General features: G+C 27.2%; 8 protein-coding genes and 1 long non-coding RNA gene across 14 annotated transcripts in view; 5 read left to right on the top strand and 4 right to left on the bottom strand.

The window, feature by feature from the left end:
• The window catches only part of LOC132922686 (uncharacterized), a 7284-nt gene extending 5853 nt beyond the window's left edge, over positions 1-1431 (bottom strand). For both annotated transcript variants that reach the window (XR_009661041.1, XR_009661042.1), the window contains exon 1: positions 1297-1431. This is a non-coding gene — a long non-coding RNA (uncharacterized LOC132922686). The remainder of the gene's footprint in view (positions 1-1296) is intronic.
• A 5537-nt stretch (positions 1432-6968) lies between these two features.
• Positions 6969-9259, top strand: LOC132921782 (uncharacterized). The gene is made up of 3 exons (XM_060984986.1): positions 6969-7131; positions 8677-8872; positions 8939-9259. Exons 1-3 carry the CDS (start codon positions 7108-7110, stop codon positions 9106-9108), a joined length of 390 nt encoding a protein of 129 aa, XP_060840969.1. The 5' UTR covers positions 6969-7107; the 3' UTR covers positions 9109-9259.
• Positions 9260-25716: 16457 nt separating this feature from the next.
• Positions 25717-28218, bottom strand: LOC132921347 (histidine-rich glycoprotein-like). The gene is made up of 2 exons (XM_060984329.1): positions 28060-28218; positions 25717-26412 (listed from the first exon to the last, which is right to left on the bottom strand). Exons 1-2 carry the CDS (start codon positions 28069-28071, stop codon positions 25975-25977), a joined length of 450 nt encoding a protein of 149 aa, XP_060840312.1. The 5' UTR covers positions 28072-28218; the 3' UTR covers positions 25717-25974.
• Positions 28219-37208: 8990 nt separating this feature from the next.
• Positions 37209-91351, bottom strand: LOC132920783 (inverted formin-2-like). 5 transcript variants are annotated; one of them, XM_060983447.1, is made up of 15 exons: positions 91174-91351; positions 79585-79818; positions 45369-45565; positions 43778-43896; positions 43515-43674; positions 42831-42985; positions 42578-42657; positions 41416-42383; positions 41025-41323; positions 40823-40939; positions 40581-40721; positions 39570-39751; positions 39288-39400; positions 38649-38824; positions 37209-38260 (listed from the first exon to the last, which is right to left on the bottom strand). In XM_060983447.1, the coding sequence occupies exons 2-15, from the start codon at positions 79809-79811 to the stop codon at positions 38045-38047; spliced, it is 3150 nt and encodes a 1049-aa protein (XP_060839430.1). In that variant the 5' UTR covers positions 79812-79818; positions 91174-91351; the 3' UTR covers positions 37209-38044. The 5 variants fall into 5 exon arrangements, with proteins under 5 accessions (XP_060839430.1, XP_060839428.1, XP_060839429.1 ...); XM_060983445.1 differs by lacking the exon at positions 91174-91351 and adding an exon at positions 85523-85584; XM_060983446.1 differs by lacking the exon at positions 91174-91351 and adding an exon at positions 85523-85584 and having other exon boundaries at positions 43778-43893.
• A 624-nt stretch (positions 91352-91975) lies between these two features.
• Positions 91976-94740, bottom strand: LOC132920456 (ribosome-recycling factor, mitochondrial). Its single transcript, XM_060982861.1, has 5 exons — positions 94404-94740; positions 94161-94298; positions 93696-93906; positions 93475-93631; positions 91976-92297 (listed from the first exon to the last, which is right to left on the bottom strand). The coding sequence occupies exons 1-5, from the start codon at positions 94630-94632 to the stop codon at positions 92214-92216; spliced, it is 819 nt and encodes a 272-aa protein (XP_060838844.1). The 5' UTR covers positions 94633-94740; the 3' UTR covers positions 91976-92213.
• A 551-nt stretch (positions 94741-95291) lies between these two features.
• Positions 95292-104393, top strand: LOC132920453 (DNA topoisomerase I, mitochondrial-like). Its single transcript, XM_060982857.1, has 3 exons — positions 95292-96106; positions 98770-98822; positions 101354-104393. The coding sequence occupies exons 1-3, from the start codon at positions 96100-96102 to the stop codon at positions 103535-103537; spliced, it is 2244 nt and encodes a 747-aa protein (XP_060838840.1). The 5' UTR covers positions 95292-96099; the 3' UTR covers positions 103538-104393.
• On the top strand, positions 98829-101389 carry LOC132920455 (tubulin delta chain-like). The gene has a single exon (XM_060982860.1). The coding sequence runs from the start codon at positions 98883-98885 to the stop codon at positions 100128-100130; it is 1248 nt and encodes a 415-aa protein (XP_060838843.1). The 5' UTR covers positions 98829-98882; the 3' UTR covers positions 100131-101389.
• Positions 104394-117825: 13432 nt separating the features above from the next.
• LOC132920454 (DNA topoisomerase 1-like) lies at positions 117826-130276 on the top strand. Its single transcript, XM_060982858.1, has 4 exons — positions 117826-118023; positions 121488-121607; positions 122011-125468; positions 128888-130276. The coding sequence occupies exons 1-3, from the start codon at positions 118017-118019 to the stop codon at positions 123753-123755; spliced, it is 1872 nt and encodes a 623-aa protein (XP_060838841.1). The 5' UTR covers positions 117826-118016; the 3' UTR covers positions 123756-125468; positions 128888-130276.
• Positions 130277-130465: 189 nt separating this feature from the next.
• LOC132920457 (uncharacterized) lies at positions 130466-133008 on the top strand. Its single transcript, XM_060982862.1, has 3 exons — positions 130466-130902; positions 131203-131449; positions 132704-133008. Exons 1-3 carry the CDS (start codon positions 130664-130666, stop codon positions 132803-132805), a joined length of 588 nt encoding a protein of 195 aa, XP_060838845.1. The 5' UTR covers positions 130466-130663; the 3' UTR covers positions 132806-133008.
• The last annotated feature ends 11171 nt before the right edge of the window (positions 133009-144179 follow it).

Here is a 144179-nt window from a genome sequence, read left to right as displayed (position 1 = left end):
GCTTTTATTTTTTGATTTAACAATAATTTGTTGCCGTGTAATATTAAGAACCTAATAAATGTAATAAAAATATCGTAATTTAAATTAAAAAAACTGAATTGATTGTGTTTCTATTATGTAGGTTGTAGGTAGGTCTACCTAATCGATGACTTACTTCTTCGTCTAAAATAATTTTTGAAAAAGAGCTTATTTCCGTTATACAGGGTTTTTTGTTACTATGTGGTAATAACTTATGTAATTTTTCCAACTCAAAACAACAAATACATTCTTGGTCAGTAGTAAATCTAATACATTTATTACATATACACCAATCGTTTACATTCATTTTTGAACGACCTTCTAATCGTACTCCTATATCTGGTTCATTTGTACCTGGCTGAATATCAGCCATATCAATATCGTTCAGAGTGGGCTCAAAACTATATGGACGTATTGACATATTTAAATATTTGTAATACACTGTCAAAAACCAATAAAAATTGTTTTAATACATATTTTGCTTATACGAGAACACTTCTTATTATAAAATGTAACATAATATAAGGTACTTAACTACTTCAACTTTATATAAAATATTTAAGTATGTAATTAACAAATTATTATTATTAATAAATAAAATAAATTTGACTATAGTATTATAATATTATAATTTATAATACATTACTTTACCTCGTAAAATAAGATCCCAACGATAAAAATATAAAAGTTGAAAACTACGTTCGTTTACAAAGACGTGTAAACGTAAAATGCGGTTGATCGTCGTTCATCGACATAGAACACGTTTTATTTTTAATAAAAATATAATTATTCAAATGCAGTATTTTTATTCGTCCGTTCATTGTTGTGACTACGAAGTTATTTATAGCAGAATTTAATATAACAAAATGTATAAATAATAACCTAGGCCGGCGTCGGCGATTTCTGTATAAAAGTATAGGCCGCCGCCGCGCCGTGTGATCTTATGACGTCACGCGCCTATCTCTCTTGAGCTCTAGCGCCTCAACAAATCGACGTACACAAATTTTAATACCACCGTTAGTTATAGTAATTAACTATCTATTGAATAAGTAAAAATCATTTTTTTGTTTCATGGTCCTTTAATACACAATAGTTATAATTAACTATTTTAAGGAAATAATATTATGTTTCAAATTTCAAAAAAAAATGTCGGATTTGATTTTATTATAATAATATTTATACTTATTATGTAAAATCCATACAATTTATTATGCTTATGGGTTATAGCCTTATAGTTGTTTTAACTAATAAAAACATTAATATAAACTTTAACATTACCAAAGCACTTAAATTGATGTTTGTTGTTGACGTTGTTGGTAGTCTAAATCTCGTTTGATCTGTATAACTGTATTGACTGGATGCTATACTACTGAACACAAGCCTTAATACAAATTAAGCACATAATGATAAAATCACTCCATATATAATTCGTCTAAAATAGGATAATTATATTTTTTTAATCACTATACACGTCATTATATTGTATTATAAGCAATCTCAATGGTTTAAATGCTAATTTGTAATTACAATAAATACTTTTATTTTTTTTATAGTAATAGGACTGTAATTGATTTTGTTAATACATATAAGGCTAAGCTATATAATATATCTATCTATATTTAAAGTAAACAATTTTATATAACAAATAACAATAAATGCTAAAGAAATACGTGGCGTCTTTTCCAAGGTCAGCAACAATAAAATAAAACATCAAGCCTTGCCATATTAAACAAAACACAATGCACACTACCCCATCCTCGATGACCTGCTGTTTAGGTATTAATATAAAAACTCATCCACTTTTTAAGTTCAACTTACTACTAAACGCACTAGATAAAAAAAACTCCAAAAAATGCAGTAGGCTACGAGCTTGGCACAGGATTCTCAAATTAAAAAAATTAAATGTCTGTTTTTCTCAGACATATACTCGTACTAATATATAATACTGTATTTTCAAAGGAGAATGATTAGAATTTTGAATCTGAAATATTTTACTTTTTATGAAATGAATATCTTCATTTTTATACTCATGTTTTACACATATGATTAATTGTAAATAGCGATAATATACAGCAGACACTTATAATGAATGATTAAGCAACTCTGATAACAATAGTTTGGAAAATTAATCTGTTAATAGTTATAATTATATCAGTTATATTAATTGAGTCAATATTATATTTTATTATGATATTTTAAATTATGCCGTCATGTTTGTAGTTCATATAAATGAATTTCAGTATTTAATCTTTGCCAATTTGTTCTTATTTTTTAGTAAGTTATATAGTACTAAAAGTAAAATCCTAATTATTGATATACCTACCCCTCCAAACTCCAATAATTCAATAACGATAGTAATAATAAAGATTAATAGATAGCTTGTTTGATTGATTTTCGGATTGTGCATTTAAGCATAATACACCGTGCATGCAACTTCATCCATTGTTTCCGACTGCCACTAGCCAGTCCATAATTTTTCAAACACCCACCAGAAATATTTTTCAAAACTTTTTTTTGTTCAATTAAGTGCCAATATAAACAATATAATGATTAATTAATTTTTAAATATTATCCACTAAGAATTTGGGGAAATTGAATACTCAATACGACGGTACTATTATATACAATAATATATTATATATATTATGTAAATATTCAAATAAATATAAATTGGTGCATTTATAAAAATGTATTTGAGTGCATATAATAGCTTATGATTTTATGAATAAAGAAAACTTGATGAATTTTTTTTTAGTTAATTTGTAAAATTAAAAATTAAAATTGGTACAAAAAGTTAAAATAATTTCTAATCAGGAATACTATTTACCGTACAATAACACAATACTAGACATAAATATACCTACTCCACATTTTTCTATTCGTTTGACACCTATACGTACACGTCGTTATAGTGAACGCAAATTTGTTATGATATATGTTAGTAAAACAGAGATAACACACGCGGGTGTAGCGTCCTCTTAAATGCTTTTTTGTCACACATTTTAGGATCTTCAATTTGTATAAGAACTATTTTTATCGTAAGGTTAATATATGTACAATTATTGAAAAAAAACCTAAAATATGTCACCTGAATCCCAAATTTACAAAAAATTGCGGACTTTGAAGAGATGGTGCATTTTTTTTTTTTTTTGGTTAATCAATACTTCAAAACTTAAGTATTGTTTCAGGCAACGGAATTTTTACAGCTCTATTGACTGGATTAAGTAATTAAGTAATATGTATAAAATATTATTTTCTATGTCATATTGTTTTTAACTTTTATTTTAAATTAGATATGTACTTAGAATACAAATTTAACAAAATATGTACTTATGGAAAAAAATAATTGTTTATATATGTATTTTTGTATTATTATACGAGCACGAGCTCACGGGCCACATGTTTGATAAAACTTGCGTTTATATAATATGGTATTCTAAATAATTCATAGTTTTCCTTGAAACTAGAAAAAATACTAAAATTCACAATGTATGAACATAAAATTGAAACTTCAAAATTTTCAAAAATATAAACTACAAATTAGTTATTTTCGAATTTTTTGAAAATAATAAAATAAAAATTTTTTTTTAAATTTTTATACCAAAACATTAAATTAAATTACAAATATAAAATAATTGTAGTCCTTGTCTGGGCTGTTTCGTGAGTCTTATAAAAAAAAAAAAAAACAGAATTATGATATCTCCATTATTTTAGAAGATATCCCGATGGGTAAATCCTCGCAGGACACTATGCATAAAATATGTACAAATAACTTTCCACATTGTACATTTGTTAACAGTTTAACTTTGTTTCTTACAATAAATATACTTTTGAAAGTTCTATAGATCTAAATATATAACTAGATATTTAAACATCTTTTTTATTTTAAATTTAAGATTTATTTTTCAAATGTGTAATATTTTATGAAAATAAATTGTATGCACTGTTAATATTCTAAAAATAAAATGTATTTAGATCAAAAGAGATAATAGAATTTGAGTATTAATCATTAGTATTAAAGAATTATTTTTAAGTCTTCTATGAAAAAAATTATTCATTATTATGACCATTATACCAAGGCTGGGCAAGTTAACGATTTTTTTTTAACTCATTAAATTAAGTTATTTTAAAAAGAATCAAGTTAAATTAAATTAAAAGTTACTCATATTTTTTTCGTTAACTCGTTAAGTTAAAAATTAACTTTTAAAAAAAAGTAACTTAGTTTAAAGTTAAAATTTTCTAATTTGCAAAAATAAAAAACTCCAGACACATAGGTAATCTTATAAATTAGATAGTTTTTTTTTATGCTCAAGAAAATTATCAGGAAAATTTAAAATGATAAATCTTAGCACCAATTAGCCCTGTTTTTCTAAAATAAAACCTAAAATTTTGAATTATTCTTGCATTATTCTTCAGACAAAAATTAACTTAATTTAGATACTTTTGAATAAAATTAACTTGAAGTTAACATGTCAATTTAAAAAAAAAATTAACATATTAAGTTAAAAGTTAATTTGAAAAAAATGTAACGAGTTAATTAACTTAATTAAAATTAACTTAACTTTTTATCTAGTTAATGCCCAACCTTACATTATATAATAATATAATTACAGTTAACTAAATTGTTGGTCTTTTTAAATGATATAGTTAAAGTTCTATTGCATTTTTATATAAATGTTTATATTTGAAATAATAATGGCCAAAGAATATTATACAAATCCTTATTATTGTTACTATACAGCACACAGAATTCACTGACTTCCCAATATAAAATAGCATTGTAATACAAACAACTTTCTTTTATAAGTTAAGAATCACAATGCTCAAAATTAAATAATAATTTATGTTATATACTTGTATTTATATATGAAACAAACTAATGATGCGAATTTTGTGAAAAAACTACATGGTCTATGATTCATGTGCTAATTGTTTACTACAATAAAGAAGAGTCAAGAAAAACAATCCAAAAGATTATAATAGCATACAAATAGAATACTAATAGACTACTCATAATACTAATGGATAAATTGCAGCCAACCTATTAGCATGTTTATCATGTTCCACAAATAAAACATACTAAACATAACTCATAAGAAATTATAAGGTCATATAAACAATTAAATTGTAGTCGTTGTTTACCTAAATACTATATGAGTTTATCAGTGACAATACGGAATACCTACATCTAGAAAATTATTTTAAATTTGCTATTTTAGCATTATCATTAGACTATAATAATTGCTAAGGAAAATAATTTTAGTGAAATAAATAATAATAAAATAATATTATAGACGATAAAAAAAAAGTTAAAATAACATTACGAAATAAAATGTACAAATAACAATTTTTAGTGGTATTCGAGTTGGTATAATGAGAAAAAACACACGCGAGACGTCTTTAAAACATAAAATACTAGTATAAGCGGATTATGTATCATAATTCATAGTGTTTTTCATAATGTTTGTTTCCTTCAATAATTATTGTTTTTCTGTGTAATATTTTTAAAACATTTTATTTAAAAAAAATAATAATTATAAAAATATAAGAGATTCAACATTATTAAAATGTAGGTATAGTATTTTTTGGTTAACCTATTTATGCACTAACCGTAAAAACTCAAATAATTAAATGTTTTCTGTCTTTCTTACATATTTCATTATTTCAGTTAAGTACTTATCCAATATTTATAAAGTAATTTTTAGTAAATATTTTTAATGATGAATCACTAATATTTTCGTTAAATATTCAAATATTATTATCGTTATGGAAGGTATGACATACACAATTAAACACTCTGTATAATTTCATTTTTCATATTACCATTACTCGATTGTAGGTTAGGGTTAGGGTTATACAATAGATTCTTATTATGTCGAATGTCGTTATCTCGAGTTACATAAAAATCCCCTTGAAACTACCATTAAACTTAATAGTGTTTTGCTCTCAATAACTCGAAATAAAATTAATCGTTTTTCGTTTTTTCGAATAGGTACACAAATAATATTTTTATTTTATTGTTTTTAAGAACAAAAAATTAAGCAGTACAATCAGTATAGTGATTGTGATTTCACGCGTTTGTAGTTCATATTTGTAGTCATTCGCTCAAAATATAGTGAAATGGAAAATAAGCGTAAATTAAATGTCCTTACATTTTATAATTAATTCTTACAAAAACAAGTGATATTTTTATAAAAATAAAATACATATTTATTATTAATTGTAGTATTAGTACTTAAAGTATTTCAATCATTTCCCAATTTTTTTTAAAGAACTATAATAAAACTCGATATCTTGAAATTTTCGATGTCTTGAACTTTTTTCGAATCCCTTGAGATTCTACATAACGAGAATCTACTGTTATAGTTTTCCTATATATTGTTGGTATTTCCGAAAAATGTAATAAAAAAAAAAAAATTGGAATGCAAATTTATTACCTCGTAGCATAGTTGAATTACATGAATTATACGATATAATATATACAGACCTAGTATAATATAAATATATTTACTATTTTCATACATAATTTTGATAATGATTAAGGTAGGTATATATTATAATATTATATTAAACTGCTTTTGTACGAGGTAATAACGAATTTAAAACGTGGTGTCTGTGCAAATTATACTTGGCAAAAATCCGAACACGATATTATAATGATATTATTATTATTATGCACATCACTATATTAACATATATTATTATCTACCATATCATTTGTATAAATCTTGAAATTTATTCTTCGGAACGCTGCTCGTTCCTCAATGGTATGTGTATGGGGTAAGTAACGATGTGCTTTCCGCGCGCGCAAAAAAAATATAAACGAGGAAAACTGGTTTCGGACCGTGATCAAAATTTCAAGGCCGAACCGGTGCCAACGTCCCGAACAAATAATAACCGAGAGTGACGACACAAACCAAAAAATACAAAATTTGTACACTGCACAGCAGCTTTAGCACTAAATAAAACGCCGAGTGTCCGATGATACCGATTCAGACGTTTCTGTAAATTGGCCGAAGAAATAGTAGTCCGCTGTGGTCAGTAATAATAATTATTACTATAACCGTACCGAAGACGAAAGAGACAAACATGAGTGCCAGCAAACTCGTCTTGGTAAGTATTTTTATGAATTATTATTTGCATGCACACCCCCAATTCCCAAAAGCCACCAAATCATACCATCGCGTTCCCTTAAAATTATTATTATATCTCACTCGTGAGTCGTGGTAACTATTTATTTTGTGAAATTTCATAATTTTATCGTTCACTTTGAATAACGAAATGTATAGAGTTTTCTATTTGTTAAATTTTGATATACCTACGCACAATATATAAAATGCTGCGAATTTTTCCCTAACGGACATCTCCCAATAGCAGACGATTTCTTGGGAACGGGGATATTTACATTACTTTTTAATATAAAAACTTCCAAATAACGGACGCCTATTTCTAAAAAAAAAATTAGGAACAATGGGCATTTTTACGTAAAAGCAGTATTTGATAAAATCGATTTTCTCTTTAGTATAACTTAAAAACGAATAACCGTAGATACTTGAAATTCTCACAAAATGTTAACATTTTCAACATATTATGAAATAATTTTTTTAAATATTTTCTTTTTGAGCTACTTATAGACATTTGGGGTTTTTAATCTTTTTTTCTTTCAATGTAGATAACATTTTTTTTTGGCTCAAGATTCTTGAAAATTGAATATAAGTTTCCTTATAAGTTTTTCATTTACCAAAATGTCATGTACAATGATATAATAATACATTTAAATTGAACACATTTTTAACAACACTCAACACTTACCCACCTTTTTATCTTTTAATTTCTTTAAAGGGAAATTGAATGTTGTATTTATATTACGTATATTATATTTAAAATATTAGTTTACATTTTATTTGTCTAATTTGCTAATTAATAAAACATTATAATAACATTTAAAATAGTGCATATTTTTGATTTTAATAAAAAAGTAAAAGTTTTATATAAAAATATGCATTATTTTAAATGTTATTATAATGTTTTAACAATTGACAAATTAGTCAAATAAAATGTAAACGAATGTAATAAAGTTACTAAGATATAATATTAATTATTACATATAAATTATTAGGACTTGATCAAACATTCATTCAACAACCAATTTGAACTCGATTTGAATTTTACTTAGTTTCACTCAATCGAGATAAAATGATAAAATCCTCTACCTAATTTTCCCGGAATAAGTAGCGACTTCGGTGTTCCAAAAAGTTATAGCTATGTATTATGAGCAGTAATTTATCACAACGTTTTTTGTGTTTCATTATAATATTCATTCCATATATAATTTCAGAATCCAAATTTTATAATTATAATTTTGATTATTTTAATATTATCTTAAATAATCTTTTGAATAGTATTTACAGCTTTTATTGTTTGACCATTCCGTTATCTTAAATTAATCATATTTTAATATATTTTATAAAAATATATGATAGAATCAAAAGATTATATTCAAAGTAAATTGTGAAATAAAACTAAAAAATAGGAATTAGTATAATAGTTTTTAGTTTTTATTAATTTAATTATCATCACAATATTATTCATAGTAGATTTCTATAAGTATTTAATCACATGTATGTGAAATCATAATTATTATTTTGTATTTTGCAGTGTGTATTCTTGGCAGCTACACTAGCCATCGCAACAGCTACACCTTTAGGATTTATTGGGTTTAGTAGTGGTTACGGTGGTGGTTATGGAGGTGGATATGGTGGCGGATCTTACGGAAACTACGGAGGTCACCGAGGAGGTTATGATAACTATGGAAGTGGCTATGGAGTAGGTGTTGGAGTCGGTTTCACTGGAGGTAAGACATGCTTTAAGAATTAACTTATAACGGTATCTATATTTAAAAATTCGTTTAATTTTCCAGGTTACAGTGGTTATGGTCAACAAGGTGGATACGGCTATAATAATGGATATGGTTACAATGGAGGATATGGTCACCAGGGCGGATACTATGGGGGCAATCAGGGTTATGGACATGGCTACGGACATGGCCACGGAAACGGCTATGGACATGGATACGGACACCATTATTAGTTACACTTACATCATATAATCATTAAACACAGCACATCTTCCTTCTAAATTAAACATTTTTATGTTTTTTTTTTTTGTAAAATGTATATCTACCTGTAACAGCTAGTTTTATACATATATTTAATAAATTAAAGATCTTTTTTTATTAATATTTTAATTCTTTGATTTTTAAATTGATATAAAATCTAGCTGGCTAAGAATTTCTAGGTATTATTCATAATTTGTATATGAATAATCTCAAGAAAAAAATATTTTATCAAACGATTAAAAATATAAGAACAATAACCAGGTAGTAGGCAACTCAATTATTTTTATTATCAGTTGCTAATATTTTTTTAAATAATAACATTCAATAAATATAAATAGTTTTTAAATTTAAAAAAACATTTATTATTTAAATCTAAATCAACGTAACATTAATAGTTTAACCATATATTAGATTCTAAACGGAATGAAGAATGTATTGATTTTACAATAATAATGTATGTTTTTGTTTTTTTGTGTCTGTCATCACGTTTTGGAATAGAAATAATGCATTGATTTTTGACTTCAGCCCCTCTTTAAAAAGGAAAATTGATCTAATTAGTACTTTTGGAGAAGGAAAGAGGTCAAAGTTAAAAATGTTCAGTAGTTTTCAAAAGTGTCAAGTAAAATCCTAAAAAAGTAACGGAAAAACGGGAATTTTTAAGCATAATCAGTTTTCGACAAAATCGATTTTTTTATTCTGCTGTAACTCAAAAACAAATCATAGTAAATACTTGAAATGTTTACCAAATATTTATATTAACGTTATCTGCTTACGATTAAATTTTCAAAATATTTTGAATTTTTTTATGCTATTTATAGAAAATTGAAATTTTCGATTTTTATAATTTTTTTTTTTCTTGAAATGCCTGTAAAAAAAATTTGGCTCTACAAAAAATATTGAAAATTTAATACAATTTTATAAGTAAAAAAAATCTACTTAACAATAAGATTAATCTTTGGTTAAAAAACCAATACAAGGTTCTCCATAACTTTTTCTTCAAATAACTGTAAAAAAAAATTCAAGCATCAATATAGAAAAAAAATATATGAGCGTAGGAAATTCAATTTTATTATTATATATTAATGAATGCGTTATCCTATACTCTTGTTTTTTTCATCATGCAAATAAGGCTGAATGTACGTTTATTTATATATGTATAGTATGCCGTACATTCATATGTATTATAATCATTGAGCAATTAAAAATAATAGAGCACCAAGTAGGTGAGCGATAAATTAATGTTACATTTACGATTAGTTTAACCATAATATATATATATATAAATAAATAATTGATTAATAATTAAAAATTTCAATAATTATAATGTTTATTCATCATGAAATCTATAATTTTCTAATATAGTGTTTGAGTGAAATTAAGAGTAAATAACCTACAAAAAATAAAATTATTGTGTGATATCATTATATACATTCACAAGTATTATTTTATAAATTAAATTTGCATAAATAATTTTAATTAAAATTTATAAAATAATATATGTAAAAATTATTGTACATTTAATCAGATTGATAAGTTTTGGCTTTGGGCCATCTTAAGGAAATGTTAATATTACTATTATTAACTTATTTACTATTAAATTATTATTATTAAAAGTGTCATTACTCAATCAGGACATTCTAAAATGTATGAAAAGACATAAAAATAATTCGATACTGATTGTATATATTATGACAAAATTACCTATAATATAACCTATCTATCTTTAAATATCGTACCAATGAAGTTAGTAATACGATTAAAAATCCAAAACATATTTAAACCGTTATGAAATAGATATATTTAATGAAATATCAATCTCTTAAATTTAATTTTAAAATTGTATAACGTATGCATTTTTAAACAGTGCTGCTCGTATAGAATTGAAAAAAAATCAAAAAAGTATACAGTTGATCCAGTAAACATCAAAAATAATTTAAATAATATTTCACGTTTCTTATCGCATTCCTTGTTCTATAGGCATGCTTGTAAAAGAGTACTTTGTTTTTAATGACAAATATTACACTTTGACTAATGCTAATGGGTGACGTATATATGATTTTTATAAGCAAATATACAATACAGCACAGTCACACACGTTTTTAGTCACTAAATATACACTCATTTACACGACTTGCAAGAACACATTCTGTTCAAAAATATTTAGTATCCAGTATCGAGTATCTTCTTAACAAAGTAGATTACAAAAAATATATTATGTATAATGTATAAAAATTAAAACTATTTAATTTGTATGCATTCATGATATAATAGTTTTATTCTTTAAAATACATACCATTATATTTTATCATAGTGTCTGTATATTTTAATAACAATTTAGGTATATATTTAATTTCACGGAAAGTAGATTTAAAATTGATTTTATGATCGACAAAAATGTCTTGCATTTAAAAATAAACACATAAAATTATTTAATGTATGCGATTTGAAATAAATTGAAAAAAATAAGTTATTGATAATAAGTATAATAATTATTAAAAAAAATGTTTTACACAGAAATATAAAAAAAACATAGACTGAACAATGAACATCATTGAACCACATTAGGCACGATGATTATAGATGTTCGACATAGCATAGGACTGAAGATTTTGATCAAGTCAAAAGCCTCAGATAAACCGTTTTAAGCGATTATTGAATACATTGTTAATGAGTTATATATTCTGACAAAAAAAACAAGATAAATACGAATGTTTCGTGAAATAGAAAAAAATAAGACTACCTTCAATAATTGATTATTAGCTATTTAATATAATATAATAATATAATGTTATAATTACAATGTACATATGTATACATTCCTGTAACTATGTATATTTTATATTTTTCTAATCTTAAACAAACAAAAAAATCGTTGTGATCATTTTAGATTTTGAACGGAGCTAAGGATGTATTGATTTTACAATAATGTTTATTTTTTTTAAATATACACGAAAAATTACCACCCATCAAATAAAAATTAAATAAAGTGACTAAAAATACGTTGTTAAAGTGCATTCCTTATGAATGAACATTAATTTTTAAATTTTATTTTTCGAATATACAAGTACCTATACAAGCGCAATTATTAAATTCATACTACAGTCCGTAAAATGTACATACAAAATGTATAGGTAGATGCCCAGAAACAGATGCTGACGAGTATTATATCGACAGAAAAAATTACTTTATTTTAAATTAAAAATTAAATATTTGTAGTTCTCTTATATACGAATATAAATTAAGCCATTCTCATAAAATTGAATTCTATTTTTGATAATACCTTTTACCTACACATTATTACATTACTCCAAAAAAAATAAAACTAAATACAATAATGTGCATAGTTTGACGTTTAACAAACGATTCACGAATAATATATAATATGTCATGAACTCATAAACTACCTATAATATTATTTCCTACATTTTTTCTTTACGTATCATCAGTTATTAAACGACGTATTAAGAAAAAAATTAATATTTTTTGGAGTACACAAATAAGTGTTTTGTGTTTTGAATTTTTTATTCGATACGAATACAGTTTTTTTAGACGCCACACGAGTAGTTAGTAACGCGGTGAACAACTTACTATAATGCAGAATAAAACTCACAGTCATGGAATAAGAATTTGCACAAAACGTAGATGGGCAATAATAATATGTTTCTCGTATTCGCATTATAATAATATAATATAAACAAGATTATAAACCACAGTATATTATTATGTTTTGTTATAAGTTCTATAACGAACACGATATTATCCACTTTTCTCTATCCGCGTCGAATAAAACCGGTTACTGACAAAAATAATAACAACATCAGTCGTAAATTAATATCGTTTCCCACCACTATATCGTACGTTGATTACCGTAAAAAAAGCACTTTAATCTTTTACTTCTAGTTAACACATATATTTAAATAAATTAATATGACATAAGGACGTTAATTCGCGCAGACAAAATTCAGCATTCGATCGGAAGCCAGACCCTAAAGTCAGCTAATCCCACGACTATTATTGCACTCCGAGTACTGTACAAGAATACGGTAAGACTGTATAGTTAGTTAGCAAATATTACTTTTGATAATTGTATAAAGTATCTAAATTAATTTTAATACAATACCATATCATTATTATTCGTTATTCGTTTGTCATTATGATTAGATATATTTTCAAATTATATACATTTTCATAAGCTCTGCAAAATTACTTAAAAATAGTTAATGTTTAATTTTTGAATTGTTCTATTAAATTTATAGCATCTCAAGAACTTCAGATTTTTTTTAGTTATCATATAACTATTGCTAATTACTCGAGAATTAAATTTCTGATGTTTTATAGGAATTTATTGGTATATTAGATTAAACATTTATATTCTTATTTCTTTTCACATCTTTTTGCACTGGTTGTAAATTTTCGAAAAACAATATAAACTACAATAAACTGGGAATTACTACATAGCACTTATTAAATGTCATTACCGAAGGTTATAAAATATATAATATATAAATTGTATATTCATATTAACTAAAGTATAAAATATCGAAGCAACAGCAAATATGTTGTAGGTAATCTTTAATTTACGGAAATTATTCAATGTCTGCATATTTTAAGTAATTTACTTCGTTCTGTATATTGATGGTTATATAACACTGTGTTGCAATTAATTTGCATATTTTTATCAAATAATTTAATTTAAATTTTTTTAAACTATAATATTGTTTTTGTATTTTTATTTATAATTTTCATAAAAAGTTTAAAAATTAAATAAAAATAAATGTATTTTGTTATATTTTTGTCTTTTTTTCTGTGTTTTCTAATACGTATGTTTACATTCTTAGCGATAAATACTATTTTATAAGCGCATATTTTAACGTATTTTAGTTTTATAATAAGTTCCTAACCTTTTTTATAAGTTTATAACAATAATAAATCAAATAATATTATTTATTATAAAATATTTTACCACTTTGTAAACTTAATAATTAATTTTAATACGCATAATATTTACTATAATACTACAGACTATATACACTACTACATTAGGTAATTATAAATAGGTACCTATTTAAGAAATACTTAATTATATTCAATAATTCTCTTACCTTAACTTCTAAAGAAAATATAATTATAATTTTATTCATTAATTTTTATATTGTTGGTGTTTCTACAACTTTTGTATTTGGTAAAACTGTTTTGAATATTTTAAAACATTTTAATTTTCACGTACATACTTCTCTAAGATTAGGGTGATAAAACCAATAAAATATTGTTTTATTTTCATACATTTTTTTGTAACGCTAAAACAATATAATATTGAAAAACAATTTAAAATTTTCTCAGGCTTTTCCACAAATAATTTGTATGTGTGAATCGGCACGATTCACCAGTTTTATAAAAATTTCCATGTTTTAATATTTAAAAAAAAATGTTAACTAATAAAAAACATTATTTTATTATATTGAAGGAAATTTCAGAATTTGTTGGGGTTTTCTAAGTATAATTAGCATGACTAAATCAACATGATTCGTCATTTGTCAACTACGTCAACAATTTGACTTTTAGGAGCTAGTACCTATAGTAGTATTTAATATATAAACTGAAAATCTTGAGGGATAATTTACATGGTAATTGCTTTGATTTCCTGGTAAAATTTTTTTGTTATTTCCATTTTTTACGAGAGTACATATGAAAAAACTACATTTTTTAAATGTATTTTTTTGTTTTGAACCACCTTAATGCATAATGTATGAATGAATAATTTTATAACCTACAATTTATAACGGTTCATAGTTAAAACTATTTAACATGTGTTCCAAAAAAAAATATAAATATTTCTTATTAAACCTATACTTGTAATATATTTTTTATTATTAAACTAAAAACTGATACAATACAACCACAGAGCAATCGTTTAATTATGACAATCGTGTGACTATATTTTATAGACGTTTTTTGAGGAAGCAGAGTAAGTCCCTTTATTATTGACTTAGACTAGATCCAATTGCGTGTCTCAACAACAACCAACTGAATATACATCAATATCGATATGACGATATTATTACTCATAATATGAATATATTTAAAATTTCTTACGTGATACATGTTATTACCCTTCGTGGAATTACATCTGATATATAACATATATTAAATTTGGTTTTTTATAATTATTCGATCATTGTTTTTTCTTTCTATAAACTAATTGAGTTTATTTCAATTTAATTATCATTTTTATTTTTTTAAGTAGATTATTAATTTACATATTTAATTTATTAAATATATTTATTATTAACATTTATTTCTTATATTTATTTAACATATTGTAGACTAGTTAGTGGCTACTGGTTAGTAAAAACCGGATAAAATATAATATAATATCACACGATATCTAGGCCTTTAAGTTAAAGATTGTGTAGAATTATTATACTCGAGGAATTATAAAAAGATTTTAAAAAAAAATTGAAAATTAAAACTGTGTGTTAAAAAAATAATTGTGTTAGGTTAACCTAATATTGATCAGTGTTATCCTGTTTTATTTTTTTGCGTTCGAAATTTACAGTTATAATATAAACCCTGCAGTAATAACGGATGATACTTTTTAGTAAGGCTGCACACAAGTGTTAAAAAAAATATTTAAACCCTTAATTGAAAACAGAAAATTAATAGAATGTTGAAAAGTGTTTAATTTATAGTTAGGCGTACTCACTTCATCAACTAACACTGGGATGGCATTTTGACAATCCTACTTCGATGAAAATATATTATCAGTATTTGGATATACGTATATTGCAGCATCGTACATAATAATATTAATATTATACCTATACATATTATATGCTTATTATTTCCAAAAACTTAATGTTGTATGCAGTGGCATATAGGGTTAACCTAACCAACCTCTACACCATACCCATCTTTTAGTGAAAAGTCAGGCTTCCAATGCTGAAAAAAATCAACTTCAAGTGGACGCACAGACTTTGATTTAAAATGAATAAATATATTATACTTGAGTTTTAATTAATCGTCTTGTGCAAAGAACAAAAAAAAAACCACCAGGTAAGTATGGATTTTATCAAGGTTTATTCAACATTGATTGTAAAGTTACTTCATAGAATAGATGAAATAAATAAATAAATAAAAATAATAAATATTTATTTTGTGGTTGCTTTGTGATCTGCAATCTGCAAATGACATATTCTTGAATGATAAAACATTATGTAGAATTTATTGTACTCCGATGTGCATTCGTTTCAACCGTGAGCACTAGGTAGTAATAATACCCGTTATAGGGTTCTTTAATTAGTTTTTTGGCCATTTCACGGAAGATTTTGAGGTCCTGTAGTTATTAATGAAAACGTATGGATTAATACATATTAATATATCATATAAATATTTGCATAATTCTACCATCAAATTACGTACTTTACGTAGTCATTTAAGATATTTAAATAAGTTTAAAAAAAATATTTTACATTTTAATATTAAGTTAACTTAAAGCATTTAATATTTGTGTATATAGGTAGGTATATGATAAGAATAAGGATAAAAGGAAAACAATTTAGCGCTTTAAAAATTAAAGAACTAATAACATAGCAATTAACATAACTTAAACGTAAATTTTTTAAATGAAGATAATATTATTCCTTATTAAGTTATCAGTAAAAAATTATATTATAAAATATATTGATTCTGTTTGGGGATCATTCTTAAATTTAAACCAAAAATATGAATTTCTTGGTCATACTGTTTTGTAAATACAATAGGTACATTATTATTAGGAAGAAAATCAGTAATTCGCATAATGTGTTTTGTTTTAGTATTAAACTATTAAGACTTACTGCTTGTTTGCATCTAACCCTTACCTTAATGATTTAATGTACTAACATGCAGTTCTTTTTATTATTTTAAAAACGATTTGTATAGATTTCTAATAAAAAAAAAAATCCTTGATATTTACTAAATCGATAGAGATTAAAATATCTATTGATAAATACCAACAAATTGCGTCATCTATATATTTGTAAATAAAGATTAATATAATATAATGTAATAGTTTTAAAAATATGGACTTATGATGGTTTGAAAATTATAGTTTTTTTTCTATCATTTTATATAAATCTTTATAATACCAATATTGATGCATAAATTAAGTGTACAAAGTTTAAAGTAAAGACTATCTTCAACTTGACCAACCATAAAAATAATTTTTTAAATGATTTTTTTTTATTTTAACAAATGATAATGTTTTTAAATAATAATTTCTAAAATTTTTAAAATAAAAATCAATAACGAATATAGGTAATTATCAAAAATAATGATAATATGGCTAAACTATAGGTACATTTTAAATTTACTTTTTGATGACTGTTAATTGATATTCAAATTTAATCAAAGATAAAAATCTAATTAGTCTACCAGACACTCGTTTTAGCATAAATATCCAATAAAACTGAAATTATTGTTTCTGAATTTAAATCGATAAGTTTTATAAATTGATTCTTTTCTAGTATTTTCAAAAAGATCAACTCTCATAAGTCTTATACTATTTCATTTGTCAATACTACAGATAAAACATTGAATGAACTAAAAACAAATATTTAAATGATAGATATAATTAATTGTATATATAGCTCAAGATGTTAAAAATATGAAAGTTTATTGGCATTTATATGGAATAAATTCTTTAGCCTTTAAGTTGTAAAAATTATCATATAAATTATTAAACAATATCAAAGTCATTTTTTCGTGAAACTAATATATTCAAAAAATTGTAATACACTAATACCTAATGTACAGATTTATAAACTATAACTGCTATAACTATTATATAATATTATATTTATTTGTTTAATTTCAGTAGGCTAATAATTACATTGTTATTGAAGCTTTTACATTGAATAATACAAATAATAAAATCATATACATTAGTATATTGGTTTTCTTAAGATTAATATACCACTAAATTCAATATTTTTAAAATATAATACTGACCATTATTTATTAACTGGTGTTAAATTGTTCAATATCTTCTATACGTATACCGGACACCGTCCGTACACTTTCTCGTGTCCCCTCCGTTTTTTCGTCGTTGTCGTATTGTCTGATATCTTCGGCTAAGGGGGCCAAGCTCCTGACGCTATTCGCATCGGGTGCAACACATACCCAATATTACGCGCTTGACGCTGCGCCACACCGCAGTAAAACGTCATCGTTGGCGGGGAGCGAGTTGTACGCGTGTGTTACACCCGGATCAAGCCATCCGAAAAGCCGACCAAAAAGCCTATTTTCACACCACAACTTCCAACCAGCCGGCAAAACGCTGTCCACAGCGAGTTCGGCGTCGCCTAGCGGCACTAGTCTTTCACAACTGCATCCGTTCCTCTATACCGGAAATACTTCCGACAGTCTACGGTGCTTCGGGCAGTGCGTATCCACTAGACTAGAACCACGCTTTCGACAGTCTTATCTCCTTCGTACGTGTGATTCACGAAGGTTGTTATAATGTCCGTGAATTAATAATCGAGATTTTGGAAGACATCGAATGCTACAATGACGTTTTTTTCTTCGATTGAGGAGGCCTTCTGATTTTTTGAAAATGTGTTGTGCACACGTCTCAAACTTTGAATTGAAAATCGACACTTATTTGGAATATCATCGGACAATGTGGCCAATAAATTCGAAAAATCTATCAGATGACGAGCAATGAGCATACAGCGTCGTTTATTACTAATCAGCGAGTACCTACGTTCATCAATTCTGATTGGCCGACATTTGGATTTAGTGGGCTCGTTTATTTTTCTAAACACGAATTTTAAAATGACACATGGCGTTATGTATAAATGTACAATGCACATTATAAATTAAATTCAATCTAACTATTATTAGTTATATTTTAATAGTTATAGTTAAACATTTAATAATATAATGCAATATCATAAGTAAATAAAAATGTTTAAAAACCTATGACTAATTTTATTTTAATTATTCGAGTATCTACAGTATCGCAATACTGAGTTTTGAATATCTTGTTCATCTCTGGTATACGCACGCCATGTAGTATAATATGATGATTATTTATAACTGTTATAAGTATAATATTATTTTTATATTTGTACGAAAGTTGTGCAAATTATAAACACAAGTATATGCATGTGATATATTTTATAGTAGATAAAATCACACGATTTAAGTAATATGCTTAATAATATTAAATGCAGTATAAATTCATCTAATTCTAGTTTGACAGATAAATGTATTATTTAATAACAGTGAAGGAAACACATCATCGTCAGACAAGAGCTGGAAACAAAATGTCAATGAAATGCGTTTATAATAAACATACAATATAAAGTTGTACATTAAAAACTTTTTCAAAGGTGAACGACGCTTTCTTTACAGTAATCGCATATATTTACAGGAGATATTTTGGCCCTTTAAGAGGATGCCAGCGTACTATTTGTTATCTCTCTCCAACCCACGCGCTACATAGCAAATTTTACGTTCACAAAAATGACTAAAACCATATTAATTTCTCAAATTTGAGTGAAATTACCTATTATAAAATTTAAATTTAAGAACATTATCTAGGGCATATCCTAAACGTTTTATTATATTTTTATTTCAAAGCGAGTTATGAGTATTTTAAAATCGTAAATTTTTTATACATCTTAAAAAACTCATAACTCGCTTTAAAATAAAAATAAAATAAACCACTTACAAGATGCCCTAGATAATGTTCTTAACTTTAAATTTTATAATAGGTCATTTCACTCTAATTTGAGAAAGTAATATGGTTATAACTAATAGACATTTTTGTGAACGTAAAATTTGCTATGTTGCGCGTGGGTTAGAGAGAGATAACAAATACTACGCTGGCGTCCTCTTAAAGGGTTATTTCTTATTTTTTAACCAGTTGATGAAAATTCGTATCATTTAATTTTTTTTTTTTTTAAATATTATTTTCGTAGTAGGTATAAAATTACGCAGTATTACTGGTGTTTACACCATGTAGCGTTTAGTATATATTTAATTATATATTTATACACACACAGGTAAAAAAAATGTCGGTAATACGTCATTGTATTTTGAAACCGGCTTTAGTAATTATTAATCGATATAAACTTGTAACTAGGTCTCGGCATGTGTATCAAATTAAATATTTAAAGTAGGTAGTCAAAACAGTAAAACAAAAACATTTTTTAATTTTAATTTAAAAATACGAATAGATACAGTTTAAAATAAAAATAAATAAAAATACATAATATTAAGATTTAAAATCAAATTTACAACTATATACATATACAACATACATGTATTTTTTACTAGGCTATAATTTTTTATATATATTTTTTTAGATTCTTAACAAATTTAATAATTGTCATTTACCGATCAACTAAAGTTTTTGAACGTGCTATAAAAATACACTATAAGGAAAAGCTGGGAAATCCCGTACGATAACATTTTCTCAACGTTGGATTAATATACAAAAAAAATTTCACCAAAACCGTTTTATTGTCCACGTCGTATTCGTACTTAAAGACACCGTTTCTGTCAGTGACAATTTACAAACCAAACAGAGTCGATCTGGTGAGGAAAATCCTGTAAGCCTACAATATGCCTAATGTTAGGATGAAATATTAGCAAGATTAAAATAAAAAAACGGTCTTGTTGTTGTATTTCGAGGTAGGTATAAAAACTCTAGTTTGACATTGACTAGGATTGTATAACGAAACTGTTTTAAAAATAATGGCAAACTTAGTAAAGATCCGTTTGCCACTGTCGGAATATTTTATAGAAATAAAAAATTTTGAAAGACACAATAGCTCATCAAACTCAATATCAGCGAAATGCTATTGGAGGTAATTTTTATTAATAATAAATGATATAATATATTATAGCAGTACATAATAATATATATGTTATATTTTTTCATCAAACAATTGTGTCCTATCATAATTATTGACTCTGAAAGGAAGTGACTGCCCCCCCCCCCCAAATGAAGATTAGGTTAAACGAACTTGATTTATGATATACCAAGAACGATGATGATGGTATAAATATCAGGAGAGCATCCAATAGGAATCAACATGTTAAAATACAAATTCTATATTATTTTTTTTATTTAAGTTTTTGTATTTTTTTAATTTTCTAGTTTTCAACATGAATTCTTAATTTATGGATGTTTAAAATCAAAATTAATTCGACATGGAGGGAAAGTCTTTAGAATTTTATTAAGTAATAATTTAATTTTATAATCATATAAATAAAAAACTGCAACGAGTGCACAACATTATATATTAATATTTAATACATTCATTCATTTACAATTAATTTATTTTGTTGGCATAATTATACTGAACTGTTTTAAAATGTCATCATACAACTTTTTGGATACGCTAAGTTCTATGCAATGTTGAATTCATTGTACTATATTGAACAGTTTTAGAATTCAATTTGTAGTATGTAAATTTCACGTGGATATTTTTTGACCTGCCTACGAAAATAATATAAACTCCATCGGTGCTAAATTAATTCTACTTCCACCGATATTATAAAAGAAATTTAGTTCAAATGTTATGCACAATTACACTGAAATATATCATATTATACAATAAAAAGATAAACTAATTAATATTAAATTTGACAACTTATTGTAATTAGTTAGATTAATTAATAAATCCCAATATAATTGGGAAAATTTGGTATTTCACTTTCTACTCTTTATCAGAACAGAACGTCGACCTTACAAAATATTTACTATGAGATATCATATAAATAAGTACACGAAAAAAATCAAACATTTGAACAATAAAAATGATAATTGAACGTGCTGTGATTAAAAATAACCCTACCGTTTGGTCATGGCCTTCCCACGCGTATTTGCATGTACATTGTACAGGTATGTACTTCTTGTACTTATATAATTATTTTACGCTTCTACGTATAATAATACATCATGATTAATAACATATTTAGCACTATACTATAAATTAATTTTTCTTCCTATGTTTCTCCTAAAAATGTTTTACGTTAATATTAATATATGATATTATGATTAATAATAGTTATAACTAGAGGTCAGATTTTTATGATTTCACATTTTTTTTTCTAGTGTATGCAGTTGAATGGGAATAAGATATATTTACGATTCATGAAACATTGAATTCAGAAAATTTGAGAATAAAAAACAATATTATTGCTTTTGAAAACAATTAATTAAATTAAATTACATATTATTTTTATGTACCAATTAATTTTCATTGTAATAAAATAAAATAATTTTAAACTAAATAAAGTTAATATGTTTTTTTTATTTTACAGAATATTAAAAGAATATTTTGCGTTTTTAAAAATATAAAACAACATATTATATCTTATATTTTAAAAGAATAATATTATATTTCCTATTTTTAATGATGTATAAGCATTATATTTAAGAAATTCTATAAGAATATAAATCCGACGTCTAATTATAACATTTTAAACGTTTGTTTTGTGTGTATTTGTATATCAGTATTATTATGTCACCCGTTTAAATAAAATGGACCTATGTATTGTGTACATATAAGAATAAAACGTGTTTTCGATTCATGTTTAGCTAGCTACTACGTGGTGTTATAAATTCACGACTATCTGTTGTAACCTTGAACTTCGTAAGAAAAAAATATATAGTATTACCTATGGTTTTTTGTTTTTGCTTTGATTTTCATTGTGTAGACGATGATGCATTTATATACGTAAATACGTTTGCACAATAATATTTTTTATTCAAAGAAACATTATAATATTATAATTAATAAACATTAATGATTATGAATAATATTTATAAACAATTATAATAGTAATGTTATATTATTATGAATATTAGAATAATTCATATTGATATATAGGTAACGATGAAAATATTTTGCGAAAAATTTCAAAAACTAAATATACATGACAATACTGCATAATAGCTTACGTAAATTTGTATTTCTCATTGAATCCTTACTACAAATAGGAATCTATATATATTAAACCTGCCAGTACTAACCATTATTGACAACGTTTTACACTATATTTTTGGCACGTTCGCCATGCGAACTATTCAAATTTTAAATTGAACTTGAACTAAAATGTTCAACATATTCAAAAATATATAGGTAAATAAAATAACAAATAATATTACCTTATAATTTATTAATCTTTCTTAAACAGATCAAGTTATAATATTAATTTAATTTGAAGATCTATCTAAACGTAGAACTTTACTAATTACTGGAAGTGTAAGCGTTTACTACTTAAGCCACTTATTGATTGATCCGTCCGCGAATACATTTTTACCAGAAACATATAGATTAAAAATAAATAAGGATTTGTAAATTTTAATTCAGTCACGATAAAAACTAAATGCACTATGTATAAGAAAAAACAATAAAGGCCATTTCAGACAACCATTATTTTATGTGAAAAAATATTTTAGCAAAGCACCAGTATTGTGTAGTAACGTAACGTCATTATTTTATTATTAATAACGCGTTACATAATTTGGTTAGAATTGTTTCTAAGTAACGAAAATGTAATGGAAATTACTTTTAATAAGTAATTCCTATAATATAACGTGTTACCGTTTGGATTTCTATAGTTATAAAAAAAAATAAAAAAAATAATATGCTTATAATGTGAGTATTGAAAATAGGAATATTCAATTTTAGCTTTCACAATTTAGTTTACAGTGTGTTTGGCGTATCAACATGTGCTGTAAATGATGTTAATTACATTTATTATTAGTTAATCTCTAAAAACACAACGTTTCCCATAAATACATAGTACTGGTGGACTGGTATTAAGTTTTTATATATATTAACTATTAGGTATAATTATTGTATAAACACGTCTTTTAACTTTGGTTATAATATAAATTCGGTATATATGTTGAGGTAAATAACTATAAAATTAGTGAATGTCGACATGCGCCGGCATTTTTGGTAAATGTTTACATTTCCTCAAAAAATAGCAATATACCGACATTTACCAGTGAATGTTGACAATGACTGGTCAATGGTATAAGATTGACCACCATGTTTCGGTGAATGTCAACAATCAATATCCATGGATTATGTTCTGATTATTTCTATACCACGACGCAAGCATGTTTTGGTCATTTTGGTGACTTGTATTATACTCATTCAATGTTCGTACAGCATAATAATATCGTTAACTTTATATAAATACCAGTTAGATGGAAAATAAAAAATAAATATCTTATAATAAATACAACAAAACAACAAATAAAAAACAAGAAGGAAATTCCTGTTTTTTGAATGAAGAAAAATACGATAAATGTGTGAGTGAAGTGTTAAAGTTTAAAGGCAAAAAAACCAAACAGAGAGCTGTGCGTACACTGTTGAAACGGTATGACGTCCTAGAAATAATTTCTTGCTACAAACTCATTATCCTGTTGGATGGAAACGAGTCTAAAATCATCTATCACATAAAAAATGATGAATGATGTGTATGACATTTCATGAGACATTCATGTCAAATTAGGCCATAGAGGACAGATACGCATGGTCAACGAATTACAAAAGAAATACAATAATTGGTGGACAAGGTTCCCTTAGATGTAATTGCAAAGCTAAATATAATATATCAAAAAGTGTAGTTGCAAAAGCGCCAGGTTACTTTGCAACTCAAAATACCACGACCGCTTGTCTTGTTGTAACCTATAATATTAAAGTACAACAAATATTTATAATTGATAATAGTTGACTATATTTGTATTTAAATATAAAAAATATTACTGAACACTGGTATTTTTCACTTAAGTATTGTCATGTCAATATTCACCAAATACTGATGGCGAATGTCAACAGTGACCGGTGGAAGTGGCTAATATCTGTACCAAATACTAACATACACTAACAATTTTGGTGCATATCGAAATGCATCTCAACATTTACAATTTATTTGTCTATGTAAATACATAACTGTTTTAGAACACCTGCGCTATATCAACCGTTTGGACTCGACGAAAAAGTTATAAATTAATAATATTTTATTTTATTAAACAGCACAAGACAACCCCAATATAGTGTGAGATAATACAGTCAAGTACAATATATATAGTACAATAGATTTATAGGTATATGATTATGTACTATTATTAATTGTTTTTTTTTTTGTAACGAGAAGTTATACTCTACTTTTTTAATTGAAATGTGAAGTAATTTCATTACAATTTTGTTTGGGTGAGTGACAAGTAATATAATTAACCCAATACTATAACACACTATATAATTTAGGTATGTATGATAATATACCAATAAAAATAAACTAAATATATTTATTTTAAAATTGATGCTTACAATTTTAATATTTCACAGGTATAACGATAGTTGTAAAATTCATCGCATAAACGATATTATTGTGTATGACTGTATAATATTCATTACTTGATCTGATCCATGAGTAACTACTATTGTCAATTTATCATGTATATCGTATCGTCGACGAATAACATGAATTCTATTTATTTTACCATCACATATTATACCTATTTTTGTGATCGAGAAGGTTAACTATTAATTATATGCAAATACAAATTATTACTTTTGTTTCTATAGAAAACATTTTTATTCGGTTATGTAATAAAATTTTAATAAAATGTTTACAAATAGAAATTTTATATTATGTAGGTACAATATTATAACAAAATTTACAATTGAAGAATAAATAGTGATGGAATAAATACTATAAAGAGTCGACAATTGTATTATGACTTTTTAGTCGTACGCCTCAGAAAATGGTGACGTAGTATAATATGATAAAAGAGACGTCATTGAAGTTTTGTGATTAAAGTTTTAGTAGTGACCGCCGCCGTGTCCGTGATGATGTGAACCATGGCTTCCATGACCACTGCTGCCGTGACCATAAGGTGAGCCGTGATATGAGCCGTGACTGCCATGTCCATGACCACCATGTTGTTGCTGGTGTCCGTGTTCACCGTGGTGGCTACCCTCATAGTGTTCACCGTGGTGGCTGCTCTCTTGGTGTCCACCGTAGTGACCGCTTTCTTCGTGTCCACCGTGGTGGCCACTCTCTTGGTGTCCACCGTGGTGGCCACTCTCTTGGTGTCCACCGTGGTGGCCACTCTCTTGGTGTCCACCGTGGTGTCCACTCTCTTGGTGTTCACCATGGTGTCCACCGTGACTTTGTTGTCCATGTGAACTTCCTCCACCGTATCCTGGGTTCGGTGTAGCCAATGAGTAACCGACCAATGCGATAACCAATACAATTGACTAGAAAATACGAAAAATGCATTTAAATCACAAGTCAATCAATACCTACCTAATAGTTCCATCTACTTATAAGTTATAAATTAATATAATAGGTGTATTGGTGCCTATATTTTATGGTACATAAGTTGTTTTTTTAAATATTAGTAAACCAAAATAAATCACCGTGTAACACTAACATCAGAAACTAAATGATAAACATTTTTATCAATTAGATCGAAAAAACATGTCCAGTACTGATGAAAATCAGTTATGATTGTGATAGTTAAATAAAAAAACAATAATATTATAATATAATTAGCCTTAGTCGTTACAGCAATTGCATTGATATATATATATAGATTGTATGATAACTAAACTATGAAAGAAAAAAACTATCATTTATTGGATTTAGGACAAATTAATAGGTAATTAACTACATAATCATATTTTATGTTATATTATTTTAATTTTATTTCAAATCGTGCGTATATAATATTATAAGTACTTAAAAGAAGAAAATATTTAGATCTTATTTATATGATTATTTAAAAAACTGGTAGTATAAAGTCAATTACTAGAATTCTTTTGAAGTTTATGATAACGATAATTATGTTGTAATAATTTTAAATTTGTATTATTTATTATTGTTTGATGTTTTAAAATTTGCTAAATACAAATGTACTAAAATAATTTAATTTTTTTCTGAAAAATGTTATTTGTTCTTTTTCGAGAGTGAATTTAAAACAATAATAACTATTTTAATATAAATATTATTAATAATAATAATAGTGTGTAATACATAATCCCATCAGTAAAATTTTTATTGGAGAATAAAAATTGTTCACATAATAAAGTATCTTTAATAAATAATTTTAAATAAATATATTAATTTTAGATTTAAATAAAACGCTAAAAACATGTATGGTAAACAATTTTTTTTTTTAAATGACTATATTTTATACCCCAGTATCCATTTATAGTTTAAAAATATTGTACAAAACTGAAATGGTCGAGAAAAGAGCTTATTTATATGTTCAATAAGAGAACCGTAGGATATTTAAGCTTAACTTACTTTATACTTTATTATGTAAATAGTTCTATAATATTGGTTAGTACTAAAGGTAAAAATGTGTAATTTTACATGTTGTACGCTCATTGAATGTGGTGGAACACGAATTAATAATAAAGACAGAATGCTAAGCGGAAAGCATTCTCGGCAAATTCTCTCTAGGTGGCATATTGCTGGACGACAAAGATCGAACAAAAAGAAAAATTATTTAAAACATACAAAAAAAAGTTAAAAACCTATTAAGTAGTTGATTGGTACTTTACTTAGTGCAATATGGCTTATACGAAATTATAGAGTAATATTAAAAACCATTCTAAGGGCATTTAGAGATTTTTAAGATATTCCAATACTACCTATATTATATAATAATTATTTAAATAAAAACATTCAACTATATTACGAACTATTGACATGTATATGATATTTTATACCATACGAATTTCCATAAGTACGAGTTTAAAATATAGCCATGTCATTACAATAATATTTCGAATATTTTCACCTAAAATCATATTATACGTGTTAGGTATTAACACGACGTAAAAAAGGACGTGTCGCCAGTAACGATATAACTTAAAATGTATAGATATTATAATTACCAGACGGTTCATGTTGGCGAGTGGATAGGTTGTGTGTTTTTGCAAGACGAGTTTAACGGACGTTGGAAGACTGTAAGTAATCTTCGAGTTGCGACTGTGATCGTTCGTCGGATGTGCACCGTCTTATAAACGAAGTCTGCGGACGGGCTTTTCGCACGCGCGAGCATATGCATAATAATCATATACGTATTATTATAATTGTTGTGTATCATGATTTAATGATCGGCCGAGGTAAATCTAGTACGGTAACGCCTACAATGCATCCAAACTTTTATCGCGATAAATGTGTATATATTTTTTAACTATATATAAATCGTGACCGTGGTAGTGATGATGACGATGAGGTAGTGGAGGTGGTGGTGGTGGTGGTTTTTGCGGCGGTCATCACCAAAACTGGTCTGCAGTTGTTATGTTGTACAAAGACTACGATAATAATATATTAATATCGTCATTATTTACACGTTGCGTTGTTATTAATGGTTATTATAATAATTAATACCAAGATAATATTTTTTAATTTATAGACCCAGAGGCGTATACGTATTTTTGGTTTTTCCGGCTGATCGATAGCTAGTTATCTCTCCCTCCCTCACAATCATTCTCTCTCTCTCTGTTTCAAAATACACACACATACACTCTATGGCATATGCAAAGGTCGAAGATCTGTAGTGATAATTGATTTAGGTCGACGTTAAAAAGTATATACCAGTATAATATATAGTTACAATATAACATGTATAATGTATAATAATATACTATTTGCAGTGGTGGACTTTACAATTATGAGATCAAAAAACAGAAAAAAAAAAACAATTTCATTGTTGCGATCATTAGGTACATATTGCATTATACTATTGAAATAATATTAATAATATTATTATATTATATTATATCAATCATGTAATTTAACTTCTCACGTCATCGTCCATCCATTCAACGACCTTCGTGATAATTTCGGCGAAAAAAACTGAGAGTTTACCCAATATAATTTATACGTGCATAAATTACTATAGGTAAACTTACATCCGCGTGTGAATAACAACGGTTGTAATAATAACATCGTAATAATAATATTTTATTATGCCGGCATTATGGTGTGCCAATAGTAATTGAAAATGGTTCTAATCGAATTCTTCTTAGATACTATCCAATATCCGTGGTAATTTATATTAAAGTTGTAGTTGGCGCAATTCACAGACTTGTATATTACACTAGATAAGGAACTGCTATATTATTATTTATATTTTATATTGTATTCAATGATAGCAGTTGCCACTATTTTGTTGATTGGCAAAACATTACGTTTATTATACAAAATGTATTACTTGTACGTATTAGGAAAAACATTCGTTTGGTAAAATATAATAAATGTAAAATGATTTATACAAAATATATATATATTTTTTTTAAAACAACATGTTTAGATATAATAAAATACAATCTAACATAATTAATATTTAGTATTTACCATGTAAAATATCATATAATGCCAACTAAAAAAACAGTATTCAACTGATAGCGGTAGTTCTATATCGAAATCTATAACAGCAAATCAATATTATATATTATTTACCAAAAATTTCATCTCAAGCCATGGAGTATCATCAATGAATGGTTTTTCTGCTAATGGTACTCGACGATACATATAATAACAAATTAATTGATAGATTGTATGAAGTAAAAACGGGAAAAAATTGAGCTAAATTTACGGCTTTGTCCTTGGATTAAAAAAAATTGTTTGATGTATTGTGATAAAAATTGGTTTAGAAAATAACTATAGTGTATAAGTAGTAGAATAATACCTATGGAAATCATAGTATAGAATAGACGAAAAAAAAACTAATCCATCCACTTGCTGAATTACCTAAATATTAAATTAAATAAAAATCAGATCACAAAATATTTAATAACACTGAAATATGTTCACATGTATTAATGGTATTTTTTTGAAAAACAACTACTTACGAAGTACCGTATTTTATATTTTTAAACTTAAATTGTAAGAAATTAAAATTTTATGGATTTACAACTATAATTTTATTTTTAACTCCAAAAAAGATCGATACTATATATTTTTTAATTATTATAAACACTACTTATAACGAATCTTTATTACATCTTCATATTTTTTTACTTAGGTATTTTTTTTATCAAAATAAAAAAAAAATAATTCAATATTTTCTTTTGTTTGCCTTTAAAAAGATCATAAAAAGCAAAAATATTTTTAAAAGTATATTTAGTTATCATGTTCATGTTCTAGTGTTCTACCAAAAAAAATATTAATTGAAAATTTCCTATACCTAGTAACTTGTAATATCTGTAAACTGACTTTTTTGAAAACTAGTATAGCGTAAATATAGGGTTAAACATAGTTTCAGTTTTTACCAATTATTTTTAAATATTATTTTCATTTTTCCAATTATGTTTTACTTTTAAATTATACCCTAAAAAAAATAAAATTAATATAATTTTCCACCAGAACTCTCTATTAAAGTTGAAGATTAAAGCATTTTTATTATACCAAAAGATGATTTATTTATTTATTTAATTTTTATTTTATATAATGAAATACTGTAAATATAATGATGACTGATGAAAAACAAAATATTTAAAAAAAAAAAAACAAATATGTCGTCATTATAAATCCAATGTGTAGTTATCATTCCACTCAGAATCTAAAATAAATTAGGTACTTGCAGGGTACTATACTTAGGTAGTTTTATCAAAATAAAGACAATTTTGTATTTTATTTATTGTATTTTTATGGTTAAATAAAAATGTACAAAGTAGCCTCAACAAATCATTAAAATATTTCTAGTAATTTTATGTTTTTGTTATAAAAGTATTCGGAAAACATCCTTTAGGGCATTAAGCAATTTCTATTATAATTTATTATAGTCTTATAAATTTCATCGTATACAGAAAACAAGTACATGTAGCTGTGAATCTGTTGTTAACTTCGTTTGACAATTAAAATAGAAAAATTATACATATATATATAATATATATATATTCTTATATGGTTAAACATTAACAGTAAAATTAAATTTAAATTATTGTTGTATTTTTTAACTAGTTTTTTCTCAAAATTTTTATTTGTTCCCACAGAATGTAAATTGTTGGTAATTTTTTTTTTAATGTCTTCCATAACTTAAAAATATATGTTTTTGTACAAAGGATGGTTTTTTGTGTCAATAACGTTATATAATAATAATAATAGTAATATATATTAAACAGTAACAAAATTATATATACATACAAAACACTTAAAAATATCTCTTGTATTATTACATATTTATATTTTAACATTTTGAGTAAAATGGATAAATACGGGTACATATTAACATGTGAAATGATATCAAATTTAGTTTTATTTTTTAAACACTTTAATAGGTATTAATGAGGTTAGAAGTTGATTTAAATTAATATAATATATATATAACGTATCTACTTCGTCGTTCGTGAGTCGGTTCGGTGATTGTACTCATTTAGGTAATGTGTTTTTTATGTTAAGACTAATTTAAAAATTTAAATAAATTGTCCATTAAAAATCTTATGGAAAATGTATTGTACTATAAAATATTGCGCATTAGTCAATATCATTATCGTTTTAATATACACCATACGGCATACACGGTAGTTGATTAAACAGCAAACAAAGATACTCGTACATGGAATTTTAACATAATATAATAATATTTTTTCATTCGAATTATCACGGTAAATATTTATTATTGCGTGCAGTTGTGAAAATAATTGATTACTATTTAATCATTATAACCAGACGTCAATAGTAGCTGAATAATTTTCAATTTTACACGACTAAGTACCTGGTAAAATGCTATATTAAAAAATCACATGATTCAGCCAATTGAAACACTGGATTTTTAGCACTACGAATTCAATTATTATACGAAACCTTAATAGCGTAATATAACATATAAGTTTGACACCATTATCAACTTGAATATTTTAAAGACAACATTTATAAGTTTATATATTTTGCAAAGCATATTATTAACTATAGATACTTGACTAAATATTTTACATCTAATTTATAATTTATAATTGAAGTATAACCATAATTGAATAGTTAAGGATAAGAATACCAGAAATCTATTAAAGGATTATAACTATCCTTAGTGACCTAGTAAATACATACATTTAATAACCAATAAAATAATAAATTTAATGTTCAAATTTAAATTCCACATTTTTGTGTTAATAATGTACAATAAAAAAATGTTAATTACTCTAAGACACTTATTAAATGATAATATACAAATCTAAATATCTGAAAATATGGTTCTTATCTCTTATGCTTACTAAATCCCATAAATAAAAATTTTTATAAATACATTATCGAAAAGTAAAATATTACCATGTATGTAAAAAAAAGTAATTATAGGCAACAGGTTCGATATAAAATTGTTGGTTCATCACTTGTTTAAAAGTTCTTAAAAGTTGTATTTAACAAAAAATATTTTCTAATTTTTGTAAAAATATTGATCGTCATTTGAAAATCTAGTAAATAGTACTAAATACCTAGTTAACAAATATTATAGTGAAAATTTAGGATGATTAAAATTGTGTACACCAATTTCAAATTTTCTATTAAAAAGTAAATTTTCTTATTTTCGAAAAAATGAATATTTATTTAAAAATTAAGCTATATTCCAATGTAGTAATTTAAACGAATATACGACTAAACATATTTAAATCTATTTTTTTAGAAATAAGCCGATGGCCATTGGCTGACATTTGACATTAATATATATTTATGTTTTTTATAATATTAGTTATTATTTATTACAATAATTATTTTTATACATATATATTATTATTAGTTGTTTTATGTCTACAATAAATTTCCAATTACTGTTTCTTTGATGGATTTTAGTGTTTGCTTGATGGTTTATTCGTACGGTCCTAGGGAATAATAGAGAAACTCTGAAATTTTGTTTTTGGTTTTAGCAGCATCTGTTTGTCTGCATTCGACAAATATATCAAATATATGACAACTATTTTATTATATTATAAGATATTGAAAAATTATTAAATAAATTATATCCTCTAATTTTGAATTACTCTTACATTGTTTACATAAAAATATATTATATAGAACATATTAGTAAAAAACAGCATTAATAAAAAAAAAAACACAATCATTATTTATCTTGACATGAAGTGGTTCCATGACATTTACAGTTACAAATTATTGTAGTCCTGGGGCTAAAACAACTTTTTTATTATTGTTGCAAACCAGTTTTGTATGTTTTAATGGAACCGTTGATATCTCTGGGAATCCCTCACACATTTATATAATTATTAATTATCAGATACGCAATTACAAATTTGTCACATACATTCCACCAACAAACATTGTTTTGTTTCTACCTATATAACTATAAACTATTAAAGTATCTCAGAGCTTAATATACTTTATTAGTAATTAATAAAGTATATTAAAATAAAGATAATAATATAAATATAGCAATTAGGTATCGAGCGGCAAAACGATTCAACTAAATTTTAATAGATAACAACGAACATGATAAACAGATATAAAGATCTCAGATGTATTGGACAATTTAGCCCTTAAATTAAACTTCAAAATCAAAATTTGAGTAGACTAATATTATAAGTAGGAAAATGGGGCGGAGGATATTGCGTGGGAAATCACCTTGTGTATGTAAGGTGTAGCTGGAGGACTTGACAATTTTTACTGAAATATGTCATGTATTACGCCCTGTTTAATAACTATTTAAATATTAAATGTATAATGGTTTTATTAATAAGTAGTATATACGCTACATTAAATTTGAGATAGTTAATTTTTTTAAATAAGTATACAAATATACAATAATAGAAAAATTACCAAATTAGGTATAACAATTTGTATTTCACAATAGATATATGATATATTAAATTTGTTTATCAAACAAACATTGATAGGAGAAAATGAATAATTGCATATTACATAATATAATATATACTTATAATATTAATCGTATGTACGCTGAGTCCACCTACTATAATGAATGATGTACTATTAATTACATCTCATATTCTCATAAGTAGGTATGACGCCTATTATCAATCAATATAAACAATTATTATTATTTTTCTTTGTTACACAACAAACAATTATTGTAAAATAATAATAAACCCGTGTATGTAACCGGCTTAATAATTCTGATTTATTTGTATAAAGACATTAATTATAGGTATGCACTGTTTACCCAACTCATTTAACATTATTTAAGTCAATTGTAACCGATTTATTATACCTATGTGTTATTTTATATTAATTTATTATATAGTACTAAATTATTCCGTTTTTTTTCTTTCCATTTGTAATTTGTAATTTTTATTAATTCGTTGTTCATTCATCACTGTTAATTATATTCTACATTGCATTGAATTTGAGTTTACGTGCGTTTATTAAATAAATAATACTCATGTTTTGAACCAAACTTTTACATTTCGACGGTTTTATTATTTTAACTACTCCAAAATATATTTGCAACAATCGTGATACGAAGTCTGTACTAATATTGGCAAGTGAGTGAATTTAATCTGACCGTTAAGGAGTTCAGTATAGGCAATTTTCAAAATGCATAATGCGTGTTGCCGTGTTGTATGAATGTATGCGTAGTAAGTTATTATTAGACATTAGTGTATTAGTGTGTGACTACTGACTATAATGTTAAAAAGATAGTAAGACGATTATATACATGAACACAAATGTCACAAAAATCTGTGATTAGTGAGTAATGACCAATATTTTCCACTAAAAATCATTTAATTTTTTTTCAATAGCAAGTGCCAACATATTATTATTAATACAATAATTAATTTAATAACATATTGTTTAAGAGCATTATAAAGTTTAATTATGATCAACCATCTAATTTATGGTTTTTATTCTATAAAAACCATTGTAAATCATTGTTTACTAAATTTTTCAATTTTCACATTTTAAAATCAAATTTAAGGGGAAGATAAGAGTTTAAATTTAAAAAAGTCAGTTTCATTTGAATTTATAACAAATTCAAACATATACTTTGATCTATTCTTATCTCGCCTCTAGATTCATAGCTAAGATGGACAAAATGTATATATATTCGTAAAAACTGATAGGTATCGAAATTCTAAATTATATTTTTTAGATTAAATCCATTCGTTTTTCAAAATTTCAAATTCAGCCATACACCACAGTCAACCGTGGGTATATGGATCTAACATAATAATTTTATTTCCTTTGATTCATCTTATAGAATCAAATATATATATCATTCTATTGCATGAGTTGATTATTTATTTTAGTATTTATTTTATTTAAACATATTGACATATTGTTTTAAAAGTAATTTATATTAATTATTTTATATCTATTGAAAATTTCGTTTGAATAAAACTCTAATAGTACCTATTGATTCCAATTCATTCAATAGTGTTGATCAATAATCAATGTATAATTAATCATACATTGTACAGTAGACAAACGTGTAAACATAATTAATCTATATTATTTACCTACCTTAAAAGTATTGTTAATTTTCGAGTCAACGTAATAATAAAAATGTGTTATAATTACTAGCAGACAGATTTCTTAATCATATGTTATCAAGATGACGACACATCAAGGTTTTATGTTCGTAATCGTAATAATATTGTCTATAGTCTACACTTAACATAAACAAGTTATAAACCATAAATTAAATTGAGAAGAGATTTGAATAGCACTTGAAATAAAAATAGTAGTTATTAATTATGAAAATTATTTCCGAGGACGTTTAATTTAATCTTATTTTTTAATCTAATTATATTATTATTTTAATATGTTACTCCATACAAATCCATATTATAAAATGCGAATATAACTAAAGGTAAAATGTATTGTTTTCAATAAGTATTTTTAACTAAAAAATTTTAATTTATCTATAAAAATTGGATTCCAAACGAGTATAGTTAATTAGGTAGTAAGTTTTAAAAGATAGTGTCTTTTTAAAGTTTTGGTGAGCCGAGTTGAATAGACTAAGATTTTATAAGACACTCTTTTACCACTTCACATCGCTAATCAAAATTTTAAATAATATAATTAATAAACTACTCATTCAAAATTTAATTTTTGTGTATAGACACTATGATAAAATGTTATTATTAAACATTAAAAATGTATGTCTGTTATTCAAAAAAGTGAAATTAGTCATCGTTAAAAAAATATAAGAATTATGATTTTAATTATTTGAAATTACGTAAAAAAAAATGTATCCAAGTACATTAATAAAATATGTATTATATACTAACTAATGCATAATTTTTTATTAAATATTGATTAGCTATAACATTAAAAATGAAAACTACGTTTATCTTTAAATGTAAGATATTTATCTTGTCGATAATTGTACTTAAAAGTAAATTCTTATGAAACACTATAAAATTTACATAAACATATTGTTCCATAGTTTATGTGGCGATGTTCAACATTTTATATAATATATTTCATGGCACATTTTCTGATTATTTTGCTTGAACGATTTATTTAATTAATTCAATTTATTAATTTTAAATCATTATTTATATTTTATTTGTATATATACATTTTAAAATATTTTAGTTACTAACATTAGCACAGGTCAAGTAAAGCGTCAAATAAATCAAATTTAAAATTTTTTCACTTAAGTTAACTTGATTTTAAATATATCTTTAATAATTAAAATAACTATATGAGTTATGAAAAATATAAAAACTTTGTCGTAATAGTTATAATATACTTATATACGAGAATGCATTTAATAAATAAATAATTTATTAAGATATTTATTATTGTATAGTTTGTATGATAATTTTTTATTAAATACATCTCAAAAATGTTCAATATAAATTTATAATTCTTAATACAATACATTATTTTTAATAATACATAAAGCCAGTCTTGTCATAAATTATTTGAATATAAGTATTTTAATACTGTTTTGTACTCGGACACGATTGTATACACATTTAAACTAAGTGTTCAAAGTTTAAATACGGTTTTAAATAAGATTTTTTTTTTAAATTTTATTCTAGTTTAAAAGTACTTTATATCTTAACCTTAAATTTAGTTTTTGTAATCAAAATAAAGTTAGTAACTGCAAAAATAATTTATCCTTCCAAATAATTGTATTTTTAATTTTTTCCACTGAAATGCAATACAGTTTTGACGTTTTTGTGTAATATGTTTACAGTCTTTACGCAAAGTTTCATAGTTTTATCAGCCGTATAATTTTATAATATAAATAGATTCTAATACGAATCATAAATTATAAAAACTCATTATTTTTTTACGTACTCTATTAATACAACTTATCAGTTTATTCGGAAATTACGTGAGTAAAATTGAACTCGAAAACATTATCAAAAAATAAAATAATTTGAACTCATATAATGGCACGGTAAAATCCATAACTTATCTAATAAACATGAATATTTTAGATTCTAGTAGATTAAGCTTAAAACCTACATAACCATTAATATACAATATTTTAGTTGTTTCCATAATCCTCGGAAAAAGTATAAAAAAATAAAACAAAGAGACATCGAAAACGTTAATATAAATGTATAAATAAGGTGTTGAATATAATACTAAATTATTGTATAAAAAAAAAAAACAAAGTGTGGTAAGAACAGTATATGAATTAAAGTCAAATCAAACAATAATCCATAAAAAAAAAAACAAAATAGTAAAGAAATTAAATAAATATAAAATTATAACTGTAGTATGACGAAAATTACAACTAAAATGTTTTTATGATAATATTTACTAAAATTGACACTTTTGAATAGTTTTTGATAGAAAGTCTTATGATTCAGTATTTTAGTATTTAGAACAGTTGTACATAATCAACTTTCTGGAATTATTTATAATATATTATAACATAAATGGTGTGGAATATGCACGTGTTTCACTACAAAACATTCAAATATTTGGAATGCTATATTAGATGTGCTTTTCGCCTTCAGCTTTCACGCTTCTTAAATTAAACGATCCTCTTTTAATGTCTCGTAACACCAAATCCACTATGCATACGTCTTCATCTTTGGGTATCATAGAACCTCGGGCGCGCCTTTTCATGTTCGGAACATCCTTCTCCTTTTCCAATTCCGCAGCGAGTGTTTTATTTTTTTCCTCTTGAATTCTACGATTTATGTTTTCCTGTTAAAATAAAAAAAAAAAATTGAATTATTTTTAGCAAAGTTGATAGATCCACAAGTTTTTTAAGTTTTAAGCTTTTTGAAAACTTATTGAATTATTATAATTATTTTATCTAATAAAACAACAGTAATTTGTTTGGTTGCATCATACAAGCCATTCAATTGCTTGCATAAAAAAAAAGTGACTTGTTATGCTGTCAGTAATTGAGTAATGACTAATGACTAACTAACCTAAATATACTTAACTATAGGAATAGGATCCGTTACAATGTTAATAACATATTATTTATTATGCACGAGCAACCAATACACCAGTAGTTTCAATGTGTCTTATCGATCAACACGATAAGCTATCTAACTAATTAGGCGATACCGAATAATGATTTTACCTTGGCAACCACGTCAATTCGCTCGAAAAAATTTCCCAATAAAGCAAAACATTCTTCAATTTTAAATTTGTTAACGTCCTCGCCAAAATAGACGGCTACTCTTCGAATTACCTCCGTTGCACTTTTATACTCATTGTTTAGAGTTTCGATATCAATGACGGCTTGCTTTATAAAATCTAAACAGTTTAAAAACACTTAAATTATTAAAATATATAAATATATTATACTCTGTTCACCAAGAGAATGTGGTTGCGCACAATCCTAAACGCTTTGTATTTCGAAATAACCACCTAAAATGAACTTCCCACTACGCTAACATTTTATTTACGAAGTATACAATGCTTACCATATTCTTTTTGTGAACGGAGTATATTATGCATTGTAAAACTCGTATGTCTACTTTATGCATATAAAACCGTTTAAAATATAATTATGATGTTGAAAATTAATTAGTAAATACCTTTAATGGTAAAATAATAACAATTATAGTAGTAAATTAAATCATAATAAAAATAATAGAGTATTGGATAAACCTAACTTAACCTAACCTTACGTTGGATATATGGACTATTAATTGAACTAATTATATTTCTATAGCTTATATAATTATTTAATATTTTACGCGATTGTAGCACTTGCCTGAGAATTGATCACATATCTGTTTTTTCATTTGTTTTGATAACTGTAGATGCAAACTTTTGATCTGTTTCGTTTTGATGTTTATTTCGTCTTCCAACGACAAAAAAGATATCCTATAGTACGGAATTCAAAACAAAAACAAATAAATAAACTAAATTACTAAAATTGGGTTTGCGTATCGCATATCAATTGTGTACAGTTCACTGCAGTTATTTTTTTATACATTTAAAAAAAAATGTATACGCATTAGAAATAAAATTATTATTTTATTATTTTTATTACCTGGATAGATTCCTGAGCGCCTCAGTGTACTTGGTGAAACTCAGTATGTCATCCATTTTGTTCGTCTGCGCTACTTCGACGACGAAATGGAGAAAAGTCACTCTAGGTTTGTTGGCTCTGGTATCGAGCAATTTGGGCAACGTATCCAAAGTGAATCCGCTCGCGTTACCAGCATAGCTTCCCTGAAAAAAATATAATGAAATATAAAGAAATATATATTATTATATAAATATTTCTTTATAAAAATTAAGAAAACACGAAAACACAAATGTACGTTGATATTGGTATATTAAGTCATTATTATTATGTTTTTGGCAATTAAATCTACAGTTATGAATTATATACTAATATTTTCAAACTATTACATTATTTATATATATATATGTTAATATCAGGATTAATACTTAAAATAATTTGTAAATATGAGTAATTTTGTAATTATTTTACAACAGAAAAGCATATATTTAAATATAGATAAATAAGAAAATAATAATATTTACAGTAAAGTATATAAAGTTTGTTAGTATTATAATTAAAACTTCTGATGAATTAATATTAGTTACATGTTGTTTTATGTATAGAATCTTATATAAAGTATGGCTAGAAGTTGTCATAGATCAAACTTAATGTCAACAAACACAATATGTACAACATCATTAAAAACTAAACTTTAAGTATTTATGATAAGATTCAAAAATAAAGTAATTACATTTTTATTGGATATAACTAAAGATAAAAATATTTATAATTTATTCTTTTTATTTATTCAAAATTTCTTGTATTAGAATTCCTGAATAAATAATAGTTTAAAATATAATAAAATTAAAAAAATGACTCATACTCAAAACAGCTATTATAATTATTTTTTATTAACGCAAGCTCGTGTATTATTATAATTTGATTTCAAACTAAATTAATTTATACTTAATTTATGTTTTTTTTAAGTTGCTCTTTATATTTTCCTTTGAATTATTTTCTTTTTGTTATACTTCACAAATATATACTACTTACAGCATTTAGGTAATTTCCGATAAACAACACTAGGGACAGGAATTGCTTGAACGGCTGATTTTTTATCAGGTCATCACACATTTCTTTGACACTTTCTAGTTGACTTTGTATTTCTGATACTATGGCAGGTAGTTCTTCTTTCTAAAAAAAAAAAAATATAAATAATAAAATAAATACCAGTTTTTCAAAACAATATATTTATTGTACACAAATCATCGTGAAATTCCAAAACTATAACGTACTTCAATCATGAGTTTTATTCTCAATTGATAGTTGGATATGCTGTTGAGTTGCAGACAAAACTGTTCGGCAGATCCAACAAAAGACAGATCGACGTCTTTTTTTTTTATCAATTTTATCTAAGAATTAAAAACAGTAAGAAACAACGTGTTATTAAATTAAAAATGTTATTTATTTAACCATGCAAATTCACCCTATATTTACCTCTTCGTCTGTGGGCAAAACCCGTTGAAGACCTTTTAGTTTCTCAAGAGGAATTGATATCCCATTTTGAAGTGCTTCTAAAATTTCATGCGAACCGGATTTGAACTGTTTCAGCATTATGTTAATCGCTAAGCTCCGATTGTTATCTAATATATTCACAACGTTCGCTTTAGAAACACCGTTTGGTGACAAAACAGCAGGTGAAGATTTTGCCCTGGGTTTTTGACAAAACAATTCGTCAATTTTCCTGAAGTTTATAGTTAAGTTAGGAGGGTCCGCCGACGACCAAACCGACTTATCTGAAAATGCATCATATAATAAAATATTACAATTTAGACAACTGGTTAAATATTCAAATTTGGCTCGTTTAATACAATTATTTCAACATTACCTAAATATTGGTTGTTGACCTTGGTCCAGTTCAAAGTTTTCATTTTTGTTTTTGGTAATGAGTAGTATTTAATATTGTTATTAGTTCTTCTTGTAGGTACTGTCCTATGACCATCAGTAATATTCGTAATAGTTTTACCAAGTCCCAATAACTCCATTGACGATAACAATGCCGTAGATGATTGAGGTGCCTTTTCTGGTACTAAATTTAGCTCTGAAGACCTTAATCCAGTGATGGGAGGAGGTGGCGGAGGTACCATTTCAGGCAACGGAGGTGGTGGAGGTGCCATAACGGGCAAAGGTGGTGGTGGAGGTGCCATAACGGGTAAAGGTGGTGGTGGTGGCGGTGGTGGTGATATTCCTATTGATGGAAGTGGTGGCGCTGGTGGAATTTTGTGACACGATGATGAAGATGACGAAGGTGGTGGTGGTGGTGGTGGGGGTGGTGGAATTCCTGATGAAACTGGAAGTGGAGGAGGAGGCGGAATTCCTGAAGGATTTGACAGAAATGGTGAAGGTGGTATTATTGAGCGTTCACATGATAATTCAAGAGATTTACAAGCATCACTTTTTATATAGTTCACATCTAACAAATTTGGACTGTTATTATTCAGCTCGGGATTAGAGTCAACTTCAGTAAGTCCAATACCGTCACAATAACACGCACGGTCTGTCTGAGTAAATATAGAACATTTAATAATATGGCGCCCGTTAACATTAGTGTGTTCGTCTAATTTGTTGACGACTGGAAGGGCGGGTAGTGACGGTCTTTTAAGTTTAATAGTAGTTCGTTTATCTTTTGGTATATTTAAGCTACAGCGACGGGTATTCAGAGATAAACCTTTATTAAGTCTTTTCTCGTCAGTTTGAGACCCCGTAGAATGTGTTTTTGAAGTTTTTCGGTATATATCCAATATTGCTTGTGGATCATTACAGATGACTTCGTTGATCAAATTCCAAATGTCATTACTGAAAAAAAAAATAAAATGTATTTTATTAATACTTTATTGTGTCCAACTATTTTATTTATCAATTTTTTTTTTTAATAAGAATAATAAGTACTTATTAATATAAATTCTAACATAATATTTTACTATTAAAAATGAATACAAATCATTAATAAATCATTTAACTATCGATATTGTATGTTTTTTCATATTTACATTTTTGCATCACTGTAATCCATTTCAGACATTTGGAGCAAAATGTTTTGCAAATACGAGTCGTATAACGTGTTTGATATCTATTAAATTAATAAAAAAAATAATCAATCGTAAATAAAAAAAAAATATTATAACCGGTGATTAAATATTAATAAATTATAAAGATTACATTTATCATTTAAAATTAATATATTTATTTTATTTATTATTATTATTATTCATTCTATATGTAACTGAAAGACTGTAATTTTACCTTAGATCGTAACTCGTTAAATAGTTGTTGGTGGGATTTTTGAGGTATTTGATTTTCGTCGGCCAACTGATGCTCTTCGAACACGGTGATTTGTATTTGTAATGCGTCATCTTCATAACCCTCCATGTTATTGATGGCCGTCCGTAGTCCAAGAGCTATAATACACATATTTGAACAATATTGGTATATGATAGTATGTCTATGTCCAGAACCGAGACACCGAACAAAATAAGTATCTCAATCCAGTATTATAAAATATTATTATTCGAGTACCAAATAAATTATTAGAGAAAAATATTATTTAGGATTAATTGAATCATTTTGACTTTTGAGTTTAATATGCGTTGAATAAACTGCCGTACTTTTAGTTATTTTAATTATGATTTTTATTGATTTTTTTTTTTTTATTTGCCAATTGATCAAGAACTCATCCGTCACCCGCAAATAATTATTAAATATTTAAATGTAATATATTATATTACAATGTTTTTAAATATTGTAGTATCGAAATTTGAAAATTAGTTTTCCACATATTTTTAAAAATTTGTTTTTTTACTATTTTATTGTTACTGTAAAATATATGACAAGTGTCATACATTTCAAAAGTTTTATTCATCATGCCGTGTAGTAAGTAAAAGATTATATCTCTCTGTTATTCATTAATCATTATATTAATAAACGCACCAATCAGTTCGTTTCTGATACACGTTCTCTTCCTCGGATTTTGTTGAACGAGAATCAGGCAGTTGACGAAAGCCATCAGAGTTGTTTGATAAGCGAATGTATCTGCCATTTGTAGTTCCTTCACTACGATTTCGTAATCGTGTCTCAACGCTTGTTTCATCTACAAATTATAAAATCATACGTGTCGTTAAACCGTGGCAAAAATAATATAGCTTAGTATAGTTACAATTATTTATCTAATTATGATGTTCTATAAAACTTACCTTGATGTGCGACAAGACAGACTTCACGAAAATCATTCCGTCCGCGGAGAACACGCACAACGCGCACAATAGTTCGTATACTTGTAGCTTTACGGTTGTATTGTTGCATACAAGTGCTGCTAAAAATTAAAACATATTAATATCATTATTTTTGAATATCGTTTTAAATTTAATCAATCATGTTAATGACTAATAATATATATGTAGTATATAAATATGTAATATAATAATATATCGTGTAAATTTAAACAAATCCGAATAATTTGTTGAAAATGAATTTCATGCTATCGTGACATAACCACTTGTTATGAATTCATGCATCCATGTCATTCGCATAAAGTATACGTAAATACGACAATATTTAGACGCATTTAGATTAACTACGTCGTCTATTCAATAACAAAATAATATTATTAAATTATGTAAACAAAATATATATTTGTACACGAGACAAAGTTCGCCTCTACACGCACATATAATTATTACGTACGCGTCAATAGTATGTATAAAAAAATATGCTCATCAAAATTTATAACAATCACATTAAATTAAATTAACAATAAATTAAAATTTTTTATTATCTAAAATTATAATGTACTATATGCCATCATCATATAACATAATATCTTCCGTGTTTATGATTTAAAAGTTGAGTCAGATTTGAAAATAAAATGAAATAGAACGATGAAATGTAAGTAATTATATTATTACAACAGGCTCACTTATAAAGTGTAACCAAAATAGACTGAAACATTTCAGGATCAGAGAGTTTTAAAATTGAGTAGAAAAAAAAACCAAGATCAAAGTTTCCGTATAGGTATGGTAGCATTTATGATAGTTAAAAGTTATAAAAATATACTTAGCGGAGTGTCCTGTAAATGATAAGATGCTGTAATAAAAAAATTATCAAGCTGAGCCCTAACATAATGTAGCATGTGTGTTAATGACATGAAAAAAATAACTATCGTGTTAGATTGACGATTATATTTACATATGTATACGCTGTTTACACTCCTACACATCCTCCTTCTGGCCGAAATTTAAAACATACATAGTACCTAACTTGATAATAATACAGACAATTAAGGAATTAGTAATTTGATTTTTAAAATCTATACTTCCATATAATATAATAATTTTTTTTTTTAAAACAGGAAAACAATAATTTGTTTTTTTTTGGCGTTATTGTACATTGAAGAATATCACGAAATTTAATAATTTCGAATTTCTATATAAATATGTAAACCATTTTCAAAAATCATATTTAAAAAACGTTAATCAGAAAAAATTTTTTAGGAGGACAATTATAATGAAACACTATATTATAGAATTTTTTCACCGTGATTAATTCTATTCCTGTTTCATATGATTTTTAAAAAAATCTTTATAATTTTTTTGTATGCCTAAATTATTAAAATTTATTTTAATTTCTGCCCTTCAACTCAGAATCCAAAATTAAAATAATATTAATAAAAATGTATCAATATGACAATATACAATATATTTTTGAAGTAACATTGTTGTATACCAAAAGTATAAAGTAAAATATTATATGACAATAACACTTAATAAACTAAAAATGAAGACGAACCCGAAGCCAAGTGCGACGAGTATTCTAGATGAGTGGATATGTATTTCAATCCGGTCCGGGACCTGACGACGGCGCGTAAACATTCGACGCACTGCAACTGGTCCATTGTGTCCATAAGCGATTTTCCGCTCGCCGCACCCAAGCTGCTCAACAGCGTGCCCAGGCCATCTCTCTGCAGGAACTCTTCGATCCATTTCCTGTGATGCAGAAAAACAAATCGCGATCCATTAATCGGTGTACGATAAAGATATATATCACATATGTCGGGAGCGCTTTTTATTGCAGTGATTGATAAACAGCGACGAGACAAAGAATTTCACAAGATATATAATAAGGTGATGGGTTGTGGGTTAAGGAGTTAAGATCTAGTAAGGACCAAAATAAAAAACAATTCTACATGTGGTACTTCTACAACAGCAGTCTTTGTCTGAGTATTGTTTGGGTGAGTTATATTATACTATTATAACACTAGTGAATATCGTCTACATATCTGAATTAAACCCTATCATAAATTTCCGATATCAACTAAAACTATATAATTAAATTATTATAAATAAAAAGTTGTAATATTATTAAATAATATAAATAATAATATACAACTATTTTTTGTTTTTTTTATAAAAATTACAATTTCATTAACGAACATATTATATTTAAATCGGGATGGGCTGCCTGCAGTAGTATCTACTATAATAGTACATATACCTAGCCTAAGTTCACCCTCCATTAATAGCTTATATTTATTTAATATATTCCTTTAATATTAAACCTCTTGCAATGACGTGCATGCAGAGACGTACACAAGCAGGTGTTTTGGGTGTTCAAACACCCCCCAAAATACTTGGGTTTTTACATGGTTATTTACTTATTTAATTTCAATATTAATTTTGTTATACTAATGTTTGTATTTAAAAAAAAGTATTTTAAGTATACCTAATTTTCATATTTTTTTTTTTTTGTATATTTATTAAAAAAAGTTCTACCTTTCAATAACTGATTTTCAAAAACACCCCCCCCCCCCCGAAACATTTTTCTGCGTATGTCCCTGCGTGCATGTATATATAGTCATATAAATAAGAATTGGGGGTTAGTTCTAAGATTGGGGTTGTAATCAACTCTACAATATCATCACTATTATATCAGAATGATGATAACAGTCACTTACACGTTACCTGATTTCTGATCTTTATCGTGAGTGTTGACAGATTAATAATAACTGTTAAGACGTTTTTTTTTCGATTTAACGAATATTCCATAAGTAGTTATGAGAGTATTAATTTCTACAGGACATTCAGTTTACGGATTTATCAAGAAAACATGACATTGGATATTATAGCTTAATATTATAACAATAATCTAACGAAAAAATAATAAAATATTATATTTATATGGCTCGCACTTAAACAATGACATATTTTCTAATGAATTAGTTTTAATAAAAACAGAAATATTTTCTGAAAAATATACGATCTAGAAGTCACATAAAGTACGGTATAGTTCGTAAAACTATAAACATAATATAATAATTATGCTAAATGTACTAAATTATTAAATTATAATATAATATACTGCGGCCAATGTAGATTTTCATAATAAATACTCTTACATAAATTATACACGTGATGTTCCCATAGTACGTAAGTACGAACAACGTTTAATTTAATATACGCGGAGTCGTCTTCGTATTTTTTTAAAAATTTAAATATTACACAGTAAACAATTATTTACCGAAATCAAAACATAATAGAAACCTATAAATAGCATTTTATATCGTATATAATTAAATACATATGTTTGCATACGAAATTCGTTAAAAATAATGACATGTGTTTACGTGTAGGTAAACAGATTAAACAACCGGAACAATTTGACGAAGAATACATTATATGACGTTATCCAACCGTTATGTTACTACGGTACCTGCCACCGGCAAACTCCAATCTCGTACATATATTAAAATTCTAGTCATATAATAATATTATAATACATATATAAGTATATAACATTATTGTGATGAACAAATAATTATCATATATAATATATGTAGATAGTTTCGATGTTGTAACAAAACTGTTGACTAAATGATAAGGAATTCAGTGATATTCTAGTGAGTATGTGTGTATTTAACATAATCATATCATTATATATATTTTATATGTACCTAATATTATAATATACGTCTTCAAAATAACCACCATTGGCCTTGATGGTCCACTATCAGAATTATTATTATTATCATCTGGTATGGAACACTATACAAAAGAATTCGTGAGAGATTTAATTTAATAATCTATAAAATCGGATGTTCACTTTATAGTATATTTGATGCTGGAATATTAAATTCCATAGCGTCTATAAACAATCCGACGTGTGTTATGATATAAATGGTCTCGATAACAGTCATAGTCCATATGCACATTTTTTGAGGTCGTTAATAATAATAATTATCATTATTTTTATTAGCATAATAATCCGATGCCTTAAACTAAATACGTATACATAATATAAATATAATACTCGTGTAGACATAATTTTTGATTTTCACACCAACGGCAAACTATCATTTTTTTTCTTACCATTTATACCATTTATTTGTTTAGTTTTAATTCTATTTCATCGTTTTACACAGCACCCCACCCCCCTTGAATTATTGTTGATTTAAATAACCGTCTAATCCGTTTGACAAATATAATAACAATATAATAAAGCACAATGTGCACAAGAAATACAATATACAAAAACGAACGACAAATAGTTTAAAAAAATAAGTATTGTTGGGAAAAAATCGACAACACAATCCAAAAGCATTCATTGAGAGCCATCGGCGAATTCAATGAAAACTGAGTTGACAATATTTTAATCATATTATGTATATTGTTATATTTTTTTTTCATAAGAATTTTTTGTGACAATAGTGCATTCTTACGTTAATAATTCACGGGAAGACGCATAATACTATAACGCTCGGTATAACGCGTGTACGATTACAGTGTTTAGTACGTGTTGTATTAGCGTGAGTTTACACAAACACCTTGGCCAATTTTCCGTGTCGACAAAAATACATAACGATTCGGGCAACGGTGATATAATTACAATATAATAATTATTACAATGTGCAATATGTAAATGACGATAATACAATATATACGGAGTATTATTGGATTTTTCGAAAAAACTTTGAGAGAGTTGACCAAGTCTTAAAAAAATCCGAACCAAACCGGATTTGAACAAAAAGTTCGAAAATCGAAATAATTTAAACTCAAAAAAGATGTACCAATCTCAAAAAATTCTAATACGTCAAACGTTTCGAATCAAAAATGTTTTTGGTGTTTATTTTTATTTTATAATCAAACGTAAATGTTGTCTTTTTTCATTTGTAATGTAGTTATATACTTATTACTTATAGGTACATGGAACAGTGTTGGCATTAACTAATCATTAAATATAGTTTTAACTTGTAACTTAGCTCTAAGTGTACAGGTAATAGGTCAATTAAATTACAAGATTATAGTTTTAAAACAATTCGTAATATTGCTAGTTTTAATTTTATATTAGATTCGCAGATAATTTTAAAATTAATTTCAATTGTTTTATTTTTTTTTTTTGGGGGGGGATTAATCAAATGTTCCTAGCGATAGTAGCTAGTAAGCTAATAGTTATTTTTCAGCTCATATCATTATTCTGATATTGATTATGATGCATTATCTTGACTATAATATAATTTATTTGATATGTTGCGTGATTATTTTCGAACTTATGGTTATATTATACTACTAAACTTGAAATATTTATCAAGAATAATATAGTAATTGAGCAATATAAATATATGAATACATCATTCTTTATAGAAAATAGTCAAGAAACTAACTTGAATTGTTTTTAGATTTTTTGAATTTTTTTCGTTTCTTATAATAAAGAGAAAAAGAACTAAACATATTATTATTGTACTTCCGAATAAGGAATGTCCTCTGAAAATTACTGGACGGTCGCACCCTCGTGTATCATTATGCAGTTTACAGTCTAACAAATAACAATAACAGTAATATTTGGCCGGTCGTTCATTGCGCGGGTCTCCGTGGACGGTTCCTCATAAATCGGATTTGTTTTTAACACCGCGCGGCTATTAGGTAGGTACGCCGTTTGCGTCGCGTCTTATTTTATGTATATGATACAAATTTCATCTTCGTCCTTATGCACGACTACTGACATGATATAATATTATTATAAGCTCGCGGTTATTCCTAGAATAATCCCCGACCGGCAATAAATATAGCTCATCCGAGAGCCGTCACTTTTAAAATTCCAGTCTAGTTTCAATTACATAATGGCGTCACGGGATAATGTATACCTATACCGTCTTGTGCACATCATTTATACGTATATTATTATATTAGAAATAAGCAATAGCACTGGCATTTGACGGCGTGCAATAAACCTAATAATATATAGTGTGATGGCCGTCCACCAGCAGAGTAGTGTTAGAAGTTCACGAACATATTTTACATTTATATATATTATTATATTCGTTTATACTTTATTTTCATTCTTTTCGTAATACCATAATATCATGTTATTGGCCATTACCGGACATTTTACATTCATGACATCCCGAAAACGTAATTCGACGGTATTACGACGACGGAACTGTCAAAGACCGTTTTAAATACACAGTTTATAATTTTATATTTTACGCGTCATCGTCTTCATTTTTCTTGCCTTCTAGTCTCTCTCTCTCTCTCTCTCTCTCTCTCACTCTCGTTTCTTATTATATTGAATTTTGGACAAATACTATTAAAACTTTACACACACGATAAATCGTCTGGCCTGCAACTGCAGCGACGACGAACCAATTGTATTTCAATTTAATTTAATTCGTTAAACCGCCCGCTGTAGACGATTTTTCTAAACGGATATTTTCAATTTCTGATCACCACCACTCCCCGCAATCTTATATGTTCCAATTGAAACGACACGCACAAATTAAAATATAAATTATTGTACAATTATTATTTTATTTTACCACGGACCAACAAAGACTGTGACATATGATTTATAGGGTATATTGTATTATATAGCTGTTAAACTGTCGACGAGAGCACGCATAAGGGATATTTATTCGACTGGGTACAGCAGTTTGATTGTTGTGTACTTGTGTGTAATATATTGAATGATGCGACTTATTTATACGTACCTAAATTATATATTAAATAAATTTCATATAGAGTAAGATTTCAAGAAACACGAATTAAATTTGTTGCAAAAGATAGTAAAACAAAGTTAGGTTAGATTAATTTTACTAATCGGTCATTTTTACGTAAAAAATTCAAGTTTTAAAACGTAGTACATATAATTCTAATTTAATTTTTAATGTAAGAATTAGTTGTGGCTGTAAAACAACGTCTAAATCTAATCTTGTTATTATTTGTTTAGATCAAGACTACTTATCTACCTTTTGCAACAAAATGATTAACTCGCTTTATAAATGAATAAAACCACGGATTTAACCAACGATGATTTATTCTAAAGTCACCAATGGAAAATAATTTAATTACATCGCCAATATTCGTTGAGGCTTATCTATTAAATAATCTTATAATAATGCCATGAGGTACAAATATTATTACTATTATCTCAGAGCTTTATTATATATATTATATACTTATTTTATATGATACATATATCTATTTATAAAAGAACGACATAAAACCAACAGTATGACAGATATTATATGCACGAACGTCAAGAAATATAATATTATTATTCTGATGCACTTTGAATTTCTGAAAAGTAAAACGTGAAATAAATAGTAACTGTTTTGATATTAAATATTAATAAATAAACAATTCTTTTCACTCGTTGTATACTAAAACTCTTTACAAAACATAATAATTATAAATTCTAATGTTCATAAAATCATAACATTAGAAGTAAGAATTTGGTGTACAAACCGCGATTTTCATCGTGCAGGCACGTCCACTAAGTTTAAACATTCGAAAATTCTACGTAGTATATAACATTAATATTACCTTAATACTAAATTATTAATGTTACAACCCCAGATGTTCGAAATTGTATTAACCTAAATAAACGTTTACAAATATGCTCAAGGTTCAAATCAATTTTAAATTTACTTTTTCGTTATTCAAAAATGTTAATAACATCATAAATTAAAATAATTCTTCGACAAATTGAAATAGAATTTTGATTTCATCATTTCGATTTTTGCTACAACTCGTGCGTTACATTATTATACAGTTACATACTTGTTTTATATTTATATGTGTATAATACTGTAAGTAAATCGTAGGACGATTTGCGTCATTTGCGAAATAAATGGTATTTGCGTCGTAGTATAATTTCGCGCCGGGAGAATTTTTAAATTATTATATCAAAATATCTAGAAACATGGATGCGAATTTTTTTTCTACCCACCACCCCAGTCAATTGAAATATGTCCCACAAATTCATACTCATAGCCAAAATGGAAAATATCGTAAAATAGACCGCAAAAAAAATTATATGGGTCATTTAAGCGTTGTATAAAACAGGTTACGCGCAATATTTTATTACAATATTATTATACGCATATATTATAATATAGTAGGTAACGAAAATACACTTCGGCCGATTGAAAACGAGCGGAAACGGAACGAATTCCTGACCGAAGCCAAGTATGCGTCGGGCGCACAGATGGTTCAGCCCTCGTTGTGGACGACACCACACGCACGACAGCAAATCGGACAGTGCTAGTTTGTGTGTATGTGTGTGTATACTTAATCATTTTATTTAACCGGACGGCGACGGAATACCAGTTATGATGTATATTATTATTATTTTCGTATTAATGCTACTCGTGCGCATATCATCATTATGCCTATTACCCACGCACCGATATAATAAGATAATACTATACATTTAATACATAAACACGAGCGTAGGTAATTATTCATGACAATATTATTATTATTACGCGAAACGAACAGTAAACGGTTCTTAGTCGCAAGAGGTGTAATAATATTATAAATCATATATATATATATATATATATACACGCGTGCATAGGTGAGTTTATAAATATATATTTGCCTATATTGTATACACGTATAAGAGTGAGCGAGAAAGAGCGAAAAAGAGAACTGCGCGACGCCACCACCGCTGGAGAGGAATTCTAAGAAGAGTCCCGGCAGTTGACGCGCGCATAAGAATTATGGAACAAAATTAGAAACGTCGCCGGCACCGAATATTTTGGCTTGTTAGGACGACGGACGTACTAAAAATAGTATTCCAGGTTCGCCGTGCTATATGGCGCTCGCCTCACTGCTTTTGACTACGGATGTTCACCTGCAGATAGTTATAAATGCGTAATGTGTACAGTAAAACTTCAATATGTATGTGTGCATTAAAGTTTTATTATTTACGAAATGAAAACTACATTTGTACGTTTGAAAAGAGGGTTATGAGAGGGGTGCGCGCAGATGCGCATTTGACGAAGTGACCCAAATTGAAAGTGATGCGATGTCAACAATATAGTATAGTACATTAGGTGTCACTCTTGTTCAATTTTAACCATATACACAATAAACCAAAATAATCATATGGGTTTTTATTGTTTTTATGTAAAAAAATGTCTACTATTATTATTATTATTGCAAATTGTCAAAATTAAATGTGTTATTTTAGAAATTAAGATGCGGGGTGAAAATGTATTTAAACTAAAAATAAGTAGATGCCTAATAAGATGTTATCCCATCCCTAATTGGACCATCAGGAAACCGTAGTCAAGAAAAAAAAATTCATAAAATTGAAATATATATAGTGCAGTCTATAGCGCACTTTGCATAATATATTACTATATAGGTACAATACTAAATTATAATTATTATTATGTTAAAAATTAATAAATATACATGTGGAGACGACTGTTAAGAGACATTTTTTTCTTAATTATTGTATGCAACACTATGACTTTTCTGTTATTCTTTATTTTATGTGAAAATATTAATTTCTTTGAAATCGAACTTTTGGATTTTATATTGAGCCAAATATTTTTTACAATGACTTTAATGCATAAAATATTAATAAATGAATCAAACAGTATAATAATAGTTAGGTACAAACTTTTTTTTTGTTATTTATTTAAAATATGACAATTTACGATATGATGTATAATAAACAATGAGTATGATAAGCAAATCAAATAGAGATAATAAAAGGGAATCGGGAAGCGTGACCCTTCAGTCACAGTGGTGGCACCCCAAAAGTGTACACTTAAAAATTAAATATCTAACTTAACAACTCGTAATAGTGAAATTTAGAGTAAATAAAAAATCATCTTACAACATACTCATAATATGTCTTAACTATTTATTTGAAGACTTGACGAATAAACATACCTAAACATTATTAAACTGTTACAGCTACTGAGCTAGCTACTTATGTATGCATATATATGTATACACATAATTAGAGTAAATAATATATTATTTGATAATTCGAGACTTTGAAATAAGCTATAGGGTTGCTGAACTATCTATTAACGAAGTGAAAATATATGAATAATTCAGGAATAAAATAATATTATATAGTACTTCGTGTACGTGACGTACTGACGTGATAATACGATATTATATTTTATTGTCTCACATAAACCAAAAACTGTTAAGACACCCTGTCTCTATATGACATCAACCGACAACCTATATAATCTGCAATTTTATACTGCATCATGTTAACGTACTACGGTATTATATTTAGGTATTTATATTGTGCACATGCTCGATGAGTGGAAAAAATAGATGGTATATACCTACACATATTATTATTATCATTTATTAATTATTATATTTTGTATACACTGCGTACATATAATAATAATATAGCCGTGCACCTATAGTTAGTACGCTATATCATGACGATATAATAATAATATTATATTGTACGAGTATTGTTCGACTCTGTCGCGTTGTTTACAGGTAGCTTATTTTGCTGTACTTACAAATTGAAGGAATTGAAAAAATCGTATTTTTCCGAGGCTTTTCAGCTCTCTATATATGCCATTATAAAGCACGCGCGACCGCTGACTTATTGTCGTACGTACACATCACCCTCGGGCTCGAGCGCGCACCAAAACTCGTACGCATTTACCGTTATCGGCGCGGGTACAAGGTTTGTGTAGGTAGGAATGGGCGGGTAAGTAGCAGTGAGGCGAGTGAGGCGGGCAGATATCGTGGATCTCATGGTGTATCGTCGTGTATATAATAGTATGGTATACGCACGCCGCTAAAAACAACACAACGTTTGCGCGTCGCCGTCGCGGATGATAACCTCCGGAGACGAATCTGTTGTCGTCGCGGTCGTCGTGACGTCATACACATATATACAACATAATATTCCGATGATAACAATGTATTCATGTATACATACACGATATGTACATATATTTCACGCGGAGACAATGACTATATAATACGGGCGTGTAATTATAATATGATTGTAGCTCGTACCTACCGCAGAAAAAATGTCGATCCGCTCCGGGGTGAGAACAACAATATAATCGAGTTATTATAATATCATATTATTATACTGTTGTGTTGTCGATACAATATTATTATATGGGTGTACTGTTGTCGTCGTCGTCGTCGTCGCAGATCGGGTCGTTTCCTGAACAGCGCGTTACTCCGGAGGACTTTGCGGCCGCGAAACGTCTATACTATGTACGCGTCGGGACTACGATCGTTTCGGGCGTATATCTATTATACAGGTATACACGGGAGGTGCCTACGCGTAATATACGTTATACTAAGTATAACACACCATAAGAATAACAATATATATATGCGGCACAGTCTGGCCGACTTTTTTAACCGGCCCGGAGTGTGTCTATACGGAATGGTCCATTTAACCGGCTATAGTGTTTACACGTATTTTCTTAAGTAGATTATTGTGTTAAAAATATAGCGTTTGAAGTGTATATACAAGTAACAGACCTCAACTCTTGTGAGGCTGGGGCATACCCTTTACTATCTTTCCCCATTCGATTAAAGACTTATGCATACTTATTAATTAATAAATAAACATTTATCCTGTATTCGATAAATTAGCATATGCATCAAAAGTTTCCGAAAATATTATGTTTCCGCAAAATTCTAATTACGTAGAATTGAAAATGTATAGAAATTCGTTAAAACAAAATAAACAACCTAAAAATCACTATGACAGAATAATAATTATAAATAATCGTAATATTTGCATATACCAAAACATATTTTAAAACCCACACAATTTGACTAAATAAGTTTGATTTATGTAAATCGATCGCTCTGTATAAACTTAGTACCTATACATATTGAACTGGACACTCGTCGCCTCGAATCCGGGCGCCATACCACTGTGATTTTCGTTTTGAGTATGTGGGTACAACAAAAAATATATAATATAAATAATAATAATAGTAATGATATTATGATGATGATGACAATATTATTATCCTCGCGCCCGTGAATGTGGTTTTTGTTCTGTCGGACGCGGGTGCCCCTTTGTGTTACGGTTTGTGGGTCATAAATCCCGGGATAGTTACACATATAATATTACTATTATGTGTATACGTACAGTATATACAAAGCGTTTGCATGTGCGTCTGCCCTCACGACTTCCGGCCACTCCTGTACGCACGACGTCAATATAAGGCTGTTTTTCCAATGCGTATATATATATATATATATATATATATAATACGACAACGTTTAGGCAGGCGCCCGTTCGGCAGCCGATCGACTCGAGAGGTTAAAATAAAAATAAAATAAAATTAATGTACCAATATATTATTATAATAATAATACGTCGTTAACGAAATCCAAAGCGTTACATACGGTAGCCAACACGATATAATATATTATGCGGTATACCTACATAATATCAAATATGCACGCGCGTGTGTGTGTTGTGGGAAACGCCTAAACCGCGATTAATTAGGATTTATTTGCGCCGAAGACTTAAACACTGCACTGCACGCGCGCATATTATTATATTGCACCTATATCGTGTTAAAATCGTACTAAATTACTCGTAAAAAGAATTTGAATAACTAGATTTCTCAAGAAATATTCCCAGAGTTCATCGACCATCACTTTCTATTAGGTACACCTAAACTCATCAGTCATCGATAAAATATTATATGATAATAATAAAACTGCGATGATAATAAAAATTACGAAAATACAACGACCGAATATATTATTATTATAGTCTTACAAAACGCCATTGGTCAAACATAATATATTTCCGTATACATTTAGTGCTTTCAGAAACGCGACGGCATTAAAATGTATATTATATTATATTATGTCAAATACCGCATTGCACTTCAGCTTCGGTAGACTTTCTATACAGAATTTAGTCGATGTTCTCATTAAGGAGCACCCATACCCCGAGAGCCCGATACCCGTTTCATTTGTGCATATAAATATCATGTTAAAAGTTACTTTTACAGCGAAGTACTTTTTTTCATCTCCGCCTGCATAGCTGTTTACTTTTACTGCATATAATATATACACATAATATCAAAATCAGTTCAAATCATGAATAATTTGTGTTCAATGCACTTTTTTTTTCAAAAACCATATTGAATTGTTTCAACAAGTTTCAAATAAGATCACAAGATTTTAAAATTTTAACTCTTTGCTGTCTAGTGTCGATAATAGTTGTGCGATAAGTAGTGCCTATATATATTTGTTCCTTCACATCATATTTTAATTTTTCTCAGTGATAATTAAACCATATTTGACTGGCAGTGCTCATCTCAAAATATTTTATTTTACTATTTATCCAGAAAAAATCACACAGATTTTGACCAGCAATTCTTAATCCTTCACACAAAATTATTTAAATATTAACTGTGTACACATTATTACAAATTAATAAAATAATTTTTGTGCCACACAAAAAAATATTTATCATGTGATGTAAACTTTTTATCGTTTAAAACCTATTCATATAAACTAAAATATATTTATTTTAGTTATATAAAAGGACACAATTTAGTAAAACAAAATTGTTTTTATTTATATTCATTATTGATTGTATGGACAAATGATCTTATAAATATGATGTGATAATGTGTACACAATAATTATTTTTGAATAAGGTACACTTTTCTACCAACGACTATGATTTCCAATCGTATACATAAATAAGTATTTGGGAAGAGCATTTCTCATCAAATATGATGTAATTACTGTGGTGAATAATGAAAACAAGCTGTGAAATAATAAATATTATATGATAGAAAAATTTATAAATATATTGAGATATTGCAGATTTCAAGAACACTATAATGTAATGCATATAAATATTGATATTTTGATTTACCAAACTAATCTGTTTATTTTTTAATAACATATTATTAAATAATGATAAATTATTGATTTATAACTGTTTAATCTGAGTTCCACTTGTATCGCGTTGTATGGTAGATTACTGCAATTGATAAATATGGTTATATACATATAACAATATTTATAATCATTTTTAATGATAATTTATCTTTCTGCTTATCTTCTGGTTAAAATTTTAAGTAAAATGTATTCACGATAACAAAAACATAATAATATATAAGAAATTATAAGAATGCGCCGAACAACTGTAGTTATAGACTATAGCAATTAATATAATTAAATTGTATTCTCATGATTCCCAAACCTAAAACCATTTTGCACCCACGAGTACCACGACTTCAAAACATTACCATACATGTGTACATACCTAATAAAAGATAATCAGACCTTAACATTTTCGTTGCGTATACTACACGAATAATATATAATATATTAACTATCTAAAGTATCTAGTGGCATAATTAATATGCATTATACATGTGCATTGTGCATACTGCATATAACGAAGTATCAAATAGGTATAACCACCTGTAATTTGATTTTTCGTTTGAATACATATTTTTTTTTAATTGTTTACAGAATTCCTTTAGAACAACGCGCACGCGTCATTGTTCTGAATTAGTTATTATTATGATACTATCGTCGTGTTAATAGAACAAGGGCTCGAACAAGATATTATAATGGTGAAATTAATGCTGTAACGATGACGATGAAGTCGAAATTAATTACATGGCTTATAATAATAATAATGCACTAGGCAGGCATCACGGGAAGACCTCAAAATGTATATACATAAACAATAATTTAGTAAATAGTATAATAACTATGACATTGATTAAGGACATTTTTCGTGTGGCCGTTTTTAATAATCAGATACAAATACGAGTAATAGCTTTAAAAAAATATGTAAAAATATGACTACTAACTGCCGCTGCCGTTGGTAAATTATTTCGATGAGTATTTTTCTTTTCTAATTTTTCTATAGAATAATAAAAAAGATTGGATAGGAATATTAAATATGTAAACGATGCATTGATTGAAATATGCATTGATGCATATTAATATATTATATAGTATTATATCATACAAAACATATTTTGTAACTATAACATTTAATTTTATTTGCAAACGGTGAAATATTGTATCAACTTATTAGTTATTAATAATAATATAAATCGTGTTAACGATAATCGGTTAAACTTTGATTTATGAAGACGGTGTGAGATTTGAACTCTATAACTTGTATTAATTATACTTAAATTTACCTTGTAACATACCCTGCTATTTTAAAAATCAAATAATATTTAAAAAATAATATATTTAAACCACCTCCCCCTCCCCCGAATTTGAATCCTAGAAGTAATATTAATGCAGAGTTCATTCTTTTGCTTCAAAATGCATCCTATACTATAATATGTCACATTTAATTATTGTAAATATGAATATATAGATAGTAAATTTTTCTATTTTAATATAAATATTGTATTTTATTATTGTTGACACGATCGTTTAACCTATATACGTGCGATAATAAGTTTGCACACAATCGTTTGGCTTGACACATCGCAATTTATTATATGATTATTATATAATTATATTTTGTCAGAATAATATTACACCTCGCAATTTTATTAAAGTTCAAAATGATTTTGTATACAAATTCTTTACAATGTAATTTATCTGTATAGACGCTATACATGCAATAAACTATTATGATTTATCTATATATATATATATATCTATCTATAGCAATTATATTACTTGTTTTGCCATTTTTGCAGCTTGCAATTGTCCATGTTCAATTCAATCATTTCCGTAATACGAGTCACACGACATATTTTATCGAATTTAAATTTAAACGAACGATAAACATCGTAAGGCGGAATAGTATTATCATCGAACTAACGCGGTTTTTGAAAAAAAAAATTAAATAATATAATAAATTATAATGCTAACAAAGTATATATTACAACAAAAATTAAAACGTTCACACACTGAAATAAAATAAATTTTAAAGTTAATAACTATTATACTAAAAGACCAATATAATAATACAATATATTAAAACAATTAAACGCATGTATATATTTTAATAGTGCGGAGCGCGCGGAAGACTTGTCTACACGAGGTACACGACGATTTTAAAACTCGTTCATACACATGGTTCGGTTTGTGTACATCAGCCAAGATTGACTCCCACCCCTCCCAATAACTGTATAGTATTATTGTTGGTTTTAGTCAGCGTTAAATTATCTTAGAACAAATGTTTATACATTTTTTATTATTATTATTAAGTTATACATCATCATACATTATAATTATTATGCTTTAATGTATATAAATATATATTATATGTTATTAGATCAAACAGTATAATAATATAATAATTGTACAAAAATTATTATATGGTTTCATTATTTACGAGTTTTTCAGTTTGATTTTTATAATAGGATTGCATTTTTTTTTTTTTTTATTAAATGTTTTGAGATTCAGCTGGAATTCTTGAAAATTATAAATAATTTCGAGTTTGAATTCATTTAAACTTTGCAATACTTTACAATCACGAGGAGGTACGTTTTAAACACGATAATAACAGAAAACTAAAATACCTAAAACGCATATTAAATTCTTAAATAATGATTTTTTTTTTTTTGTTTATATAATCTGAGACAAAACAAACGTATGTTTTATAGTATTTGTTTTACTCCACCAGAACTATTAAAATAAATAACATTAGTAACAATAGTAAAAAAAATTAAAGGTTCACATACAATTAAATTGACTATAATGGCAAACATTCTTTAACAAAAGTCCTTGTGTGAAAGGAATATAAAATAATAATAATCGATTTCAGTCTTTATGAAATATGTGCTTACATTATGATTTCATAAAACGCGTACTCATAAAATACTATTATACATAATAATATAGATATTATTATACTACTATGTGGTATAATTGCATTTATCATCAATCAAATTTTTTTGTAAGTCACATGTTTATACAAGTAGCACTTTTGTCTTTTACATAACACTTCAGTGTCCAAATGATTTAAAAATATAAATATTATAGGTAAAATAAAAATGCAATAAGTAACGAAGTAATATAATATAGTATACGATATGAATAATATCTACACCCATTATTATTTATTTGATTTATATTAAATTTACATTTTACTTGATATCATACTCTTAATACTATTAATACGCCGAAAATATGAAATTATGCTATCGTGATAATTAAATAATTGATAAAAACGCAAATAAAGTATTTTTCATGTATGGACTATGGGCATATGACTGATATCAATTATACCGGTATATATATATATATATGGTCAGCGTGTTTTCCTACTCAAATACAATTCTGATAATTCTGTAGGATTGTAATAAATGCATACACAGGTGTAGTGAGTATATCACAAAATATGATGTAATATAATATATCTTATAGCATACTAATCGTGTAAAATGCATTAAGGTACAGAGTAGGAGAGAGTAATTATAAAACTTCACAGTAATTATTATGTGATATCAATAAAATCGGATAACAATTTACTACCTGTATAATTTATGAGTTATTAATACATGGGTAATTGCCAATTTTTTAGGAAATTGATTAAAAAACTAATCAAGGTTACATAGATATTGAATTCCCTTTAATAAGCTCAAGGTTTGATGAAAAACCAACTGTGAGGCATATGCAAAATAGGTTCAATAGAAAAAAATGTGATTTATCGGAATTTTTGTCGGTTGATCAAGACTACACGTGTTAAATGAAAAACTTTAGAATGTATAATAACATTAATAACGTTTTATTTTAAATAAATATATATTATACCTAAAATGAACACAATTTTATTTATACGGTTTATTTGTCTTATTTCAAAATATCTATCGTGTACGTTAAACCTAACTTAATATTATTTAGGGAAACCGTCATAATTGTGGAAAAAAATATTCACGTTATCATAACATTAAAATATCACAATATATTATTATTATTATTATTATAGTTACTCGCATCTTTATCGACGTCTCCCGCGATTCACGTCCCAATCGTTAACAGCAACAGGTGTATGATTATATTATATATGTCTTTGCAGTGTTGAAGTATGCGAGTTGGCACGAGAATATAATTATATTGTTACAAAAACGAAAATAATAACAAGATGAACAGTGAGCACAAATAAAGTGTAACACCTAATATATATAGGCTATTATTATACGCAGAGTCCGTACAGCATCACATTTGACCCATTCCAAAACTAGTATAATACAATATGTATAAATATCCAAGAGCAAAGCTGTATATATTTTTATAATCATTCCATCTAATAATAAGATTGAAATTATTAATTAACATTTTTTTTTTAAATTATATACAAGTAATTTTATCCATTTCCATAGAATCTCATAATTTTAATATGTTATTATCAATTTTGATAGGTATTTTTCAAGTTTGGTATTTATAAAGAATAATATGATGCATACCTACTTTATGTTCTATTTCATATGATATGTATAAACCTAACGCATTTAAAATTTAAATAAGATGAATTATTATTGACAGAAATTGTCTGTAAGTTTAAACTTGTTGGTTATTAATTTTGATATTTTTGATATTTTGAATATCTATTACTAGAACACCCAGCCTTATTCATGGGCCGGAATTATAATATATAAGCATTATACACTTAAAACGTATTGAATTAAATATGCTATGCAGTTCTGTGCTATCAATATATGGAAATATAGAAAATAAATAAAATTTTGAAAAGACGTTTTTACGAAAAATATTTTTGAAAGTGTCGTTTTTAATACGAATAATTATTTCTTCATATACAATAATAAACTTTAAAAAATGTTGAACATAATATTACGATTATGGTGAGATAAAACCGGACGGCTTCGGTGTCGTCGTGAGATGAGTGCTATAACCTCCCAAATTATTTGTCTTTAAAATAATAAGGAATGTGACAACGATTTTGATCAACTGTCGATAGATATCTACAATTTTACATTTTAATTCCACCAAAAATTACATAAGTTTAAAATATATACTTTTTGTATTGTAATCCAAATAGGTATTATGTATTATATTATTTGTTCTAATTTTTATAAAGAAATTCAATTTCACGGTTAAATACATTAATAAAAACTATGAGATAAAAATTTGCAAAATTTAAATGTAATGCTAAAATAACAAAGTATACTTGTAATTTTAATAACTATTTCTACCCTACAAAATATGTTCTTCAGCTACTGGAAAATCTCTAAATATGCAAAATATAATAAGTTGACGCCGTTGATGGTAATATTATTATTTATTAGATATTGATTCAAGTTTAAGATACCTGGCTACTACTATTATTAGTATTAGCTATTTTATGAACTATATTTATAGAAAATATAGAACTCCGTGCCCAATATACATAGGGTTCATATGAACATCAATTCAAGCGTACACCACATTCTAGAATATTTCACACGGATACGGTCATTTTAAGTAGAATATAATTTTGGTTGGAGTACGCATTATTATTTTAATAGAGAGAGAGAGAGACATATAAGCAACTGTCAAAATTATTATATATATATATACACACAATTCGTTTGTCGTCAACAGTTTTCCGTTCATTCATTATTATTTCTGAAAACGCGGTATTTTTAAATTTTAGAATAATAAATGGTGTAGTAGATGATGTTGATGTATCTGTTGAAGTTCACGTGATTGCAGACTGTAGTACATATAACAGCGGTCGTTGATGACGGGGGTGGGTATACGCCCCCTCCGATTGCCTGTGCAGCGCGCATATGGACCACACATGTTTCACGCCCAACACCCCCGACTATGGTTATTCGACAGATACAAAAATTGAAAAATGTCAAAAAACGAAGAACATCGCTTGTGAATGATGAAATATGAATGAAAGGTTCAATGAAACTATACACACGCGCATGCTGTTATTATTATTCTATATTTTAGAAAGAGTGTGAGTTATATATACACAATATATAAGTATTGTTAATTATAATACTTGTGAGAATACGCGAGCGGACGTTATGTCTGTCATTCATGTAAAATATCTAGTGTTCTAAATTGGTGGACTTCGAATTATCGTGGCGATATTAGTGTCTACCATTATTGTAATTTATTACTAAAAAACAGTAAAGTAGTGGTTAGATGATAAATCCTTGCAGTATTTTTAATAATTTAAATTACTGTTGACGAAATAGATAAATTGTATAAAGTTCAAATCGCTTGAATAATAAACTTATTTAAATTCTTATATATTTTTTAATAATTTATAAATTGTAGTTTATATTATATAAGTTTATCTATATTAATGTTATTTTGGAAATGAAAACAACAGTAGAAATGTTGATAGATGTATTTCTTAAATTAAAATAACTAAATCTAGATACAATTTAATTTAGTGGTTAAATGAAAAATAAGCACATGCCACTTATTAGGTATTTTATAATTTACTTGCATTGGACCTCGATCTTTAAATTGAATCTATCCAATAATCAATATCTTTAAACTAGATAATGAAACACGAAATATCATCAGTCAAGAATTACAAAAAAATCAAACATTTTTTTTTTTGTTACTGCTGAGTTACGCATGTTTTGTATTTTGATTCTGCCTGTGGGATTTGGGTATAACTCAGTATAAGACAAAATTCTGGCTATTTAGTCACACGGTAAGACGCACTGGGAAAGCGAGAAATCATTATTATAGTTGTATTATAATTATAACACAGTAGTCAGTACCAGCTATAGTTTATCGAGCAGAGCGAAATAACATTTTTCAAATAAGGAAATTAATAAATTTAACCCCCTCTACTATGATTTATATGTTGGACGAAATTGTACATATTATACGGCAACCCCGATAATTACTAGACGAACGTGTATACGACCTACGTCATCGTTTCGTACAACATTTAAAACAATGTGCATGTATAATATGTATATCTGGTGTTTTTCTTTCGCCTCGTAAATCATCTGGGCTCATCGTGATTCGTGGGTTAGACGTATTATTACATAACTTTATGGAAGAATATAATATAGAGTCATATAAAATATACATATAATATTATAAAATACATATATTAAATATATTTGTTTGCGTGTGTATAATTAGTCATGTACATTGTTATAATTAAAAGGGTATATAACTCTTAGCTGAGCTCTTAAATCCCGTCTGATTTTACTACCCGGTCGTGTTTTTTTCAACATTGTAATCGATGAAAATACTATGGTAGCAGAGTACTGCAGCTGTGGTAACAGCTCTTGGAAACTAATATATATCTAATATCTGTACATTATTATGCTAACGCATAAAACGGGACAACATTTAAAATGCACTCTGATTGTATATTATACGAGTTTGAACATTACGAGCACGCTTATTTAGTATTTGTTCGAAAACGGAAGTGGAATAAATTAGATTTTTACGTTTAACGCGTTTTAAAAATGAACTGCGGAACCAAGTACCAACATATTATAATATATAGTCACAATATTACAATAACAACAACAATAATGATAATATCATTATTCATTATACATTATTATACATACACCACGAGAATGGGGTTCGCCCTCAACGCCGCCGAAAGGATATTATAATATGTATGTATTGTAACAATGCTATACAGATATGTGCACACCACGTCGAGAATTGAACATTAAAAAAATATGTATAGTATCGTAAAATAACATAATATAATATAACTGAAAGAAACTTGTCATTGATATTATATTATTTTGTCCTTCTAATCGATTTTTGCATACTCGAAAAACATCAAATAATCATCATATGTCCACATGTATAAATATATAGGTACGTACATTAATGAATAAAGTACAAAAATTATAAAAGTTTCATGAGAATATACATTATTTTCAATTTTGAAAACTTGTCATTCTTTTACTAATTTACATAAAATGTATAAATTAAACCTACTAAAATACTTGACTAACAACCATAATAATAAATTATTAATCTTAATTGTTTAATTTTATTTAATTCTATACAATGTCATATTATAAGAGTATATATTTCTATTTTTTTACTATATGTTATTTATCAGAAAATAGTATTTAAAACTAAAACGAAACGTTTATTGTTGTAACAATAAAAAAGGTATAGAATTTTATCAGCTCCAACCTGTCTCTCATTTTCAGAACCAGGAGCCAAGGGGGAAGATCGAACATATTATATATAGTTACCAAAATAAAACTCGTGTATTTTCTTATAATTGCTATGTAATAATATCCAATTATCTTCTTAAATTTATATACTATCTATTATAAAAATACAAATCAGGCAATTAAAATAATTTCATTATAATTCACGATCTTAAGAAATATTTCAGACTTCAAACACTACGTATTATAATGTATTCTACATATTATACGCATCTAAACTAAAATCGTCTAGTCGTGTTTATTATTAATAATTACAATATTTACAATATAATATTTTATTACCATAAATAGTTTGTAATAAGTAATGACTAATAAGTGTACGGCGTACGAGCTGCGCGTTATTGAAATTCGAAACGACGAGTAGCGCATTTATATTACGTACGCTTTATGACGAGAAGCGAAACTTTTAGAACGATATTATTATTATTATGTGCCGCCTGTCATACGAACGTAATTGACTGTGTGTTTCTATTTCAGAGGCGCCAAAACCTATAATTGAAGATAAAAAGCCCATTAATAAAGATATGTTTTAAAAGCCTATTTTTAAGCGAACCGTACAAGTGGATTTTTTGGCGCCTAATTTTACAATTTAAACACTTCACTCTGTACAATGGTATGTCTACGGCCGAATAAACTATTTTCGATTTCATTTTTAAATATTATAACCTATTCCACGAGATCGCTATATTATTACGTATCGCGTATTGAGGATTTTTCATATTAAAAGCGATCCAGAATCGTTTATCGTTTTGAATAATGTTATACTATTAATTATTATACACTCACGAGAATTTCACACAATTTAAATAATAATAATATATTATATTATTTTATTCGTACGTTATTACGCGTTGTGTAGACTATTTCGAAACCAGAAAATATTATTATATTTCAAGCCAGATATATTATTAGATAAGACGCATAAACTAAGGGTCGTACACTTCAGAAATATCTATACTAACTGTATTAGAATTTTTTTCATAAATATTATTATAAATTAAAATTTATTAAGTATAAACATTTAAAATTAAAATTAAATATAATTGTTTTGCAATAAATGCAATCATATTTTTTGAGAATAATATAATATCCTATATACTATTATTTAACATTTATTATTTGAATGCTTATAATAGGAGAGAAGTCAAAGGGGACTAATCTGTGGGTCTTTGTGTTCTACGCTATTTTCACGAACTCTAAAAATTAACATGAATTATATCACTGCGGTTATTATTTTATACAATACAGTTTGAACATTACTAAAATTCGTTTTTCATTTTCGCTCAGGTAAAGTACCTAAATAGGTATATTATACGTATTACTAGATTATGAATTTATGATATATATTAATATAAACACATATTGTTGGAATACATTTTAATACAATATGCACTTTCCATATCAATATGTTCACTATCCACTGAACATACATATTCATCATATACAGTGGCAAAATAATATAGGTTTCAGTTAATGAACAGCATTTCTTACAATTTTTTTTGCATTGAAAATTATTAGATTACTTATTTCGACAATTAATAATGGTTTGACGAAAACAATACTGCATATATTATGGTAATATGATACTACATAATATATTATATTATAGTTAGTGAATAGTGATACAATTTAATAGCAAATTTAAATAATGAACTAACTATAAAAAAAATACAATTTAGACAATATAATATAGTTATAATATATAAACAAATATTATGATTGTTGATAGTTGATTAATAAATTTATGGGTAATATAATCAAGGAGAGATAGTGCATTTGGTAAGAAGTGTAATTAAAACTGTCGATAAGAAACAAATTAGCGAGTTGATATAGTAGTATTAAAGTCTGAACGAATTGGAATAAGACATTAGAACTATAGACACAGTCAAATAATCATTATAAAATGTTGTTCTTAGTTGCATCTGCATATGATTTGTTTTTGTAGTAGTGTCTGTAGGTATTCAATATGCGGTATTTTTTTTTTTTATTAAAAAATGAGATAGGTATTTGTCATTATATATTGTGTGCATTACCCGTACATGTTATATTATAATAAATATATGAGATGTGACAGGATTTCGTGATTCACAAACGAGTATTCGCTTATATGTATATGCATTATAATAGCTATACTATTTGTCTTGTACTGCATATATTGACGCAACGCAATTTATTATAATACATAAATATGCACAGTGACTTGTAACTATTTGTAGTTAATGTTTTAATATTAAAAAAAAACCACCTGTATAAGGTAGAACGCAGACTTATTTACAGGCGCATAAAGCCTCGAGTACAAAACGTTCGGATATCGGATGGTAATGTAATAAGAGCGTAGTTCACACAAATACGTAGGTGTAATATTATCGCCAATTATAGTAAGTATATAGTATTATTGTAGGAGGTATTTGTGTAGAATATAATGTACAGGTTGTCGAAAACGAAAATCAATTTGTTAAAAACCTAATAGACAACTCGACATTAAAAACGAAAAAAGATTCGCGAAATCTTGAAACTCAAGATGCTAACAAGATACGCCTCGTTAACGCAATTTGCAATGGATATTTACCACTTACCATTTAGTATTTGCATATTTGTATAATACATATTTCGGAATAAACGCTTTATACAATCATACGTAAATATCAAATACTAATAATGATATCATAACAATTTGCAATAACGAGTGTCGACACGATGAGGTTTAGGACTAATAAATTCGGTACTGGTAGATTAAATTTTGAAACGACTATTGTCAATTGTTGAGGAATGGCGCAAGAAATTTATATTTTCGAGAGTAGAGAAAAAACATAAACACCCAATTGTAATATACAGTCTCACGGTTGAGAATAAGTAAACTTGTTGAGTTTGAAACTAAACAGCGTAAATACAATAACTAGGTAATAATATCGTATATCCACGTTGCACACTCGACGGATAATATGTATTATTATATTAAAAAAAAAATAAAAAAATAAAAAATATAAAAAATAAAAGGGTAGTTGTTATTTGCTAATTATGTTATTGCTGAGCCTGCTCGTAATAAATTGTAGAGTTTACAGACCTAAAGTGTAGTTGACGTAATTATCAATTGAATCGAAACAATGGAATCGAGTGAATAATACAAATTAAAAAAAACGCAATTCAAAAGAAATTAGTGCTTGCATGTGCAATGTGCATGTATTATAAACCAAGTGATAAATTTTACTGACTAAAATAATTTTTTTAATTAATTTCAGTGGTTAAAAAAGAAAAATTATACTTCTTAATTTACAGTATAAATTCAAAAATAAAGCATTTATAATACCTACATCACGTTTGTAGTGTTTTGAAAAAAGTAAATAAAATTTGTATAGGTACCAATTTTAATTGTATAGTATCATAAATTTAAAGGATTCAAGTAAAATTTACTTCCATACATATGTTGTGATCTACGGTACTCATATAAATTATAGAGCATAGACAGTTAAATGCATTATTCCGTATATACAGTATATATTATAGCCTATATGTATGTACTACATACCTATATTATAATAATAAAAAGTTACATTTTGGTGGATAATAATAATAAATTAATTACGTACAATTATTTTGAAAAAAAATCAAACACTTGAAAAATTCCGTCTTATTGACAAAATACATCTATAAATATTTATACGTCTTAATAATATATGTGTGCATGTATACATTATAGGGATTAGAGAGAAACAGTATATAGGTACATTTACCAATTCGAGCTGCTCGCGCATTCGTCTGAAACCTAAACATTAACTACATATTGTTTATATACCTATTGTTACAAATATAATAAGTATCTACTACTGACAAACTGCTATTGTATTAAAACTTACCTTAAAGTTTATATTATTTACTATTATAAATTACCTATTTATTATAATATTTATTTGCACGCATAGACGGTGACTTAATCACGTCATCACGATTTTCTTTTCACGTAGATCACGTTTAATTGTCATTTATTATAATAATACTTTTAACCAATTACAAGTAGTGTCTTCCACTAAAGAATAATAATACCTACTAAAAAATAAAGAAAAAATATCTCATAGGTACAAAAATATATTTAAGTTTTTGTTTCCAACTTCATTATTCCTTAAGATTGTTAAAAAGACGTCATACCTGTATATGTTATATTCGCCTTGCTAACCCACAGCATAGCCAATTTGTGTTAATACAGCTAAATAAAACATTATAAGTTTGAACTGATACAAACGGAATTTTCATAGGTCCTATCTCCTACATACATCTACTATGTAATATACGCCCCTAAATTATCATTATAAATATCACGCAATAGAACTAATAGAAGTCTATAAATATATTTTAGGAATTTAGGATGTAACATGTAATTAGATGTGCACCAAGCGACTTCCAAAACTTCGTAAAGATGGTACATTATTATTTAAATCATTAGTTTTAAATTATCAATAATATTTTTACCAAAATAAGATATATCATATATTATGCAAGTATATACAAATATACATAAACTTATATGTATTATGTACTTTAATACTTAAACACAGATAATGATAAAATTGTCAAATTAGTATTAAATAAAAAAAATGTATTTAATATGATAATTAAAAAAAAATCAAGAAGTTGAGTAATAATAATTATTGTTGTTATTTATTGGGTTTTTTCAAAATGTATTATCATCCTTCCTTCCCTTCAGACCGAAATACAGATACGCCACTAGTATGTATTTATTTATTTATTTATTTATTTATAAATTACAGGACCGAACCGATTATAAATAAATAGTAACAATTACCAAAATGAAATACTTATTATCATAAAACAAGAACATTTGTCAAGCGTATTTAAAAAAAAATCAAAATAAATATATATTATAAAGGCGAATGCAGTATAGGGGTATTCAGGTTTTACGTTCATTATCATACTATCACAACATAATATAGTAAGTGAATTATTACAGTATTAGATTGAAAAGTAAATACAATAAGTACATACCTATGTTGGAAAATATATTGAATAAATGGTTGTGGCTCACTAGTCACCGTGTATTATATGATATTAATATATTATACTATAAAAAATCAACAATACAACCAGCAGAGGGCTATATATTATTATAGTAAGTGCTTCATTCACGAATTTACGATAGTGGTGGCTGCGTAATGATTTCTATATTAATAATGTATAATAATATAATATAATATATAATATTACGCTTAACACAGTCAACAGCCAATTGCTATATTATATTATTATTAGGTATATCGTTATTGTGGTATTCGATTCTGATCGTTCCAAATGTTTCTATATCATATTATATATTATACATATTATAATAACATTATTCGTATCGACCGGCACGATCTCGATAATTGGCCACCCACCCACGCGCACAACGGCAAACATTGTCGTGGGGCTGATGTGTATAGCCGTATAGGTATATTATTATACAGGTCGAAAAGCTAGTTTTTTTTAAGAATAGTTTTGCTGGGAAAAGGGTGGGGGGTTGTCACCGAGTACGCGCGACGATGTTGTGTACGAAAACGTTTATGTAGGTTTATAAATTATATTATGTAAGCACATGCAGCACGGATTACAAGTCCATGTGGCCCGTGGTAAACCGTAAACACACAACTCTGTTGTTGGTGGTAATAAAATCTTATTAATCTATGTAGGTACTTAACAAATAGCAATATGATAATTGATAACATATTATAATTTGCTTACATACGTCGCGTAAGATACAACAACTCACACATTTTATCTGAGAACAATTAATATATAACGTAGGTACACGATAATATTAGAATAATAAAATTATATACTGATGTCTGATTCGTGTATAGTTAATTGTTAGAAATATATTAGCTCAGACATAACAGCATCAAAAAATAATTTTGGCTGCAAACCAAATGACCAAAACTGTGTTAGAGATGTTTTGGTTTAAAGCAATTTGTTTTTGAAAAATACACACTATAGTGGCAATGCAGCTCGAATAATATAGGTAAGCCTATAAATATGTATGATACATTGATACTACATTATTATATATAGTTATTATTTATAATAATAAACAATTAAGGTGATTTTTATAAAGGTTTTCACTCCTTTTTTTAAAAGTATTAATGTTTTTGGTATAAATATCTTTTTATATATAATTTAGCCATTATAAAATAAAAAAAAAATTAAATAATATTTCAAGTATTTACTTTTTAGAATGACGGCACACATTTTTAATTTTATATTTCATAGCGAAATAGTTTTCTGACAATGTTATTTAATAATAAACTGGTTTCAAAGTTTTTTTGTTTATAATTACTAATAACTAATAATATAATGTATACATATATATATACCTATATTATATACATATTTAAAGCTCATATGAGCTGAATGGCTCGGCACTTGGAGATGGGAAAACCACAAAATAATATTCTTCTTTACTAAAAAATGTTATTTTGTAATGAAATCAAGTTAATTAAAAAAAAAATATTAACATTCAATTTTTTTGAGAAAATGATTGTTCACCTTTAAAATATTCATCTCGTATGTATTAATGCAATATATAATTATTAATTATATACGTTTTAACAATATTATGTCATAATAATTTGTATTTAATATTGCTTGCATGTCGATTGTGCAATCGATTTTGATCGGGCATAATACAATGGGCGGCGGACGCATTTCAACCTGTACGATGACAATAATATGATTATTATTACCGCTTTTATTGTATTATCGGCAGCTACCATGCGTAATATATATTATTATATACAATATTTATTTATTTGTGTGTCTATGTGTTTCAACGGACGACCGGAAATTAACGCAATGCTAGTTTTCCAACCCCCAAAACGTGAATCGTGTTTAAAATTAAGGTATACACTATACAGTATACACCGACACATATATTGGACGCATACGTGTACCGTTGGAACATCCGGTTGGTACCTGCACGGCTGCACAGAAGATTCATCTAGATAAGCATAATAAAGTCATCGAAGAAAATGTGATTTTAAAATAATATATATTATATTTCAGTGGCGAATTCTCCGAGCATGATAAGCATACTTAAAACATATATAGTAATACAAATACAAAAATTGTTTAATCATCATTCATAATTAATATATTACATATATTTAATATAAAATTATAACATCTCACAAAAATGTCATCTTTTTCTGTGCTTACAAGTCTGTAACTTTGTTATGATTTTACATTTTTAACGTAACTTTTACTGACAAAGTATGCAATAACTATGTGCGCAAGCTACACAATGCTTTATAGTTTATATTGCTGTGAAATGCCAGCTATTCTGAAAACCCATTCCACTATTATAGCAGCGGTGGAACTAACCACCCAGGGCATACTCATTAATTTTGTCAATGATTAGTATTATTTTTATTCGAGTGTATGATAATTTTATTTCGTTTTGGTTTGTTTTACTATTTTTAATACTATTTAGTACTTACTATAAGTATATTATTTTAAATTATAAAAATAATTGATTTTATTTATAAATGAAAAAATATGAAGGTATTGAAGGTAATTTATTCTAACTCGATTAATATAACTATTATAGCAGTATTGTAATAAATAAAAACTAATTCGTGTGTTATTAATTATTTATAAATAAAATAGAATTCAGTAATACATTAAATATTGGACTAGATGTACAGTACTATAATACATTATGATAAATGAGCATGCCTATACCTCAGAATCAGCATTCATCACTATATATATTTATATATATTAGATATATACTTACATATTAATTTTTTAAGAAATATGATTTTAAATATAATATAATACAGGGTGTTTTATATTTTTAAGTTTGGAAACGATCATAAGACTAATTGAGATTGATAAACAATAATATAATTTATGAAGTTATTAAATATTTTACATTATAAATGTACATCAGTATTATATGTTATTGCTCCATGTAGCCATTTTGTAGGTATTAAAATATACATATTGCATACAGTAATTAAGTTTCTAAATTTTTTGAACTCCCGGTATAGTCACTGATTGCTCTTTTTAAAGTAAAAAATTAATCTGATTATCGTCTACACGGAATACCTACTGTCATTCTTTTAATATCGATCCATTCTAAGTGTGAAAATTTGTTTTGTTGTGTTTGTGATTTAACCTATAGTAATTTAACTTCAAAACAATACGTTAATACGCAAAGTTGCGCTCTTAAACGCGAATTGAAATTAATTTATTTTTAAAATATTATACAACTGACGCACGTGTATATGCAATAACACATTTAACAATAATCTATGCGCTGAGAACTACATATTCGACATGGTTATAAACGAAAACCTATTACATTCATCCTACGTTGAGTCAATTTGCGTCATGAAAAAAAAAATGTAAAAGATCCTAATGGATATTTTATAACCTTTTACAGTTAACATTAATAATTGTTTTAGATTAAAAAATTTTAGTGTGAACAACTAAAACGATAACATTACTATGGAACCTTCATTATTCATTAGTTTTATATTTTTAACAAATACGCTTGAAAACATAATAATTTATAGCCTGATATAAAATCAAGGAACATAAATTATTTATTATTATTGTAATATTTTTTTCATTAAAATATTAAATAAATCATTTTCATTAAGTTATTAAAATTTTATTACACGTAGATTTATAAACAACTTTGATATGCCTATCGTGTTTAAATTTAAAGTTTCGAAATTATTTATTTTATAAATGTTTTGTTTTTCTTAAGATGCTTTTTAGAAAATAATAACCTCTCACAGATATAATATTGTATTGAATTAACTATTAAACTCATGTTCGATAACTTGCTCATTAACTCTAAGAAATTGTTCATTCAAAATGTAGAAAAGTAGTAGATACTTTTACAAAAATAAGTAAACTTAAAAATTATAAAATTAAAGTCTAACTACAGTTGACCTTATATTATCCAAATTAATTGAGATCGTACCTAGTTCGAATAAGTGAACATTTGAATACTAGGAACTTTTAAAAAATTGTGAAAGTATGCAATTTTATATTTAATATGTATACTATTATATATATATTACATTATTGTTTATGAAAAATTATCATAGGTTACATATTGTATACACACACACATATATATTTATCGATTTATCATACATTCATATTACATGTAAATAATATATGTACTAATAATAAATCGTGACAACAATAATAAAATCGGTATATCGGCCATTACGTTCGAACACGTATGTAATGGCGTTCGGATAGTACAGGAGAGGGTTCGTTTAACAGAGATTTGGATAATTGAGGATTTACTGTACTAAATTATTCATCTTTCTACAGTATGGATAATGATAAATTATTTATATATTTTTTTAATTCCTTTGCGATTTTGATAAATCGATGTTATTGCTTTTGGTATTTATTTTGTTTATTCAAGTAATCTCACGCATTACGATACATATCATTAAATGTATTTACATTTTTATCAGAAGATGCTATTTTAAATAAATATATATTTGTTTAACTTGTTTATACATTTTTTAGGTCTGGTTACCATCTATGAAATTTTGAGTAACTATATTAACTAGTAATTGTTTATTTTAAATAAAAAAACATCCATCCATGATAAATATTTACTCTGATGAGCGAATACACCTATTTTCACTGCGATGTTGCAGTAATCGTCAACTTTTACCACCAAAACTCTCGATATGTGTACATAGATCTAAGCTACGGGTTAAGTCATTTTTATGACTCATCTGCAGTCATCACTATAAACAGCCTGAACAATATTACTCATAATTCGGACAAGCCTTATACAACATTTAAGCCAATCAATCACTATATTTTATATGTAATATACCAAAATTCTATGACTGCTGAATGAATATATATATATATATATATACTAATTATAGAATATTTTTTAATAATAAAAATAATATTATACGCATTATAAATATTGTAAGCCTATGTTTGATATTATAGCTTTTCATTTACAGATGATTTCTATGTAAGATATTAGCAGAAAAATGTTGTTAAGTTCAATATAATATTAAAATATTCATAAAATATTAAATTAATCTAATTAACGTTCATCATATATTACAACTTACAATAGAGTTATGAATTAATTGGATATTATACTGAATATGTATACTTAATGATATTATTATTAACATAATAATATTAATATATTATAATATATAAAATAAAATAATTTAAATACTAAATTTATAAAAAAAAATATTGGATAATATTAATATAATTCTTAATAATTAGAAAAATGAATTTATCCTTATTATTTTACCTTGATCAGCGGATTTATATCATCCTTTAACTTCTTCAACCACCTTATGAAGATCACGAACCACACACATAACATGGATAAGTATTGTGCATTATTATAGTACATTAATTGTTGTAGTCAATTTTACACTACAAGACTAGCATCAGTTAAAAACAATTAAAACACACTAGACCGAGTATCTGACGGTATTCGGAAAAATACCAATATAATTTTATCTAACGGAAATCATATAAAAATACACAGAAATAATTTAGCAGCATGTGTACATTTACAATGACAAGGCGGCCGCACAACAGTCTAGAACGAATTTTTTCGAGATATGAATATATGATCATATAAAACCGGGACATCAATAGAAATTCCCCAATTTTTCACAAAAAGGACTACAATTTTTTCTGAACTCATATAATATAAGTATGATATTAGTTTGTTATTTAGGTACTCTGCAATAATATCAAGTTATAGAAAAAAATATGCAAGTGTATTAGTCTCGTGCCCTGATGGTGTTATCAAGTTATTATTATTAAGTAATTAAACGATATTAAATGGTAATCAGACACCAGTTTTCAAGGTACTTATTATTTACATTTAATATGAAATCAAACGAATCTTACGATAGTATAATATTATACTACAGTACAGTATAATACATGGATATTAATTTAAGAAAATATTAAATAAACATAAATTAAAAACTATAAAAGAAATTCAGTTATAATATTATATATTATACATAACTACATAAGTAGGTACATTAAACAGAGTGATCCAACATTTTAGGTTTATACTCTAGTTAAGTTTGTTAGATTACTGCTATTATAGAATTATACACTACGAAATTTAGTATTAAAATATCATAGACCACAACTATCACTATTTGTCGACAATTGTTTGTGTCAATAAAGCATTGAAATTATCACACCATCAAATACCAAGAAGCAATATTTTAAAACACATATTTAAGTTAACTTTAATTATTATTAATTTTGGTCAATCTTAAAACATATAAGGTATAAACATAATATTTATTAAATATTTTTAATTAGTGGTCAAAATGTGTAATAATGTGTGTTTTGACTTTTCACTGCGAAGATGTTCCGCAATAATAATATTATGTTTTATATTTTTATAACTGTATTGTTTCTAAAATTATGTATTCTCAGTTTAAAACTTTTTTATTTAATATAAATACATATTATTTTTTTTTATCTACATTTAAGTTTTGATTTCTTTAAAAGTGAATACGAAAAAAAAAATATAATAAATCAATAATTAAACTTACCATTGTATATATATCTTATCCCTAGGATCAATTCCTTTGCACTCATATTCCCTAAACTTCACATACATAACTAAACATACTTATAAATTTCAATAAACAAATCAACAAAATTAAATAAAACACGCAGGCATAAATACGTTACAATATCGAAAGTCCAACTCGTATAACTATTTAGCCATAAAGAAGGTACCATGTGTATGCGGCATCGAATATAATTCTATTTTAATAGTTTATTTTGTTGATAATAATTCAATTCTTAAATTAAGTAGGTATACACAACAATATAATATTAATACGCCTATAACAGCAAACATGATTACGTAATAATACGGAAATCACTATATTTTCAAAATTCACAATTTACCTAATGTATATTGATTATATTTAATCGTGGCGAAGAGTTTTACCTATTTAAACTATTTTAATATTTGAAATCATTAAAAATAATAATTAACGAATTTGTTTGTGAAAATATTATTATTATATAAATATAATCCAGTGGAATGTTTTAATAAAAATGAAGTAATAAACAGTTATTAATTATTATACTATTCATCAAATAATACATTTTAAAATAAATAGTAAATACAAAGTATTTTATTATTTATTAAAATTTAAAATAATATATATTATGATTGTATAATATATATTTAATATTCTAAAACAGTGTTAATGATATAAATATCGTTTCTTATTCTGCACTTGAAAATATTGAAAATTTTCTAGTTATTGGCTGGTTTTGTTAGGTTACACTTTTAGACATACAAATTATAAACAGAATTGAATAGTTATTTACAGTCAAAACAATAACGAATTGAAGTTGCCTTAAACGGTTTTGTATATGCAATACGAGTTGACGAATTGTATAGATATTTGTATGCTTTCGTTATAACAACATTTCACTGGTTTAAAAAAGTAATCGGTTTAAAAACCGAGACAATACGAAGGTCATTTAATCTTAATTAAAATATTAATTAGATGCGTGTATTACTTTGAAAAAGCATTGAATGAAATGTAGGAATTCTGAGTAGGAAGTACTTTCTAATATAATAGTATTAATGAGTAATGACTTTATTGAGATTGAATATCATAATAAAAAAATTATAATATTATATTATGTAGGTACTAACGTGTCCTCGTTCGATGTGTTTAATCTATTTTTGACTATTTAAGATTATATCCTTGCATTGAAAAGCGAAAAAAAAATATGTTTCATAATCAAATACTAACAAGTCTACTTATGACTGGTTACCCGTGAAGTACACTAAATTCAATAACAAAGATTCACAAATTATAAAAACTAAAATGTAATAATTATATAATAAAAGTTGTGTTATATTTTGAAAGGTATAGTTAATAAGTTTAAATCATTTCTTTAGAATGTAAAATCGTCTTTGTTTAATATACTTTAATGTGTTTATGTAGCTTACATACTTAATATAATATTTAAAACTTAATTTTATTATGTATCGTTATGTATAGTCGACAAAACTTAAAAATTATTTGAACGTAACGTTTTGTATGTTATTTTTTTTTTTTTACTTATATTTTATAATCATTTATGAATTATGTGTTATCTATTGCTACATTTAATCTAAAAAAACCAATATTGGAAATATTATAAATTATGTTAAGATTTGATATTTATCGGTGATGTGGACCATACACAATAATATTGTGGTTATTTGCATTTTTAGAGCTACTACATAGATGTGTTCGGCTCATTATGCTCATTATGATGAAAATCTTATTCTAATCAAAAATGATAATAATGTTAACGCCGATGAGAATTGTGATTTATGGTATATAATAATATTATTGAAATATTTGTATCACTATTATTAATTTATTAATTTAAGTTCTATTGCAAACATAATAAATTGTGTACCATTTTTAATGAAATAGCTGTATTAAGCTTATTTTTTAATACAAATTTAAATATATCTATATGCTCAATACTTAATACAATATAAATTTGCATATTGAAAATGTAAATATTACTTACTTGTCTGCTTCATTTACCAATTTTTTAATCGCCAAATAGTTATTAACGCCAGGTAATTGTAACATTTTTATACAGAGTTCTGGTTCCCATTTGGAAAGATTTACACCATTCCTCATATCGGCCAACAGCTTTGACCCACTGAGCCGATTTTTCTCATTGTTATTTGCCGTGGTGTTGTTAGTCTTCACATGATTTGCTAATCTCGTCCAGTGGTTATGTGTAGTCATGTTTAATCTTAAAAATAATTTGTAAACATTTAGTTATTAATATTTAATATACATTTTTACTATGTTAATTATTTAATGATAAATTTTTATTTATCATAATCACAACTATAATTGTTAAATTTAGCTAGAACTTGGAATACATTTATTATTATCCTATATTTACTTACTAGTTTACTACTATATTGTAAACATAAGCATTTTTAAATGCTTCTCTTATTTCGAAATAAAAATACGTGACTGTGAAATCGATTTTATCAAATATACACATCTATAATAATAAAGAAATCAATGCCAGGTTGCTAAAATAAATTAACAAATTTACTGTTCATTAAAAATATATACAATGAACCCAGCGTTGTAATGTCACTATTTAATGTTTAAGGGACTGTTAAATATTTACGATCGATATGATGACTCGTATAAATGATAAATTTTATGAATTTTAATCTATACTATACATTTGTGGCATAACTATATAAGTACAAGAGCGGCAATATAGATGTAATATTCACGATAAAATACTTTTTTATTATCCCATTTCCAAAGTAAAATATGATGAAACAAAAATGTATCTTGTTATTTAAAAAATCAAAAAACTTAAAAATAATACAAAATAGTAGAAAATATAATTTTTTTTAATAATATTGTTTTATAATAACTTCAAATCATCTAAAAATATTTTAAAACATTTTGATAATTTTGAAGATAATGAGTGTTTATTGTTGAAATAATCATCATCTACCCTGTAGGTATAAATACCAAATTGATATCTATAATACTTAAACAACAAAAAAATGTGTTAATTTTAATGACTCACCGCAATGAACGGCGTTCCTCACTAAAATGGAAAATTTAGCTGTTTACCGCCAAATCATCTATACCACTGCCAAGTATGTTGTACATTTAATTTTAAATAAAATTTTTTGTATATACACATTATTTTTTCGGCGGACTTGTTTTATTAATTATTATATGAAATATAAATAACCACGGTATTTCAATAATTCATATACATGTCTCTTAATACGGACATTAATAATTGGACACGAACGCAAAAAAGGAAATTTTAAATTATATTGACAATAATATTAATAAATTTCATTTTTGATAGTTAAGCGTAAATCGTAGATTAAAAGATCAAAAGTAGGTATATTTTTTTACGATATAATTTAAGATTATTTAATTAATGGAACGAATTAACATATAGGTATAGACAAAACTTAAAAATATAAAACTATTCTAAGCTGCAATATTGTACACATGTATAGTACATGTAGACATCAAACGCTGTCTGTACCTTTATACGTCATATCGTTTGTGTGAAAAAAATTAAAATGAATTCGCTCTGTAAAAAAATATAACGAGCACATAATATAATATACGCATATAGTGGCGACGATGACGTAATGACAAGTGGCTGTTGATAAATGTGTGGGTATATATGAAATAAAAAGCAATTTAAAGAAAAAAAATAACGTTTCAACAAGTCCACGCTATAAAATTATTTTCGCGTTTATATGGTCACAATTATTGACGAGCGTACAAAGAGACTTCGACGACGAGACGCGCGATGCTTATCATTGTATTACATCGTGTGGCACTAAAGCTGTCGTCCTAATTGTTTGTTAAATTTTTTTCTACTTGAATTGGAGGCCGAACAACAATCGTGTATATAACACCCCACGTGAAGTCTGTTTTGTTCAATCGTTTAGATAATATTATACATGACAACACAGTAATTATTGGTGTTCTTACGCCAACCAATAGCCATCATTATACATATTACATACATATATATTATAAATTATAATAAGCCTTCTTCGAGGCAGACGTGTTATGTACAATAGACTCAATAAACTAAATAATGTAGAGCGCAATGATAGATATATTATAGAGTCCATTACAATATCTACATGTCAGAGTTATGCGCAATGTACTAAAATTAAAATAACAATAAACGACGTTACTGAAAACATATAAACTATCATTATATATTTATAATACCTATAATAATATATATAATTATTTACTCAGTCTTCTTATCCGAAAATTTTTTAACACATTTTGTAAAACTTTGATTTAAATAATATTAATAACTATTATACTTATATAAACACTAAACTTATATAGGTAACCTTCCACATTTATATAATTATTATACCATTTATACCTAATATAATACAATTGTTGTGTTGTAAATTAGGTGAATTTATATTGATAAAAGTATATTACATTATCATAGGTAGGTACTATCGAGACCAAGTTAACTATAGATTTATGTACGTGTTCTCTTTATTTGCATTTCTGATGATATATCGGAATCAATCATTAAATGTGATTTTTCTAGAATATTAACTAGGTATTTAAAAGTATGGTTTGTTTTACATAATTTATTTGTCAATACTTAATTAATTATTATTTTGTTTATTTCTTCATAATTTGTATGCTATTGTTCCACCTTTCACACATTGTACTATGTATTTAAAAAAAAAGTTATGAATTGATAAATTCTACAACAGTAATATTATACTATTTATCAGAAATTTAGTATTTGTATTTTAAATTTTAATTGAAACAAGAAGGCCGTATTATCCAAAGAATATTATATTTTATAATGACTATATTTTGATTTATTGTAATTTATTTCTCAGATATTTTTTACAGTCACAGTGCAATATGTTTCAACATTTTTATAATATATGTATATAGGTAATTTATTTTCATAATAATTGATTAGGTATAAAATAATCACTATTCACTAGATATAGTGTCATCATAAGAATTTAAAGATACTTATAAAATTAAAGTGAAACATTTCTAGTTAAGACTATATTTGCTTACATGGGACTGCCAGTGTAATATTATTTTTTATAATTCATACCTAGTAGTACATAAGTATAGAATTATAACTCCATTATATTAATACCTATAGTACGATAGTAATAATAGTACGAATTGATTATCATTCTTAAACAATACTGTCTCCGTTAATTGCCTATACCTACTATAATACGCCTATTATAATATAACATTCGCATATTATATACATTAATAAGTACAAAATATGAATTCCTGAAGCATTGGGTCTCGTAAATATAATATATAATAGTGTGTGTGTGTGTGTGTGTACTTGCAAGCAATATTAAATGTCTCGCAAATATTTACATTGACTACAATCAGCTTTTACCTACTTAATAAAAAAAGGTCATATAACGGGACGTATTGTTCTTACTTTTTACAATCAAATAGAAATAACAAAAAATTGAATCTTAGTATACCAACTATATACCATACCTAAATAGTTAACATATAGTATACTACACTACTACCATACATATAACTACATTGAGTAAATAATATATACACGAATAATTCATGAGTCATTGGTAATATATTCGAACATAAATCGCATATTTTTCCTGTATTTGATACGCAATACTGCAATATCTACCAGCTACCAGTTATACTGGCATACTGCGTGTATAAACAAATTACATGAAACGTTTATCGTCATTTTCATTATTACTGATAAGATACATTTAGTTGATTTTATGGAAAATATTTAACAGTGTAGATTAATGATATACAATTTTCGGAAATAACATTTTTGAAAATTTCTAAGACAATTTGAACATGTTTAAAGTTGATAAGTAGACTTGTAAGATGCAATGAATATGTTACATTTTAATTCAATGATAAATTATACAGGATACGAATAACAACTCTTTGCAGAGAATGTCAGCTAGATGTTTCTATTTCTATAAAGTATCTTATATAACTATATAAGTTATAACTTATTGAAAAATAAATAATAAATTTATATTAATTTCATTAATCTATTAGAAATTTCTTTTACTATTGAACGGTAAAGTTGAATTAATTTTTTTCAAAAACAAATAAGTAATAATTAAGGTGCGGATTTGAAGGCAAATAACTTTTTTTAGTAATGATAGAAATATAATTCTTATATTTATAGTAGAACTTCGATTATCCGAACTAATTGGGGTCATACTTAGTTCAGAAAGTGAAAGTTCGGATACTGGGAACAGTGGGAACTAACTTTTTTCACATTTGAAGTGCTTTATTTTTTTTTTATACTATACCTTCAATTCCGAACCCTAATAATAACACTACCTAATACACTCAGAGAAAATATAGTTTTAATTTCTATGATTTTATTCCATTGATTTACTATTTTATTGTTTTCTTAAAATGTATGACAAATTTCATCATTTCAAAGATAATATATAATCAATTCAAAGATATTTATTTGGTCGACGCCTTGATTAACATGGTGCTCGAATTTTTTGCATTTTTTTTAAAAAAAAATCATTATATTGAAGAAAAATGTACTTTTATTTAGTACATTAAATCTTTAGTTTAAAGATATTAAGGTTATAATTTAAATGTGGTAGTATTATCTTATTACAATTAATATTTGTTTCTATTATATGATTTCTTACTATGAAAGAAATAATTTCTTTAAATTGCTTATAGTCATAATTAATTAAATGGAAAATTTATTATTTTTCAAGAATTATCAGCTTCATTAATTTAATGAAATCAATAACCTGAATATAATCAGTTGACTTCATTGGATTAAAATCATACCCTTTTTTCATTGATTTAACATACGTTTTTCATTAATTAAATGAAATTTTTCTCTGAGTGTAACAATTATAAACTTTTAAACCATTTAATAATTATTATAATATTTTCTCGTGAAGTAATGTTATGAACTTATAAGTCTGCTGTATATTAATATAAATACCTTAAAAAGCCTAAAATCAATTCAAATATTTTTAAATGTCATTATGTAAAAATATTCACACATATTCATAGGTATTATATATTTATATGTAATGGAAATAGTTGTATGTAACATTAATATTAATATATTTTTGAATTATAACGAAGTAAAATTGTTATTTCTCGTTTAAACTTCCAATTTCGTTGAAATTTAAACTTCAAACGCTTAAAAATAAATTGTGTCTGTGTTTTTTGATATGTTAAAAATGTGATGGTAAAAAATTATAAAGAATTGAGGAAGATAAAGATGTTTGATAAATAAACAATAATATTTTTGTCAACCTAAATCGAAAAAAAAAGATTTTAAATGTCTATAAAATTAGTTAAAATTTCACTTCTAAGAATCAACAATAGGTATAACAGAAACGGTTAAACATGTATAAGATACAAAATTCTTGAATTGATAAATAAATCTAATTATTCTAATTGAATGCCATATAAACATTATAAAATATATTTACTATAATACTATCTAGTATTGTAGTCTGTACGTATAATGCTATATTAAAATGTACCTACTTTAATATTAGAGAAAAATAGATATTGTACAAAATATATATACTCGTTTTTGTATTTGTACCAACCCTGCAGCATCATATACACAAATATTCAGTGTAAAATAATATACTGTAAATATTATTATTAAAAGTTAAGTTAAATAATTCGAAAATTCAAATTTATGTATTTAATCATTTTAATCTTTAATGATCTTATAAGATCTGAATACTCATTTATTTTGAGTATTTTGAGTTGACGAGTTGTGAAAATTTAAATTTGATAAAATTATTATAAAGTATTGGTTTTAACTATGTAAAATATTAAAATATATTAGTACAGAATTTTATTATAATAATAAATTAGTGCATAAAAATTGTAACGATAATTAGTAAATATTGGCTTACTTATGTAAATGCATGGTGTTGAATGACCAATATTTTGTCCTCCACATGATTGTATTGTCAAAAATATTTAAAACTTTTTACAGGGAATTAAAATAATTATTGAGGATGCACACTACATGTATAAACGCTTCATTATAAAATGTGTTATTTATAATTTATTTTATGATAATTATTGATTATGAAAAATGTAAAATTACTATAAGCACAAAACGCCATAATCATTTGTTTGAAAAAATAAATAAATAATTTTAAAATATAGATCAAGTTTATTCGTGAGTTGTAACTTTGTAAGCTATTCAATGTCAAACAAGTTTGAATTAATAAATAAATAATTATAACTTGTCATAAATGCCACAATGGTTTTAAATTATAGTACTTGACGTTTTACCATACCTACCTATTGATTATTATAAATTTGAATGTTACATTTTCTTAATCATAATAATAAATATTAAAGGAATAATTATAATATTATAGAAAGGTACTAAGTAGGTAAATGAATATTATGACATTTCTATAAAAATTTGCAGATAATAATATTATTTTCATCGACTTGTAGATTTATCAATAACTTGTTATTCTGTATTTTTTTTCCGAAATGATTATTATAATATTATTATTAGGTAGCATAATGTATAGAAAATGCAGTGTATTTTATAAAACTCATAATGGGAAGTGGGGATCGTGTATATTATTATTATGTAATATAATATATATTATATACATACAATGATGTTCAATAACAGATTAGACTGATAAAATGTAATCTATTATAAATATAAATAATCACTATAATATCCGATAATATGCCTTTTAGTATACATCGTTAAATAAATTAAATTTATTAGCTTTTGATTTTTGATTACATATTACAATATTATTTATTATGATCATAATGATTTTTGTCACTAATTATTATAATATTATATGATCCATATTTTCAATTATAAATATTATTGTATAAGGCTTCAATATTTTACAAACAATAAAACAACCTATAGTTATAGACGTTATAACTTATAGTATATATAATTATATATATTACTATATATCAAATTTTCACAATATAATATATAAAAGAAAACCACATATATCTATCTCATCACTTTTTTTTTTATAATTTAAATATAGTTAAAATCCTTTACGTGTAGATCATTTTATTTTAATTGATTTATTTTAAATTAGTCAATATTGAAATTAAAAAATAAAAATAATACAGCACAAAATTATAGTTTTATTCTAAATGTAAAGTAAACATTCGGTAAATATACTGTAAACATTGGATTCGTATAAGTTTAACTTGAGCAACATTTTTTTCTATATAATTTAATTAGTATAATATGGTACTGAAATGCGATTACTTTTAAAATTCTTTGAATTGGTATTAAAATATACCTATTAAGTTAAAATTTTAAACCTTCTTAAAATTTAATTTAAATTGCTAATTTTAAACCCTTTAAATAGAAGGTGGAGTGTACTCTTAAAGTTAAACATTCATTTTCTGGAAAAGTATTAACGTTCACTTTACACATTTTTGTTTTACATTACTTGAAAACATCTAATTTGAAAAATAATTATAAATTTAAATAATTTATTTTCTTTAATTGTTTAATTTTTTTTACTCATTTGAATGGTGGCATAATTTTTAATGTATTATTCCAAAATAGAATATTTTTTAATAATTCTTAATTCTATGATCAATAATAATGCCTAAATAAGATGTGTATAAATATTAAACACTGAAAAGTTCGTTCATTTTTTTTTTTTTATATTTTCAGTGCATCTCTGCAGATCGTGGAAGTTTATGTATCTTACTTATTTGTCGTTTCATCAAATAGTTAGTCTTTTTGTCTTCTAGTTCGAAAGTAGGTAAAAAAGACAGTAGGTAGTTAGGTATTAAAAACGAAGTTAGGGAAATTAGTATTATTCGTTACAATGCGCAAGTTGGAAAAAAACTTCAATTAGACTATTAGTATGAATGTAATTACTATATGTGTGTTTTTTGTGTCAGGACTCAGGAGCAGTAAAAATTCTTCGACCTACAACTTTATGGGTAGTTTTTAATAGAAAATTAGATTTAGTTACTACTATATAGAGTATAAAGGGTAATTCTCCAATATTTTACATAATAATATGATATGATATAATATGATAATATTAAAATTATTGTTGCTATATATAATGTTGTTTATAGACATTTAAAATAAAATGCATACACCATTGTTCCTAAGTTGTTCTTACAAGAATAAAATAAAAAAAAAATAGTGTAAATCCATATTAATCGAAGAAATTTGAAACATTTGACTATAACAATATTTATAACTATAATTTCCCATACAACATGACATTTTCAAAATATTTAGATTTTAAACTAGGTTTAAGGTATTTAAAGCCTTTTGAAATTGTTATTTTTTTTTTACAATTAACTGTTAATAAAAAAAACTGTGGGTTAGTTATTAAAAGAAATTGAAATTAAATACACAGTTCTTAATCAGCTGTTCTTTAAGAAACTTAAAAATATAAAAATACAAGTACACAATTTTTTTCTAAATGTCTGAAATTTGTAAAATACGAAAAATGACAATCACTCAGCGTGGTTGAAAAATAAATCAATTACCGTAAGGTGTAAGTATAGTGCTCTATCGATAACGCCGCGTAACTGCGTAAGTTGGTATCTATCTATTATAAATAGTGTAATCACAATTTTACATTTGGATATAACGTTGGAAATAAATTAAAATATATTATAATTATTATCACATAAAGATAAAACGGATCTAACGTGTTACGTGGCCATAAAACCGGTACGAATAAAGTGAAAAGTCGAATTGTGAGCATGTAATGTAACTTATATTTTATAGAAATATGTACTTGTTGGTGAATTATTTAATATTCAGGTAGATACTAGATAAAAGTACTTAAGTCACTAACTATTAAAAAACAGAAAATACTTATAAAATTATCTATCAATATTCCTGAACGTTCCCGTCATTTTTTTTTCTCGTGTACAGAATGGAGCACTGAAACGACCGATTTTCATAGGTAAATTATAAAATTAAAAAACGAATAAAAATGAATTATTATTTATTATAAATAATTATAAATAAATACATAACTTGACATTTATTTTTGAAAAATGCTATCCTTAAGATGATGGCCATCTCTTCTTAAGCACTCTTCTAGCCTACTTTGTATATTTTCCACAACGATGTATCCCTACCAAATGTGTAAGTACGATATCTTCTTTAATTTTATTTTTTAGTTTCTTAATACTTCGAGGTTTCATTTGTTTGATTTTACTTTTTAATACCCCCATAAAAATAAGTCATATGCTGATAAATCAAGTGATCGAGGTGGCCAATGAATATCGCCATTTTTGGAATTAATGAGATTTGCAATTTAGAAAATATGCAAGTAACTTGTACCTAGGCTAGAAGAGTGCTTAAGAAGAGATGGTCATAATCTTGAGAACAACATTTAAAAAAAATAATTGGCAAGTTTTGTACTTCATTATAATAAATAGTAATTAATTTTTTTATTTTTTTTTTATTTTATGATTTACCTTTGAAAATCGGCCGTTGTAGTGCACTACCATAATTAAAATGAATTATTCCACTTTTCACTTATATAAATTGTAATAATTGTGTATATTATACACCATGTCAATAATTTTTAAATTTTAATAATCAATATTTTTTTCAAATATAAAACTGACAAAAGAATAGCTGGTATCAATATTACACGTTACTGGATAGGTAATTTGAATTTTAAATTCTTATTATAGATTTAATAATTAATCGTTTAAAGAAGGTCGTGCTTCAATTATTAGACTTTTGAAACTTTTAAAATTCAATTTTAAATATACTAAGTACTTAATTAATGTTTCTATAATCTTTTTTTAAAATAAAAATAGAACATAATTATTTATAATTACCTTTTTTTAATTAAATGCTTCGTATTTGTACGATTTATGAATATTACAGATATACTTAGTAGCTGTTGGTATGACGCTACTACGTCTTGACATCGTGGGTTGAATAATTATAAATAATAAAATATAAAAACAGTAAAGAAACTACTCTAATATATATAAGTATATTATCACTTCATAATATCTTTTTATCGTCAACATTAAGTTATGTAAATCACAATTTTAAAAATTAAATACAAAAACGATCTGAGTAAAATCACTTAATAGTGCTGCACACTACACAGTGACGTAGATACTGTTTTACTAATATAATCGGATTGTTTTCGTAGAGCAGATGAAATAAGGAACTAATTTATTTTATTATGTTTTCTTCGAATCTGCATATCACCTACGTCCTACACACTATAATATAAGTGTAGGGAAAATTATACGTATCATTGCCTATGGGTATTTTTTTTTTTTTTATAAACATTGGTTCTGCAATGACCTATAAGTTTTGCACGTGGAAACTATAGAATTGCCGGGAAATCGCTGAAGGTGAAAAAAGGAGACTTATTTGAATCGCACTCCGTAACCTACTCAATATTTATTTGGTATTACCCAATAGGTCATTGCATTTCACCGATTGCGGTCGGACATGACGGTTTCGTTGGAAACGCAAACATTACCGAGGTCTAATGAATCAGTGTGTAGGTAGATATATATTATACATACAAACAGTTCATACTAATTTTTTAAATTATTATATTATTATTATTGTTTAATGACTTATATATTTTACTATAATAATATATTATATAGGTAGTAAGTACGTAGGTACGTATAATTAATATATAATAACCTAGAATTTTAGTTATATATAAAATATTTGTTTAGCTTAATTAATAGGTAATAATATAATAGAATATGTTTATACTAAATTTTAATATTTGCGCAAGTATTTTATTTTTGTAGGTACCTATCATTTATTGGATATAAGGCATAAGTTAAAACTTATGTCGTAGGTAGATGTCTATATAGTGTATTAACTTAAATTCGGAATATTACCCATATTAATTTATTCTATATTATAATTAATTGAGGAATTTGTAAATACATAACGGATACCTATTAAAATGATAGCTTCTTAAAATATAATATGTAACGACTAACGAAAAAAATGTTTACAATTAGTTAAGTGTAGTATTGTATACAATTAGTTATAGCTGTATAGGTATTCAAATTATATAGGTACCTAGGCATTTAATTTTGAATAAATATGTATAGTAAAGGGACTGGCACCAAAGCTCCAGCTAGATGTAGGTATATGTACAGTGGCGTGGCAAGCATATTTCAAACCCTAGTCCCTAAGTAAAGTATTTAAACAATGACCCACCAACTGTACCACTACAAAATAATATATAATCTAAAATGTAGTTTAGAATTTTCATAGGCCATCAAAAATTTAATATAAAAAAATATTATGTTAATTAACTAGGTATACTTTCATCCACCCAAATTTTAATTTTTAAGCTCAACATAAATTTCGAGGGCTAAGTAATATTGTATTAGACAAACGTCGTTCATCACGCCACTGCCTATGTAGGTACTAGGTACTTTACCTATTCTAAAATTCGAATGTTTATTTTTTTGTAATACTAGTAGGTAAGTAATGAAATATCAATTAATGGGATGTAATTGCTTATACATAGGTATTTAATTACAATTTGAATTCACTTACAGTTTTATAGACTTGAATATGGAAAAGTTTGACGTCTACACATAACACTTTCGTACACTAAATTCTTCGACGACACATTATACTTAAATGATATTGCTGTAGCAATGAGCACAAGTTGAGGTTCAATGACGATAGGTACCTATCTTGTCCGCAGCACCTGCACGCTCCCCAATATCCATTTGAACAACTAAAACCTTCAAGGTCTACTGGCGTATTAAATACCTACTCCGGCATATTTAATGGATTAAAATAAAACATAGTAAAACAATGTCAATTGATTAGGTACTGTTTACTCATTGAGAACTTAAGACATCCTTCAAATTAATCAGTTTTTTTTAAAATAAATAGTAGAATAAATACGAAATAATTAGTGCCCATAATATTGTTTACTTATGTAAAAAAAAGTTAGAATGAAATTACTAGATATTCAAGTAAAAAATTCATTTTTTTAGTTAAATCATCCATGTATTTTATTTAGTATATGTACATGATATATTAAATGATAGTAATATTTAATTTATAAATTATTAAACTTATTATTACTTACCTTTAATTATTATTTGTATTGTGTTGTAGAAATATTTCTTGGTTAATATTATACATATTAATTTACTTATTCAGTACCTAATATAGGTAGGTAGTCTGGTTTAAAATAAAAATAATAAGAGAAATAAACCCAAAACAAAAAGAATAAAGAAAGGATAGTGATAAAAGGTTTGTATATAACAACAAGTATTCTGTTGTCAGGGGTCGTCAACAGACAACAAGTATAGATAGGTAGGTAATAATAATAAACCATATATACATGTATATTATGTATTTACAATATACATTCATGCATATAATTTGTAATAAACAAAAATGTACAGTATTGATGTATCATACATTAATCAAGCATTAAAACTGGTTTCTACTGTAGATTAAAAATTAACAGGTATATAAATCTAACTGAACAAAAGAGTTTAATCATTTTTGGGATGTACCTTGGTAGATGAAACAACCACTGGGATTAAATTACAACTTGAGTAAATGTACAAACACTATGAATCACCCTTGAGTTCACTTTGTTTTTCTTCCATTATCCGTTGTGCATCCAGTACATATTTATCAGCCAATGCAGTAATCTATATATTAGGTACATAAAAATAGAAAAATAAATTATGTTAATTTTACTCTACAAGATAAAGTTATAACTGTATTTTTACACAAAATCTTTTTATACTTGAGTTGCAAATATTATATTTACTTATTTAATACAACAAATATTATAATTGATCAAATAATACACTGTAAGATTAGCTTAAATTGAAAAGATTCTCTATTAGTTTAATACATACCTACCTAATTATTATTAATGTAAATCATTATGCATTATCAATTGTTAAACTGGTAAAATGTTAATTAATATTATCAATAAGTTAGATGACTCTGTCAGGAACACATTATAATAAAAAAAAGAAAAAAAATTATTATTAATACTTAATTATTTATTTATAAATATTCGTGCAAATTATGCACATCCAACAAACCATACTAGATTAATTTAACTCAATTTTTTATTATTGACTGGTACTAAATATAAACACTATTTTAACGTATTTTTATGTTTAAAAATATTTGTGTTATGACTTATTAAAAATAATAAAGATATTCTACATCTAGATTTAATTTAATGTGAATTTATTTATTTACAAACTTATCAGTTCTTCTATACTTTGATTGTCATAATAACTTCTATAAAATTTGGTATAAAAGGTTGAAATTATTGGTAAAACTATGGGGGGGGGGGGTCATAGGGAACTAAAAAAAATACTGTCTAAAATTTTAAAATAATAAAATGTAGGTATAAAATTTTATTTTATCGTAATAGAATTTTAAGTGGGTCGTATACAATAGCCGTGAGGGCCTTAGGGTATTAGATATATAATTTTTTTGTAAGTATCGTATTACTACTAAAACAACCAAATTCAAAAAATCTGACAGATATTTTCAAAAATGTATAAAAAAAAAATAGCTTAATAAATAAAGTTTTTTTTGTATTTTAAATAAATTTAATTCATAAAAATATTTTAAAAACTATTATAATACTCAACAAAATTACAATTTTCTTTCTTTTAATTTGTTTATTTTTTTTTATACAAAAAGTAAAATTTGATTAAATTTAAGACTGAAAGAAATAAAAAACCTTTAATTTGTTTAAGGAATTAGACTTAATTTTATTTAATGATGTAAGGAAACAGGAAAGTTGTTTAAATAAATAACAAGAGTTTAAATAAGATAGAATATCATTTTCTTAAGTACCTGATCTTGCAAAGTGTGTACCAAATCTGTTGCCAATGTGTCATTGTCTTTTAATAATTTAATATTTTTATTTTGTAATTCTTTAATAGTATCTTTGGTTTTGATAAAAAGTGCTTTTGCACCTTTGCTTAAGTTTTCTCTATGTTCTTTTGTAACTCTATAATATGAAAATATAAAAAATTACTTAGGTATTTCCAAAATGTTTTATTTTAATACTTTACTTAGGTATTGGTATAAATATAGAAGTTTTATCTTGTTGAGGATTTAAATTCATACCAGATGCTTTTAATGATTCTAAAACAGCTGGAATAGCTTGTGGAAATGATATCATATTCAAAATTATTGTTTTAGGATTTTTTCTCACAATTTGTGCTAAGTCTTGAATAACATATTCATCACCTTCAAATGTAACTGGAAGCGAATCCAAAGCTCCTAAAATTTTAATATAAAGATATAAATGTTGTTAGTTATAATATAATGCTCAATAAATTGTTTTTTATTAATTAATCATTACCAGTTCATCTACATTGCATACTCCATTTAATAATAAATAAGTAAGTAATTGCATTGATTTTAACAATATTTCATGAGTGAATCAAATTTAGTTGTCTTACACTTTAACTGTTAATGATAAATATAACAAATAATAATATATGATGAATTTAATTATTTTATTTGTTATATACCTGTAGAAGATCTTAAGGACAGATTTTTAATATAGTTATTCTTTAATGCAGTCACAGCTTTTTCCATTTCGGTTTTCATGGCATTGTATTTAAAGTGCTCAGCCAAAAGTTTTTCATCAATAGTTACTTTTTTCTGACCTTAAAAATGAATACTCAAACATTAAAAAGAATAGCAAATTCTTTGCATAATTGGTATTTATCATAATTTCAAACATTTTCAGAAAACGCAATATTACTATGTACCTTTATTGCTTTTCTTGTCTTTGTTTTTGGCATAACACCGGACTGAATGATGTAAACAACAACGGTTACTAACAATTTTATTGAGAAATGTAGATGATGGGAGTTTTTGATCCAACTGTGACTTTGTATCCAATCTACCAAGGCATTGGAGTGCGACATAACAGGGGCTCCGTCCGTGCCTCAGTGCAGAGACAGCTTGTATTCCTACAGCGGACGTTATTTTCAACATGTTGACAGAATAATTACAATTTGTGAAAACACCAAATTTGAATTTTGAAAAAAGTGTTATTGCTTGACGATAACAAATTCGATATCTCTTATCAACGTTCAGTCTTCAACAGAGATAATAGTATCAGTGGCATATCTACCATTTTGTTTTCGTACCTCACCAAAAACCACATCGTTCGAGAAGTCATCATATTATTATTATGTTTATATACGAATAATAACTAATATGTTTATGTATTATGTATAATTAATAAATAATATATAAATATTATCATTTTAAAACAATTTTTGATTTTTTTAAATATATGACGGTGAACGATTTTTCTATAAGAAAAATACGATCCATAACGACTCATATCGAAGTGAATTCATTACGGGTCGGCGCGTTTTACCAGTTGTATACCATATACATAACTTCTTGAACGTTAGATATTGAATCTAACGTATCGATACACTCCAATTTTCTGTAACAATTTTGTTCCCAGACCGTATGTAAAAGACCAATGAAGTTTCCGTACAAAAAGTACGCGAGTGATACTAGGCGGTCGGACATCGTGTAAAATACGAATTTCGCCGTTGCCGCCTATTTCTATTGATTTGGCAACATTGCGCGGCAGCGGCGTTGCCGGATCGTATGATTAAACAAAAAAAGTCAATGCACTCGTCTGCCGCGGCTGTGGACCGTCTCTATGACTCTATGTCGCCACCGACCGACGCCGCCGTCATCGCGTAGTCTCGCGTACTTGTGACTTGTGTGTACCGTGTACGTGAAATTTCGTGCAAGTCCGAATCGTCCACGACACGCACACACACACACACACACACACACACACCAATACATTACACACACACGCAAATTCTCAGACGCTACGCCGCTCCGATCTGACTTCGATTTATTTTTCTCGCTTACGGCGTTTCCGGCCGGTTGTGTAGTTTCATTTCGAGTGTGTCGGCAGTCTGTCGTCGCGTTTTAACCGAATTCGTGACCGACGATCATAGTCGTCATTATTATGCGTTCGGCTTCCGTCCGACAAAACCGACGGGATCGCAGCGCATGACTACAGCCGGCGGACGTCGTTCTGCTAAAAAACCGACGAACCACCACCACCATCACCCGCTCGTCGATTTGTCGTCATTTTTCAGTTAACACGTCTTAATACCTTTACTTAATATCGTTCATTTCGCCACTTCTGCTACAACTACCATCACGACTTCATTGGGCTACTTTATATCGTCGGTTAACTATTATTGTAGAGTACTACCTACTGTAAGATTATCGTTATTGTCACTGAAACGATAGGATCTGTGCAAATTTTGCTTGTTGGTTCTACAGCTTAGTCGCTGATCATCGACTAACTACTAAGTAATATCATATTACTACTTCATACCAACAGCGGCGGCATTCTACCTATAACGCGACGTCAGCAGCAGTGTTCTACCTCGTTTCGTCATCCACGTGAACAGAAAAATGGCCGGTAATTATTAGATATTTTTTATAGTTAATCACTTAGTACTATTATATTTACCTAAATGTTATTATGGACCGTAAAGTTTTCCGCTAATAATCTCGTGTCCGTCTTCCACCTAAAATCGCTGCGAGTTTACCACTTTTGTGTTTCCTGTTTTCGTCTTTATATTATTTTATTTTCCAACATGCTATAAGGGTTTTAGACTACTTGGTAGCCGTTGTAAAATAGTTTTTAAATTTCAGGTGTACTTATAGCCTACAGGCTATAGGTCAAGCTTATCTTACCATAAAATGTTAAACAGCAGGATGCTGTGGCCACAGAAAATCAACCGTAATTTTATATGTTTACTGCACAATATTCTGTTTTACATATTTATTTAAAGGCAAATATACAGTTATGAATGTTAAAACATTATAATACTTATCAAATCACTATAGATATAGGTAACATCTATAACTAATGAAATATTATAGGTCGCGCACAATATCTCATTTTGTCATGTTTAAATGGACTAGGTACCTAACCTCCCTATAGATTTTTAAATCATTACATTTGTTTAAATCAGCTGGTGATTTGTGATTTACAATTTGTTCTCAAATTTTTTGTTCTGATTTGATTCATTTTGTAATTGGTTCATTTTTTTTTTATTGGATATCATTGAGGAATTCATTAATACAATATTATTATACTTACCACATTTAAGTGTATTATTTTTTATCCATATTTGAATAAGTTTTATTGATTCTAAACTAAAATTACAATTAGTTAAGGCTTGGTATTAACTATTAAGTTTATCCAGGGGGTTATCATTCAAACTTTTATAGATATTCATTGTGTCTTACCAATTTTGATCATAACTTGTAAGTAAGGATACCTATTAGCTAGCTGATACTTATTTATTTTAATTTACAAGTTAAAATATTTTATAATAGTAATTGAATTTAAGGTATGCGAGTATTTATTTGTTTATCTTTTTACCCATTATAATTTAACCATAACCTCAAAATCCCTGTAAAAACTAAAAATGTTTATTATTACAAGGTAGTACAATATCGGTGAGATATCTATGTTCTCAATCTGTGAAATTATTTTAATGTAAAATGTTTATTTCTTATTTATAATATCTGTATCTAAGTTGTTATATTTATTATGGTTGAAGATCATGATTGATTACCTATGTACATTTATATCATGCACATGTGCTTAAGTACCTATTAAGAAAATTAAATGGTGATCAGTACAGCACGTGTAAATTTGGTGATCCATCTTTTGTCGGTGATTCAGCAACCCAGTCAAGGATATTATACAAATTTCTTAAACCGTATTTATATCAGTTTACCAAAAAGACAAACTGTTACATGTTCACATGATATTTTTACTCAATTATTGACATTAAATAGATTGCCTAAATTGATGAGTGTAAAATATATGTATGATACTTCATATGAAACTGTATACCATTTTGTTATTCGGGTGTGTAAGCGATGTTACAATTTTCCATTTTATTATACAGGTGTGGTACAAAGCCTAGAACATTAATTTAATCTATTTTTAAACATAAATTATTTTAAATAAAAGTAGCTTATCCATTATCTTTACCCACCTTTAACTTAAATTTTGCATTTTTTCAAACTATACCTACTTATCCTACCTATCTAAATATTGGAGAGTAGTACCTATGAACCAATGATAATACCTATACATTTTAGTGTGTTTAAGTACCTAACCTAACCTTAATATATTCAGATATATTCCATATTAACTATCTATTTATCAATCAGTATCTTTGAGTCTCAAAGTCTTAAGAATCAAATTCTTAACAATATATATAAATAATATATATTATTTATGAATTGGGCTTCTGTAAATTTAAAACTTTTACTATAAAATTAAAATATTTTTAAGATTCATTATTAAATTATCAATATCTATCTAATATCTACTTACCAAAAATATTATTTATTTATTAAGGGGCTGCTACACCAACATTTGTTTTATCTGGTTTTCTCCCACAAAATATAGGAACAAAGTTATTCCACGACAACGACTCTGGTTCAGTTTAGGGCGAAGGCACCTAATAAATATATTTTATAAATAAGAATATTTCCTGTGCATTGACTGGATAGATTTTTAATATTTACATTTTTTAATAATTTTTAATGGTTAGAAATAATTTAAATTATTTTAAATTAGGTAAAACATGCTTATTATTTATAAAAAATGTAAATATTAAGAATATATCCACTTAACTATTATCATTATATTATGTATAATAATAATTATTAAAACCAACGTCTTATAATTAAAAACTTGGCTTGTTTTTGTTATTGGAATATTTACTCTTTACAATAATTATATTAATGAGGTACTAATAGAAACCCAAGTAAATATTAGTTCATATAACTAGAAATTAATTTGTAATTATTAAATGAATATTATATTTGTGCTTGGAACTTTTATAAGTAAAATGTATTTAAAGCTTTATAATTTGTTTTCCTTTATAAGTACCTAAAAAAATATATTATTAATGTCATTTTAGTCGCAATTTATATTTTCTATGAATTATGTAATAAGATAAAAATTTTAATTTGTAATCTACCTACCAATAATTTCTGTAAAACATTTTATTACCTAGCAAATTTCATTGTATTGTTATTATTTTTTTGCAGAAGATCGAGAGTCCAGTGATCGGAAACATGAAAAATCAAAGAAGCGTGATAGGGTTAGTTACTAAAAATTGTTTTTTTTTTATCAATATTTTATTTATTAATTTTATGATATTATGTCTGTACTAACCATTTGTTTTGGTACTTGTGGAATACGTTTTACCCATAGTTTTTATTCCACTATTTTTAATGACAATAACGCTTCTGATTCTATTGTTACTCAACATGTTAATCAAGAGTACAAACATACAAGTGAGTCTTGTTTCTTTGAATTAAAATCTAATGGTTATTTGGAACCCAGGTCAATTTTAATAGATATAGGAGATCCTAATATTGGTGATACCTTGACAAAATCAAAAAATAGTAATTGGGGATTTGGACAAAATTCATTAGGATTTAATTTTATCGATGGATCAACAAATAACTGGTCATATTGTTATTATGTCAAAGGTCCTGAAATGTTTGAAGATGTTTCTAGTCGATTGAGATTTGAAATAAATAAAATTGATAAAATTGAATATTTTTTAATAATATTATCACCTTCAGGTGGTTGTGCTGGATCAGCATGTTTTATACTTGAAAAATTAAAACAAGATTTTCCTAAAATTCCTTTTATTGTAGTATTTGTCATGCCATATCAGTCTAAAGATGCTATCCAAAATTACAATACTTCTTTTACTATTAGCAAACTGTACAGTATATCAGATTGTATTTTTTTATTCGAAAATTCTGTTTTACAAGAAGTTTGTCAAGCTGGCCATTCAGAGGTCAAAGTTTCATTTGATGATTTGAATCAAATAGGTTGCAAACAATTAATATCTATTTTTCAACCAGTAGAACATCAAACGTTTCCATATTTTCTGTCTCTTGTACGTCATAATCAAAAATATAAAATTTTAAGATTAATATCGTCTCCAAATTATAGAAGAGAATATTCTTCTTATGAATCAACTCCAAGATGGGAAGCAATTGTGAATCAAACTGTACGCTTGTTAAATACATCACATTGTGTATCGTTTGGAAATTTTGTTGTATATCGAGGTGATACTTCCAATGATATCAATAAATTAAATTTTTTTGAAAAGTTAAATACTTTATCTTTTTCTAAACATAGTTTAGAAGAACATAAATTTTCTCAAATGTTTCAACAAAGACATTTTATGGGTTCCAAATATTTAAGTTTATTGTCAAATAACTCTACCAATGTTTCTGGTTTAAACTCTGTAATAAAATTAGCTAAACGAGCTTTTTCCCATAAAGCATTTATACATCATTATATTCAATATAATACAAATATCAACGATTTTAAAAACAATTTTTCTAATGTGAACCAAATTATTAAAGACTATTATGAATTAGATTGATATTACATTTTCATACAAGATAGATTTGTTTTTTTTTTTTTTATTAATTATTAGATCTCAACATATTAGTAGTAATATGTAATAATATTTTCTAGTCAGTTGTCACAAATTAGTCTTAAGGTGTTCCTATATATTTTTTCACTTTACTCCTGTTTTAATCAAATTTTTAATTATTGATACCTATTACCTATGTATATAATGATAAACAATATTTTTTTTTTTAGTGTGCTACTGAAATTGTACAGACTTAAGTGTCATTTTTCACAAATAATAAATCATCTTTTAGTTTTAATAAAACACACTTCTGTGTTTTTTTTTTCATCCCATATTTAGTTGAATAGTTTAATTTAAGTTTACAATATCATAGAACAATTTTTATTATCATTTGACATTGTATAAAACTTTGTTTACAAGCTTATTACTGTCATTTCATATACTTTATAGGTTTACCAAAATATATTAGTATTTAATGAACCCATAGATATTTAGCTTATTCATGAATAGTCATCTATTATTTATTGGTCCATTCAATTTTTATGAGATTTTAAATTTAGTAAAACTGCCGTGGAATCCCATTATAAATATTAATACATATTTAGTTACTGTAAATATATCGCATGGTATACATTTGAATTTTTTTTTTTTTTAAAGTAGCAAATAAATCTTGTGTAAATACAATTTAAAATTAAATAAATATACTCTATATACGCCTATTCAACTACTGTTAATAATATTAATTTTACTGTACATATAGGTGTATCAGCCTAGTATTTAATTTTTTTTTGTTTAATAAACAGTTATCATTATTAGTGTTTTTGTCTTCACAAGTGTTTGGTTATTTCAAGATTTTTATGAATTAAATATTTATTTTTGTTTCTCAACATCAACAGACAATCCACAATTTTCTTATGAGTGATTCATGTCTATTCAGTTGAACACCGATCAAGTTGAATAGGTGTACATGAGGTTTTTATATAAATCAAAGGTAACATTTTTAAATAATGTACACAAGGCCTTTTTTTGTCAATCACTATTTAATAATTATTGATCATAAACTTTTTGTTCTTTACTTAATAATTGAATTCCTTTATTAGTTATGGCTATATATTTGTTTATTTTTTTGTAGTATACATTTTGGTTTGGTAATAAAATTATAATTAGATAAAAAGGGCCTGTATCAGTCATAAAATATTATTTAAAATTGTTCTTTTTTATTTCCACAGGAACACGAAAAAAATGGTGTTAAGAAAGAAATTAAACGAGAATACAAAGATGAGCCCTATGATTCAGGTTATCATTCCCAGATTAAAAGAGATTACAAATTAAATCATAGTATTAAGGACGAAAATTTTTCTGATGATGGTGACTTTGATATGTCCAGCCACAAGAGGAAACAAAGTGATGATGATTTTTCTATAAAGGAAGAAGTACAGTCTGATGATGACATACCTTTATCAAATAGAAAACGCAAACATTCTGGCAGTAGTGAAGATGACGTTCCTCTGAGCGCTCGAACAAAGCATATTAAAAAAGAACACAACAGCAGTCATAAAAAACATAAAAAAGATAAAGAACATAAGAGTAAACATAGAGAAAAAGATAGAAATCATTCATCTAAAGATTCTAAGCATAAAGTAAAAAAAGAAAATAATACATCTCAAAAAGAAAGTCCTGTTAAAGGTACCCCAAAGAAAAAAAAAGAAGAAGAACCACAAGAAGTATGGAAGTGGTGGGAAGAAGAGAAAAAAGACGATGGTGTTAAATGGAAGTTTTTAGAACATAAAGGACCGGTTTTTGCTCCAGCATATGAACCTTTACCAAGTAATGTTAAATTTTATTACAACGGTAAACATGTAGTTCTTTCAGAGTTGGCTGAAGAAGTAGCAACATTCTATGCCAAAATGCTCGACCACGATTATACAACAAAAGAAGTATTTAATAAGAACTTTCTTAAAGACTGGCGCAAAACTATGACACAAAAAGAAAAGGAGTTAATAACTGATCTCTCATTATGTAACTTTAAAGAAATGAGTGTATATTTTACTAAAAAGTCAGAAGAACGTAAAGCTATGAGTAAAGAGGAAAAAAAGAAAATAAAAGAAGAAAATGAAGCTTTGCAAAAAGAGTATGGGTTTTGTACTATTGATGGTCACAAAGAAAAAATTGGTAATTTTAAAATAGAACCACCTGGTTTATTTAGAGGAAGAGGTGAACATCCTAAAATGGGTATGTTGAAAAAACGAGTAGTGCCTGAAGATGTCTTAATTAATTGTAGCAAAGATTCTAATATACCGAAACCCCCACCTGGTCACAAATGGAAAGAAGTTAGACATGACTTTGGTGTAACATGGCTTGCTAGCTGGATAGAAAACGTTCAAGGGCAAGTTAAATATGTTATGTTAAATCCATCTTCTAAACTTAAGGGAGAAAAAGATTGGCAAAAGTATGAGACTGCTAGAAGATTGGCAAAATCTATTGATAAGATAAGAGAAAATTATATTAATGACTGGAAATCTCGTGAAATGCATGTTAGACAAAGATCAGTTGCTTTGTATTTCATTGATAAATTGGCACTGAGAGCAGGAAATGAAAAAGATGAAGACCAAGCTGATACTGTAGGCTGTTGTTCTTTACGTGTGGAACACATACAATTACATGAAGAATTTAATGACAAAGAATATGTAGTTGTATTTGATTTTCTTGGTAAAGATTCCATTAGATATTACAACGAAGTACCTGTAGAAAAAAGAGTTTTCAAAAACTTGAAGATATTTATGGAAAATAAAAAAGGTAGTGATGATTTATTTGATCGCTTAAACACATCAATATTGAATCAACATTTGCATGAACTCATGGATGGACTCACCGCAAAAGTTTTCCGTACATTCAATGCTTCATGGACACTTCAACAACAACTAGAAAAATTAACTGATCCAAATGTATCTGTAGCAGAGAAAATTTTACAATATAATCGAGCTAATCGTGCAGTTGCTATTTTGTGTAACCATCAACGTGCTGTACCAAAAACACATGAAAAGTCAATGGGAAATCTTAAGGAAAAAATTCAAACTAAAAGAGCAGCAGTAAAAGAAGCTAAGGAGCAATATAAACAAGCCAAACGAGATGTGAAAGACGGCAGTGTGCATTCCAAGACTCAGTTAGAAAAGAGAAAAAAGGCTTTAGAACGATTAAAAGAACAATTGACTAAACTAGAAGTTCAAGAAACTGACAAGGAAGAAAACAAGACAATTGCTTTGGGTACGTCCAAATTAAATTATTTGGATCCGCGTATATCAGTAGCTTGGTGCAAAAAGTTCAATGTTCCTATTGAGAAGATATACAATAAAACACAAAGAGACAAGTTTAGATGGGCTATTGACATGGCTGGACCAGATTATGTATTTTAAAATTTGAATGAAACAAAATAATACAAATTCAATATCAATAATTTAAAACCAATTTTACATTGAATATCCTCTTTTTTTTAAACTTAATTTACCTGGTGGAACAGTGTTTTAACAATAATTATTGGTACAAATTTGTTCTTATTTGTGGTACCATTATTGAAAATTGATTTCAAAAAATATTAAAAATTTAATAAATAAAAAAACATTTATATTGTATTCTTTTTTACAATTATCCATAGATTTTTTTCTTTTTGTATTGTAGTATCTGTCTTAGAACCAAAATATATAAGTTTGTAAGCATGTTTATTGTATGCTAGACCTTAATTTTTTTTTACCTTATACTACTGATTGTAAATTGTGATAATGCTCTCGTAATATGATTAATAGTATTTTATATAAAATAGAAAACAAATTAAAACTTATTTTGATGTACTTTCAAGTAATGGTGACTTTTTTAATTTTAATTTTATTTATGTATTACAGCAACAACTATTGTTTTACCTATTAATAATGACCATAAAAAAGGTGGTTCTTCCAGCAAATAATATTATTAAATTAGTTGTAATTTCATGATGTATGTAATAAATGTCAGTCAACATATTTTTTACTGTAATACATAATTTGTACAGAATTATATTGAATTTTAAATTAAAGCTTAACAAATTTATATGTTATTGTCATTTTCATACATATTTTTTTTTAAGCCAATTAAATAAATCTTGTAATTGAAAAAATATTATACACAATATAAGTTATACATGCTATAGTTATGTATAATAAAAGAAGTAGGTACCTCCTATACACACTTTTATTTATATTATGTATGGTTTCAATTCAAATAAAATAATTCATTCAATTTGTTTGTATTTTCTTTTAATACTCGTTTTATTTATAATTAAAATAAGCATATTTTTTTTGGACATATTTAATGTTACATAATATGATTATTGATTGCTATGCATGAATTACATAGGTACTTATTAGTTATTACTTATATTTAATACATGGTAATTATAATTTTTTAATCAATTTTTTTATTTGTGTATCGTGTAATTTGAAATTATATTTCACTCAAATAAAATAAATGTAATTTTCATAAACCATGATACTAGGGAACTGTGTATTTTTATTTTATTTCTGAATGTAGGCATATTGTATGCAGCGAAAAGTATGTTTTGGTTTCGTAAATAGTATTAAATTCTAGTCAGTGGCATAATTTCAATGATAAAACTAGGGGTTTTAACTACTAAGTTTTATATAGTGATTAGTAGTTTATCTATAAATGTCACAATTTCATTCAAAAGTTGCATATTAATATTTGCTTTGTATTGTACATATTAATTTTATAAAATAAAGTAAGATTTAATTAATTATAAATGTCATTTTAAAACTAAGTATACTTAAAAGCAAATCTAAGCCTCAACTCAAACTCGGGCTTATGAATGTAGTGACTAATTTGTGTCAGAATATTATTGAAATTGTCTGAACTCTGAATGCGTTGAGTACTAGTACTAGTGGTTCGAGTTCAATTATAACAAAAATCTTTCATTGAAACAATTAGTTGGTTTTGCTTGTATTCGTGTAGACATGCGGCCAAATGTGAATTGCTCGATAAATCATTTTAATATTATTCTGAATATTCGAAACGTAGTACTATAATATTGTGTTATTTAAAAAAAATATATTACAACGACCGACAAGTTCGGTACCAACTACTTATATAACACCACAACATTAAATGATTACTTTACTAATTATTAGTCATGAGCTATAATATAAACGTGCGATTACCACTTGAACAAATATAATAACAACGTGTCCCGATTGATGATATTGTTTTTGTCGATAATCTTTGAATATTTTTAAACAGTTTATTTTTTCAACTGTATTAATAGTGATAAATAATGTTTTTAAGTTTCAGTTTTAGGTGTAACGTTGTGCTTCACAGGTTACACGTACGAGTTGTGCGTTGTACGACTGATGCAAACTTGCCTTCTGTCCGTTTCGCATTCTATTTCAGCGATGTCGGGAGTATTGAATAGGCAATTAGTCAGGCTTAGTCTGCAATGTAAAATAATATCGATTTATATTTGTTTTTAAAATATCTGTCATTATTTTATTACAATGCAAAAAATAATGTTAGGTTTATTACTGTCGACTCAAATTTATCATTTCCGTGTAATTATTATAATTTTAAAAAGTTTCCGGTCGATGTCTATAACTTAATTAAGTACATACTACATACAATGACGTATTTACAATTTATTTTTTCTTGAAAGAAGGGGGAAATAAGTCGAAAAATGTATTACATTATATATATATAATATACATTTATATGTATAAATATAGTTAAATTATAATATTAAATGAAACTTTCTGTTCTTATTTGATAAATCATCAATTCTTGGGGGAGGGTAACCCCCCACCATAAATACATCACTGGGTATCTATACCACTTATCGAGTAACACAATATGTTGTATATCTGCTGTAGGTATATACGTAAACAATATATTTTTCGAAGTTTTATAATTTTATTGCTTTATCCGATATAAATACGTTTGGATTTTCAAAGTATACTTATGCCTTGGGGGTTAGACTATAGATGCTGTTTGAATGAATGTTGTGTGCGATAGGGAAAAGGGAAGGATTCAAAGAGGACAATTGTTTAAATAGGTAACTATTAAATAATTATAATTATTAATGTTTGTATAGAGTATTAATTTTTCGGTTTACAATAATAAACGTAATGCCTGTGAAATAGATAGATGTATATTTTGCAAAGTTAACAAGTTGTGCAGTTTGGTAATGGAATTAATACATTTTTTTCGAGGGTAACATATATTATAAAATAACTCAGTAGTTCTCAGTAGTTGGTAATTTTATATCAGATATATCCCAAATCGTTTCGTCACATGTTTAATAATTATAATTAAATTCAGTTCTCTTGAGAGTATTCAGTATTGTATTTAAATCAGACTCGGGTATTGGATATATCGCATGAAATTTTTAGTAAATCCAATTTCTTGAGCGTTTTTTAAGTATAATAAAATAACATAAATAACGCGTTACCGGAAACATACTGAAACAAGACGATATAATATTTCGTAATAATAATAATAATTATTATTGTTATTTCGTTCCGCTGAATTATATTAAGTACATGACGCGTCTTCGAGTTAAATACATGTACCTATCCAAATAAATATTGTTAAATTGTATGATTGTTTCCAAATGGCATCGGTAATTTTTATTCAATTTATCAACATATTTTAATATATATTTAAGCTAGTATTAGCACCCAATACTATGTAGGTATAATATACTATATACATAATACATATTATATTATCTTTATATACCTAACAATATATAATATTATAATATAATATATAGAATAAGACAATAGTATCAACAATCTAAACATGAGCTCCCCCCAAAAAATGCAATTTTTTTTATTGAATTGAAAGTTATGTAAACAATTGACTTATTGAGAAATTCATTGGCATTCGAATATCAAATTCAGATTCAAATATACTTGGAATTAACAATTGATAATAACATAGCCGTAGGTAATTTTTTTAAATGTTTACTTAATGATATAGCTATAGTTTAAAATGTACTTTTTAACTTTTGCGTTACCTAGGGCAATAGGACTAATATTTTATATATGTTCTCAATTTATTCGTACAACCTATACGAGTTATATTACTGCACAAACGCGTGGTGGGAAACTTTTCGCTATTATTTGTTATTCTCGTAAGCATTCGAAAAGGCGGACGACTGTGATGCATAACGACTGATGAGTGATGACTTCTGCATTGTACTTACGAGTAAAACGGGTAAGTTAAAGATGGTAATAATAACGAAAATTTTAGGAGTCATGTGTGATGTCTTGCGCTTAGGTATTTATATTATTGTATTTTTTACGATGTTTGACGCACCCGTTTTGGACCGTATCTATATAATATAATTTTAATAGTAAAGTTCAAATTTTGTACGCGCATAAAATCCGCTAATATATTCGCTATACATAATATGTCCACACTATAATACGCGTTCATTTTTATTGTGAAGTATCTTCTATATTAAATTAAAAATAATATTCTCTTATATACTTGGGCGTTCGTTTGGTTGCTTAATCATAATTTACGTTTCGTAAATCGCAATAAAACCGATAACATTCGTATCGTATATTGTCGTTTTTTATAACACTGAGAGAGAGATTTGTGTAGAATTTAATGATATAACACATTATCACAGAGATTGCACTTGGCCATAAAATTATACGCTACCAAACTTAGTGACTTCGCACGTATGTATAGGTAATAATGTAATATTCTTTATTCGATTGTGTAAAAATATCACCTGCAATAAAAAAGGATGATAATTTAATACATTAATAAGTATAGGTATCAATTGTCAAATAAGCGTATTTAAAAAATTTGCCTAATATGTTATAAAATGTACAATTTATAAAAGCAACTAAGCAAATGACATACATTTGTTGAAATCTATACATGTATCAAAGTGAAAAATAATTTTAAAATATACCTACTGTTTAAAATGACAAGTTACAACTAGGAAAATTTGTGAACAAATTGTAAATTTTTAGCTTTAGTATTAGAATTTAGAGTGAATTGACTAGAAGACAAAATAGCATTATTTGTGTTTCAGTGTTTGTATCTTAGGTTAGGTTAAGTGCATAAAATATTTTAATTTTTAAGTAAAATTTTACACATTTTTAAATTTTTATACTTTCATGCCTACTTATAATAATTAGTAGTTTCAAAATTAAGTTTGTTTGTAATATGCAGACAACACATTCAGTTATAGAGCATCCTTATAAGTTAGAATAATTTAAGGAAATTTGCTGTCTGTACACACACCCTTATGCCAAACAAATATGATTTCGTAATGAACTAAGTAATTGTAATATGTGTATAATAACAAATTTGTATTGAACTTAATTCTTTTATAGAGTAAAAAAACAAAAATAAATCCACGACAAAGTATTAAATAACAACATAGTTGTCTAGTATTCTCACAGTGTCTGTCTTAATAACCAATAACTTTGTTTTTAAGTACGATTTCATGTGTCTATTAATAATTAATATCGGTGGGCTTAAGGTTAGATATTTAGATGGCCAATATTTACTGTAAATATTTTAAAAATTGAGATCTTGGTTGATTTCATTAAGTTGTATATTAAATTAGTTATACATAGCATTAGCCATACATAAATGTATATTTGAATAGCAAGGACACAAACATGGCGTTGAAATGGTATTCTGTATACCGTGCTACCTATACAATTTTATAGTTTGCATTGCACAATAATGATGTTTAAACGCGTCGCCACATATAGAATTTTCTTACAATAAGTATTTGTAAATATAGTCTTACCGCAATTTTCTATTATATATACTAATACATTAGTACTTAATACTTAATAGGAAATTCATTAACATCGGTGAGCCAATTTCACACACGTATATATAAGATCCGTCAACTGCATCATAAATACATATAAGACTAATCAAGGGCGGATACAGTGGTCCTAAACGAGGGGAGGGGAGGAATTTGTTAGTTATCAACTAAAAAAAGGTCATCTATTTCAAAAAAAAACTTTGTTGGAATATATGATACTTTTTTATATGAACAGGGGGCAATTGCCCCTTATATCCGCCCTTGTTAAAGACTTTATACCTATATATACATATATTACTATTATATGTTTTTTGTAAGAATAAACACAAATTATTCATTAAGTATATTTTGTTAACTACTCCACTTAATCTGCTTTCACCCATCCCTACAACACCTACAACTCGCGAAAACGTTAAATTCGTCTACGCCGCGTGTGTAAAATAGTTATTGACAAGTCTCCGAGTTATAGCACTGTAGCGTAACATTATTCATTAATTATTAAATACCCAATATAATATTATATTTATAATTGTAATTGTTCTCTTATTATCTACTATTTTGTTTTGCTTGACAGCCCGCGTACCAGTCGTCTAGTGTTTGGACAGAAACAGAAAAGCTCCAGCTAGCTGAAGCCATCGACATGTATGGTATATGTAACCCGGCTCGAATCGCTACGCGCGTGCCAACCAAAAAGCTCAAACAGGTGGAATACAAGTTGAGCCAACTTGGAATCGAATGCCGGAAAGAGGCTGAGTGCGCGGACATGAAGGTCATGCGGTTCGTCAACCTCAACGAAATGGATGACTTGTTCCTTGCTGGTGGCACCAAGCCCAAGGACGTGATGGTCAAGTGGATGGACTATCTGGAGACGTTCTACAACAAGGACCCGTGTCAGTTCGACAAGTTCAAACTATTTTCCAGCGCGTTTCTGATCATGTCAGAGTGTACGCCGCCGCCGGAGACGCCCCCAGATGCCTCAAACAACGTCATAGACTTCAGGTGAATACACGCATATTATAATATTTTATCTATTTCAAAAATTACATGCTATAGAATTTTTCTGATACAGAAACATACACAAATGAGGTAAAATTTAAAATGTTAAGGTCAAACTATTTAAAAGGTTTTTTTTTTTGAAGAATTGTTTTACTAAAAATATTATAATGTATATATTATTTTTAAGGAAAAATCCTTTTTTTAATCGTTTAAAAAGTATTTTATATAGGGGATGCATATGATTAATGGATGATGTATAATTGTATTAATTTTAACATATATGTCAAATATTGTCGTTCCAGGAAAGTGTACTATTTCTTATATCGCGTCCTCAACAATTATTACGTAGGAAAAAACCACAAAGACACCAAAATATCGACATACTTGCACGAAATGTTCTTACGTGTGTTAGACGACATCGAGTACACGTCTGAAAACGAGAAAATCGCCATGTACAACATCGTATCCAATTGGACCAGTGTTAACAGGGAAAAGTCACTGAAAGTGTACGGGAAATCTGTTGAAACCGAAACTAAACAAGCGGAATCGGTAAGCGGTTTTCTTATATACGATTAGGTTTTTTTCTGGCTGTAGGTATTATCCTGTTGGTTGTGATTGCAGATCGACGTATGAAAGTGCGCTATTCACGTTTTAATTATAATTTTCAATTATTCCTTTTAGTTCCTTCTTATTTTCAAAAATATTTGCGGACCGTCTATTTATAAAATACCTAATTGAAATCTTCAAATTAAATCAAACAGGACAAATGTCTTATTGTATTATCAAAGTTTTAAAATTTTCAATTTTGTTGATATTTTAAATTTTTAGTAAAACAGAGAAAAAATTTAATTAAATTGTTTACTGACGTTATTATTTAATGTTATGATTGAAATATTTTTAGAAACACTTTAAGAAGAAATATTTTTTTTTTAAATAAAGTGCCAGATAAACTATTGTCATCTGAACCTATAGCCATAGGAAGGGTTCGTAGCTTGAGACTGCTCCATGTATGTATTATCTAAAAAAATGTTGATGGATAAGTGTCATGCGAGATTTTCATGCAGATGAAACCTTTTAAATAAACCCAGATTTCAACTAGAGCCAATCTAGTCTTCATTAATTTGAACTATGGGTTCTGGTCGGACGCAATTTTTAAAATTAGGAAATCGAAGACTTTATATTAATGAAAATCGTTAAAATAATCAAAAATATTTAAAATCTATTAGACATATTATTTTGTGTAATCGGAATTTTAATCCTCAAAATGGTCTTGAAAATATTGGATTTGAAATCATTAACATAGCAAATTATATAGGTACCGACTAATATATCAAGGTTAGGTTATTTGACAATAAATAAAGTATATTATACGTTGTGTGTTAAAATAAAAATATAATTGCATTATCATAATAATATTATGTATTAATTTTTAAACCGCGGATCGTATAGGTAAATAATCAATTCAATTTTAATAGTTGTATTCATTTAATTACATTAAATTAACCTATTAAAATATTAAATGGTAATAAACTAGGCAAAATTATAAAATTTTCGTTAAAAAAAATATGTTATTAGTTTAATTTTATAAGTATTATACTATTATTCACGTGTAGGAACCTCTTGAACTATCTATCACTGATTTACTGATGGCAATACAGAATACATAATATAATAAAAACATAAATAAATTAACTTAGTAATATTGCAGGTGCTCACGTTAATTTAACGTATTTTAGTAGGTAAGTACACGAAGTGAATGACCGCATTGTGAAAAAAATTACACGATGTTAAATTGGAGTGACCATTTCATAAAAAGATCGATTTCACGAAGTGGCTACTACATATACATATTTGTTTTAATTATTCCGTAATTATTCCGCTGCATTCATAGTTCTAAGTAAATGATAGTTTTTTTTTTTAATTAAAAACAATAGATAATATTAAGTTATCCTTCTGTCCTTTATAATAATAATATATGTTCATATGATGCTAGTTGCGGTACGCTACTTATGTATTCCATTGTTTTTTCTCATTTCAAACAACCCCCACGCGTTAATCTACTTATGACCTAATCTTGTGCTCTTTAACTACTATACACATATACAAATGGTGTCACATATGAAATTACTAAAAATAATTATGCATTATTGCAATTTTTCCACAATTAATTATTGTAATGCTTATATTATAGTAGTCTGGAGTATAAGTATTATAGTTACATATTATGATGCCTGAATAACGCCAAATAATATTTAGTTAACATTACGTTATCGATGTTCTAATGCTTGGTGTTGGTTTTTATATTAGGACACAAAATCAAATTTGAAGACGCCCGGATTTCAAGTGTTACAGCATCCAATGATCCCGAGCTTCAATCCACTCCAGATCCGGTCCAACACGCCGTTATAATAAATGATGTAATTTATAAGACTATAACATTTAAATTTGCTAAGGCTCATTAATATAAGATTTTATTTTGTTTTTTTCTACTTAATTTACTCTTAATATTATATAATGCACCTGAGTAATTAATAATAGTTTAATAATAAAACTAAAAGATAAGAGCAAAATGTTATATTTTTGATTTTAAAATAAGAATTAAAAATTAAAACAAATCATTATGTATCGTCACTTTTTGTTTCTTTGTTTGTAAGGTAGGTTAGGTAGTCTTGAAAATATTTGGGTAGTCGAGATAACACGGAAGTACCTTAAAATGTTATAAGAAATTAACTGCTAACAGTTCATTATTGCAACAGATACACCGTCTTACTTATTAAGCAGAGCTTATTAACTTAAAACCACCATTAACTATTGCTCTTGTTGTAAAATTATAAATTAGTATTAAAATCCTAAGTAAAATTGTTTTGATTTCATTTTAATATCTTTTTCAATACCAACGTATTCATTTCGATTCTATTGTTATTTGTCAAAGACGATTACCAGTTAAGAAAATACATTAATGTCAGGGGCGCTATTTCAATAAAAAAACTGAAAGTGCTGAAGCTCCTCTATCTTTTTTTATAATATTATCTTGATGTTATGGATACATGTTACTATTAAAATCTAAATTAACGTGAAACAATTTGCTGGTGCTAATTTAAAAATTGGGGGTGCTATTGTGCTAAACACACCCAATCCCCGCTCAAATTGCGCCTATGAATTTAATGTATAATTATATATCTTACAGGGTAATAAGATTATTATTGAATAAGACAACGCAGACTCAGGTGTACTATAAAAAGTGTAAAATGAACAATATTTATAAATCCGTATTCTCGATAAATCATAATAATATATAAGCATAAATTAATAAACAATAAACGACTAGGCAAAGGAAAGTTGACACTTCAGCCTTGTCATTTATATTTAAAAATACCCAACTAAAACAACTATAGTGTAATATATTATTTTAAGGTAAAGTTTCATACAACGTACAACGTACGAGCTTATTTTTGATTCATTACATTATTTAAACAATGTGAAAAAGTCTTGTTTAACTCGAACATTTTCGTGGATAACTTTTTTCCTGTCCCTTCAACTTCAAGTTAACCAAGTTCGACTGTAATAGTATAGTAATAAAATCAGTTTATTTTTGGAAAATAATATAGGTAGGTACTATAAGTCTATCCAAAATGTAGAACAGAATAATTAATGAAAACAAAATTCCCCTTTAATATATAAGAATAATTGAAAATATAGGTTACAATAATAAAATAATTCAAATTGACTGTATTAAAAATAATAATTGTGAAAACTGTATTGTCTATACTCTATACTATAGAGTCTATAGGTATTGAGCTCAATTATATCCAGCGCCACGGTCGTGGCGCGAGCTAAGTAAAAAAAATAAAAGCGGCGGCACGACAGTGTATATTATCTCGAAGCAGGAGTTTCCCATTAAAACCGTGTAAATTTCGGTGTTTTTTGTCAGATGAGATAATTAATTATCTACTGAATCAATTTATACCTAGTAAATTGCAAAACATGAGGAAAATCATGCAGATGATCCTTTTGTAAAAATCATAAAAATCGTACAGTTAGAAATTAAGTTATTAAAGGAAACGTGAAACATTTTTAATGAAAAATTATATTGAAATCTGGAATCACGGCGGCCGCTTCTCGCGTTGTCGTGCCGACCGGCCTCCACTCACGATCCCCCACTCCCAGTCAACCCTCCCGGTAACCCACTACTATGTACTACTATACGGCCTCACACTATTATGTGTATTATCTATGGCTACGTCGCATTTGAGCATTTCATTATTACTACTTCATGTTAATATTTTATGTTTCATTTCGTTATCGTCGTCAGCCTGCAGTAGACGCGCACGTTCCGTTCTTTGCATTGCTGCTCATAGCGTGTTGTCTAGTCTGTCTTATCTAATATTAAACCATTTAAAATACGTGCATAGTACATGTTGTCTATTTGTCTCATAGCTTTTAGTTATTGACGCTGGACTTACGCTGTACATGCTTTTTATGTTACGTGTCGTTATTGGTCATTATTTAATTACCCTAAACGTTACACTGTAGACATAGAGCTGTCAGTTGTCACAGTTAAACTGTGTTCGCAGTATTCGCACTGCGCGTACGGCTCACGCTGGACTTGTCCGGTATATTCCGTTTTAAACTGTGTTCGCACCTCGCGTATAACTGACCAATAATTTATAAACCGTTTAGTACCTATTACTACGTACTACGTATTATTATTGGCAATCATTGCTGTTAAAATAGTCCGTATTAAATTATTTTCGTACCTCGCGTACGACACACTGGACTTGCAAATTAAAATATAAATTAAAAAAAAAAAAAAAAAAAAAAAAAAAAAATGCATAATGTAGGTATCATTAATATCTTTGTCAACAACATCTTTAAAAGTTGATGAAAAAACGTATAGTATATGTTCTGCGATTTGTCATCACGGGGAATCATTACATCATGGTCATTATACAAGTTTAATAAAAAAATCAAATCTTTGGTTCAGATGTAATGTCACTTCTAATAAAGAAAGATGGCCTAGAGGTGGCAAAGACATTTATATGCTAATCCTCGAGAAGCAAAATTAATAAAAGTGTATTGAGGTATAAATGATAAAAATTGGTGATATCAAAACAAAAACCCTCCGTCTAACTACGTGTAAAAATTAGCTAAGTAAAAAAAAGAAGAAAAAAAATCAAAAAAAAAAAACATTGTATATAACCAAAACATTTTTCACATAAAACCAGTAATTTCAAAGCACTATAAAGATGTGATATCATAAATAAATGCTAAGTAAACTGAATTTAAGTATATTTAGTCTGTTTCGATAATTTATTTACTTGGCGAGGAAATATTAGTATTAATATAGAGTATACAGTGTTATTATTGGTTGTAGAGTATTATTTTGATTAGTATAGAAATGTTCACTGTAATATTTTTAATTTATAATGTCTTATTGTCTAATTATTCATCCAGCGCCACGGTTCTTATATTGTATCGTATGAAGTAAAAAATTTCCTCGCCAAGTAAATAAATTATCGAAACAGACTAAATATACTTAAATTCAGTTTACTTAGCATTTATTTATGATATCACATCTTTATAGTGCTTTGAAATTACTGGTTTTATGTGAAAAATGTTTTGGTTATATACAATGTTTTTTTTTTTTGATTTTTTTCTTCTTTTTTTTACTTAGCTAATTTTTACACGTAGTTAGACGGAGGGTTTTTGTTTTGATAATACCATAATGATAGCAGACGAACGATGACCGTACAAATTATAAAAACGATTGAACAAATTCATACGAATTGCGTACTAAAATGTGGCATTAGAAGAAAAACGAAAACACTGAAATTTCGTGCGGGGTGTGGCTGGGGTGATGTCGTATTTTAGTAATATCAATAGCTACCGGAGGATGGTCGTTCATATTATAAAAACGGTCGTACAAATTCATACAAATTGCATACTAAATTATGATGTAGTTAAACCTATAAATATATCTTTTTATTCAAATATGGGTGGTGTTGAATCACATCCCCTCAGCCCCACCCACTATTTTTCTTCGATAACTGGAAAACTGTGATCGTACAAATGTTGAAAATTGTCGTACAAATTCATAAGAATTACGTACTAAATATATTGGTAAAGAAAATTTTCTAAAATTGTAAGTGGGTGGGGATGGGACAATGTACGTCATAATAGCTTATAAAAAATAGAAATTTCAAATTGCAACGCATTTATATCGATTTTCGATATCATCAATATCGGTAAAAATAGTCCGATATCGTTATCGTTGTGCAGTAATATACTAATATTTAATTAGTATATATTTAAAATATTTTTTTGTACATGCTTGATGTTGTTGCCTATTTATATTGCTAAATATTAATGCCACTTTTAAATGTTACTATTGTTTTAAGTTTTTAATGGAGAATTTTTTTCTAATTTTTTGAACATATGTTTATGATTACTCATATTTTGTATAATTTCAAATTTGGAACAGATTTTTCATAATCCTGGACTTTAAAATGATATCAATGTTTTATAGTGGTCACTAATAATAAAAAAGAAAATAATAAAGTAGGGATTCATTGGTGACTAAGACCCAGTTTTAATGCGAACAATTTTGCAAGTTTATATGCACTATGCAGCAGTTAATGCATATTAATGCGTATTGTATTTATACTTAATGCGTATTGACGCATTGGCGGTTCTGGTATTACATTTTTGAGGAGGCAACAATTAAACAATAAATATATTATTGTTATTAATGTTATCACACATTTGCTATTGATAATAACTTATTTAGTGACAACATGCAATAAAGTAGGGATTAAGTCTTATGAACAATGTGATCTAAAGATTGATTAGGTGTACATGCTGAATGCCTAAATCATTGACATAATATTATTAATATAATATTTTTTTATATTTTTATTATTAATATTATATATATTATGTCAATGGCCTAAACTCTATTTGTTCGCAAAAAATGATTATCAGTCAGCCGCTGAGGCGATATGACGTTTATCAACGGAGGTTACGGTTATGACGTGTAGTATGCACAGTCTTTACTGAGAATCGCGCATGCATTATTTGCATATTTTATGTGCGTCTGTGTGTATAATATAGGTATTTGTGTACACATGTAACGTATCGATAACTGCGGCGGCGGTTGCCTTCCGAAAAAGTGGGCAGCCGTAGTACAGTTTAGTATAATATTGTATAATATACTATATAGTAGTACTATACATCGGTAAATAATTATTACTTATTAGTCATTACTCATTAGTATAGTACTATTACTGTTGCGCACGGGCATTGGACAGTCTAGCTCTTACCTATGGGCACCACGATATTGTTTAAAGACCGGACCGGGCACGGTACACTCAATATTTTATTTATTTCCCTTTAATAATAGTATCTTTATTTGAACATTTAAACAAACAATATTTTATAATTTATATAATAACAACCATGTATTTTCTCTTATTTTCAAGGGAGGCACGCCTCCCTTGCCTCATCGGTGAAACCACAACTAGTATTGAGTTAATTCGCATTATAGGGAGCAGATTTATATGCACCTAAAATATAAAGATTAGATGTTGAATAAAATTAAAAGTTAATGCGAATTTTTCTTAGTCCATACTTTGCACCTACTTTAGATTCTATGACCAAATTAATTATAATTTTTAAAATGCGTTTATATGCAACTCTCGGACTAACTCAATATGCAATGAGTTAATCTGCATTAACTGCTGCATATAAACGCGATAATAAATGTATTTTTATTGCGCATGAGTACCTAGTTGCATACAAACGGGGCAACTAGTGTGTGGTGTGGGTATGCATATTTGTGTTAGTGTTTTGTTTCCATTTTGCCATTACCAAGTGCCAACGTCTTCACTCTTCAGTCTTCACCTTTACCCGATTAATGTTTATAAATTATTCGTAATTGTTCAGTTAACACATTTTAATACCTTTATTTCATAGATATATTTTATTTCGCTATCACCTCTGTTACGAGCTCGTCAGTAGCAATTCTACCTTGATTCGTCATCCACGTTTACAGAAAAATGAACGGTAATATTAGATTAGTTGTCAGTTAATACTATTACATGACGTATGTGCATGTTTATTATGGACACCGGAAAGTTTCCTAACTCGTATCCGTCTCCACACTATAAAAATCTACCATCTTTACCATCTTTGTGTTTCCTATTTTTGATTTCATTTTCAATGTTCTTCAAGGGTTTTAGAAATATAGACGACTATAAAATAGTACGTACGTAAAATAGTTTTTAAATTGCTAGTGTAACTTTAGGCTACAGATTAAGCTTTGCATGCTATTGTAATAACGTAAAAATGGAAATAAAAGAAAATATAAATTATTAAAAAAAATAAAGTTAATTAATTAAAATAGTTAGATGGGGAAACCTTAGGATAGGTCTGGGTGATTCTTTCTGGAAGATGGTAAACTGCGGCAAAATTACACTTTTAAAAAAAACTATATGTAAATTATTGCGTCAAAAAAAAATTAAATATATTACAAACTGCGACAATTTATTTTATATACCCGTATATGCGTCGACCTTTCCACCGCAGATAAACTAATAGACGTGCCTTATCATATGCTTGTACGAGTATAGGCAGAATTATGTAGTCATCATGTTCAGTGATATGATGACGTCACATTTGAGTAAAACAATTTTAAATTATTAATTTGTTCATTTGGCGTTCACGGTTTTTGGTAGACAACCATCGTTTTTACCATCGTTTTGTTCGTCGCCTAATTATTATTTATTAATACAATTAGACATATTATATTTTATAATACTGTTTTATATTCTTATATATAATTCATATTTTATATTTATTATAAATTTATAATATTATATTAATATAAAAAAAAAATATGGTAATTTCTTGTTCTGCATATATATCACATTATGTTGTAGATGTTGTAAGCTATATTTCTGGATTTGCAGTTAAGAAAGTTAAAAAAGTTGTTAAATGTAATAATTGTATTTGCGCTTTAACTTCAACTAAACATACATCTAGAGCTAGACGACTAGACTTGTGAATCTAAAACAATATTCTTCAAATACAATGGGTGGTCTCATAAATGCATCACCCGATGTTATTTATTTGTGCAAACTAGCTAAATCAGTATTTAGAATAATTAAACAAACCGACAATTTAAATAAAAAAAACATTATGGAGATATTAGTCATCAAATGTTTACGCAATATGAACAAATCAGTTTTTAAAAGTTCATATTTTTGATGAAGATGCTCAAGGAAATCATATAATATCATTAGTCAAAATTATTATTGCCAATTATTTAAAATTAAGACTTCATCATAAAGCAGATTCAATTAATGACTTACGAAATAATAAACGTGTTCGTAGTGTATTAACGAAAAAGATTTTATTTTCCAATCAATAAAATTAATTGTATTTTATATATAAATTGTAAATAATGAATAAGTTGCTATAATTTAAAAAATAATTTGATTTTTAAGCTTTAAAAATTAAATTAAATAAATTATTTTATTTTATTTATGTTTTATATTAACATCAAAATTAACTGCAGAATTTAGATAATAGATTTTTATTTGTATTGTATGCATTTTAATTTTTTACTGATTTATTAAACTACTAGCTGTCCCGACACGGCGTTGCCCGCGTATTAGTTGGTTTTTCGGCATTTTCGTAGGCCATGTATTAGTGTTATTATGTATGAGAAAATTCAAAAGTAATAGGTAAAGTATCTAAATGTTGAAATTAAGCACAAACCAACATATATATTTTCTGAATTTACATTTTATTCATCTTATATTAAATAGCTGACCCGGCAATGCTTTGCTATTGCTAGATTTCAGTACATTTATATATGTTTAGGAATATGTGAAAAGTTTGATATGAATTATATCAGATATTTAATTTGATTAATTTGTTTAGTATAATTTTATATATACGTGTGGAATATATTTGCTTTGTTATGATGTATGATGTCGTTATTATTTTTGTTAATTATATCAATTTGTCAATTTGTCTCAAAACTGTACTAAAATCCGTTGGGTACTTTTTGAGTTATGCGCGTACATACAAAAAATGGGGTTCTATTTTATATAGTAGTATAGATAGATAATCCATTAATCCAAGTGTAGGCACAAAGTATATTTCATGGACGTTTAATTAAAAATATAAATTCCTTTATACCTATAAGTAATAAGCATTAGAACATATTTATGTACATTTTCAACAGTTAATAGTTTTTAAAATATACTTAGATATCGTATATATTATGATCATATTATTTAGATCTTAAAATGACATAAATATAATTGTACTATTTCAAAATTTTAAGTATATATAAATCTGAGTCCTTAAATCTAGAATTTATATTAGATGATTATATATTGATTATAAATATATCATAGTAAATAAATAAATAATTCATACGATAGAAGAAAACCGAGATAGATAGATTACATTTTAGTAAGGAAATAGTAATAGGAATAAAAATTCAAAAGTCAATGATTTATTGGGATAGCCTCAATACTATCCACAGTCCGGCCGGCGTTATTGCCCAAACGTATGACGTCACACATTACACGATGTTGACGTCAAGATATTTACCGTATGCCGCGTCTATTAGTTTATGTGGTCGAAGTATATACCTACCTATACCATTGATTTTAGATGATAGATATTCTAAAATCAATGCCTATACCTACTGTATACAGCAGTGATGCCCAACATTTAGATTTTGGGTTTGGGTTTATGGGTTAGGCACCACTGTTCTAAAGTATAATTAAATTATTATTTTATAGCAAACTAATAAATATAATAAAAACTTACAGTGATTATAAAATACCTTACTAATTAAGGAGTTCAATTAATAATGCATGTTTTATTAGAGCATTTCCGTGTTTTATTAAGGTCCGTCTCCCCAAGTTGTAATTTTTTAGACCAACAATTCACAAAATTATGTAATCATTATGTAATAAAATGTAACCACAAAAACTTTTTTTGTAACTTACAAGGAAGTTCAGAATTTCAAACTTTAATTCTGGTTGCTGGCGTGATATCACCCCAGCACCCCGGTACCCTTCAAAATGATTTGATTAATACGAAATTTTCACAACATTTTGTAACCATTTTGTAACCAAATGTAATCCATGGTGCTGTGACGTTTATCAACGGAGGTTACGGTCATGGCATGCAGTACTGCCGTCTCCACTGAGAATCGCGCATGCATTAATCGCATATTTTAAGTGTGTCTGTGTGTTTATTTGTGTACATATGTAATGTTTCGATAGTAGTAAATTTATGCGCGGTTATCGAAATACAATGATGTCATAGGAAAAAAAAATTGTATACATAGTTGCAGTATATTTATTTAAATTTTGTTTTAATAATTGTTTTCATTTTTACAATAGAAGGTACTTCTTCTAAATTCTAATGCAATATAAATTAATTTATATATAAAGTTATATTTTTATTAATTATTATTTATTATAATTTATTAATAATTCTAGGAGAAGAACCGCAAGAAGTATGGAACTGGTGGGAAGAAGAGAAAAATGACGATGGTGTTAAATGGAAGTTTTTAGAACATAAAGGACCGGTTTTTGCTCCAGCATATGAACCTTTACCAAGTAATGTTAAATTTTATTACAACGGTAAACATGTAGTTCTTTCAGAGTTGGCTGAAGAAGTAGCAACATTCTATGCCAAAATGCATGCAGTACTGCCGTCTCCACTGAGAATCGCGCATGCATTAATCGCATATTTTAAGTGTGTCTGTGTGTTTATTTGTGTACATATGTAATGTTTCGATAGTAGTAAATTTATGCGCGGTTATCGAAATACAATGATGTCATAGGAAAAAAAAATTGTATACATAGTTGCAGTATATTTATTTAAATTTTGTTTTAATAATTGTTTTCATTTTTACAATAGAAGGTACTTCTTCTAAATTCTAATGCAATAGAAATTAATTTATATATAAAGTTATATTTTTATTAATTATTATTTATTATAATTTATTAATAATTCTAGGAGAAGAACCGCAAGAAGTATGGAACTGGTGGGAAGAAGAGAAAAATGACGATGGTGTTAAATGGAAGTTTTTAGAACATAAAGGACCGGTTTTTGCTCCAGCATATGAACCTTTACCAAGTAATGTTAAATTTTATTACAACGGTAAACATGTAGTTCTTTCAGAGTTGGCTGAAGAAGTAGCAACATTCTATGCCAAAATGCTCGACCACGATTATACAACAAAAGAAGTATTTAATAAGAACTTTCTTAAAGACTGGCGCAAAACTATGACACAAAAAGAAAAAGAGTTAATAACTGATCTCTCATTATGTAACTTTAAAGAAATGAGTGTATATTTTACTAAAAAGTCAGAAGAACGTAAAGCTATGAGTAAAGAGGAAAAAAAGAAAATAAAAGAAGAAAATGAAGCTTTGCAAAAAGAGTATGGGTTTTGTACTATTGATTATCACAAAGAAAAAATTGGTAATTTTAAAATAGAACCACCTGGTTTATTTAGAGGAAGAGGTGAACATCCTAAAATGGGTATGTTGAAAAAACGAGTAGTGCCTGAAGATGTCTTAATTAATTGTAGCAAAGATTCTAATATACCGAAACCCCCACCTGGTCACAAATGGAAAGAAGTTAGACATGACTTTGGTGTAACATGGCTTGCTAGCTGGATAGAAAACGTTCAAGGGCAAGTTAAATATGTTATGTTAAATCCATCTTCTAAACTTAAGGGAGAAAGAGATTGGCAAAAGTATGAGACTGCTAGAAGATTGGCAGAATCTATTGATAAGATAAGAGAAAATTATACTAATGACTGGGAATCTCCTGAAATGCATGTTAGACAAAGATCAGTTGCTTTGTATTTCATTGATAAATTGGCACTGAGAGCAGGAAATGAAAAAGATGAAGACCAAGCTGATACTGTAGGCTGTTGTTCTTTACGTGTGGAACACATAAAATTATACGAAGAATTTAATGACAAAGAATATGTAGTTGTATTTGATTTTCTTGGTAAAGATTCCATTAGATATTACAACGAAGTACCTGTAGAAAAAAGAGTTTTCGAAAATTTGAAGTCATTTACGGAAAATAAAAAAGATAGTGATGATTTATTTGATCGCTTAAACACATCAAAATTGAATCAACATTTGCATGAACAAATGGATGGACTCACCGCAAAAGTTTTTCGTACATTCAATGCTTCGCGGATATTTCAACAACGATTAAACGAATTAACTGATCCAAATATGTCTGTGGGTGAGAAAATTGCAAAATATAATAAAGCTAATCGTGAAATTGCTATTTTGTGTAACCATCAACGTAATGTATCAAAAACACATGAAAAGTCAATGGTAAATCTTAAGAAAACAATTCAAACTAAAATAGCAGCAGTAAAAAAAGCTAAAGAGCAATATGAACAAGCCATACGAGATGTGGAAGACGGCAGTGTGCATTCCAAGACTCAGTTAGAAAAGAGAAAAAAGGCTTTAGAACGATTAAAAGAACAATTGACTAAATTAGAAATTCAAAAAACGGACAAGGAAGAACAAAGGACAATTGCTTTGGATACGTCCAAATCAAATTATTTGGATCCGCGTATAACAGTAGCTTGGTGCAAAAAGTTCAATGTTCCTATTGAGATGATATACAATAAAACACAAATGGACATGTTTAGATGGGCTATTGCAATGTCTACTCGTATACCAAATTTTGAATTTTTTCCAAAAAAACCAGTTATGCCGGAGACCGTTTAAACTGTGATTACCTTTAATTAGAGATGGTACAACAGGCCTTTAGAGGTCAAATAAAAAAATGAAACAAAAATAAATGATAATATATTATGGGGCGATCGCCCCCCCCTGAGCCTCTGTTTTTTTCTTTTTATTATTTTAATATTTTCGTAATAATATGACGACTTATGAATTATGATACACAAAATGTACACAGAATATATAGTTAAATAATTTTAAATTTTAAAATATGGTGACACTGCAACACTGTTTATCGCACTAGACAGTGAGAAGTCTATGGTTAACAGAAACTGGTCTATGACGGTTAGTAGAAATATCGTGATTGTAATTGTGATTAGTGGTTATCAATTTATCATACAGTTTATATTTTTCGTTTATCATCTGGTTAACGCTGTTGACGGTTGTGTATTAATAATAGATCGGTTTGCAGAACACAAACGCTTTAAAGAATTTGTTTTATAGAATAAAAATAAATAATTACTTGGGGGCTTAATTAAAATATTATAATTAGATTTTTTTATTATTATTATGATTATTAACTAAAGGTTACATATTTGTATCTTTTTTTACCTATAAATAATTTGTATGAATGAAATTTGCAGATCAAAATGACTTGACCAGCAATAAGTTACTAATTACTATGTTCACTTATAAATTAGAATTTAATAAATTGATTATACTTATATTATTGCTTTTTTTTTAAAAAACCCCCCCCCCCTAAAAACAGGGCCAGAGACGCCCTTGTAGTCTCTACAGGCATGGATTCTCCTTCTTCAGCTAACTGGTCACAGGTACCGATAAGCAGTAGAACTAAAAGAAACCTCTCCTCCTCTTCTTCCGATCAAAATTCGCCAAAAATACAGCACAACAATAAAAAATTTTTTCACACGACTAACCGCTTCGATGTACTCTCACAAGATGAACCAGAGTCCGCTTCTCCATCAAATAATACTCATCCGCCTCCTCCTAAGTCAAATCCAGAGGGGCACGTCAATGTTGGTATCAAGCCAACCCTTCCCCCACCAGTTTTTGTAAAACGCGTAATCAGCTTTCCATCTCTATGCACAGAACTTATTGAATTAATCGGTGTAGATAACTTTTCCTGTAAATCTTCAACCGACCGCCTAAAAATTATGACTACTAACCCAACTTCATACAGAACACTTATCCATTTCCTCAAAGAACAAAATGCTGAATACCATACGTATCAGCTCAAAGAAGATTAACCAACACGAGTTGTCATTCGTAATCTCCACCCGACCACGTCCACTGCACTTATCAAATCGGAACTTGAACAACGACTATTCGAAGTCCGCCAAGTGACAAATGTTTTACACAAAATCAACAAACACCCACTCCCGCTATTTTTTGTAGATCTCGAACCAACAATACAAATTGACTTCTCTTATCCACACGAAAATTAAAGTGGAAGAACCTTATAAACCCAAAAATATAAGTCAATGCATCAATTGCCAAGAATATGGACATACAAAATCATACTGCGGCTACCCAGCCCGCTGTGTTCGTTGCGGCTCCAACCACTCTTCTTCGGACTGTCCTAACCCACGGGATGCTACTCCAAGATGTGCCCTCTGCTCCGGTAATCACCCCTCCAACTATAAAGGCTGTGCAGTTTTCAAGGATCTCCAACATCGTAACCAACCAAAAAAAAGCAATCTTCTGTCGGACAATATCAATCGTAAAAAAAATGTACAGGTTAGTCACCCAGTGGTAAACCCTGTAACTCACTCCTCAGACTCGTCCCAAACCTACGCTCAAGCCACCGCCGGTTCTCACTCAAATAACCTAAGCCCTGCCCCAGTTTCTGATATAAACAAATTCCTCGATGAGTTTAAATTACTGATAAACCCATTAATCTCCCTACTCACTCAAGTAATTTCAAAACTTCTGGAAAAAAATTAATGTCCTCATCCACTAGCAACTCTCTTCTTATCCTACTATTTAATTCAAATGGTCTCAAAAATCACACAAATGAACTCCAACTAGTCCTACAGAATAAACGTATTGATATTGCCTTGATATCCGAAACTCATTTCACAAAATACTCCCACATCCCAATACCTGGTTATCAACTACTAAAAACAAACCACCCAGACAACACTGCTCATGGTGGTGCTGCAATTTATATAAAATCTTCCCTGTCTTTTCAAGCCCTTCCAAATTATTGTCAACCACACTTACAGTCTTGTGCTATCTTACTTCACCTCAACAATATCCCTACAACCGTAGCAGCAATATATTCCCCTCCTAGACACAATATTAATATTCAAAACTATATACATTACTTTAACACTTTAAGTCAAAATTTCATCATTGGTGGCGATTATAATGCAAAGCACCTCAGCTGGGGTTGCCGCACAAACAACCCAAGAGGTACGGTACTCTACAATCTCATTAATCTTAAGGGCTACACAATCCTTGCCCCACCTGGACCAACATATTGGCCCACCTCACTGCGCAAAAAACCAGACATACTCGACATCTTTGTATCCAAAACTCCTCACAACTTATTTTGCTCTACTACTAATCTCCTAGAACCCTGCTCGGATCACTCAGCAGTCCTCTTGACTATCAGTGCCTATCCTCCTATTCGGCCTTCTCTGCCCAAACTCTTCCATCATTCCACGGACAGGCTTAAGTTTCATAATCTGGTAGATCAAAACATAAAACTCCAAGTTAGCCTCAAAACCCCTCTAGAAATTGATACAGCAATTAACAATCTAACCAACATAATCCATTCGGCAGCATGGGCTTCTAGTCCCACAAACATACAGTACCAAAACGTCCCTCTTTCTGTTCCTGAACATATACGTATCCTCATATCCAACAAGCGTTGAGCAAGAGCCCTTTATCAACGCTCACGCCTCCCATCTCACAAACACATCTATAATAATCTATCTAACTCTCTAAAAAAAACACTTGCCAAATATAAAAATCAGTCCTTTTCCAATTATCTCACTAATTTATCACCTAATAATGGCAGTCTCTGCTCAGCTACTAAAAGACTTCTAAAATACAAACCTCCTCTGGTTCCCATAAAAAATCCCCATGGCGGATCCGCAACTACAGATGCTGAAAAAGCCCAACTGTTTAAAGATCACCTAACTGAAACTTTCACTCCACACCCAGATATACATATACCTCTGCATACTGACACAGTTAAACGTTTTCTTGACGTCCCCCTTCCGCTGTCTCCCGCAGTTAAGCATTTCTCTCCCAGCGAAATAAAATTTACAATCCAAAAATACAGCCTCAAAAAATCCCCGGGGTTTGATCTGATAACAGCAGAAGTGGCAAGATGTCTCCCCAAAAGAGCTATTGTCCTTCTCACAATTATATTCAACGCGTGTCTAAGACTATCCTACTTCCCCATGCCTTGGAAATTCTCTGTAACTATTCTAGTTCCAAAACCAAACAAGCCTCCGGACATATCCTCTTCCTTTCGTCCAATAAGCCTCCTCCCATTCTTCAGTAAAATTCTTGAAAGATTAATCCTTAAAAGAATTCTTCCATACATTTCATCCAGCTCCATACTACCAAACACCCAATTCGGTTTCCGCACCGCTCACTCCACAATTCACCAACTCCACAGACTAGTAGATGCTATCTCTTTCTCCCTTGAAAAAAAAAGTTATTGCTCCTGCGTATTCTTGGATATATCCCAAGCTTTTGATAGGGTGTGGCACGAAGGACTACTATACAAAATTAAGCCAATATTCCATCCAACCTATTACCTGTTAATCAAATCCTACCTAACTGATCGCTACTTTCAGGTCAGAGTTGGTACATCCCTATTGGATATAGCAAAAATCAACTCAGGTGTTCCTCAAGGGGGTATCCTCTCTCCCACCTTGTTCAACATTTACGCGTCGGATCAACCCACCTCTCCAAACACTACCGTTGCGGAGTTTGCAAACGACAAAGCTATTATCTCAATCCACGAAAATCCTCACATAGCTTCCCAAAACCTACAACTTCATCTCGATCTCATGGCTGACTGGTATAAAAAATGGCGTATCAAAGTTAACCAGTCCAAATCGCAGCATACGACTTTCACTCTTCGCATTCCTCCTTGTCCTTCAGTTTCCCTAGACAATATTCTAATACCACCATCTCAATCGGCTAAATACCTAGGCCTGACAGTTGACCGCCGCCTAACATGGTCACACCACATTAAAATTAAAAAACTGGCCCTAAATGCACGTCTCCGCTTCCTTAAAACCCTAATCTCAAACAACAAACATACCTCTCTAAATGTCAAACTCCTAATTTATAAATCCCTTCTTAAACCAATGTGGACCTACGGCCTCCAACTCTGGGGCAATGCTAAAAAAACCAACATAAATCAAATACAAACCCTTCAAAACAAAATTCTTCGCAAAATCACAAATTCTGAACCGTACACTCTAACTTAACTTTACACACTGACCTAAAAATCAAAACAGTTCATGAAGAAGCAGTTACCTATTACAAACGTTTCCATTCTAAGCTCCCCTCCCATACCAACCCACTTATCTCAAACCTCTCCTCCCTCACAATTCCTGGAAACCCCCCCAGAAGGCTTAAAAGAGATTGGTGCCGTGATCTTCTTAATAACTAAATAAAAATAAACGATTCAAAAAAAAAAAAAAAAACTTAAAACAGTAACCTCACGCAAGGGCAGTGTTACCACTGGGTAGCTCCTCCCATCAATCAATCATGTTAAATATTCTACTATCACATATTCTTATTGTTCCACAGGAATAGATTGTATATTATAAAAATGTAAAATAAAAAATAAAAAAAAGTGGGAAATTATTTAACCTTGCCCTGTAAAGTTGTTTTAAAATTTGAATGAAACAAAATAATACAAATTCAATATCAATAATTTAAAACCAATTTTACATTGGTAATTCTCCTTTTTTTAAATTTAATTTACCAGGTGGAACAGTGTTTTTACAATAGTGTAATAATTAAAAACTTAATAAATTTATACTATATTATTGTCATTTTCATATAAAAGAGATAATATAAAATAATATTAAGATAATATTAATTATTAATTATTATTTATTAGTATATATTTTTTTTAGATAATATTTATATTATATTAGTTATCTTGTATTATATTACAGTAATAATAGTTTAGCTGTTTCCCGAGCCCAAAATACCAAAATATTGACTGGTTAACTACGCGCGTGCCCACCAAAAAACTCAAATAGGTGCACCAGGACCACCTAACCTAACCAGGTTGTTTATCCAAAACTATTTCTTCGATACAACGCTCAAGTCAGATAAACATGTTTTATTTGTTAAAATATTTATAAAAAATTTAAATAACATATATAGTTGTCACTTCTTAGTATAAGTAATATAAGTATCCACTTATTTATACACCTAGTTACAATATTTTATTTTTTTTTTTATTTTACAATATGTAATTTATTTTATATTAAAAAAAAAATATTTCATTTAAATAGTTTAATAAATACCTATTATGAACATTAAACGACTTTTGAATACAAAGATGCCTTCTAGTTTTTTGTGCAACTTAATTCAACTTAAATTCTTATTTGTTAATACATATAAATATTTTCATGATCCAAAATCTATAGATGAATTTAAATGTAATGAATTAAACTGCTTTAGAATTTTTAACTCTTTTCATTCATTTAAAAGTCATTTAAACCAACATAATAATCTAGACACACAATATATAAATACACCACTGTCCTGTAATTTGCCTGTCATAACAACAACTTCTCAAAGAACCTCTGATAGTCTGATTTAAACAATTTCCAATCTTCCATTAAAAATCATAATTACCCTCTAAAACCTTGTCCAGAACCAATTACAATTACTGAGTTTATAGAAACACTTCAATCCAATACAGTATTTTTAGCATCAAAATTGTATAATAATAAATTAATTCCCAGAAAAATAATTCAAACATTATTTGATGACATTCAATTTTTTACCTATTCGTTTTTATGTAATTTGAAAACAAAAATATTAGAAATAATAAATTTAAACCCGATTGATTTTAATGAAATAAAAGAAACAAATGCCAGTCCTTTTACAATTAAGTGAAGATCCATATATTTTACCAATTTTTGGTTTAATCCTATCACTATTTATTGCTCAAGATGTTGATAACAAACCATTTATAGTAGGTATTATAGACATATTAACAAGTTAATATGTCTATGGTAGGTATGCAATATGTTTGTTTGTAATTATTTTAATGAACATCTTAAATCGTATAATGTAACTTTAACAAATAAATTAGTGTGTTGCTATATTGAAAATTTAAATAGTGTACATCCAACTGTATGTGTAAAATCGAATGGTTTATATTATAGGCCGAAGTAGTAATATTTTTTTTAAATACTTGTTTTCAATATTATAAAATACATATAAACTTAATTTAGTTACTATATATTGTATAACTTACAAATAATTATTATATTTTTTTTATTATAAATTATTATAAATATGTTAATAAAAACAGTTATTTTTACTTACTTTGATTTAATTTACTTTTACTACATATTTTACTGAATTATTTTAGAGCATTAACTATAATTGTATAGTAAGGTAACTAAAATTGTATTTCTTAGTGCAACTATATTATATTTTAATGCAATTAGTATTTTTATTTGGTATTTTCAACTAATTTAATTAAGGTAAATAATTAATTATGAAGTCAAATTTATAAACAATTGCAGTTATTTTACTTATATAATTCAGTTAGAATGCATTAAAACAATAGTCGTCTTAATTATATGAAATAGTTGAAATTTAAGTATAACCAATATTTAGTTGTGGTGGCTATAATCTTCTAACTATAAAATAATAGTATCCGGAACTAAAAATATAGCTATGCCATAGGGAACTATAATTTACAGTTAATGTACCTACAATTTAAGTTAGATCAACCAAATATTTTTTTTCGTGTGGAGTACAAGTTGAGTACCAAGCCCAAGGACGTGATGGTCAAGTGGATGGACTATCTGGAGACGTTCTACAACAAGGACCCGTGTCAGTTCGACAAGTTCAAACTATTTTCCAGCGCGTTTCTGATCATGTCAGAGTGTACGCCGCCGCCGGAGACGCCCCCAGATGCCTCAAACAACGTCATAGACTTCAGGTGAATACACGCATATTATAATATTTTATCTATTTCAAAAATTACATGCTATAGAATTTTTCTGATACAGAAACATACACAAATGAGGTAAAATTTAAAATGTTAAGGTCAAACTATTTAAAAGGTTTTTTTTTTTTGAAGAATTGTTTTACTAAAAATATTATAATGTATATATTATTTTTAAGGAAAAATCATTTTTTTAATCGTTTAAAAAGTATTTTATATAGGGGATGCATATGATTAATGGATGATGTATAATTGTATTAATTTTAACATATATGTCAAATATTGTCGTTCCAGGAAAGTGTACTATTTCTTATATCGCGTCCTCAACAATTATTACGTAGGAAAAAACCACAAAGACACCAAAATATCGACCTACTTGCACGAAATGTTCTTACGTGTGTTAGACGACATCGAGTACACGTCTGAAAACGAGAAAATCGCCATGTACAACATCGTATCCAATTGGACCAGTGTTAACAGGGAAAAGTCACTGAAAGTGTACGGGAAATCTGTTGAAACCGAAACTAAACAAGCGGAATCTGTAAGCGGTTTTCTTATATACGATTAGGTTTTTTTCTGGCTGTAGGTATTATCCTGTTGGTTGTGATTGCAGATCGACGTATGAAAGTGCGCTATTCACGTTTTAATTATAATTTTCAATTATTCCTTTTAGTTCCTTCTTATTTTAAAAAATATTTGCTGACCGTCTATTTATAAAATACCTAATTGAAATCTTCAAATTAAATCAAACAGGACAAATGTCTTATTGTATTATCAAAGTTTTAAAATTTTCAATTTTGTTGATATTTCACATTTAGGTATAGCTACTATAGCATCATTTTTAGTAAAACGAAGAAAAAATTAAATTGCTTACTTATGTTATTGTATAAATAATAAACAGTAAAATCGTCACCCGCATATGTCAAATTCAATTATTATGATTTATTATTTTATAAAATAAAGATAAGATTGAAATATTTTTAAAAATACCAAGTAGAATTTTTCTTTAAAAAAAATGTATTCATTCATTTAAACTACAAGTTTTTGTCAAGCGTAATTTTTAAAATTAGAAAACAAAGACTATATAAATTAAAATCGTTTAAATAATCAAAAATATTTAAAATCAATTAGACACATTATTTTGTGAAATCGGAATTTTAGTTCACAAAATGATAATTATATACTGTCTAATTTATCAACTTCTATCTGACGATAAATGAAGTATATTATATTACATCGTGTCTCGTGTGATCAAATAAAAATATAATTGCATTTTCATAATAATATTATGTATTAGTTTTTAGATCATGGATCGTATATACATATTTTTTTTAATTATTCCGTTTGCTGCATTCATAACTCTAAGTAAATTATAGTTTTTTTAAAATTAAAAACAATAGATAATACTATTAAGTTATCCTTCTGTCCTCCATAATAATAATATATGTTCACATGCTAGTTGCGGTACGCTACTTATGTTTTCCATTGTTTTTTTTTTCATTTCAAACAACCACCACGCGTTAATCTACTTATGACCTAACCTTGTGCTCTTTAACTACTATATACACATATACAGATAGTTTTCCTACGACTCTACAATGATGTCGCATGTGCAATTACTAAAAATAATTATGCATTATTACAATTTTTCCACAATTAATTATTGCGATGCTTATATTATAGTACTCTGGAGTATAAGTATTATAGTTACATATGATGCCTGAATAACGCCAAATAATATTTAGTTAACATTACGTTATCGATGTTCTAATGCTTGGTGTTGTTTTTATATTAGGACACAAAATCAAATTTGAAGACGCCCGGATTTCAAGTGTTACAGCATCCAATGATCCCGAGCTTCAATCCACTCCAGATCCGGTCCAACACGCCGTTATAATAAATGATGTAATTTATAAGACTATAACATTTAAATTTGCTAAGGCTCATTAATATAAGATTTTATTTTGTTTTTTTCTACTTAATTTACTCTTACTATTATATAATGCACCTGAGTAATTAATAGTTGTTTAATAATAAAACTAAAAGATTAGAGCAAAATGTTATATTTTTGATTTTAAAACAAATAATTATGTATCATCACTATTGTTGTTTCTTTGTTTATGTATTGTGTAGATACTACATGCAGTTTAAATTTGTTTACTTAAACAAAAACACGTATACTGCTACAACAGCTGTGTAATTTTATACAACAACATTTTATAACTAAATATTACCTAGATATTATATCATATACCAGATACCTAGCTATTGTATCTATATTGCTCAGGGATAGTGAATTTATTACACGTAAGCCATATTTTAACGGTACGTGAATATATTTCTATTTCATTCTCAAATGTTACATTTAATGAAAACAATTCTTTATTATTTTTAATTAATAAAGTTACTAAATCTAATAAGTTAAAAGTTTAGAACTCGTTTTCAGACGTATTTCATAGGTACTTTGGAAAAAGTTAATAATTTATTTCATACTTTCAGATACACATACACTCAATATTTACGTCAGCATACAATATTGTAAAAGTTTATTTCTCGTAATGAACGCGATTCAATTAAAGAAAAGTGCTACTACATTGATGGACAAAACTAATACTGCTCATGTTTCATTAAACATTTAAAACTAATAATACAGGCACCTTATATTAAAAAATGTTAACGAATATTTTTAAGACCCCGATCACCCCGAGAAAAAAATCTTTTATATTTTACTGTCATCACATGAATTTATATTAAAACTATGATAAAAAAATTGATACCCCTATATAGGGCGTAACACGATTGCGCACTTTTTACCTTTTTTATTTGAGCAAATACAAACATTTAAATAAATATCAATTCCAAAAATTTACAACATTAATAACAACGTAATACGTATTCCTCAAATTATTGCGACAATAATAATAATTAATAAAGTAATACGTAGTCAAAAAAATTGTATAATACACCACAGTTGTAATTACGCGTCTTAAAAAGGAATAATATACCAATATTAATTCGTCTATAAAAATAAAATATAAAGAATAAACGACGGTAATAATAATAATTAATGATTTAAAAAAATAGTCAAAAAATCAAATTCTTATAACTTTTACCACAAAAACGTGGTCCTAGTGTAAGTCCTAAGTCATTTAAAGATATTTTATTACTTTTATATTTTTTCCAAATATTTATTATACATGTAATATTTACTTCTTGCTCTTTACGAGGCTAGTTAATATTTTGTTGTTTTATACTATATATTTTTAAGTAAGATTCACTTTGAATATCCAATAAAATATGTATAACTTGGTGAATAGGCGGATGAGTTGTATAAAACTGAGCATTATAGTGGATATGGAAAGATTCTGGGCCATTGGTTGTTCTTGCCTCTGTTGAAGGTTCAGTGGTTCATAAAATCGGAGGAAAAGCAGCATCAGGTGATGTATATAATTGTTCAGTATATTGTAATCGGTTAATTCAAAATTACCAGTAGGGCTATTTTCAATTAAATACGCAAAAGCATCTTCTACATCTTCCAAGAATTCAAGTGAAAAAAATTGTTTTAACCAAACACCGAGTTCAGATTTTGAATTATAGTTTTTTAATAAATTATTGTCACTTTGAATTTTTCTGAACCAAAATTAGCCTAAATTAAATCCACAGGCCATAATTTTCCAGTTTGGGAAAAAATGTATGTAACTAAATGTTTGTGTTTGCTCAAAGAAAAAAGGTAAAAGGTGCGCAATCGTGTTGCACCACTATATAGTATAGCTTTTCGTTTATTTACTGTGGTTGGATGGACAGATGTGCGATCGCATTTATTAACATGAAAAATCGTGGCTAGAATTACTAGTATACTATATTTGACCGATATAACTATACGGTTCTACCTCCGAACACAGTTAATGTTATGTTGTTACTCATCTAATACATTAAAACTAATATAATACTACACAACGTGAATAGCTAAATTTTCTATAACAATGTTTTTGAAATATTTTACTTATATCGCCATTAGAACATTTAAAAGATATTTCTGGAATATTTTGGAAACATTATTATTCCCAAATCATATCTGCGATGTTTATACGTTTATGAGACGATGACATTTAGAGACCTTTAAAGTTTTAGATAAATAAACAAATAATAATTTTTAAATAAATATAACAAGTGTATCAGATAGCACAATAAAATCATTTTTTTTTTTATAAAATAAAAAATTGTGAATTTTTCTGGTTGAATATATTGAGCGCGTAGTTGACGAAAATCATGAAATCTAACCTTGTTACGTAATATCGATGATCGACAAATATACGTCTGGGCTCTAAAATTTACCGTCATAATAAATAATAATGTAGTCATAGGTATTTACATATTTTATATCTGAAAAGAGGGCATGTCCGGATGGATGACGATGATAATGTACAATTATTTATTACACGCCGGCATTATATGTGTTATGTGCATATTTAATTGTTTTTCTCGTACATATATTTATATTTTAATATGTTTAAAAATCGTCATGTGACAATTAAAACAGTATTATATGCAGCCGAATACGCAGTGGTAGTTCGCCAGTGTATATATGTGCTTTGTGCGGCGTTAACTGCTCCAGGGCCAATTAAATCGTGCCGAATACGACCTTCGAGTTCATATATTTTTCATCACATCCATCTTAACGATTTTATATCGATGTACACTGTAAACACACACGCTCGTATACATTGTACATCTGACGATCTCATAGAATAAGTGATATAGGAAATTAAAAGCATAATTTCAAAGATAATATTATACTTTATTTACGGATAATGATATTATATTATACACGCACTTCTAGCCATCGGGTGCGCTTCCGTCGTGACGGCATAGTTCATAATATTATTATGATCGTTCGACCTTTTATCTCACGGATTTAGGTATACGTAGTATATGTATTTCTATACAATTATATGATTAATTAAATGGCGTTTAGTGTCTCAATAATATATCTATTATCCGATATCCATGCACTTTATGTGTGCCTATCCTATATCTGCATCGTAGTACTATGGAGACTGCCTATGCATAATAATTGTATTATTGTAGCTACCAACTATATAATATAATATGTATTATATTGTACTGTTGTAATTGTGTACATAATGCGCATATAATACGCATTATTTCTATGATAATTACTATTTGTAACCAAATATATAGACACCTCGAAAGTCCAGAAACATTCGTTTTTTGGATGTAAAGCGAAAATTTCGTCATTTTATCTTTTAATCAATTACTTATCCTATAACAGCATACATAATATATAATGTACACAAAAAGTAAAGATAGTTTATCACATAGAAATTAAATGCACCTATTACTTTGGTCCGCGTCAAATAAAATGTGCAATTCACCATTTGCAACTCGGGCGCTGTACGATGCTCTTACGAGTACAGTCGAGTCACGATAACTCGAAGTTGAAGGGAGATAAAAATTTGCTTCGAGATATGTTTTATTCGAGATATATAGCTAGAATTTATACAAATTTATATTTCTAGGAGAATAAAAAAAAAATCGAGTTGTTAAGTTTTTCCAGTTATCGTGACTCGTCTCCACTACAATATATTATGTGGTATTCATTCTGTAGAAACAAATTATACGAATGAATTAAAGTGGATTTTAAAAATCACGCTGTCAGAATCAGAATCATATTTTTTGGATTAAATGGGGAAAAAGGTGCCATGGCCCATGGGCGTTACATTTTTGTTTGACCATATTTGCTCTTATTATTTTTTGTAAAAAATATTGTCATTTTTTCTGCTATAATTTGTCTCAATATTACCGATGAATCATATTGTAACGACGAATTAAAAAACACTATATTTTATCGAGTACTGTGCTTGTGTTCCTTGATTATAAATTCTATTTAATTTATTTGTTAATATTTGTATATACTTCATATATATATACTATTAATTCCCCTTGTCAATTTATTTATACTATTGATTATATAATTGGGGTGAGATAAAATTAGTTTAAATTTAAAAAAATGAAGTATAGATTTTTTGAATTAACATTTTGAAAATATTATACACAATTTATCATGTATTCTATAACTTTTGATTATTAGTATATATATTAGTATATATATATATATATATTATATATTACCGTTGATTAAGCAGCCATAAAAATTAAAATAAATATAATGGTTTAAAATATACGGAAACATGTATATCAGAATTAGATCAGATAGAATGATCAGAGTCAGGAGTGTACGAAAGTACTAGCGCCGTTAGGCTACAGTTTGAGCGAACTGAAGTATTAGTATTAGTTTAATATGAATTTTAATATTATGTCCACTCTTGAATGATAAAATATTTTTATGGTTTACATAATAAATAAAAACAAACGTGCGTTATAAAATCCGAGGCTTTGATAAATCTAAAGTTTTGTTACAACTTACAACTTGCACTGTCTACTTCTTACATCCACGGTATATAGTTGTAGTACTAATAATTAATATTTGTATAAATAATATTTACTAAATAACTATAGTTTTGGATAATTTATTCACTAAATATATTAACTATTAACTAAAGTAGTATTTAAGTTGTGTTTAAGCAGTTACATACTAATCCTGTATAGTTAATACTATAATACATACCTCAATATAGTCAACACTCGCAAATGAGTCACGTGTGTAATTTATATCAATGAATCCATATTCTCATGTATTGTCAAATACTAATATGTATTCGATATCAATAATGACAATGCACCTTTAATATGCAATTGCAGTTGCCAACTAACGGTTCTGAAATTTACTGAATCAATTTAAATATACTTTCAACTTAATAATTAAACTTTTCTAAATATTAAAATGTATCCATAAACTAAATATTAAATTGTGTACAATTAATACAGAGGTAATTATGCTGATACATGATTATAAAACTTAATTTAGAAGTTATTGTTATAACTTATTGTATGTAGCTATACACCATTCAGTATAAGTACCGATATAGGATTCAGCATATAAATTTTAACATTTATTTATTTTTACAGAAACCAATTTATAATTAGGTTTAATAATTGTGTTTATAATGATTTTATGAACTTAAGACATGACATATTAATAACTAATAAGTAATAATAGAGCATAATTAACAATAACAGATACTAGATAGGTACATAATTGTACATTAAAAGTCAATTAAAAAGAGTAAAATGGTTGAATGAATACACAATACTATGAACAGTATACATATAATATATATATATATCACACATGTAACATTATAAATTACGTTTTAAATATTACATAATATATTTATGTAGGTAATTTACATTTTAACGGATTTGTTTGTATGTCTATCCCGTTACATAACTATATTTTATTGCATTAATGTTATATTGTTAGATGCGATTATAATTAATTATTTCTTTATTGTAAATACTACTTACTATAATAATATTAAAAATAACTGCGTTAAATTTGCTGTAACACACAAGTGCCAAAAATATGTTAAATAAAACATCTTTATACTTAATGATTATTCATGCATATAATATTAATATGAAATATATAAATTTTGAAATATTTCGTTAAAACAGAACAAACAATTTGTTAAAAAAAAAATTGCAACACATAATTAACATTTTTTGCATTAAAATATTTCTAAAATGTTACATATGCCTATAATCAGTAGAGAAATATTATAGGTAATTACTTAAAAAATGTTCCTATATAAAAATATAAATATGCCCTTGATTGAAAAATCAGCAAATTATTTTTTAAGTCAAATTCTTTCGTGATCAATAATCTGATCATAGAGATAGATTACCTACCTAATTTGTGAATCATATTAATAATATACATTTCTATATTAAATTAACAGCGTAATTGATAGTAACTAAGTGTAAAGCTTAATATATCTTTTATCATTACCGGATCTAGTTAGTATTAGATTTTCATGCCACGAAATACAAAGCACAGCGTATATATTAATAATATACTGCTATTTCACGGCCAATTAATTTTACGAATATTTCGAAATTAATGATAATTAAAAGTTTCCAATGGTAAATACATATTGTAACGCGGAAGAATAAAATTCTGCGATTATCGTATATATAATATTATACGCAATAAACATGGATCAGTATCAAATCGATTGTATACCTACGATCTTAAGGAAAAGTGGCAGTAAATATTATATATATATAAACTCGGTTCATTCAAAAGAGTCACACATTTGAACATTGCAAATACTTGGGGCACTTGATAACACAAAATAACGATCTGAAGATAGAAGTCAGTGCTAGGATACAAAAAGGCAACAAAAGTTTTTTTGGTCTTGGAAAAGTACTGAACTCAAGAACATTATCGACAAACCTGATGATACAAATGTACATGACTCTGATACGACCCATAGTACTGTAGGCCGCGGAAACATGGCCACTTAGGAAAGCAGAAGAAACCAGAATAAAAATATTTGAAAGGAGAATCCTACGGAAAATCTACGGCCCATGTTTCGACACAAACAATGGCGTAAACGTCATAATAAAGAACTCGAGGAGCTGTTCCAGAGACCGAACATCGCGAATGAAATCAAGAAAAGGAGATTAACCTGGACAGGACATGCATGGCGGAGAGTAGGATCCATAGTCAGAACAACAATCGAAGAGAGCCCGATCGGTAAGAGAATCTTAGGAAGATCACGCTTACGACTGTGTAAAAAGGGACGTGGAAAACATTGAACCGGATACCATGGAGAGTAGTGGCAGAAATTAGAGATAGATGAAGAGAAATTTGTTTGGCGGTATGGTCTCAATGACCGAAAACCAAAAAAAAAAAAAAAAAATTAAATACGGTTTATATATTTTACTAATACATAAAGGTCGAGATAGCAATTTGCACGAGCATTTGAAACGACACTCATATTATGGCATCTATGTGCGTATTAGAAATATAAAATAAATTTTACGTGTAATAGCAGTGCGTATCATGTAAGGGCAACAGGGGAATTTCCCCCCTGGTTAGGTTACCTCAAAGACACTTTTTATTCTCTTGCTTAATGCATATTTATTTTTGATTACCACCTATATAATATATTTTCAACAATATAATCGTGTGGATATTCAGCACGATTTAAGATATAATTTATGAACGTATCCGAAGAAAGTAGTTCATTGATAAATGATCTTAATTCTTAATATAGAAATAGAAACTCCTAGGATATCTTAAGAATAAACTCAATGCTCTAACCATCAATCTAATATTATAGACTATAGAATAATATTATATGATATCTGCTTTTATACCATTATTTGACAATTAGAAAATGTATCAGATGATTTAAGATTAAGATTTTTAAGTAAAAAAGTATTTTGGTTTTTTTATTATAATTAATTATTTCAGTGTGTTTAATATTGAAAACTGTAAGTATAAAAAAAATGACTGAATATAAAAGTATGTATATTATATACTAAATAAAAATATATTTAATAATAAATATCATAACGTTAAAATATTTGTCACTTAATATTTCCCCGGGGGAAATCCCCCCCAAAAAATGGTTTAAAACTACGCCACTTTGTAATTGATGTGTGCCATCAAAATCAACCACTGCTCGAATTGATAGATATAGTGTATTGTGGTATTATACCTGTACTTTGCTGAATCTATATGTGAAATTATGTCTATATGGAATATACCTATGCTATATAATGCTGTTTTTGTCGTGAAAATAGAAATCCATTTCCGGTGACCGACCTCCGCGTATATGCATAATCAGATAGTCTAACTTGTTTTTAACTAAGGGCAAAGATGTTATTTAATACCAAGTTTAAATTTTAAACTATTAATGCACAGTCCCCCTTTTTAACAGAAAGTACTTTTCTCTTTTCGGCCATAACAGTTTTCTTTAAAATTTATAATTAGAGAAACTCAAATAAACATTTTTTAAAATTTAAATTAATTTAATTTTATGATAATAATTATAACATATAACTGTGCAAAAATAAAATGATTTTCAATAAATTGTTATGAGTGTTACCTGAGTAAAATAAATAAATTAACAAAATAAAATAATATTAAGTATGTATGATGAGTCATTGATGTTTAATGAATCTAAAAAAAATAAATTATGTTCTTTTGAATAATTAACAATTAAAATTTAGTTTTAGTTCTTATAATAGTTATATGATATTCGTTTGATAAATTTATAACGATATTTTTGATTATTTAGTTAAATAATTTGCTAAATTAACAGAATAATTTTCATCAAAATGGGTCACGATCTACTTTGAGATGTCATGCAATTTTCATAGCTGTTGAATACGTTTGAACTAACTCTAAAATAGTAGATTGTAGATTCCATTTAACTCAAGCTTGTTATACAATCTTACGAGTTGTTCCATTTGTTTTTCCATCAACATTTTTATAAACATACACTAATCAATAACAAAAAGATACTCAAATGTTCTTATTAATGAAGTTCAAATGACTATGTAAAAACACTTTGTGTAAATCGTGATAAAATAAATATGGATCAGAAACGATAAAATGAAGCGTACATTAAAGACTATAAAAATAGTATTATAAATTTCTCAAATAATTATCATAAGATTGTAAAAATTTAATTTAATTTTAATTTTTGACAGTTATATTTGTGAAGATATATTTTCCTATATTATATAGGTGCATATTTCGAATTATTTTATTGTATATATTTTTAATCTCACTAAGGTAATATTTATTATAAAATTATTTTTTCATAACTGTACTTAATAATTTTGAACGTTAAAAATCATAGTTTAGATATAATTATATATTCATATTCAATAAAATTAAAAAAAACTTGTTTAGTTGAGTTGTTCTAATTTTAAAAGAAAAAAACTATAAAAGCCCAAAGGGATATAGTGGCCGAAAAAGAAAGCGATGATTTTTCGCACAAAAGCGTGAAGCCACTTTGTATAAGCTATCTCGACATAATTTTTGTCTTGACCGAAATACAATAAAATGATGTAATCTATTTAAATGTATAACACTATTTTAAATTTAAGTTTTAACTGTACCTAATACCTATAGTGCAGTGTAGGGTTAAGATTTTAGAGGCAAAACAAATTTTAAAAGCGTTCACAACCGTAGAAAACGAGACGATAGTTTTCACAACAAATCTATTGTTCTTAGATGTATATAATTATTATACTCGTACCATCTATACCAATAATCGACGACGCACGTCCGGCACTCGGCCGCACCCATTTTCATCATTGAAAACCGATTGGTCCCTAAAAGTACATTCAGTCTACGGTGGCGTGTGCCGTGCAGCGTATATATATATACATACATATTATTAAATATATGTAATATACTAATATGTATATATTATGTATTTACATCACTATACACAGAGATGCTTGCAGAATCCACACGTAAAAATAACGTAGTATTATATCTATGTATATTATGTTACTATTCTACTACTCTATGGCGCACAATTATAGTAGGTGTGATGCAGTAAAAGTACCTACCTATTAAAAATGTAATATACATTTTAATAGCTGTGTGCATAATCGTATTGGCACCGTGAAGGAAAACTAAGTTGTACGCGTTGTAATGTTGTGTATGACGCGTACCTCATCCTATACATATGGGTACACATATCACATATGTATAACAATACTATTACATACTGTTAAAGTGTTAACCTGGTAATAGGTATACCTACAAGTTGATGACGATAATGATAATAATAATAATAATAACAACAATAATAATTGCGTTGTGTTATCGTGGCGGTTAATCGTTTTGGCCTAGAACCCAAGTAAACAAAATGACTACGCGCTTCCTATATAGGCACTCGTACCTATCCTGCGATCCGTGGTCCGCGAAGCTGACTGGTGTGATTAATGGACTTATAGATCGAAGCGGCGACGACGACAACCCGCGACTGCGCGCGAGAGAATAACAACAGCAATAATACTATATATCGTTGTTGCGTTCGGCCGCAAAGACAATACCATAATAATATAGTATTATATAGTACGTATAACGATGATTATCCGCGCATATATAACTATGGATTATGTATTTAAATTATAATTTAATATATACCTATTTAGTATATTATTTTAAAACGTGTCTATAATATGAAGTGGTATTTTAATGGTCGCATTTATATTATATCGCGAAATCTGATGGACGAACCGTATTATTATAGGCTGCTGCTGTGCTATACACTGTTGCAAGTACCTTCGTCAAATCACGCATTTCCTCTGCGCCATCCAGGAGTGCGGTTCATACAGAAAATACCACATAACGAGTGTATATATACATATAGTATATACCCGTATACCTGAATTGTATAATATATTTAGGTAATATGCGCGCGATCGTCTTCGCAGAGAATTTCGACTTAAACATTTGCAGATTACCATCTATTATATGAAAATATAGCCCTAAATCGTATTACTTATTAGACACGCTTTGTTCGTAAAATAAAAATAAAATAAAATTACACGCATGTTTATCGTACTGATTCGGCAGATCGCCTGGACTTCCTCTTTTATCCGAATAATATCATATAATATACGCCCTTCGCGTCGTCTTCAAATGGACTACAGAAGGACAGACCCTGCACATTACCGTATAATATTATACATTATAATATTGTGATGTGCGACGGTTTGATGTTGTGCTATATCGCCGATCGATCCGACGATAACACTACTCGAGCGGTTAACATCATGTGCGCGCGTAAAATATTTAAATATATGCGTATATTATTATAATAATAATATTATTATGATCATGCGCGCCGCGATGTCGACCGAAATCGTTTTACAAGGACGTCGATGTAACTCAAGAAATTAATACGAACATAATATTATTATTATTATCTGGATACGCGTAAAAAAAAAATGTTTTTTTTATTATAGACACAATATATTTTATTAATCGCGTCGTCGTCGCAGTCGTCGGCCCGGCCCATTTGGATCGAACCGACGCCCGAGAACAATAAAGACGATGGTTTTTTCCACAACGGGTGTGTACATACGCACAAGCACACGATAGTAATATTATATTGCTACAGCATAATTCACCGCGACGACCCCGTTTTGATCTCTGTCAACCAGTTGACTTTTGACACTGACAGTGAAAACGGCACAACGTTCGCGGCCAGATGATAAAACCGTCGACGGAGATAAAAATATATTGTTTTTGATATTCTGTAGTAGAAGACAATTAATTTTATAATTTAATCTACTGCCATAACTAG

Source organism: Rhopalosiphum padi, chromosome 2 (assembly GCF_020882245.1).
Source record: "Rhopalosiphum padi isolate XX-2018 chromosome 2, ASM2088224v1, whole genome shotgun sequence".
Classification (NCBI taxonomy): domain Eukaryota; kingdom Metazoa; phylum Arthropoda; class Insecta; order Hemiptera; family Aphididae; genus Rhopalosiphum; species Rhopalosiphum padi.
This window is presented reverse-complemented; position numbering and strand designations above follow the sequence as displayed.

Coding starts and splice junctions, on each gene's coding strand:
- LOC132920454 (XM_060982858.1), top strand. Junction 121,608..122,010: donor AGCATATGAACCTTTACCAA/GTAATGTTAAAT, acceptor TAATAATTCTAG/GAGAAGAACCGCAAGAAGTA.
- LOC132920456 (XM_060982861.1), bottom strand. CDS start 94,632: ATGTTGAAAATAACGTCCGCTGTAGGAATACAAGCTGTCTCTGCACTG. Junction 93,907..94,160: donor GTCCTTAAGATCTTCTACAG/GTATATAACAAA, acceptor TTAAAATTTTAG/GAGCTTTGGATTCGCTTCCA. Junction 93,632..93,695: donor ATATTTATACCAATACCTAA/GTAAAGTATTAA, acceptor TTCATATTATAG/AGTTACAAAAGAACATAGAG.
- LOC132921782 (XM_060984986.1), top strand. CDS start 7,108: ATGAGTGCCAGCAAACTCGTCTTG. Junction 7,132..8,676: donor GTGCCAGCAAACTCGTCTTG/GTAAGTATTTTT, acceptor TGTATTTTGCAG/TGTGTATTCTTGGCAGCTAC. Junction 8,873..8,938: donor TGGAGTCGGTTTCACTGGAG/GTAAGACATGCT, acceptor TTAATTTTCCAG/GTTACAGTGGTTATGGTCAA.
- LOC132920453 (XM_060982857.1), top strand. Junction 98,823..101,353: donor AATCAAAGAAGCGTGATAGG/GTTAGTTACTAA, acceptor TTATTTCCACAG/GAACACGAAAAAAATGGTGT.
- LOC132920783 (XM_060983445.1), bottom strand. CDS start 85,569: ATGTGGAGGACAAAATATTGGTCATTCAACACCATGCATTTACATAA. Junction 43,897..45,368: donor CTCGTCGCACTTGGCTTCGG/GTTCGTCTTCAT, acceptor TTTAATTTTTAG/CAGCACTTGTATGCAACAAT. Junction 42,658..42,830: donor TTAACGAGTTACGATCTAAG/GTAAAATTACAG, acceptor TTAATTTAATAG/ATATCAAACACGTTATACGA.
- LOC132920455 (XM_060982860.1), top strand. CDS start 98,883: ATGTCTGTACTAACCATTTGTTTTGGTACTTGTGGAATACGTTTTACC.
- LOC132920457 (XM_060982862.1), top strand. CDS start 130,664: ATGTACCTACAATTTAAGTTAGATCAACCAAATATTTTTTTTCGTGTG. Junction 130,903..131,202: donor AACAACGTCATAGACTTCAG/GTGAATACACGC, acceptor TTGTCGTTCCAG/GAAAGTGTACTATTTCTTAT. Junction 131,450..132,703: donor AAACTAAACAAGCGGAATCT/GTAAGCGGTTTT, acceptor TTTTTATATTAG/GACACAAAATCAAATTTGAA.